The 118,680-nt window shown below is 43.2% G+C and overlaps 6 protein-coding genes across 7 annotated transcripts; 3 read left to right on the top strand and 3 right to left on the bottom strand.

Moving 5' to 3' along the window:
• The first annotated feature begins 10,816 nt into the window (after window positions 1-10,816).
• Window positions 10,817-17,382, top strand: LOC139378955 (allograft inflammatory factor 1-like). The gene is made up of 6 exons (XM_071121597.1): window positions 10,817-10,944; window positions 11,186-11,247; window positions 16,105-16,171; window positions 16,280-16,321; window positions 16,848-17,013; window positions 17,188-17,382. Exons 1-6 carry the CDS (start codon window positions 10,926-10,928, stop codon window positions 17,273-17,275), a joined length of 444 nt encoding a protein of 147 aa, XP_070977698.1. The 5' UTR covers window positions 10,817-10,925; the 3' UTR covers window positions 17,276-17,382.
• Window positions 17,383-29,829: 12,447 nt separating this feature from the next.
• On the top strand, window positions 29,830-34,715 carry LOC139419966 (casein kinase II subunit beta-like). The gene is made up of 7 exons (XM_071169821.1): window positions 29,830-29,947; window positions 30,476-30,550; window positions 31,031-31,133; window positions 31,460-31,575; window positions 32,180-32,255; window positions 32,530-32,719; window positions 32,958-34,715. Exons 2-7 carry the CDS (start codon window positions 30,479-30,481, stop codon window positions 33,046-33,048), a joined length of 648 nt encoding a protein of 215 aa, XP_071025922.1. The 5' UTR covers window positions 29,830-29,947; window positions 30,476-30,478; the 3' UTR covers window positions 33,049-34,715.
• A 75-nt stretch (window positions 34,716-34,790) lies between these two features.
• On the bottom strand, window positions 34,791-81,555 carry LOC139419950 (uncharacterized). The gene is made up of 33 exons (XM_071169820.1): window positions 81,538-81,555; window positions 69,338-70,206; window positions 68,492-68,875; window positions 66,247-66,528; window positions 65,843-65,947; window positions 65,497-65,539; window positions 65,333-65,408; window positions 63,947-64,165; window positions 60,243-60,330; window positions 59,626-59,876; window positions 57,678-57,853; window positions 57,443-57,556; window positions 55,363-55,626; window positions 54,870-55,007; window positions 53,329-54,672; window positions 52,857-53,099; window positions 52,474-52,701; window positions 52,038-52,259; window positions 51,553-51,822; window positions 51,045-51,248; window positions 50,627-50,839; window positions 50,308-50,520; window positions 49,919-50,113; window positions 49,484-49,651; window positions 47,037-47,239; window positions 46,621-46,662; window positions 45,889-45,951; window positions 41,828-42,010; window positions 37,740-37,862; window positions 37,425-37,553; window positions 37,279-37,353; window positions 37,066-37,141; window positions 34,791-36,957 (listed from the first exon to the last, which is right to left on the bottom strand). Coding segments are annotated over exons 1-32 (7,158 nt in total). The 5' UTR covers window positions 81,539-81,555; the 3' UTR covers window positions 34,791-36,957; window positions 37,066-37,111.
• A 14,671-nt stretch (window positions 81,556-96,226) lies between these two features.
• On the top strand, window positions 96,227-101,927 carry LOC139419982 (potassium channel subfamily K member 5-like). The gene is made up of 5 exons (XM_071169822.1): window positions 96,227-96,829; window positions 99,074-99,185; window positions 99,336-99,502; window positions 99,964-100,132; window positions 100,342-101,927. Exons 1-5 carry the CDS (start codon window positions 96,644-96,646, stop codon window positions 101,061-101,063), a joined length of 1,356 nt encoding a protein of 451 aa, XP_071025923.1. The 5' UTR covers window positions 96,227-96,643; the 3' UTR covers window positions 101,064-101,927.
• A 358-nt stretch (window positions 101,928-102,285) lies between these two features.
• On the bottom strand, window positions 102,286-107,552 carry LOC139419998 (serum paraoxonase/arylesterase 2-like). 2 transcript variants are annotated; one of them, XM_071169824.1, is made up of 9 exons: window positions 107,456-107,552; window positions 107,082-107,152; window positions 106,612-106,667; window positions 106,119-106,284; window positions 104,898-105,027; window positions 104,558-104,758; window positions 104,210-104,279; window positions 103,928-104,056; window positions 102,286-102,835 (listed from the first exon to the last, which is right to left on the bottom strand). In XM_071169824.1, exons 1-9 carry the CDS (start codon window positions 107,527-107,529, stop codon window positions 102,674-102,676), a joined length of 1,059 nt encoding a protein of 352 aa, XP_071025925.1. In that variant the 5' UTR covers window positions 107,530-107,552; the 3' UTR covers window positions 102,286-102,673. The 2 variants fall into 2 exon arrangements, with proteins under 2 accessions (XP_071025925.1, XP_071025924.1); XM_071169823.1 differs by having other exon boundaries at window positions 104,198-104,279.
• Window positions 107,553-108,722: 1,170 nt separating this feature from the next.
• Window positions 108,723-113,655, bottom strand: LOC139419031 (serum paraoxonase/arylesterase 2-like). Its single transcript, XM_071168881.1, has 6 exons — window positions 113,535-113,655; window positions 113,186-113,312; window positions 112,689-112,889; window positions 112,195-112,276; window positions 111,565-111,693; window positions 108,723-110,946 (listed from the first exon to the last, which is right to left on the bottom strand). The coding sequence occupies exons 1-6, from the start codon at window positions 113,653-113,655 to the stop codon at window positions 110,773-110,775; spliced, it is 834 nt and encodes a 277-aa protein (XP_071024982.1). The 3' UTR covers window positions 108,723-110,772.
• Between the last annotated feature and the right edge of the window lie 5,025 nt (window positions 113,656-118,680).

Raw genomic sequence — 118,680 nt, forward strand, 5'->3', positions numbered from 1 at the left:
TGAAATGAAAGAGAACAGATTCAGCACACAGGGTTCTTTCGGACGGAAAATTGGTCAAAGGACTTTTACTTTTGCAGCAGTTTTCACTGTTGATGTAGGTCTACTGTAACTGCAAAAACGAGAAGGCCAACAACATTGGCTTTGGTTTGACAAAATAATTTCAAATATTGACAGGGGTGTAAAGTACTTAAGTAAAAATACTAGAAAGTACTTCTTACGTCGTTTTTTGGGGTATCTGCACTTTGTTACTATTTATATTTTTGAAAACTTGTACTTTTACTTCCCTACATTACTCAAGAAAATAATGTACTTTTAACACCATACATTTCCCCTGACACCCAAAAGTACTCGTTACATTTTGAATGATTAGTAGCACAGAAAATGCTCCAATTCAAGCACTTATCAAGAGAACATCCCTGGTCATCCCTACTGCCTCTGATCTGATGGACTCACTAAACAGAGAACATCCCTGGTCATCCCTACTGCCTCTGATCTGATGGACTCACTAAACAGAGAACATCCCTGGTCATCCCTACTGCCTCTGATCTGATGGACTCACTAAACAGAGAACATCCCTGGTCATCCCTACTGCCTCTGATCTGATGGACTCACTAGAATAGACCATCCCTGGTCATCCCTACTGCCTCTGATCTGGAGGACTCACTAAACAGAGAACATCCCTGGTCATCCTACTGCATCTGATCTGATGGACTCACTAAACAGAGACCATCCCTGGTCATCCCTACTGCCTCTGATCTGGAGGACTCACTGAAACAGAGAACATCCCTGGTCATCCCTACTGCCTCTGATCTGATGGACTCACTAAAAGATAGACCATCCCTGGTCATCCCTACTGCCTCTGATCTGGGAGACTCACTAAACAGAGAACATCACTGGTCATCCTACTGCCTCTGATCTGGAGGACTCACTAAACAGAGAACATCCCTGGTCATCCTACTGCATCTGATCTGGAGGACTCACTAAACACACATGCTTTGTTTGTAAATTATGTCTGAGTGTTGGAGTGTGCCCCTGGCTATCCTTAAATTGAAAAAAACAAGAAAATTATGCCATCTGGTTCGCTTAATACAAGGAATTTTAAATGGTTTATACTTTTACTTTTGATACTTAGGTATATGTTAGCAATTATATTTACTTTTGATACTTAAGTCAATTTAAATAGTAATTTCCTGGGTGGCTTTCACTTTTGATATATTATGGTATTTTACTCAAGTATGACAGTTGGGTAGTCTTTCTCCAACACTGAATATTGATGAGTGACTGCCTATACTGAAATTGTTGAGATGGTTAGAATAACTCACCCTTCTCTTGCTCCTTTACTGGTTCCTTTCATTTTCATGACCTTGCGCCGAAGAAACGGAGCGTTTGACTCTACATGGGTGGCGCACGGGTTTATGTTCAAGGCCCAGTTTAGCTTTGTTCAATCCGAACATCTGGACGTCTTTTCCGCGTTGATAAACGGTGACGTCATATAGGTACAACCGTAGCCAACAGCGCGACCCTGTCATTATGACATACATTTTGGAATGTTGCTGTATGATCGCTAGGAGAACAGTTGAACTCTTGGCCCCATTCAAAACATGTAGCCTCTTCCTGCTATGCTGATTTAATTCAATAAATCAATCAATGAGCAGGCTGAATTTTTTTAATAAATCTAATAAATGTAATATGGGAGAATAGTAGAATATTCTTTACAGTCATGGAATTTATATAACATCCGTTTGGTGGGAAATGCCATAATTTTCTGCATGGTTTATCTCAATTCGTTAATTTTTTTACCTCATACAGTCTTGTGTTTGTAGGCTAGGTTATAAAACATAAGATTTCAAATAGAACTGAATGGAAAGGGGAAGAGCAAAAAAATCAGGCCTACTTGGTTAAAAAATACCAGGGCATGATGGCTGGTATTTCTAGAAGTTGGTGAAAAAAGAGAAGATGAGTGAGAACTTGTCATTTCCTGAATGACAACACAAACTGTCAAAAGAAAATCACAAGACGGAGAGATGTGTCTGTACTTAAAACTGTGTCTCTGCATGCTTTTACAGACTAGACTTGGACTCCTCAGTCATCTGGTAAGTAAGATTCCTTTAACATTATATTTTTTTAACATATTTTAAATAAAATATTTATTGATTCCCTATTAATTTTGTTATGAGAAATGTTGTAACACTTGTTTTTACACTATTCAAAAGACCGTAGGCCCACAAGAATCTTTGCTTCAATTGGAGACAGTGTGAGTTTACCATGTGGTACATCCTACATCAATTCCTGCTCCTCTGTTACCTGGAGTATAGTGAAAGATGGGTTTCATAACCAATTAGAACTATCAGGCAAGGTGAAAACGGATGGTCCAAACTCAGGAAGAGCCAGTCGACTGAAAGTGGGACATGACTGCTCTCTACATATTCAACCTCTTGAAATAGATGATGGAAGAGTTTACACCTGTGAAGATGGGGATACCAGTTCAAGTGTTTCTCTTCAGCTTCTCAACAGTATGTTACCATTTATGATCAACCTACATTGTCCGTCTTTATACACACTATTTCTGAGTGAGTGTTGTCACCATTATTTATATTTTTTTTACCAGTTACTCTGGCAACAGACACCAATACAGCACCAGAGATGGATATCAGTCTCAATGTTACCTGAATATATTCTCAGGCCTTGTCCCACAATGCAACCAAAGTGAAATAAAGCTGAATTGGCTGAATGAGGCCAATACAGTGCTACAGGGAGAGAGATTTCAAACCGAGCGTTCATCTGCTTGCCTCTCTACGCTGACCATCCGAGGTGTCAGGAAGACAGACCATCACAGGAAGTGGCGGTGTCAACTGATTGAAGGAGAGGTTGTGAAGACATCCCCTCAGCTATACCACAGAAATTACAGGTACGTTTGGAACTATGTATTATTGCATCATATTTGCATTAACACAGTAGTATATTGCAACCAAATTCCCCTCCCTCCTCTCTCTCTTTCTCTCTCTCTCTCTCTCTCTCTCTCTCTCTCTTTCAGGAGGTATAGAGGAAGTGTTTGTCGCAGTGGGTGAGTCAGTATCACTTCCCTGTGCCACCCACTCCTCTCTCGAGGTGGGCAGCAGATTCCAGTGGACTCTGGGTCAAAGGTCACTGTCCAGTCTGTCTCGGTCAGGCGATGTCTCAGCTGGAACTCAGGGTCACCTTCCTGCATCTCACATCAGCCAAGACGGGTCTTTGGTCATCAGCAATGTGAAAACACTGCATTCTGGGCTCTACAACTGCTCGCAACAGAACAGAATCTTACTACACACTCTGGATGGTGAGTGTCAATGGGTTGTACCATTGAGACATAAATAAGTGCCTTACACTATGTATAAACTTAGTAAATTAGGGTAACGGCACAAAGTACATCACTGCTTTGTCCTGATATCAAGTAGATCTTCTTGTTGTTCTACTCAGTATCTGCAGAGCATGCTACCACAGACGGAAACAATCTCACCCTGACCTGCTCACTCACCTGTGTGGAAGATTGTGGAGACTTCAATTTATCCTGGATTCACAGTGGCCAGGATGGGTTGCAGAGTGGCCCTATAGGACATAACAACACCCTCATCTCCAAACTCTTCCTCCCTCTACCGCCAGGGCACAGACAAGATAGCCTGCGCCGTGCTCAGAGAGGGGGTTGAAATGGCTGTAAAGGAGTGGACCATCCAGAGAGGTAAGACTTTTGAAAGTAGTTTGGAACAATGCATAGCCATGATCTGTGTTGAGGCTGTATTCTTTCATTACTGTGATGTTGTGATAAGATATTGAGTTGTAATACAGTATCTGTGACTTTATACGTCTTTGCAAATAGGTCGTGTTCTGCCTGCAGTGGGATGGTCAGTCCTTCTGCTACTGCTGCTCTGTGCTGTTGGAGGGGGCGTGTATTGGAAGAGGCAGGGCAAGGGAAGTGCTGCTCGTACGTATTTGTTCACTGGTTAGATTGTGTGTGTTTTACAAAACTGCCATTTGGATGTTGCATCCTTGATTGAACCTACAGTAATGAACAGCAGTTTAAAGGAAAGCCATATCATCGGAATTAAATTCATGTGAAATAAAGCTGACATTTGTCCCTCTTTGCCTATAGAAGGAGAATAAAATACACCTGTTGGAATGGTAAGGATTCAATAAAACACAACTATGTAATTCACTAACAAGTGAAGCCCAATTGAGTATGCCTACAACGTGACATCAAATTTGACTAAATGTCTTCTAACCCTTTCACCATGTTGGTGAACTAAATTCAACTGGTTTTACACATTCCTTCTTTTCTTCGCAGACTCATCTCTATGAGGAGATTCAAGGTCGACCAATTCAACCTTCCTGAGTAACCAACAACAGTTTCTATGATCTTCTGCAGGCTGGGAACTGAGTGTAATGTCATGTCCTCTATCTTTAGGCTATTAGTTGAGTTTTAAATCTAATTTGACTACTTTGTACTTTGCATTGTTTTGTGGTTTGGATTTCCCTTGATATTTTGGAACATTATAAGTGTCACCATGACATCAAGTCTATGCAGGTTGTTTTTTATGGTGGAAATAAATTCATAAAAAGAAAATAACCTCTATAGAATATCACCAGTTAGTTACCACAGTTAATCTTCAACATGAGTTGGTTACAGGAACACATTCAGTATGACTCCTCTTAGTGTGGGGGGTTGATGGCTAAGTCATCCCACCTCCTGTCTTGAACATCACTCTGCTGACTTTCACATCCCACATGAAACCTGGTAGCTTCTCTTCAGCAGTGTAAAACTCTGTAGATGTATGGGACTGAGACAAGACACATAACACATGAGAGTGAACAGATAAGTGTGTTTATTTAATACAGGATGGCAGTGTGTGAGCATTAGCAATACAAGTAAAAACCCCAGAACAGCATGTCTCTCTGTCTGGAACAGCTCCCAACTACACATCATTTGGTGTAGAAAAGCGTCAGCAAAAGTTGTTCCACCATGGGGTCACAAATAAAGGAATATGTCCAATCAAATCAAGCTAAATACAATTGGTCACCTCATCCATTTGATGATTTCACAACTAAGATTGTTATTGTGTAATACTATGTAGGCTATACCAGGGGTTGAAAGATAAGAGTGTTATTGTGTAATACTATGTAGGCTATACCAGGGGTTGAAAGATAAGATTGTTATTGTGTAATACTATGTAGGCTATACCAGGGGTTGAAGTATAAGATTGTTATTGTGTAATACTATGTAGGCTATACCAGGGGTTGAAAGATAAGTGGGTGAATATCATAAAAAAGCATTTACAGATGTTTTGTGAATGGTTCGGTAAGACATGGTGTGTTGATTGAAAGATGATTATTCTTTTCACTGGCATTGAACTGAAATAAATAAAAATAAATACAATGTAATGAGATGTTAATTGTTTACAGAACTGAAGGTGTTAGAAACATTGTAACCTGGACTCAGACAGTGACCAGAACCTAGATTCAATCCAGATCGCAAAAGATCCGCATTTTAGCATGCTTGATGTTTAAAGGTTAATTCCAATTGAGCCAACATATGCATTTTACCGTGAGTGCTATCTCCGCGTACCAGGAAGCATTGCCTTTAAAATGCCAATTGTGCTATAACGCGGATCTACTGTGGTCCGGATTGAATCGAGGCCCAGGTTAAAAAAAAATGTACAAAAATATTGTGGAAAAAACTCACAAGTGTGTAGGTTGTCCTTCTGGTCCAAATCTGCAAGTGAATACAGACAATTGGGTCCCGTTGCTGTGAAAAAAATAGATGAAGACGTTATTTAGGTGGACCAGGAGCCCTATGAGCACATTCAGGATGAGACATAATCAACAGGCTTACCTGGGTCTTGTACATCTTCATAAGCATTCCAGTCAGACTCATCTCCATCTGAGAAAGAGAGAGAGGGCAGATTCACAATACAATAATACTGTGTGTTTCAAAACATTTAGCCTGACTTTACCAGGTCAATATAAACCAGAGTAGTGTCCGTACATACCTGAGTGTCTGCGGCGCCTGAGGCAAATGATCAATCCCAGCGTAAGAGCCATTATGACAATCACACACATGGATGAAGCCACTATAGTAGCCGTTCCAACTGTAGCCGTCGCAACTCTTTCTGGACTCCCCCTGGCAGTAACTGCTGAGTAGAGCATCAATATAATATGATGACAGTCATTCATGGTCTCATTTGATTGAACTGATGTGTAAAGCCTGTCGTGTGTCTCTTGTCCTCTAAACCCAGTGGTGATAAATATGTCCACAAATATATTCAGTAGATTTGTTATTTTAAATAAATAAAAGACACAAATAAGAGAAAAACATTGTACACCTACCAGGGTCTGTTAGCTCAGTTGTGGTGAAAGTCCGAACAACCAGGTTCTCCTCCTGTTCTGATTCAATGGTAGAAAATGATCATTATAGAACATCAAATTGCCAATGCAATGGTTGACAAATATAGATACAGTGCATTCGGAGATTATTCAGACCCCTTGTCGTTTTCCACATTTTGTTACGTTACAGCCTTATTCTAAAATGTATCAAATTGTTTTTTCCCCCTCATCAATCTACACACAAGTTGTCCCATTAGGACAAAGCAAAAAACATTTTTTAGAAATGTTTGCAAATTCATTAAAAAAAAAAAAAACTGAAACATCACATTTACATCAGTATTCAGACGCTTTACTCAGTACTTTGTGGAAGCACCTTTGGCAGCAACTACAGCCTTGAGTCTTTGGTATGGCGCAACAAGCTTGGCACATCTGTATTTGGGGAGTTTCTACTTCTTGCAAATCCTCTCAAGCTGTCAGGTTGGATGGGGAGCGTAGCTGCACAGCTATTTTCAGGTCTCTCCAGAGATGTTCGATCGGGTTCAAGTCCGGGCTCTGGCTGTGCCACTCAAGGACATTCTGAGACTTGTCCCAAAGCCACTCCTGTGTTCTATTGGCTGTGTGCTTAGGGTCGTTGTCCTGTTGGAAGGTGAATCTTCACCCCAGTCGGAGGTCCTGAGCGCTCTGGAGCAGGCTTTCAACAAGGATCTCCCTGTACTTTGCTCTGTTCATCTTTCCCTCGACCCTGACTAGTCTCCCTAGTCCCTGCCGCTGAAAAATATCCCCACAGAATGATGCTGCCATCCCCACAGAGGAACTCTGGAGATCTTTCAAAGTGACCATAGGGTTCTTGGTCACCTGAAGAGGAAGGTGGCCCAGCGGTCCTTCGTGGACATACAGTCATAGCTTGTTTTCCCAAGAGTCTTCAACAGATTTTGCAGTTCCGACTTAACAGTTGTTTTGAACTCACTAAAGTCAGATTTTGCAGTTCCGACTTAACAGTTGTTTTGAACTCACTAAAGTCAGATTTTTCAGTTCCGACTTAACAGTTGTTTTGAACTCACTAAAGTCAGATTTTTCAGTTCCGACTTAGCAGTTGTTTTGAACTCACTAAAGTCAGATTTTGCAGTTCCGAGTTAACAGTTGTTTTGAGCACGGCACAAATCATGCTTCATTGACAGCATGGCCAATGTTGAACGTTTATAATTTTAAACTAGGCAAAGAGACCATTAATATTAGACTTGGCACCCCACAGCCACTCCACTGAATAGCAGGCTAATGATTGTTTTCCAATGCTTGCAGTTAACCACTGATTCTTTCCAAACCACTCATTGTTGAATTTGCGATTTCCAACTTGTTGTGTAATGTTTATTTCCAATGGCCGATGAGTACTGATATGTTTTATCTATAATTTCCCTTCATTATTTTTCTTCATATGACAAGGATTAAAATGAATGACTGGTAGCCACTGCGGACTTTATATAGACAGGTGTGTGCTTTCCAAATCATGTCCAATCAATTTAATTTACCACTGGGGACTTTATATAGACAGGTGTGTGCTTTCCACATCATGTCCAATCAATTTAATTTACCACTGGGGACTTTATATAGACAGGTGTGTGCTTTCCAAATCATGTCCAATCAATTTAATTTACCACTGGGACTTCTATATAGACAGGTGTGTGCTTTCCACATCATGTCCAATCAATTTAATTTACCACTGGGGACTTATATAGACAGGTGTGTGCTTTCCAAATCATGTACAATCAATTTAATTTACCACAGGTGGACTGCAATCAAGTTGTAGAAACATTCAAGGATGATCAATGGAAACAGGATACACCTGAGCTCAATTTTGGGTCTCATAGCAAAGGGTCTGAATACTTATGTAAATAATGTATTTATGTTTATGTTTTTTATTATACATTTGCAAAAAATTCTAAAAACCTGTTTTCGCTTTGTCATTATGGAGAATTGTGTGTAGATTGATGAGGAAACAAAACAATTTGATCAATTTTAGAATAAGGCTGTAATGTAACAAAATGTGGGAAAAGTCAAGGGGTCTGAATACTTTCCGAATGCACTGTATATTCCGAATAAGAATGTACTAGCACATACTCACCTTTAACCTGCAGCTTGACCTCAAAGCAGCGTTCATTTTGTCCCATCTGCAACCTACATCTGTACCATTTGCTGTGACTGTACTCCACCATGGAGAGAGCCAAAGATGCATCTCCTGAACTGAGATTCCCTCCAAAGCTCACCCTTTTTCCTAGGAATGTTTGGTTGGAGATATCTGTAGGGTATTGAAGTATTGGATCTCACTGTCTCCCTTGATCTCTGCCCAGGCCACTGATGATATTTGAGTATTTCCTGTTGTCATGTTCAACAGGCAAGGCAGGGTAGCTATCCCGTTGGGTGCTGCCATAACTGAATGTAGAATTTTGCATTCTTTGGAGGAGAGGAGAGGCTTAGTCAAACAAGGTTTACTCTATTTTATTTGACACTTACATAGAAAGAAATGGAATATATAATTTTACCTTTCACTTTTAGAGTGATGTTTTTCACATGAACACAACTCCATCCCAACCAGACATTGCAACTATAAAGCCCTCGTCAGATTTCCTTACATCTCTTAGAGACAGGGACAGGTTTCCAGCCACCACAACATCCGCTCCCGACTCGAAGGCCACACGTTCTGATTTATGGGCCACAGATGGATTATCAGGCCACACCAAGATGTCCTCAGGTTTAGGTGAAAGTTTTGTCCATTTCACTCTGGTTGCTTTGTGGATTGATGTGAAACAGGGGAGGACAGCTACCTCTTCCTGAGTAGCTGTGATGATAATTGTTGGCGCATCTACATGAGAACAAGACTCAGCACCTGGGAAATTATGGGAAAAAAATAGATCAAATTAGCATATTAACTTTTTAAATATGCATACTGCTCTAAAAATTACTTTCAGACAATTAAATCAAGTGCAATTTAATAAAAAATGACTACTCACCAGCAAACTGTGTTCTGATGATCAACAGAAGTATTGATAACCCGTGTGACTGAAACAGTGCCATTATCCATGTGAGTGTGTGAAGTTCCTTATCAAGTTAGTCTCTCATCTCAGAGTCCAATCTCAGTTCTCCAAGGCCTAGTTTCTATATGGGTCATGAATACACATTTGCGGGGAAACATTTATTGACTTCTCACATAAAAAGAATGTTGTTTTGAAGATTATATGCTTAACAGTGCCATCTAGTGTCAAGGACTGAGAACAAGTTATTTGCTTAAAATAATATACATATATTTAAACAGACAAGCCAGTTAAGAACAAATTCTTATTTACAATGACGGACTCCCAATCACTGCCAGATGTGATACAACCTGGATTCGAACCAGGGACTGTAGTGACGCCTCATTCACTGAGATGCAATGCCTTAGACCCTGCGCCACTCAGGAGCCCTGTAATTTTCACATTTATCCAATTAGTTCTACAATACTTAGCCTAACCGTACTGTTACATGTTACATCCCGAGTGGCGCAGTGGTCTAAGACAGTGCAAGAGGCATCACTGCAGTATCTGGCTCAAATCCAGGCTGCATCACATCCGGCTGCACACAATTGGCCGAGGTAGGCCGTCATTGTAAATAAGAATTTGTTCTTAACTGACTTGCCTAGTTAAGTAAAAATAATTATATGCATTCCTTTCTTGTACCTAAATCTATATGGGGTAGCCTAGTGGTTGGACTAGTAACTGAAAGGTTGCAAGTTCAAATCCCCGAGCTGACAAGGTACAAATCTATCGTTCTGCCCCTGAACAGGCAGTTAACCCACTGTTCCTAGGCCGTCATTGAAAATAAGAATTTGTTCTGGCCAGCCCTAATAACCTGGTTTCTTCCTAGGTTTTGGCCTTTCTAGGGAGTTTTTCCTAGCCACCGTGCTTCTACACCTGCATTGCTTGCTGTTTGGGGTTTTAGGCTGGGTTTCTGTACAGCACTTTGAGATACATTGCCTTGCGAAAGTATTCGGCCTCCTTGAACTTTGCGACCTTTTGCCACATTTCAGGCTTCAAACATAAAGATATAAACCTGTATTTTTTTGTGAAGAATCAACAACAAGGGGGCCGAATACTTTCGCAAGGCACTGTATCAGCTGATGTAAGAAGGGCCATATAAATACATTGGATTTGATGACTTGCCTAGTTAAATAAATAAAAAAAGACATGAAAAGTGATTGCATGTTTTGCTGAAAGAACTTGAATAGTTAAAAAAACATATGTAGACAATAATGTAGTGTGCAGTGTTTGTGGTAGCCTAGTCTAGCATATGTCAAATGCAAACCCCTTAGTTCATTGTCCCCTCCATAGACTCTCTTTGTTCTCTGTCTGTTCCGTCGGCTGTGAGTGGATGTGAGAGGGGAACTTAGCAAATGACCACACTCTAACTTTAACTCCCCACACTTCCTCTTCTGTCACAAAATACAGATACATACTTTACACTTTCAGTGTTCATGACACAACGCTCATCCACCCCTGGTCCCTTTTACTACTCTATGATCCACCAAATAACAGCAGATTGACATGGACAAACATTTGCAAGGTAAGTCTCTGTGTCATATGTCTCATCTCACGCTGTCAGTCCGTCTGTCTGTCGATATGCACTCCACAGATTTTATAAACAATTGATTAAAGAAATAAAGTGTTTTAGCTAAATCAATCAATGAAATCAAATCTGTTATCTTTAGTTAGATCCTGTGAATGTGTGAGGGTTGTGTGGATAGATCACCAATAAGGAAGTGAGTGGTAACACGATTTCTGAGTTGATCCTCATATCATTTCAGGAGGGAAAGCATTTGGATTCCTCAAGTCTCAGCAGGATGTGAAACTGAACTCCATCAATGAGGTCTGTTGTTCATCTGTCTATAAATGTTATTATGGTAGTATTATCTAGCTATAGTATTATTAGCATCTTATTATCTATGTACACTATCCAGTGGCGATTTTAGCATGTAAATCTTGGTAGAGGAAAATAAAATTGTGGGATGCATGCCAGCAAAGCCAATACACAACACTAAACAATACATTAATTGCACAATATCACAGCTACACCAGGCTATCAGCTGAGCCTTGTCTGGCAGCGAAACAGTACATTCAGCCTCATTTACTGTCTTTAAAAAAAGATCTATGTATGGCTGACTTGCTTTAACAAATGTGGTTTCTACTGTCAATTGAGATGTACAAACTATGGCATAAAGGGACGACAAGTTGATAAGAGGCAGTCCGTAATTTTGATTAAGACATTAATGAGTGAGCTAGGATGGATGTAGTCGATATAAATATTTGTTCAGCACTTTTTAATTGTACAGTGACAGAAATCAGAACATGGGCCGTTCTTACAGTGCTCTCCATGTACACCAAGTCAGAACCGTAGGATAAAAAGAGGCATAAATGTAATCGATGATAACATTTATCAAAAACAGGTTATAGGCTACATGTGCACCACCAAGTCAGAACAGTAGGCAAAATGTTTTAAATTATTAGGGTGAGGTACATGGGCTACTAAGATCTTACTACATAACATACACTTAGTATAACTTTCTTAGCTACAGTATACATATCTCCCTGGCACATAATCTTTTCAGCAGCATACAAGACATTTTTGGACTCACCTTGTTGTGCTGTGCTCACCTGAACAGGAATGTGGCCCAGCGGTCCTTTGTGGACATATTTTGTTATCAAACTTTGTCATCAAAGTCTGGCATTCTCTGAATTTATGGTTCTTTCAAGACAACTGGGAACTTGGGAAAATCATGATGACAACAGTGATCTTCAGGTCGTAGCTCTAGAAAGAGGGCTGAGTTCCCGATTTACAATTCTGAGTTGGATGAAAGTTCAAAACGTATTTTCCCAGTCGTAGCTTGTTTTTCCCAATTTCCCAGTTGTTTTGAACTCACCAAAGTCAGGTTTTGCAGTTCCAAGTTAACAGTTTTGAGCGCGGCACGATGATTTATTTGACAATGATTGGTTTGGAATGCTTGCAGTTAGCCACTGATTCCTTCCAAAACACTCATTGTTGAATTTGCGATCCCCAACTTGTTGTGTAATGTTTATGTCCAATGGCCGATGAGTACTGATACATTTTATCTATAATTTCTCTTCATTATTTCTCTTCACAAGACAAGGATTAAAAAGGATTTGCCAGTAGATTGCCGACTTGATTCATGACGATGACTGCTAGCTAAGATTTTGAAAGTACGATGTTGATATGATCAGTCCAATCAAAGCTACTGTAGATATAACGTGATTTGACGTCATGTTATCTGTGGCCAATGACCGTGAGCCTACTTGGATGGGCACTTCTAATGTAACTCTATGGCAGCACCCAAGGGGCTTGAATTTTCGAGCTTTACCCTTAGACTTGGCCGTGACGTAGTGTACCCATGAGTGACAGAACACTGAGCCAATCATGCTCTATATTTTATGCTGGCTGCCCCACCACCACAGAAATCACTGAAATAGGCTGAAACACCTGCATTTTGGAGCTGCCTTACTCAAGAAAACCAAAAGAAGACCATGTTTGTATGCGACTTTAAATTATATATATATTTTTTTACATTGTTTGCAAACTGATATGTGACACGTATTAATGCCAAAATAACATAACATGCGAAACAGGCAAGCCCCCCAATTTTTTTGGGTGCTAAAAATGTGGGTCTCAAAACAGGTGGGGCGCAGCTCCAAATCATGTCCAATCAATTTAATTTACCACAGACGGACTCCAATCAAGTTGTAGAAACATCTCAAGGATGATCAATGGAAACAGGACACACCTGAGCTCAATTTAGAGTCTCATAGCAAAGGTTCTGAATACTTAGGTAAATAATGTATTTCTGTTTTGGTTTTTTTGCAAACATTTCTAAAAACCTGTTTTCACTTTGTCATTATGGGGAACAAATTGATCAATTCTTGGATGGGTACATCTAATGTAACTCAATGGCAGCACCCAAGTGGCTTGAATTTACTAGCTCTACCTTTAGACTTAATGTAGTGTCCCCATGAGTAACAGAACACTGAACTAATCATGGTGCAACGCTTCATATTTTCTGCTGGCTTGTCCAACCACCACAGAAAGCACTGAGATAGGCTGAAACATCTACATTTTGGAGCTGTCTTTCTCAAGAAAACAAAAAAGAGACCATGTTTATTAACTCCATGATATATCTTATATATCTATACACTTCTGCGAGTAGGCCTTTCTAATCGACCTGGCCCGGGTATCCTGGAAGGACATTGACCTCATCCCATCCGTCGAGGATGCCTGGTCGTTCTTTAAAAGTAATTTCCTCACCATCTTAAATAAGCATGCACCTTTCAAAAAATGTAGAACTAAGAACGGATATAGCCCCTGGTTCACTCCAGACCTGACTGTCCTTGACCAGCACAAAAACATCCTGTGGCGGACTGCACTAGCATCGAATAGTCCCCTTGATATGCAACTTTTCAGGAAAGGAAAGTCAGGAACCAATACACAAAGTCAGTCAGGAAAGCAAAGGCCAGCTTCTTCAGGCAGAAATTTGCATCCTGTAGCTCTAACTCCAAAAAGTTTTGGGACCCTGTAAAGTCCATGGAGAACAAGAGCACCTCCTCCCAGCTGCCCAATGCACTGAGGCTAGGTAGCAATGTCACCACCGATAAATCCATGATAATCGAAAATTTCAATAAGCATTTCTCTACGGCTGGCCATGCTTTCCTCCTGGCTACCCCAGCCCCGGCCAACAGCTCCGCCCACCCCCCGCAGTTACTTGCCTGAGCCTCCCCAGCTTCTCCTTCACCCAAATCCAGATCGCAGATGTTCTGAAAGAGCTGCAAAACATGGACCCGTACAAATCAGCTGGGCTAGACAATCTGGAACCTCTATTTCTAAAACTATCTGCCGCCACTGTTGCAAGCCCTATTACCAGTCTGTTCAACCTCTCTTTCGTATCGTCCGAGATCCCTAAAGATTGAAAAGCTGCTGCGGTCATCCCCCTCGTCAAAGGGGGTGACACTCTAGACCCAAACTGATATAGACCTATATCCATCCTGCCCTGCCTCTCTAAAGTCTTTGAAAGCCAAGTTAATAAACAGTCACTGACCATTTTGAATCCCACCTTCTCAGCTGTGCAATCCGGTTTCCGAGCTGGTCACTGGTGCACCTCAACCACGCTCAAGGTACTAAACGATATCATAACCGCCATCGATAAAAGACAACACTGTGCAGCCGTCTTCATCGACCTGGCCAAGGCTCGACTCTGTCAATCACCATATTCTTATTGGCACACTCAATAGCCTTGGTTTCTCAAATGACTGCCTCGCCTGGTTCAAATCGGAGGGCCTGTTGTCCGAACCTCTGGCAGTCTCTATGGGGGTACCACAGGGTTCAATTCTTTGGCCGACTCTTTTCTCTGTATATATCAATGATGTCGCTCTTGCTGCGAGTGATTCCCTGATCCACCTCTACGCAGACGACACCATTCTGTATACATCTGGCCCTTCTTTGGACACTATGTTAACAAACCTCCAAACAAGCTTCAATGCCATACAACACTCCTTCCGTGGCCTCCAACTGCTCTTAAACGCTAGTAAAAACCAAATGCATGCTTTTCAACCGTTCGCTGCCCACACCCGCCCGCCCGACTAGCATCACTACTCTGGACGGTTCTGACCTAGAATATGTGGACAACTACAAATACCTAGGTGTCTGGCTAGACTGTAATCTCTCCTTCCAGACTCATATTAAACATCTCCAATCCAAAATCAAATCTAGAATCGGCTTTCTATTTTGCAACAAAACCTCCTTCACACACGCTGCCAAACTTACCCTAGTAAAACTGACTATCCTACCGATCCTCGACTTCGACGATGTCATCTACAAAATAGCTTCCCATATACTACTCAGCAAACTGGATGCAGTCTATCACAGTGCCATCCGTTTTGTTACCAAAGCCCCTGCGACCTGTATGCTCTAGTCGGCTGGCCCTCGCTACATATTCGGCGCCAGACCCACTGGCTCCAGGTCATCTACAAGTCTCTGCTAGGTAAAGCTCTGCCTTCTCTCAGCTCACTGGTCACGATAACAACACCCACCCATAGCACACGCTCCAGCAGGTATATCTCACTGGTCATCCCCAAAGCCAACACCTCCTTTAGCCGCCTTTCCTTCTAGTTTTCTGCTGCCAGTAATTGGAACGAATTGCAAAAATCGCTGAAGTTGGAGACTTATATTTCCTTCACTAACTTTAAACATCAGCTATCTGAGCAGCTAACAGATCGCTGCAGCTGTACATAGTCTGTAAATAGCCCACCCAATCTACCTACAGTACCTCATCCCCATATTGTGTTTATTTACTTTTGTGCTCTTCTGCACACAAGTATCTCTACTTGCACATCATCATCATTCTTTTTTTTCTATTGTGTTGTTGACTGTACGCTTGTTTATTCCATGTGTAACTCTGTGTTGTTGTTTGTGTCGCACTGCTTTGCTTTTTCTTGGCCAGGTCGCAGTTGTAAATGAGAACTTGTTCTCAACTAGCTTACCTGGTTAAGTAAAGGTGAAATAAATCAAATTTCCATTGTTTGCAAACTGATATGTGACACATACTAATGCCAAAGTAACATGCAAAACATGTTTGTTTTTTTGCTAAAAATGTGTGGCTGAATGACAGGTCACCACTGACACGATCTAATCTCAATGTCTGCCTTGTGGTATTCTATTCTTAAGGTTTTTCTCACAGATCCTAAATATGCAGAGGAGGAGGACCTCAGCTCAAAACTGGAAATGTTTAAAAGTGAGATTTCAAGTCTTTTAATTGCACATTGATCAGACAGTTATGTTTCCTTATTGAATGAATCAACAATAACATAATCATTGTAATGTGTTCTATATTGTTTTACAGACAAATACATGGAATTTGATCTCAATGACCAAGGAGACATTGGTAAAATTGCCTTCTTTTTTTATGACAATCATGATGAATAACAAGATTAGGCTAATCATGAGGACAACATAGTTCACATGGATGGCTCAATCTTTGTCACAGCCTCTCTCTCTCTCTCTCTGTCATGCTCTGACCTTTAATATCTCTGTTTTCTTTATATTTTGGTTAGGTCAGGGTGGGTATGCTAGTTTTTGTATTGTCTAGGCTTTTTGTATGTCTAGGGGTTTTGTAGGTCTAGGTATTTATATGTCTATGGTGGCCTGGTATGGTTCCCAATCAGAGGCAGCTGTTTATCGTTGTCTCTGATTGGGGATCATATTTAGGTAGCCATTTCCCTTTTGTGTTTGTGGGTTCTTATTCTATGTTTAGTTGCCTGTCTGCATTATCCGTATTAGCTTCACGGTTTGTTCTTTGTTAGTTTGTTCAGTGTTCATTCTTATATTGTTAAAGAATGTATGCATACCACGCTGCGCCTTGGTCTCATTCATATGACGAACGTGACACTCTCTCTATCTCTGTGTCACAGACATGATGGGGCTGAAGCGCATGTTGGAGAAGCTGGGTGTGGCAAAGACTCACTTGGAGCTGAAAAAGATGATGTCAGATGTGGTTGGCGGTGCTGCACGAGACACGTTCTGTTACACAGACTTTCTCAATATGATGCTAGGGAAGAGGAATTCCATACTCCGACTGTAAGTTAGAAGGAAACTGACACTACATTAATGAAGGCATTACCTTCGACCTGAAATGAATTTTCTGAATACGATTCTGAACTTTTGTAATCCACTGTATTTCCTTTAAGGTTATATGTCTTTTTGCTACATGACTTGTGTAATAATTTGTTATTTTATTTTTCTCTGCTGAAGGATCTTGATGTTTGAGGAGAAAGGGAAAGACCAGGAGCCCAAAGAGAGTGGACCACCGCAACGCAAGACTTTTTCAGATCTGCCCTGAAGGCAATTACGTTATGGATCCAATCTGTTCATGTAAAAACTGAATGTCAAATGAACTGGGTTATACAGGTTTCATTGTAAGGAATAAAGAAAGGTTTGATTGATCCATAGGCTTGTCCATTTGTTGGTGAAAAACGTGTGTGCAGCTGCAGAACCTCATATCAAGCTCTTGATCGAATATACTTAAAGTATATCAATTGTCAGCATTTCTGATAAAATGATAGAATCCCATAACAGATTTGAGTGTTTGTGTAATGGTGAAAAACATCACTCAAAGTGAAAGGTAAAATTATATATTCCATTTCTTTCTATGTAAGTGTCAAATAAAAATAGAGTAAACCTTGTTTGACTAAGCCTCTCCTCTCCTCCAAAGAATGCAAAATTCTACATTCAGTTATGGCAGCACCCAACGGGATAGCTACCCTGCCTTGCCTGTTGAACATGACAACAGGAAATACTCAAATATCATCAGTGGCCTGGGCAGAGATCAAGGGAGACAGTGAGATCCAAATACTTCAATACCCTACAGATATCTCCAACCAAACATTCCTAGGAAAAAGGGTGAGCTTTGGAGGGAATCTCAGTTCAGGAGATGCATCTTTGGCTCTCTCCATGGTGGAGTACAGTCACAGCCAATGGTACAGATGTAGGTTGCAGATGGGACAAAATGAACGCTGCTTTGAGGTCAAGCTACAGGTTAAAGGTGAGTATTTGCTAGTACAGTTGTGGCCAAAAGTTTTGAGAACGACACATATTAATTTTCCCAAAGTCTGCTGCCTCAGTTTGTATGATGGCAATTTGCATATACTCCAGAATGTTATGAAGAGTGATCAGATGAATTGCAATTAATTGCAAAGTCCCTCTTTGCCATGCAAATGAACTGAATCCCCCCAAAAACATTTCCTCTGCATTTTAGCCCTGCTACAAAAGGACCAGCTGACATCATGTCAGTGATTCTCTCGTTAACACAGGTGTGAGTGTTGACGAGGACAAGGCTGGAGATCACTCTGTCATGCTAATTGAGTTCAAATAACAGACTGGAAGCTTCAAAAGGAGGGTGGTGCTTGGAATCATTGTTCTTCCTCTGTCAACCATGGTTACTTCCAAAGACGTGCCGTCATCATTGCTTTGCACAAAAAAGGGCTTCACAGGCAAGGATATTGCTGCCAGTAAGATTTCACTTAAATCAACCATTAATCGGATCATCATCAAGAACTTCAAGGTGAGCAGTTCAAGGAGAGCGGTTCAATTGTTGTGAAGAAGGCTTCAGGGCGCCCGAGAAAGTCCAGCAAGCGCCAGGACCGCCTCCTAAAGTTGATTCAGCTGCACGATCGGGGCACCACCAGCACAGAGCTTGCTCAGGAATGGCAGCAGGCAGGTGTGAGTGCATCTGCACGCACAGTGAGGCAAAGAATTTTGGAGGATAGCCTGGTGTCAAGAATGGCAGCAAAGAAGCCACTTCTCTCCAAGAAAAACATCAGGGACCAACTGATATAAGACTGGGGTAAAGTCATTTTCTCTGATGAATCCCCTTACCGATTGTTTGGGGCATCCAGAAAAAAGCTTGTCCGGAGAAGACAAGGTGAGCGCTTACCATCAGTCCTGTGTCATGCCAACAGTAAAGCATCCTGAGACCATTCATGTGTGGGGTTGCTTCTCAGCCAAGGGAGTGGACTCACTCACAATTTTGCCTAAGAACACAACCATGAATAAAGAATGGTACCAACACATCCTCCGAGAGCAACTTCTCCCAACCATCCAGGAACAGTTTGGTGATGAACAATGCTCTTTCCAGCATGATGGAGCACCTTGCCATAAGGCAAAAGTGATAACTAAGTGGCTCGGGGAACAAAACATTGATATTTTGGGTCCAAGGTCAGGAAACTCCCCAGACCTTAATCCCATTGAGAACTTGTGGTCAATCCTCAAGAGGCGGGTGGACAAACAAAAACCCACAAATTCTGACAAACTCCAAGCATTGATTATGCAAGAATAGGATGCCATTGACAGCATGCCAGGGTGGATTGCAGAGGTCTTGAAAGAGAATGGTCAATAGTACAAATATTGACTTTTTGCATCAACTTCATGTAATTCTCAAAAGCTTTTAACACTTATGAAATGCTTGTAATTATACTTCAGTATTCCATAGTAACATCTGAGAAAAATATCTAAAGACACTGAAGCAGCAAACTTTGTGGAAATTAATATTTGTGTCATTCTCAAAACTTTTGGCCACAACTGTACATTCTTATTCAGAAATGGAAGTGAATGAGGTCGAAGTATCAGAGGTGGTAGGTGTGGTGAAGTTCTCAAAGCCCGAGGCTGGCACTGAGGGTCAAGATAAAGATGAGTCTGTGACAGTAGCAGTGGCGTTTTGGAAAAAGTGGACCGGTGCCTTTGGCTGATCCATTAGTGGTTTCAGGATGGGTGAAAACAGAGTTGGGTACTGTGGAATCGATGACGGTAACCAGAAGTACAGTAGTCTTGTGATAATTATTTGTGTTTCTGCTGGTCAGAGGGAGAAGGCACTCTGCGTTAAACGAATGGGGGCAAGAAATGTGAATCGTTTCGCTCTCAAGAATAGGGCGCCATTGAAAGGAGTGATTACTGGGGTAGCAGTATTTTTAAAAGTTAACCAACTGAAAGTGAAGATTCCCGGTGTTTGTGATGCTCGTTGTTTGGTGCGATGCAGACAGCGTGACAAGAGTGGTGAAACAGAAGAATCATTGTCTGCTCTTTTGAGTTTTGATATTGAGTATTTGCCCGACAAAGTGATGTTAGGATGTATAAGTTATCCTGTACAAGCTTTTATACCAAATACATTGCGTCGTTACAGGTGTCAAGCTTATGGGCATGTGGCAGCAGTGTGTATGAGGGAGGTTCCTAGGTGTGAGAAGTGTGCAGAATGGCACGAGACAAAGGACTGTGTAGCATTGGTGAAAGTAGTGGTGTGTGTTAATTGTAGGGGTGCTCATGTGGCTGGGGATCAGAAATGTCCCGTGCGAGAGAGGCAGGTTGAGTTTTCCAGGGTTAGAATAGTGCAGAACTCTTCATATGCTGAGGCAGTGAAGAAAGTAGAGGAAGATGGGTCAAGGGGAGTACAGATGGAGGGATCCTGAGAGGAGTGGTGTGAGTTGTATATCTGTACCAGTACAGATGGAGGGATCCTGAGAGGAGTGGTGTGAGTAGTATATCTGTACCAGTACAGATGGAGGGATCCTGAGAGGAGTGGTGTGAGTAGTATATCTGTACCAGTACAGATGGAGGGATCCTGAGAGGAGTGGTGTGAGTAGTATATCTGTACCAGTACAGATGGAGGGATCCTGAGAGGAGTGGTGGGAGTAGTAGATATGTACCAGTACAGATGGAGGGATCCTGAGAGGAGTGGTGTGAGTAGTAGATCTGTACCAGAACAGATGGAGGGATCCTGAGAGGAGTGGTGTGAGTAGTATATCTGTACCAGTACAGATGGAGGGATCCTGAGAGGAGTGGTGTGAGTAGTATATCTGTACCAGTACAGATGGAGGGATCCTGAGAGGAGTGGTGTGAGTAGTATATCTGTACCAGTACAGATGGAGGGATCCTGAGAGGAGTGGAGTGAGTAGTATATCTGTACCAGTACAGATGGAGGGATCCTGAGAGGAGTGGTGTGAGTAGTATATCTGTACCAGTACAGATGGAGGGATCCTGAGAGGAGTGGTGTGAGTAGTATATCTGTACCAGTACAGATGGAGGGATCCTGAGAGGAGTGGTGTGAGTAGTAGATCTGTACCAGTACAGATGGAGGGATCCTGAGAGGAGTGGTGTGAGTAGTATATCTGTACCAGTACAGATGGAGGGATCCTGAGAGGAGTGGTGTGAGTAGTAGATCTGTACCAGTACAGAGGGAGGGCTCCTGAGAGGAGTGGTAGATGTGTACCAGTACAGAGGGAGGGCTCCTGAGAGGAGTGGTGTGAGTAGTATATCTGCACCAGTACAGATGGAGGGATCCTGAGAGGAGTGGTGTGAGTAGTAGATCTGTACTAGTACAGAGGGATGGATCCTGAGAGAAGTGGTGTGAGTAGTAGATCTGTACCAGTACAGATGGAGGGATCCTGAGAGGAGTGGTGTGAGTAGTAGATCTGTACCAGTACAGATGGAGGGATCCTGAGAGGAGTGGTGTGAGTAGTAGATCTGTACCAGTACAGATGGAGGGATCCTGAGAGGAGTGGTGGGAGTAGTAGATCTGTACCAGTACAGAGGGAGAGATCCTGAGAGGAGTGGTGTGAGTAGTAGATCTGTACCAGTACAGACGGAGGGATCCTGAGAGGAGTGGTGTGAGTAGTAGATATGTACCAGTACAGATGGAGGGATCCTGAGAGGAGTGGTGTGAGTAGTAGATCTGTACCAGAACAGAGGGAGAGATCCTGAGAGGAGTGGTGTGAGTAGTAGATCTGTACCAGTACAGAGGGAGAGATCCTGAGAGGAGTGGTGTGAGTTGTATATCTGTACCAGTACAGATGGAGGGATCCTGAGAGAAGTGGTGTGAGTAGTAGATCTGTACCAGTACAGATGGAGGGATCCTGAGAGGAGTGGTGTGAGTAGTAGATCTGTACCAGTACAGATGGAGGGATCCTGAGAGGAGTGGTGTGAGTAGTAGATCTGTACCAGTACAGATGGAGGGATCCTGAGAGGAGTGGTGTGAGTAGTAGATATGTACCAGTACAGATGGAGGGATCCTGAGAGGAGTGGTGTGAGTAGTATATCTGTACCAGTACAGATGGAGGGATCCTGAGAGGAGTGGTGTGAGTAGTAGATCTGTACCAGTACAGATGGAGGGATCCTGAGAGGAGTGGTGTGAGTAGTAGATCTGTACCAGTACAGATGGAGGGATCCTGAGAGGAGTGGTGTGAGTAGTAGATCTGTACCAGTACAGATGGAGGGATCCAGAGAGGAGTGGTGGGAGTAGTAGATATGTACCAGTACAGATGGAGGGATCCTGAGAGGAGTGGTGGGAGTAGTAGATATGTACCAGTACAGATGGAGGGATCCTGAGAGGAGTGGTGGGAGTAGTAGATATGTACCAGTACAGATGGAGGGATCCTGAGAGGAGTGGTGGGAGTAGTAGATATGTACCAGTACAGATGGAGGGATCCTGAGAGGAGTAGTGGGAGTAGTATCTATGTACCAGTACAGATGGAGGGATCCTGAGAGGAGTGGTGTGCGTCGTAGATCTGTACCAGTACAGATGGAGGGATCCTGTGAGGAGTGGTGGGAGTAGTAGATATGTACCAGTACAGATGGAGGGATCCTGAGAGGAGTGGTGTGAGTAGTAGATCTGTACCAGTACAGATGGAGGGATCCAGAGAGGAGTGGTGGGAGTAGTAGATATGTACCAGTACAGATGGAGGGATCCTGAGAGGAGTGGTGTGAGTAGTAGATCTGTACCAGTACAGATGGAGGGATCCAGAGAGGAGTGGTGGGAGTAGTAGATATGTACCAGTACAGAGGGATAGGCCAACAAGTGATATATGTTTCAGTAAGATTGAATTTTTAGCATTTATAGCAATGGTAACCAACTGTACTGCAGGGATGGAATGTAAGTCGCAGAAAATTGAGGTTGTGGTGGCAGCTGCAGAGAGGTATATGGGTGTGCGAGGCTTAACATCAGAAGAGTTACAGGGTGTGTTATGTGGTGATGTCCCATCCTTTCAGGTTGTTGGCATGAGGTAGGATTAAATAGATTTAAATAGTGGAGTAGGGTGGTGTTATTTAGATTGTAATTCTTTTTTTTGTCAGTAGTGTTTTATGGTAGGGTATTTTTTAATAATTGTTTTAAAGCAAAGTATAGGGAGTTCTATTCCAGTCTAGTAGGTGGCGGTAATGCAACATATTGGATGCCAACCACCGTTAAACTTCATTGAAGAAGAAGTCTCCACCCTAACAAGTCGAATCGTTGTCCCAATGGCTGAAGGTAGGCGACAAGTTTAGGTCCAAAATAAGCCTATAGAAACGCATTGGGCTAATTTACGACAGATTTTGGTGAGAAAGAAACCTCTCGCCTCTTCCACTGGCGTGGATTCCTCTCTAGCAGAAGACCTTTCAAAACAGGTGATGCAGAAGTCTTCATACCTTCCCAGCACATGGGCTTCCGGAGCCGACTGGAACTCATGTAGTGATGGGCATTCTCTTTTCAGTGAGCCTTGGGCTCTCAAACGGCTCTTTAAAAAAAATATGTTTTGTATTTTTTCAAGTCAAACAGTTTGCGATAGTTAAAACAATTCTAATTAAATTATTAAATTAAATCACACTCTACCCTAAACACAATGTATTTAAAAATGCATTGGTTTGTTGTGAAAAAGAATGCTATTAAACTTTTGCATTTAAAGTAGAACTTTTTAATGTATATAAGCAAAGTGCATATAAATCTAACAATTATCAACCACTATCACTAGCAGGCCTGTTAGTTTCTCAAAGCTCCGCTACAGCTAGCTTCACAGTTGGGTGCACAGTTCGCATATGCCGTGGTAGGTTGTGCGTAGAACCTGCTTTATATGAGATTTTTGGGGGCAAATTCTACACTGTGCTCTAACATTGTCAACATTATTAAAATGCATCCAACTGCTACTGTGCTTCTGACTCATTTTCCAGCTGTTGTTTTCACAGCTGTCCTTTGAGGCATCAAAGCCAAAGGAACTGAGTAACATTAAGAAATGCTATAGATAGAAGGAATGCAGTTTGAAAACCTACCAAAAAACAATGAGTCTACTACGCCTTCACTATGGTGAATCACTAAAAAAGAAGGAACAGCACGTCAGAAATCAGCTCAATGTAATTGAAGAATCCATAGACTCGAACCACTTCTGGGAAAATTGGAAAACACCAAACAAACAACAACACAAATAATTATCTATCCAAATGGAGATGTATGGGTAAACCACTTCTCCAATCTTTTTGGCTCTATAACAAAGAACAAACAGCAAAAACATATACATGATAAAATACAAATCTTAGAATCAACTATTAAAGACTACCAGAACCCACTGGATTCTCCAATTACCTTGAATGAGCTACAAGACAAAATAAAAACCTTCCAACCCAAAAAGCCATGTGGTGTTGATGGTATCCTGAATGAATTGATCAAATAATCACACAACAAATTCCAATTGGCTATACTAAAACTCTTTAACATCATCCTTAGCTCTGGCATCTTCCCCAATATTTGGAACCAAGGACTGATCACACCAATCCACAAAAGTGGAGACAAATTTGACCTCAATAGCTACCATGGGATGTGCGTCAACAGCAACCTTGGGAAAATCCTCTGCATTATCATTAACAGCAGACTCGTACATTTCCTCAATGTACTGAGCAAATGTCAAATTGGCTTTTTACCAAATTACCGTACAACAGACCATGTACTCACCCTGCACACCCTAATTGACTATCAAACAAACCAAAACAAAGGCAAAGTCTTCTCATGCTTTGTTGATTTCAAAAAAGCCTTCGACTCAATTTGGCATGAGGGTCTGCTATACAAATTGATGGAAAGTGGTGTTGGGGGTAAAACATACAACATTATAAAATCCATGTAGACAAACAACAAGTGTGCGGTTAAATTAGGCAAAAAACACACACATTTCTTGCCACAGGGCCGTGGGGTGAGACAGGGATGCAGTTTAAGCCCCACCCTCTTCAACATATATATCAACGAATTGGCGCGGGCACTAGAAAAGTCTGCAGCACCCGGTCTCACCCAACTAGAATCTGAAGTCAAATGTCTACTGTTTGCTGATGATCTGGTGCTTCTGTCACCAACCAAGGAGGGCCTACAGCAGCACCTACAGTGCCTTGCGAAAGTATTCGGCCCCCTTGAACTTTGCGACCTTTTGCCACATTTCAGGCTTCAAACATAAAGATATAAAACTGTATTTTTTTGTGAAGAATCAACAACAAGTGGGACACAGTCATGAAGTGGAACGACATTTATTGGATATTTCAAACTTTTTTAACAAATCAAAAACTGAAAAATTGGGCGTGCAAAATTATTCAGCCCCTTTACTTTCAGTGCAGCAAACTCTCTCCAGAAGTTCAGTGAGGATCTCTGAATGATCCAATGTTGACCTAAATGACTAATGATGATAAATACAATCCACCTGTGTGTAATCAAGTCTCCGTATAAATGCACCTGCACTGTGATAGTCTCAGAGGTCCGTTAAAAGCGCAGAGAGCATCATGAAGAACAAGGAACACACCAGGCAGGTCCGAGATACTGTTGTGAAGAAGTTTAAAGCCGGATTTGGATACAAAAAGATTTCCCAAGCTTTAAACATTCCAAGGAGCACTGTGCAAGCGATAATATTGAAATGGAAGGAGTATCAGACCACTGCAAATCTACCAAGACCTGGCCGTCCCTCTAAACTTTCAGCTCATACAAGGAGAAGACTGCTCAGAGATGCAGCCAAGAGGCCCATGATCACTCTGGATGAACTGCAGAGATCTACAGCTGAGGTGGGAGACTCTGTCCATAGGACAACAATCAGTCGTATATTGCACAAATCTGGCCTTTATGGAAGAGTGACAAGAAGAAAGCCATTTCTTAAAGATATCCATAAAAAGTGTAGTTTAAAGTTTGCCACAAGCCACCTGGGAGACACACCAAACATGTGGAAGAAGGTGCTCTGGTCAGATGAAACCAAAATTGAACTTTTTGGCAACAATGCAAAACGTTATGTTTAGCGTAAAAGCAACACAGCTCATCACCCTGAACACACCATCCCCACTGTCAAACATGGTGGTGGCAGCATCATGGTTTGGGCCTGCTTTTCTTCAGCAGGGACAGGGAAGATGGTTAAAATTGATGGGAAGATGGATGGAGCCAAATACAGGACCATTCTGGAAGAAAACCTGATGGAGTCTGCAAAAGACCTGAGACTGGGACGGAGATTTGTCTTCCAACAAGACAATGATCCAAAACATAAAGCAAAATCTACAATGGAATGGTTCAAAAATAAACATATCCAGGTGTTAGAATGGCCAAGTCAAAGTCCAGACCTGAATCCAATCGAGAATCTGTGGAAAGAACTGAAAACTGCTGTTCACAAATGCTCTCCATCCAACCTCACTGAGCTCGAGCTGTTTTGCAAGGAGGAATGGGAAAAAATTTCAGTCTCTCGATGTGCAAAACTGATAGAGACATACCCCAAGCGACTTACAGCTGTAATCGCAGCAAAAGGTGGCGCTACAAAGTATTAACTTAAGGGGGCTGAATAATTTTGCACGCCCAATTTTTCAGTTTTTGATTTGTTAAAAAAGTTTGAAATATCCAATAAATGTCGTTCCACTTCATGATTGTGTCCCACTTGTTGTTGATTCTTCACAAAAAAATACAGTTTTATATCTTTATGTTTGAAGCCTGAAATGTGGCAAAAGGTCGCAAAGTTCAAGGGGGCCGAATACTTTCGCAAGGCACTGTAGATATTCTGCACAGATACTGCCAGCCCTGACAGTAAATCTCAGTAAGACCAAAATAATGGTGTTCCAAAAATGGTCCAGTCACCAGGACCACAAATAAAAATTCCATCTAGACACCGTTGCCCTAGAGCACACAAAAAAACTATACATACCTTGGCCTAAACATCAGCGCCACAGGTAACTTCCACAAAGCTGTGAACGATCTGAGAGACAAGGCAAGAAGGGCATTCTATGCCATCAAAAGGAACATAAAATTCAACATACCAATTATGAACTGGCTAAAAATACTTGAATCAGTCATAGAACCCTTTGCCCAAGATTTCAATAAATGGGACAAACACCAAATTGAGACTCTGCATGCAGATTCTGCAAAAATATCCTCTGTGTACAATGTAGAACACCAAATATTCTGCTCTGCATGCATTTAGGCCGATACCCACTTATTATCAAAATCCAGAAATCCAGCCATCACCTACAGAGAGATGAACCTGGAGAAGAGTCCCCTAAGCAAGCTGGTCCTGGTGCTCTGTTCACAAACAGACCCCACAGAGCCCCAGGACAGCAACACAATTAGACCCAACATAATCACGAGAAAACAAAAAGATAACTACTTGACACATTGGAAAGAATTAACAAAAAAACAGAGCAAACTAGAATGCTATTTGGCCCTAAACAGAGTACCCAGTGGCAGAATACCTGACCACCGTGACTGACACAAACTTAAGGAAAGCTTTGACTATGTACAGACTCAGTGAGCATAGCCTTGCTATTGAGAAAGGCCGCCGTAGGCAGACATGGCTCTCAAGAGAAGACAGGCTATGTGCACACTGCCCACAAAATGAGGTGGAATCTGAGCTGCACTTCCTAACCTTCTGCCCAATGTATGACCATATTAGAGACACATATTTCCCTCAGATTACACAGATCCACAAAGAATTCGAAACCAAACCCAATTTTGATAAACTCCCATATACATAATATGACATTTGTAATGTCTTCATTCTTTTGAAACTTCTGTATGTTTAATGTTTACTGTTGATTTTTATTGTTTATTTCACTTTTGTTTATTATCTACCTCACTTGCTTTGGCAATGTTAAGACATGTTTCCCATGCCAATAAAGCCCCTTGAATTGAATTGAATTGAGTTGGCTCGGCCCTCCCTCACGCATCTTTGGTTCATTGGTTGACACTACGTGTCTGATTGACAGGAACAACAGGTGAGGCTGTTAGTCTTAGCACAGTCAGAACGAAAGTATGCGCTTGAGCATTTAGGCCTATATAATAAAAATAAAAATAAATGGTTATTTGAATTAGTTAATTCTATTAATTTAAATCTTTGGATTATTAATATCTTATTTTTAAAATATTTTTATAAATAGATTGGGCTCTTCTGATATGCTCTTAGAGCCGACTCGTTCGCGAACGACCCATCACTAATACTCCGCGGTTTGACTGGAACAACAAACTGTTCATCAACACAGGTAACTGAGCTAAACGACTACCGCCCCGTAGCACTCACTTCCGTCATCATGAAGTGCTTTGAGAGACTAGTCAAGGACCATATCACCTCCACCCTACCTGACACCCTAGTCCCACTCCAATTTGCTTACCACCCAAATAGGTCCACAGACGATGCAATCTCAATCACACTGCACACTGCCCTAACCCATCTGGACAAGAGGAATACCTATGCGAGAATGCTGTTCATCGACTACAGCTCGGCATTTAACACCATAGTGCCCTCCAAGCTCGTCATCAAGCTCGAGACCCAGAGGGTAGGCAACAACATCTCCACCCCGCTGATCCTCAACACTGGGGCCCCACAAGGGTGCGTTCTGAGCCCTCTCCTGTACTCCCTGTTCACCCACGACTGTGTGGCCACACACGCCTCCAACTCAATCATCAAGTTTGCGGACGACACAACAGTGGTAGGCTTGATTACCAACAACGACGAGACGGCCTACAGGGAGGAGGTGAGGGCCCTCGGAGTGTGGTGTCAGGAAAATAACCTCACACTCAACGTCAACAAAACTAAGGAGATTATTGTGGACTTCAGGAAACAGCAGAGGGAACACCCCCCCTATCCACATCGATGGGACAGTAGTGGAGAGGGTAGTAAGTTTTAAGTTCCTCGGCGTACACATCACAGACAAACTGAATTGGTCCACCCACACAGACAGCATCGTGAAGAAGGCGCAGCAGCGCCTCTTCAACCTCAGGAGGCTGAAGAAATTCGGCTTGTCACCAAAAGCACTCACAAACTTCTGCAGATGCACAATCGAGAGCATCCTGTCGGGCTGTATCACCGCCTGGTACGGCAACTGCTCCGCCCACAACCGTAAGGCTCTCCAGAGGGTAGTGAAGTCTGCACAACGCATCACCGGGGGCAAACTACCTGCCCTCCAGGACACCTACACCATCCGATGTCACAGGAAGGCCATAAAGATCATCAAGGACAACAACCACCCGAGCCACTGCCTGTTCACCCCGCTATCATCCAGAAGGCGAGGTCAGTACAGGTGCATCAAAGCTGGGACCGAGAGACTGAAAAACAGCTTCTATCTCAAGGCTATCAGACTGTTAAACAGCCACCACTAACATTGAGTTGCCAACACACTGACTCAACTCCAGCCACTTTAATAATGGGAATTGATGGGAAATTATGTAAAATATATCACTAGCCACTTTAAACAATGCTACCTAATATAATGTTTACATACCCTACATTATTAATCTCATATGTATACGTATATACTGTACTCTATATCATCTACTGCATCTTTATGTAATACATGTATCACTAGCCACTTTAGCTATGCCACTTTGTTTGCATACTCATCTCATATGTATATACTGTACTCAATACCATCTACTGTATCTTGCCTATGCCGCTCTGTACCATCACTCATTCATATATCTTTATGTACATATTCTTTATCCCCTTACACTACTAAGGTAGTAGTTTTGGAATTGTTAGCTAGATTACTTGTTGGTTATTACTGCATTGTCGGAACTAGAAGCACAAGCATTTCGCTACACTCGCATTAACATCTGCTAACCATGTGTATGTGACAAATACAATTTGATTTGATTTGATTTGAGGTCCGAGAAGCCGAAGATTCCACCGGAAGTAGTATTCTTGTTTACAGCAGTTAGCTAAAGTGTTAGCTAGTTAGCAAAGTAGCTACCGGTAGATATATCTAGCTAACATAAAAGAGGGTGAGTAAACGTGTGCTGACACAACACATTTGGTTTTACACAGTACTAAATTCATTGTTTACTTTCAAATCACTATGTTTTTCATGCGTGTGGAAAATGTCCGTTACCTAGCTAACGTTATTAAACCAATGTAACTAGCGAGTAAACACGGGGTTAGCTAGTGTTATCTATGTAGCTAACGTTAGCTAGCTAGAGTTCTTTATGCAGAATTTGACTAATAACAATAGGTTTTTGTTCTAGCCCAGTACTAACACATCTGGGCTTGATGATTTGATGAATTAGCTAGCTAACATCTGGGGCAGAAATAAAGCCTGCTGTGTACACATACTTCAGGTCCCTGGATCAGAATGGAATACACCACTAGCTAATATCACATTTTATTGGTCACATACACATGGTTAGCAGATGTTATTGCGAGTGTAGCGAAATGCTTAGCCCAGCTAGCTTTATATTCTAGTGCTACAATGGAAATTCTGAAATACATGTAATTTTTGCATGCCGTTGCACCATCACCCCCCACTTGTTCAGAAGATGAGCAGCTCGGAGGAGGTGTCATGGATCTCCTGGTTCTGTGGCCTGAGGGGGAATGAGTTTTTCTGTGAGGTGAGTAGATAGCTAGTTATGTCAGAACATCAAAGAATGAGAAGGACAGACAGGGGAAATACTATTGCTCTGACTTAGCCAACTGTTTGTGAAGCTAGTTGATCCTTTGAAATACAGAATGAACTGTTACAACTACCAGCCAAATATACCCAAAACACAGATGGAGAATTCCATGTGAAAGAGGACCAAAATACAGTGTTTAAAGTCGTGGGGTGGTTTTGTATTGGTGCCATAGTGTGTAACCGTGACATAAGCTTGTTATGGCGTGGTGGTAGATTCAGATATTCCAACACAGTGCACCGTGTAGGCTACGTTGCTTAATTCTACCTTTAACTCTTCTGCTTGTCTTAATTGCCAATACTGAAGTAATCCCTTTAACCTGTTATGCAATTGACCAACCGTGGCCAATTCATAAAAAGTGGTAGACATTGTTTGGCAGCTGAAAGCTACTAACCATGTTGATCCATTCCACTTTATCAGGTTGATGAGGACTACATTCAGGACAAGTTTAACCTGACAGGGCTCAATGAGCAGGTGCCTCACTACCGCCAGGCCCTTGACATGATCCTGGACCTGGAGCCAGGTGAGCTCATCACTACACCGTCTGGCATGACTTCACACTGACACTTCCTATAGGCTAATTTATCAGTTCTGTTTGTATTTACAAGTGCCTTTCAAAAGACACAAGGACACAGTACTGTGACTACATACTTTGATTCAGTGCATCTATAGGTTGAAGTCTACCTTGTGTTGATCTGAAAGCCTCACATATGTGTGTATAAAGACAGGAAAGACATGCAGACGCTATAATGCTGCCTCCCAGTGCTTTATTCATGCACCATGTCACTATAGGCTTCTGTGTACCTTGTGTGTTGATCTGAAAGCCTCACGGTCATGTCTGTCTGTCAGATGAGGAGTTGGAAGACAACCCCAACCAGAGTGACCTGATAGAGCAGGCAGCAGAGATGCTGTACGGGCTGATCCACGCACGCTACATCCTCACCAACAGAGGCATCGCTCAGATGGTAATAAACCCTAGATCTGTATATATTGTTCTGGAGTCTGGATAATCTCTATATCAGTGGTCTCCAACAGGTAGACTGTGAACTACCAGTAGCTCGCAGCCCACCTAGGAGAAGCTCGCCAATCAATTCTGAAAGTACATTACACTCAAATTAAAATGTGTTCGTTTTTTTCTTAGACCTCAAAAATGGTCTTCTCATGTGATTTAAAGCTTTGACATGGACTCAGAACATCCATTTTCAGTCTTTCTCTATGAAGAATTGTAATATTGAACAAATGTTAAATTAAAATAAAAAAAATCCCAAACCAGGAGAAATAAAACAGTGAAAAGAGAATTCAGGAAAATGTGAAATATAATTTTATGGGGCCCACTTAGTTGTCTATTAACTTATTTTACCAGGTATATTGACAAAACAACTATTTGAAAGCTATAAAATAAAAATGTAGTTCGTGACATGCTTCATTTTTTTTGTTTTAAGTAGCTCGTGCTAGAAAAGGTTGGAGACCCCTGTTCTAAATTCTACCTGTCCGTTTATGTAGTTAGTTTGGCCTTCTTGGACTAGCTGTGTGACCATGTTACACACTGAAATAGTTTTTGGTTTGCAGCTGGATAAGTACCAACAAGGGGACTTTGGCTATTGCCCAAGAGTGTACTGTGAGAATCAACCCATGCTTCCTATTGGTGAGTTTGACTTCAATGTATTCATACTCCTGTTCACTTACAGAACATACCTCTTCTCTTTTCATGGAATTGAACCATTTCTCTCCAGTCACATTTTGAACTATATCACAGATTGTCAGCAGTATTTCACACAGGTCTGAGGGAATCGTCAAAAAGATTACTCTTGCTTGTACAGTAAATATATTTGATCAATATTTAATTGCCAGCTGACACCAGAATAGACGTCTGTGCCCTCAGCGGTGTTACATAGATGTTGATCTCTCCTCTCCCATAGGTCTGTCAGACATCCCAGGTGAGGCGATGGTGAAGCTGTATTGTCCAAAGTGCATGGATGTGTACACCCCCAAGTCCTCCCGGCACCACCACACGGACGGGGCCTACTTCGGGACAGGCTTCCCCCACATGCTATTTATGGTGCACCCAGAGTACCGGCCAAAACGACCTGCCAACCAGTTTGTGCCAAGGTTTATTTCTATAATTATCTTTGCAAATTCATCAAGATGATCTGTTTGCCCCATTTGATTTGTTTGTGTTATTACATAATTCATGTTCAGCTGGGAACTGTAACAAAAACCATTTGCTTGATTTGAAGATAACATTTTTTTCCCTCGGTAAGGAGATTGAGACATGTTAGCATAATGGCAGCCTTCTACAATCCACACTGTTATTGTGTTGTAATATTTAGTTTTTGTTTTTTCTCAGGCTATATGGCTTCAAGATCCACCCCATGGCTTATCAACTCCAACTCCAGGCTGCCTCCAGCTTCAAGAGTCCTGTGAAGGCTATTCGCTAGAACTTACACACCCGGCTGGGAAAGAGACATTTTGACTTGGTTGGATTGAAAGCAGTGGATTATGTAGCTCAATAAAGGCTTGTTAAAAACACATTATGACAGATACAATACATACATGTAGATCAGGGATGGGAAACTCCAGTCATCGTAGGTCGCAGTATTACCCCATTCATAGCAAACACAGCTGACACATTGTATTCTAAACTGAGGATCATGATTAGTTAATTATTGGAGTCAGGTGTGTTAGCTGCAGCAATAATATGACACCAATCAGGCCCCAGAAGGACAGGAGTTGACCATCCCTGATGTAGTTAGATGTCGACGTCCGGACCAGGCCATCATCTGTTACACAGGATGCTCTTTGGTGATTGGCTCCCTCTGTGCTTTAGCCTATCATAACCCTACTGACTACAATCGTGCAACTCTTCCCCTCTCCTTGACAGGACCCAATCTTTCAAACCTTTTTTCAGTTTGGCTCGCTAAGGCAGGGTTTTCCAAACTCAGTCCTGAGGCCCCCCCCAGGTGCACCTTTTGTTTTTTGCCCAATTCTGATATTTTGCCCACGTATTGTCAAAAGAGCTGATGTGATTGGTCAGAGTTGGGCAGCCTGTGTGAGCACATCCTAATACCTGTTGTCACACTATCATGCTGACCTGCAAAGTATTGGGCTGGCTCAGATACATTCTCTACATGGTTTCCTTTCCCGCATGGCTCCATTACCGAGGGTGGACACGTAACTTAGCAGTGTGAAAAGGCTGAAATAAAACGATCTTCAATGATTGTTCATATCCAGATGATTGGCTGAGAATCCAATTAACAACCAGTTTGATATGTATGATAGATTCCCTAGAGAATGGATGCTGCACAAATTTAATTTAAGACAGAGTTTATTAGATGTATAAGATGTGTTCTCAGGGTGAAGGGCAACATGGGTTTGCTTTGTGCTGACATAAAACACCAGTGCTGGAACACTCACTGTCCCAAAGTGAAAATGTTCGGGCCACTTAAGCCATCATTAGTTGTGAACATGTCCATGACAGAGCAGAGTTGTCTCTTGACTGGACACTGAGACGCATGGTTTCTCTTGACTGGACACTGAGACGCATGGTTTCTCTTGACTGGACACTGAGACGCATGGTTTCTCTTGACTGGACACTGAGACGCATGGTTTCTCTTGACTGGACACTGAGACGCATGGTTTCTCTTGACTGGACACTGAGACACATGGTTTCTCTTGACTGGACACTGAGACACATGGTTTCTCTTGACTGGACACTGAGACGCATGGTTTCTCTTGACTGGACACTGAGACACATGGTTTCTCTTGACTGGACACTGAGACACATGGTTTCTCTTGACTGGACACTGAGACACATGGTTTCTCTTGACTGGACACTGAGACACATGGTTTCTCTTGACTGGACACTGAGACACATGGTTTCTCTTGCATTGGTCTGTTACAATATGAAGTGGTATTGAACACACAGGTCATGTTTCATGTTGATAACCTACAGCTACAACCAGTTTACATTATGGTACTACATTTTACATTAAAGATGTTTTTCTTTCAGTCTACAATTCCAGTGGTAATGCTATTATTGATTTTCTGAAGTCTGTATGCAAGCATCTGGAATTAAGAATTTTTAATAAAATTGTATTTCTTACAATTCTATTGGTCACCTTTTATTAAAAAATGTTCTTATTGTGACTGAAATCCTGCTCAGACAGACACTACACACCACTTGATAATTCATCCTGATTTTATTTAATTTTAAAGACAGGGATATGTCACAAAAGCAATATGTTTACATATCTAAAAACGAAGGGTTCCGCTGAGATTCTAGTTTATGCCCTCAAGATCCTTCTAGCTAATAGTTTGTGCCACCTTCACAAACTTCTTCAGAGGGGAAGAAAGGTCTGCTACCAATTGTCATTCTCTAAAGGGGTTCTCATACAAGTATCTTTATCTGATCTACAAAAGGACAGGGTACACCAACTGGTAGAGGAATCTACTCTAAAACAGGTGGTAAGAAAGATTTACAAACTAGATGATTATGAATGTGACTTTGTGTCTAAAAGCCTGCGAACAGGCTCATGTTTTAAAAAACATCCCAGTACAAAGAATCACATGAAACAGTCTCTACTTTACAAAGAAATGATGGTAGAACATGTACAAAAGGACTAAATATGTTCCCCTGTATGAAAGAAAAGCCACATACACTGGGACAGCTGCCTTTTGATAGTGATAAATACACCTTGCACAGGTACTACTGTGTTTAAGAGCTGAGAATCATTTGGACCCATCTGCAGGGCTAGAATGTACATTAAGACTGAACATTCGTCATACAATCATATACAGAGAGGTTTTGTCCTGCAGTATTGATAAAGACATAAAACCTGAGAAACAGACTAAAGCATTGTTTCATCAAATCAACCACATTTCTATCTAAAATCATTTTAAGGGACAAAACACAGCGGGCCTGTCCATTGCTCTCACATCAGACTGCATGGGGCAGTCCTAGGGGGCAGTCCTAGGGGGCAGTCCTAGGGGGCAGTCCTAGAGGTCAATGGTGTGTTAAAAGAGGAAGAAAAACAATGGTGAATATGTACTGGGAAACATGGGGGCACTCCCAAATTCAAGCTGTAAAAAAAACAAAAGACAATATTGATATGAGAAGCTACCATTGAGTAGGATATGAACTTCAATAACTTAAACACCTCATTTTGTACAAATACTATAAAAGCAGTAATGCTATAAAATAGAGTAAACATTTCAAAACAGATAGTTGTCATCACGTCAAAGTTTATACCGAGGGTCATCGTGGCCTGACCTAGTAGTATTACACATGTTAACTTGGCTGGTTAAGAAAGAGAGAGTTTACCTGAGCAGAGAACAAATCCAAAACAGGCATGGTTGTTGGAGTATGCAATATCTTTGTTCAATACTTTTAAGTGAGGTATGTCATTTCAATTTGAATATTCAATCAAAAAAAAGAATATTCCTCAATTATAAACATAAACAAACTCAAAGAGTTATCCCTTTCCAAAAATATGTCTAGTTTCTGTCCGGCATCTTAATCTGATTGAAAAAGTCTGATAATGTTATTACTTAAAGCCCAGTTGAAAACAGTGCATTTCTGTCAAAATGAGCATGTTAAAGGGAGACTCAGTAAAATGCCGTTGCCTCGACCAGCACCGCAGATACTGAGATGAGCCAGATGTAAGACTTTGCTCTCACACAGTATCTGCGCATGTGCACGGGTTCACTTCACTCTGTTCACAGCGTTGGAACCATGGCACCAAAACAGCGGAGAAGTCGAGCCTCTCGCTTCAACGTTCTTAGTTGTTTGGCTGAAATTGACCCACTACACTGTTTACTTTCTGCATCTCCGTCATATCGCTGAGTCCACACTTAAACTCAATGACACAGTAGTGGCAATACAAACGACAGAAAAATATGTTGTAAATAAACATTTAAACGCAAATGACCTAAATGCTCTTAGAACTGAAAAGGTTCATCTTTCCTACTATCATAATACAAAAAAAAGAGTAATTTGGCGAAATATGAGGTTTGAGTGGAATAGACCAAAATGAAGCCAACATACAGTCAGAACAGCAGTATGGAAAGAGAGGACACAATAGGCTTTCTCCCTGGCCTGCTCATATCCCACTGGGCAGGGAGACACCAGGATGCATCCCAAATGGCACCGTATTCCCTTTATAATGCACTACTTTTAACCAGGGCTCTGGTCAAGAGATGTAACCACAGTGGTTCTGGAGGGGACCAGTCAGGACACAATGTCCGTATGGGTTGAGGAGGTGGGGGTGGCTCTGGGACAGGGAGGTTAGTCTGTACTACAAAGCTCTGGTGTCTTGAGCATCAGATCCATAGGGCTCCCTGACTGTGTGTTGAGCATCAGATCCATAGGGCTCCCTGACTGTGTGTTGAGCATCAGATCCATAGGGCTCCCTGACTGTGTCTTGAGCATCAGATCCATAGGGCTCCCTGACTGTGTCTTGAGCATCAGATCCATAGGGCTCCCTGACTGTGTGTTGAGCTGAATCACATTGCTGTTGCTCCGCTGTCGCTTCCCTGCAGGAGACAAAGCTTCAGTTAACCTCTACCTAGCTGGCTGTACACCTTATGACAAAAATGTGTCACAGAGAAGCATTGTGTTTGACCAGGCCTTGGTGTGTGTAGAAGGAGCCGTCATAGACACCGTACTGTACCTGGTCATCCTCTGAGTCGGCAGTGATGACGATCCTCTTCTCCACTCTGGTCTCTGACGCTCCTCCTTTCACCACCTGGGTCAAGAGAAATAGTCAGAGGCCATGACACAGCTGAGGTGTGTGTGCGGTCTATGGTGTGCCCTTACCTTGGAGATGTGAGTGGTGGTGGTAGTAATGGAGGTGCCACTGGTTTCCCTGCTGCTCTCTGAGGTAATGGACTGAATGCTGCTCAGTGCTGTGGCCTCTTTCCCCCCGTCTGTCCCACCAACTGACACCTGAGAGGAAACAAACAGAAATAATGGCTCCATGGTAACACTTCAGTCATCGGTGCACTGTACTGAACGTTTCAGAAAGAAATGCCATGTATAGATCCCTGAACACGGCCCTGATTGTACCCTGTGGAGGTGGAACCACAGAGTTCCCCAGCTGTAGCATCATCTATATGATCATGGGGTGGCTACCTCTGCAGACTCGTAGCTGATAGTCTGGGTCTGAACGATAGGGACATCCTTAGTGGAGACGTCAGTAGGGAGGGAGTTGGACACGTCTGTGATGGTGACTGTCTGGGTCTGCACCAGAGGGGGCTGGGGTGGGAGGAGAACACACTCCAGTCAGTTTGACTGAACGTTGCACATCGACATGAGAAGAGCCGACATGGTTCCTTTCTTCTATACATGTCAAACAGAGATATAGGCTCTATATCACATCATTATATCTGAACCTTACATGATGTTGTGTCCAGTGTTTATATACATTATTGGTTGTGCCCATTTGAACATTGCACAGCTGTAACTTTCCAATGTTTCATCAACCACACCCCTCAAACCACACCTCTCTTTTCATTCACAACTGATTGGGTCCCTCGTTCCCACTCCCCTAGTTTTACCAAGATGTCCTTCCCACCACCACGAGGTCAGAGAGAGAAAGACGATTCATCTAGTGTGTGTCAGAGAGAGAAAGACAATACATCTAGTGTGTGTCAGAGAGAGAAAGACAATTCATCTAGTGTGTGTCAGAGAGAGAAAGACAATTCATCTAGTGTGTGTCAGAGAGAGAAAGACAATTCATCTAGTGTGTGTCAGAGAGAGAAAGACAATACATCTAGTGTGTGTCAGAGAGAGAAAGACAATTCATCTAGTGTGTGTCAGAGAGAGAAAGACAATACATCTAGTGTGTCAGAGAGAGAAAGACAATACATCTAGTGTGTCAGAGAGAGAAAGACAATACATCTAGTGTGTCAGAGAGAGAAAGACAATACATCTAGTGTGTCAGAGAGAGAAAGACAATACATCTAGTGTGTCAGAGAGAGAAAGACAATTCATCTAGTGTGTGTCAGAGAGAGAAAGACAATACATCTAGTGTGTCAGAGAGAGAAAGACAATTCATCTAGTGTGTGTCAGAGAGAGAAAGACAATTCATCTTGTGTCAGAGAGAGAAAGACAATTCATCTTGTGTCAGAGAGAGAAAGACAATTCATCTAGTGTGTGTCAGAGAGAGAAAGACAATTCATCTAGTGTGTCAGAGAGAGAAAGACAATTCATCTAGTGTGTGTCAGAGAGAGAAAGACAATTCATCTAGTGTGTGTCAGAGAGAGAAAGACAATACATCTAGTGTGTCAGAGAGAGAAAGACAATTCATCTAGTGTGTGTCAGAGAGAGAAAGACAATTCATCTAGTGTGTGTCAGAGAGAGAAAGACAATACATCTAGTGTGTCAGAGAGAGAAAGACAATTCATCTAGTGTGTGTCAGAGAGAGAAAGACAATTCATCTTGTGTCAGAGAGAGAAAGACAATTAATCTTGTGTCAGAGAGAGCGCTTGAAAGAGAAGAATAGCGACACGGTCCTTCCCATCGCCCCCAACACCAGAGAAAACACCAGAGAAAACACCATCACTGTGCACCACCTCTGCAGCCAGCTCTAGCAGAACTCAACCATCCATCCAGTATGACTACAGTACAGATTCAGTGTTTACAGTTTGGATTCCTTGTAGCCATGCTGCAGAAGGGTGAGTGTACACTGTCCCCCATGGAATCACCCAGACAGAGCAGAGGACAGGCAGAGTACAGGTAGAGGACAGGCAGAGGAGTCAATCAACAGGAGCTGGTCAGGGCAGAGGGAGGGCTACCTGGAAACAGCGTATGACATGGGGAACACCGCTCACGAAATAGGAGGTGTGGGAGGCTCCAGTTATCCTCCCAGACTGCTCCCCCCTTGACCCTGGGTCTGCCGGCTCCTCCTCCTCCAGCACTGTACCCTGGAGCTGATAGGAGTGGGGCAGCTGTGCCCTCTCCACCTCAACGACAGGTACGTGGCTAGTGGTGGTCCCAGAGCTAACATGCTCATCATCCTGAACATATGGCCCTGCCACCCCAGGTGCATCATGGGATTTGGAGTCAACCCTATCAGGCCCAGTTTCTGTGCTAGCAGGGCTGGGGCTGGGCCCCCCCGATGGTCTTACAGTGCTGCTGGACTCGTCCTGTTGTAGCGCTGCCTTAGTGTCCAGCTCTTCCCTTATAGGAGTAATACACACACGCTAGAGGAAAGACACAGCACACATATATCCACTGTGTGAACAACAGCAGGGAATGAAACAATGTTTTCCACCATCAAACATGTTCAGCAAGAATTTATTGCATTTTGATTGTCAAAGGGGCATGCAGCAGGACAAAATATATTGCAGTTGACAAGTGTTTTACCAAATACCAGTGAACGAAACGTAGGTCATGTATACTATAACATTTGATCAAGCTGCCCCAAAGTTACCTCGTCAGTGTTAGATAAAATAACAGTGAATTGTGATGAGGTATACACTGTATACTCAAAAATACACTGTAGCTGTCCACTAGTGCTGGGTTAATGTGCTTCTATAGAAGACTTCATACATGAAATACCACAACACGCCACTAACTAATCCTACGATGACATATGACAACATTGATGTCTGTCTGGATGTGTACAAAAACACCTTCCATTAGTGGAACCTGCACATATCAAAAGTGTTCCTACTGTAAAAAGCCACCTGTCAACTGTCATTGTCAGGCGCACCTCGTCTAGTCCAGATAATCAGATGTACAAAAACAGAAGAGGGGGCATCGTCAAGTCTTTAAACTGTTTAGGAAGGAGCAACAGTCTGTAGGAACAGTCAGGAAGAGTTGGGGAGGGGGGGACTGAGCAAGATACACAGGAAGTAAGAGTCACATGACAGGAAGCAGCTTCTGAAGTAGAAGAAGATGATGATGAAGAGCTGTGATGAAGAAGAGAAGAAGAAGGAGCTAGAGGTTGATGGCCTGCCTACACACATCCCTCTCTCTGGTCCTCTCCCTCTGGGCTGGCTCGAGGGGCCCCTAGGATGCCACCTCAGCTGCGTTTAGAGTAGAAGTCTTGCAGGGGGCCACGCGGAAGGCGGATGGCGAACTGAGGGGAGAAGGGTGAGGGTGGAGAGGGGGAGAGAGATGAGAGAGGTAGGGGATGTTGAAATGTCTGATGTAGGGTAATGGATAGGAAGGCTATGCAAAGCTGTGTCATGGTCTAAGAGAGGAAGAATGGAGAACGCATGTCTGAGTTGGACTAGGTGGTTATGGGTAACCTGTGGGCCTTCAGACTTCAGTTGTGGGCTTGGGGACAGGAGTATCAGTACACGGAATAACAGAGCAAAGTGAGAAAAAGGGAGTGTGGGAAAGCAGAGTTAGGGAAAGAGGGGCAGTATTTGGGAGAAGGAGGCAGGATGGAGGACATGAAGCAGAAAACAAGCACATCACTGAGGGAAAGAGGAGACAGGAGGACGAGCACACAGGTCAACTCTTCTACTCCAAGGTCATGTCACAGGGTCATGCAGTTTCTCTGTCCAATCAGGTCTGGTTGTCATGCACTGAGGGGAGGGTCAGACTAAGGGACAGCCAATGAATGAGGAGGTAAAGACAGAGCTGGGCTTAGAAACCTGACCAATAGGCTCAGACACCACATGCCCAAACCATAAGTCCCTTCCCCACAACAAACAGCTGAACATTCAGACAGACTGGGCCACAAGGTGAACAGACTGATCTGTTCCAATCAGTCTGGACAAGGTGTTCTTCAGTTGGCCCATGCAAACAGAAATCGTTCCATTTTAGTAGGTTAGTAATGACAGAAAGCCTTTCATAGACTAGATGGGTCCGGTTGAAGACAAAAGGCCTTGTTCAAAGACATGCAATAAGTGTTTGCATCGCATCAACACAAACCAAGAGGAACAAAAAGTAGAACCACAGGATGGTGTTGTGGTTCTCCACCCCAACACATCAACTCAGAGAACACAACAGACAGCCATACAGAGGGAAACGTGTGGTGGGCTACTTCCATTCAGTCAATTCAGGAATATATTCACACATTTCAATTTCTCCTCATCTCCCAAATTGACTTGCATTGAAATGGAACTGACCCCGACAGTGTGTGCTAACATCCATTCCTTCTCTGTGGAATGGGAGAGCTGGGAAGCTGGCGTGAACTACAGAGAACTGAGGGGAGGGGTGTGTGGTGGGGTACGGCACAGTGTCTGGTCTGAGATGGTACTCACCCCGTCGGCATCAGGTAAAGGCTGTCCGTTGATGCCCAGGCTGCGGAAGGGGGAGTGAGTGGACAGGCGCTTGTCCCATTCGCTGGGCCCCCGGGACTCTGGGACAGATGCCATGAAGTTCCTCTTCAGCTCACTGATACTAGTATGATGCCTGATGAGATCCTCCTGGGGCTTCTCAAAGTCCTGGAGGGAGGGAGAAGTGGAGAGGGAGGGAGGAAGGAGAGGGGGAGTGGGAGAGAGGTAGGGAGAGAGGAGAGGGAGGGAGGAAAAGGGAGGGGGGAGAGAGAGGGAGGGAGAAGGGGGGAGAGAGAGAAGAGAGGGGGAGGGAGGGAGGTAGGGAGGAAAAGGGAGGGGGAAGAGAGAGGGAGGGAGAGAGAAGTGGAGAGGGAGGGAGGAAGGAAGGAGAGGGGGAGTGGGAGAGAGGTAGGGAGAGAGGAGAGAGAGGGAGGGAGGAAGGAAGGAGAGGGGGAGTGGGAGAGAGGTAGGGAGAGAGGAGAGGGAGGAAAAGGGAGGGGGAAGAGAGGGAGGGAGAAGAGGGGAGAGAGAGAAGAGAGAGGGAGAGAGAAGAGGGGAGATAGGGAGGAAGGAAGGAGAGGGGGAGTGGGAGAGAAGTAGGGAGAGAGGAGAGAGAGGGAGGAAAAGGGAGGGGGAAGAGAGAAGAGAGAGGGAGGGAGAAGAGAGAGAAGAGAGAGGGAGAGAGAGAGAAAAAGAGAGAGAGGTAGAGTGAGAGAGAGAGGTAGAGTGAGAGGTAGAGTGAGAGGTAGAGAGAGAGAGAAGTAGAGAGAGAGAGAAGTAGAGAGAGAGAGAAGTAGAGAGAGAGAGAGAGAGAGAGAGAGAGAAGTAGAGAGAGAGAGAAGTAGAGAGAGAGAGAGAGAGAGAGAGAGAGGTAGAGTGAGAGGTAGAGTGAGAGGTAGAGTGAGAGAGAGAGAGAGAGAGAGAGAGAGAGAGAGAGAGAGAGAGAGAGAGAGAGAGGTGGAGTGAGAGGTAGAGTGAGAGGTAGAGAGAGAGAGAGAGGTAGAGTGAGAGGTAGAGAGAGAGAGAGAGAGGTGGAGTGAGAGGTAGAGAGAGAGAGAGAGAGAGAGGTAGAGTGAGAGGTAGAGAGAGAGAGAGAGGTGGAGAGAGAGGTAAAGTGGAAAATGACAAACATTTGGTTTGGAAAATAGGTGTGGAGAAGAGGAGTGACAGAGTAGATGTGTAGAAGGTGGAGAGAGAAAGCAGGTGTGTCAGAAACAATGTCACTCATATGAACATGTTTAGATAATAAACTATGTCAACCAAGCAGCAGGTGACTTTTGCTGTTCTATTTAACCTAAAGCTTCAGCGTTAAAGCAGGCAGGAACTCAGTTCATCAGATCCATTCAAAATAAAATGGATTCTCTGAGCTCTCATTGATAAATCAACCCGTTCAATTAGTGAGCAGCACTACATAGAATCTGATCAGGTTACAAATCACAGCGGATGAGAGCGAGGTGATGTTAGCACACATTACTTTAGGTCACAGACGCAGGTGGTCACTATGCAGCGATAGCAGCATCCTGTTTCCGTGGCTGGATGAATCTTATGGTGATGAGAGCAGTGGAACTCTTAGACGTCATTTATTCACAATGACATGAATATATGACTGGGAAGACATCATAAACTAGTGGACGAGCTGGTGAGTGGAAAGATATGTGATGGCAGAGTGGTGGAGAGGGAAGGCTGGTGGTGGCCTGCCCTATATGGAGTATGGAGATGGCAGAGTGGTGGCCTGCCCTATATGGAGTATGGAGATGGCAGAGTGGTGGCCTGCCCTATATGGAGTATGGAGATGGCAGAGTGGTGGCCTGCCCTATATGGAGTATGGAGATGGCAGAGTGGTGGCCTGCCCTATATGGAGTATGGAGATGGCAGAGTGGTGGCCTGCCCTATATGGGGTATGGAGATGGTAGAGAGGGAAGGTTGGTGGTGGCCTGCCCTATATGGAGTATGGAGATGGCAGAGTGGTGGCCTGCCCTATATGGAGTATAGAGATGGCAGAGTGGTGGCCTGCCCTATATGGAGTATAGAGATGGCAGAGTGGTGGCCTGCCCTATATGGAGTATAGAGATGGCAGAGTGGTGGCCTGCCCTATATGGAGTATGGAGATGGCAGAGTGGTGGCCTGCCCTATATGGAGTATGGAGATGGCAGAGTGGTGGCCTGCCCTATATGGAGTATGGAGATGGCAGAGTGGTGGCCTGCCCTATATGGAGTATGGAGATGGCAGAGTGGTGGCCTGCCCTATATGGAGTATAGAGATGGCAGAGTGGTGGCCTGCCCTATATGGAGTATAGAGATGGCAGAGTGGTGGCCTGCCCTATATGGAGTATAGAGATGGCAGAGTGGTGGCCTGCCCTATATGGAGTATGGAGATGGCAGAGTGGTGGCCTGCCCTATATGGAGTATGGAGATGGCAGAGTGGTGGCCTGCCCTATATGGAGTATGGAGATGGCAGAGTGGTGGCCTGCCCTATATGGAGTATGGAGATGGTAGAGAGGGAAGGTTGGTGGTGGCCTGCCCTATATGGAGTATGGAGATGGCAGAGTGGTGGCCTGCCCTATATGGAGTATGGAGATGGCAGAGTGGTGGTCTGCCCTATATGGAGTTTGGAGATGGTAGAGAGGGAAGGTTGGTGGTGGCCTGCCCTATATGGAGTATGGAGATGGCAGAGTGGTGGAGAGGGAAGGCTGGTGGTGGCCTGCCCTATATGGAGTATGGAGATGGCAGAGTGGTGGCCTGCCCTATATGGAGTATGGAGATGGCAGAGTGGTGGCCTGCCCTATATGGAGTATGGATATGGCAGAGTGGTGGAGAGGGAAGGCTGGTGGTGGCCTGCCCTATATGGAGTATGGAGATGGCAGAGAGGGAAGGTTGGTGGTGGCCTTCCCTATATGGAGTATGGAGATGGTAGAGTGGTGGAGAGGGAAGGTTGGTGGTGGCCTGCCCTATATGAAGTATGGAGATGGCAGAGTGGTGGAGAGGGAAGGTTGGTGGTGGCCTGCCCTATATGGAGTATGGAGATGGCAGAGTGGTGGCCTGCCCTATATGGAGTATGGAGATGGCAGAGTGGTGGCCTTCCCTATATGGAGTATGGAGATGGCAGAGTGGTGGCCTGCCCTATATGGAGTATGGAGATGGCAGAGTGGTGGCCTGCCCTATATGGAGTATGGAGATGGCAGAGTGGTGGCCTGCCCTATATGGAGTATGGAGATGGCAGAGTGGTGGCCTGCCCTATATGGAGTATGGAGATGGCAGAGTGGTGGCCTGCCCTATATGGAGTATGGAGATGGCAGAGTGGTGGCCTGCCCTATATGGAGTATGGAGATGGCAGAGTGGTGGCCTGCCCTATATGGAGTATGGAGATGGCAGAGTGGTGGAGAGGGAAGGTTGGTGGTGGCCTGCCCTATATGGAGTATGGAGATGGCAGAGTGGTGGCCTGCCCTTTATGGAGTATGGAGATGGAGATGGCAGAGTGGTGGAGAGGGAAGGTTGGTGGTGGCCTGCCCTATATGGAGTATGGAGATGAAGCACTTTTCTACTGTATACCGAGGAGAGACAAAGCTGAAACAAGATGTCAGGAATGTAATGGTAATGCTTCTACTAACACTCAAATGGCCGAGCTTGGAGACGGAACAACATCTCAGCTGCATAACGTGGCCGATCAGTAACGGTATCTACAAACACCACAAATGAAACACTCCTGGCTCCCTTTCATGGAACGTGTATGGTGTGATGTCTGGGGAGAAGAGACCACAATCCCAATCATATACTTTGCGAGAAGCAATCAGGAGATATCAAGTACTCAACAACATTCCCCTGAAACAAGTAGCTAGCTGTGTTGAGTTAATATCGCCACACACAAAGCAAATTAGAGGTTACACAGTCAAAATCATCTACTAGCAAAAGCTAAGACGCCTATGTAATACACAAGATGTGAATCAGTAATGTCACATGCAAAGCAGCCTGTTGTATTATAGCAGCCAGTAGCCAAAGAGCAAGAAAGCAGTGTACAGAGACAGATCTCCAGAAGACAGGGAAACAAACCTCCAACATTAAAAGACTATGTCTGATATAAATTGAGTCACCCTCAGTTCTCTTAGCTCTTTTCTGTGAAGGAACAAAAAAGGAGAAAGGTGTGGGTTACACAGGTTCCACGTGACATCATAGCAGACGTCACAACGTGGACATGCATTGTTGCATGGGGAGGGGGGTGGTGAGGGGTCTGCATGCAGAGTGGCCTGGAGCCTCTGGGGGCCACAAGGGCCCTGGAATCCCAGATGTGCAAAGCAGGGGACCTAAGACAGGGCTATTAGAGTGGGTGTCTTGAAGGGGTGGGGGGGTAAAGGTGAAGGGTCAGGCAGGGATACAGTACTCAATAGAAACACTAGTCATCATGAAAACCTAGTCCTGTGTCATGCATGTAGATGCAGCAGCCAATGAGGAATCTTCTTTCAACATTCATTCTTCAAAGGCCCTAACTTTTCTTCCTGTCTGGACTGATGTACAAACCAAAAGCATATGTAATGTATCTCATATACGTCATCTCAGTCTGTGCACATGACCAATACAATGTCTGACTTGAACATGAGGTCAACTCAAAGACCTTGTAGTTTGTGAGCAGTATTCAAATGAAACCTGGAGAATAAAACGAGGAGAGGGTGAAGTTAGTCTTATGGATGGGAGACTTGGCAGTGGTGTATGTTAGAATGGGAGTGGAGTGACTACAATACTAATATAATGCACAAGCAGGAGTCGGGACAAGGTCAAAGGTCTGACCTTCCTCATTTGAACCGGCTCCTCAGTGTCCGTCTGCTCAGACTGGAGTTACCCCAGGCATGGAGGAGGAGAGAAGGCATAATGACGTTAGAATCCTCCACTAGGAGCCTCGTCCCCGTCCATAGCAGAGCCATCTGAGGAACTTGTGATCTGAGGTGTGTCTTTGTTACACTATCATTACTGTGACCAATGGAGGGCAGAAATGATGATGCACAGCTATTCTATTTATAACTATAGAAAAATCAGCATTTTATACTTCTCTTATAAATAATACTATGTGATGAATATAGCAATATCGCTGCTGAGACCAGTCTATCTGTAACTTCTATGACCAGTATATCTGTGTGTGAGGGGTGAATGATGATGATCCCTGTACGGCCGGGGATTGTGGGAGTTGTAGTTCCTAGATGCAGTACCTTGACCTCGGCTGAGCCCTCGTCCACTGCCTCCACGGTGACCTGCAGCTTCCTGTCGTCCTGGCGGGCTGGCAGCCTGATGGGGGTGGAGGTCTGGGGCTGCTGGAGGTCCAGGGGGGCCATGGGGATCCCTGCCTCCATCAGGGCTGCCTGGGAGAAGACTGGGGCGCTGACCGGACGGGCGGCCTTGTGGGTGGCCACCACTGGCAGGAGAGAGACAGGACAGAGGGAGTGTTAGTATTTAGATAGATGGTTTTGTATATAGGGCAGGAGAGAGACGGTCTGCGTGCTTTGAGACCATCAAACCCGGTGTAGTGAGAGGTAAACACACTGACAGAGCGTAGAAGAACATCTTGAACATCCACATCTTGAACTCCACACACACACACACACACACACACACACTGAGGCCAGGGCATACACAGACTTCAGGTACACACTGTACCTTCATGGGCCAGCTCAGTCTAGTCTAGAATGAGACTAGCAAGGGGAAAAGCTTGGATGAGTTGTAGGAAGCAACTGTTCACAATATAGAACAGGCAGCAAAGCATGGCCATTACATCTCAACCGTAGCCAACGATGCAAATAGCAGAAGTTGTCCTGACTCATGGGGTTAATAACCAACGATGCAAATAGCAGAAGTTGTCCTGACTCATGGGGTTAATAACCAACGATGCAAATAGCAGAAGTTGTCCTCACTCATTGAGTTAATAACCAACGATGCAAATAGCAGAAGTTGTCCTGACTCATGGGGTTAATAACCAACGATACAAATAGCAGAAGTTGTCCTGACTCATTGAGTTAATAACCAACGATGCAAATAGCAGAAGTTGTCCTGACTCATTGAGTTAATAACCAACGATGCAAATAGCAGAAGTTGTCCTGACTCATTGAGTTAATAACCAACGATGCAAATAGCAGAAGTTGTCCTGACTCATTGAGTTAATAACCAACGATGCAAATAGCAGAAGTTGTCCTGACTCATTGAGTTAATAACCAACGATGCAAATAGCAGAAGTTGTCCTGACTCATGGGGTTAATAACCAACGATGCAATAGCAGAAGTTGTCCTGACTCATGGGGTTAATAACCAACGATGCAAATAGCAGAAGTTGTCCTGACTCATGGGGTTAATAACCAACGATGCAAATAGCCTCACTGTGGTATAGTATTCCTAAAGCCGTTAGAAGTTGTCCTGACTCATGGGGTTACTGAGCTCACGCCTCACTGTGGTATAGTATTCCTAAAGCCGTTAGAAGTTGTCCTGACTCATGGGGTTAATGAGCTCACACCTCACTGTGGTATAGTATTCCTAAAGCCGTTAGAAGTTGTCCTGACTCATGGGGTTACTGAGCTCACGCCTCACTGTGGTATAGTATTCCTAAAGCCGTTAGAAGTTGTCCTGACTCATGGGGTTAATGAGCTCACGCCTCACTGTGGTATAGTATTCCTAAAGCCGTTAGAAGTTGTCCTGACTCATGGGGTTAATGAGCTCACGCCTCACTGTGGTATAGTATTCCTAAAGCCGTTAGAAGTTGTCCTGACTCATGGGGTTAATGAGCTCACGCCTCACTGTGGTATAGTATTCCTAAAGCCGTTAGAAGTTGTCCTGACTCATGGGGTTAATGAGCTCACGCCTCACTGTGGTATAGTATTCCTAAAGCCGTTAGAAGTTGTCCTGACTCATGGGGTTAATGAGCTCACGCCTCACTGTGGTATAGTATTCCTAAAGCCGTTAGAAGTTGTCCTGACTCATGGGGTTAATGAGCTCACGCCTCACTGTGGTATAGTATTCCTAAAGCCGTTAGAAGTTGTCCTGACTCATGGGGTTAATGAGCTCACGCCTCACTGTGGTATAGTATTCCTAAAGCCGTTAGAAGTTGTCCTGACTCATGGGGTTAATGAGCTCACGCCTCACTGTGGTATAGTATTCCTAAAGCCGTTAGAAGTTGTCCTGACTCATGGGGTTACTGAGCTCACGCCTCACTGTGGTATAGTATTCCTAAAGCCGTTAGAAGTTGTCCTGACTCATGGGGTTACTGAGCTCACGCCTCACTGTGGTATAGTATTCCTAAAGCCGTTAGAAGTTGTCCTGACTCATGGGGTTAATGAGCTCACGCCTCACTGTGGTATAGTATTCCTAAAGCCGTTAGAAGTTGTCCTGACTCATGGGGTTACTGAGCTCACACCTCACTGTGGTATAGTATTCCTAAAGCCGTTAGAAGGAAAACTAAATATGTATTTCTTCTATAAAGCAAAGCATAACCAACCATTGGTTCGTCAAACAACGTATTTTTTCAGGGGAAAATCCCATGACAAAGCACAACCACGTTGTAAAAGTGTTGGACGAATGTTAGTCAGCTTTTCTGGTAAGTTGAGGTTGGAGAGCGGGTGTGAGATCAACATATTGTTTTAGGGCAGCACGCAAAAACTCAAGACGCAAAGTACCTGCAACCGATTTTTTATCCCGCAACACAAACCAATGGTCATCCACATCTCTCTGGGGTTGTACTGGTCTCTTCTCCTCCTCAACCACCACTCTGGGTTTGGGCTGAGCGGCTGGACCTTTGACCACAGTTATGTCAGTATAGACCTGGAGACGCTCACGGAGAGCAACTGATACAAACACACAAACAGAGCTCTTATCTAAGACACAGCTTACATGCATCGTAAAAGTATCAGTAGAAGACCATTTTGCAATTCTCAAAAAAATCTAAACAAGCAATAGTGATCTCAATCTGCGATTGAATTGAATTCCAAATAGATGTGCCGGACAAAATGAACTGATGTTTTCGGTAGTTTCAGTCTTTTGGTAGTCTCAGTCTGCAGCTAAAATGAGCAGGAAAAGCAGGGGGATAGGGAAATGAAGAGATGGGGGGGTACCTAATTCTTTAGGGGCAGCATCCAGCAGGACAAACCAGTCATCGTCCACCTCTCTCTGTCTCTGAGGCAGTCTCTGCTGCAGGGTCCTCTCCTCTCTCCACCTCTCCTCCACTATCGTCACCCTTTTCTGGGTTCTCTGCTCTGTGCTCGTCACCATCACGTCAACCACAGGGGCAGGTCTAGTTACCACAGCAACTGATACAGACAGACACAGAGTACCCAGGAGACTCGACTATGATACTCTTACCATTCACAAATTATAACACAGAATCTGATTGTGGCCAAAGCTGCACATATCTGCTTAGAGACCCTATACGACACATCATTATAAAAAATATATAGGGTAATGTGAAGCACAACCGAGCTCAGGATGATGCGGTAGTGGGTACCTGTTGGCATTTTCACAGGCTCTTGGCGAGAGGCTTCAAAGAGCGTGAACCAATCATCACCCTCCCCTCTCTCTTGGGGAGGCAGTGTTTTCACCAGTTCAACCTCCGGTTGACGTCTGTCCTCCACCACTCTATGTGGTTTCCTAGTTTCCTCCACCACAATCACTGTTCTCCGGGGTACCAGCTCTATAACCTCTCTGTCTACATGGAACGCTGAAATAAAACAAGGATAACAGGCTTATCAATGCCAAGTAATACACAATCTGGGTTCAGCGTTTTACCAAACAAAAAGGGGCAGACGGTGGTCAAGCAGCAATACCCTTGGGTGTGGTCAGTATCTTGGCGGGAGCGCGGTCCCAGAGCACAAACCAATCATCATCCACTTCTTTAGGTGTTACCACAGGCCCCTCCTCCATCTTAACAGTCTCTTCCATGATCCTCACGGTCTTTGGTGGTTTCTGTTCCACTGTCTCCTTCACCACCGTAACAGCTGTGGTGCTCACACCAGAGTAAATCACCACCACTGGTGCAGCTGATAGAGACAGAAACACAGCCCAACAGTCCACAAGGGATCAAGTCTTTTACTAGAACATGTAAATATAATAGTGTAATCCTTGCCAAAAGCTTTTGTGGATAGTCAATAGGCTCACACAACAATTGAGAGCTTTTGGATGCAAGAGAAGGGTTGGTATTTGTATTTTGAGTGGCCAACAGCAAGCTTAGAATGGTCAAAGTACCTGCTACTTTAGGGGCAACATCCAGCTGCAAAAACCAATCATCATCCTGCTCTCTCTGCGGTTGTGTTGCCTTACCCTCCAGGGCAACGTCTTCAGGAAGTAATCGGACTGCTTCCACCACAAACACTCTTGGCTCAGGCTCAATGGTCAGATGTTTGGCGGGCACAACCTCTGGGTATACCCTATCGCTAACAGCCAGGGAAACTGGAGCAAAAAGACACACAGAGAGCTTGATATACCACAACTACTATTTGAGGGTCCTGTTGATGATTGACCAGTCATAACCCAAGAGATATCATGTTCCTAATTCACACAAGAAAAACGCGTAGATTTGGTTAGTTAGCTTGTTGGCAGTACTGTATGTCTGAGGTACCTGGTGGTTAGTTAGCTTGTTGGCAGTACTGTATGTCTGAGGTACCTGGTGGTTAGTTAGCTTGTTGGCAGTACTGTATGTCTGAGGTACCTGGTGGTTAGTTAGCTTGTTGGCAGTACTGTATGTCTGAGGTACCTGGTGGAACCCCAGCACGTTCTTCACGGACTGCATCCAACAGAACAAACCCCACTGGTGGTACAATGATCGGCTCCTCACGGACATCAGCAAGCAGTGTAAACCAATCATCATCTCTCTCTGGTTGTCGCTGCCACTCCTCTACTTCCCGTTCCTGTTGTGGCCTCGTCTCCTCCACCAGAACCACCACTGGCTTCTGCTGTTCAGCCTTTACCTCAACCACAGGGCTGATCACATCTGGATAAACCGGTGTTGGCTCTGCTGGAGCGACTGATACAAACACACATAGTACATACCCTTCAGATTCAGCTAGATGTGTGGGCTCACAAAAAGCCATGTCATCAAAGATCATATTCCCAGATAAACATTCCAAAGTTCATATGGCAAAAGCACTGCGGTTAGTCTGCGAGTTTGGCGAGGTGGGTTGGGTATATTTTTGATGGAATCAGGGGCTGAGGCGCAAAGCCTTGAATTGTATGGGGTACCTGGTGGTATATAGGATGTTTCTCTGGGCACGACATCCAGTTGCACAAACCAGTCATCGTCCATCTCTCTTGATGGCTGTGGTGGAAGTATAACTTCTTCTTGACGTCGTTCCTCTTGAATTACAGTCACCCTTCTCTCCTCTCTCTGCTCTACTGTCGTCAACTCAACCACAGAGGAGACGCTTTCCTCAGGGTATACCGGAATACGCTCTTCCACAGAAGCTGATACAAACACACATTCCTCAGATACTGGAAGATAATTGAAATTACTACACAAAGCAATGTATCTGAAGCCCTTCTCTTGGTGGATAGTCAAATGTCTTGTTAGTTATTCTTATTTGAAAGTTTTCTGCAGCATATGAAGCACAGGCTCAGGGGAGATGTTGTTAATATTGTGGTGGGACTGGGAAGCAGTGCATGAAAATCATGGAAGTACCTGACGGAATCACAGATGGTTCTCTGGGAACAATGTCCAGCAGAACAAACCAGTCATCTTCCATCTCTCTCTGTGACAGTTTCTGTTCCAGACGGCTCTGGTCTTTCTGTAACTCCATCTCCTCCACTACAGTCACCCTGGTCTCCTCCCTCTGCACCACTGTCATCACTTTAACCATGGAAGAGATGGTTTCATCTACGTACACCTGAACTTGCTCTTGCAAAGAAGCTGATAGATAAAGACACCATGAACCGTGAGAGACATGAAGTTCAAAGCCTAGTTCGATGATTAATCAGTCATTGTAGGCCAGTTGTTTCAATCCATAAAATACCAATAATTGAGGCATAGCACAAGCAGCAGGGCTTGATGAAAGTTCTTCATACCTGAAACTGGTGTGGTTGGTACACCTGAAGGAACACGATCAACCAGGTCCAAGAGCACAAACCAATCATCTTCCTGCATTTGCCACAATCTCCGTCCTTCCACCAATCCCCTTTCAGGCTGTTGCTGTGTGGCCTCCACTTCAATGCATTCCCTCTCTGGTGCTCTCTGCTCGACCGTGTCTACTAACACCACAGAGAATCTTGTGGAGACCACAGGCACCAGAGCGGAGTCGGCTGGCATGACTGACAAAGTAGAGACAGCAGTTCTCTCAGCCACACAAATCCATACTGCACCAAAGGTTTATCTTTCAATTGAAATGGCAATTGTTGTAAAACACACAAGAGCTGGTTAGCTTTGCGGAGGGAATGTTCGAGATGGAATTGTCGGTAATTGTGTGGGTGGTGGTAAAGCAAGCGTTTCCATAACGGTTTCAAAGGGGAGAAGCAAAGCTGATTGGTTGATGGGACGTACCTGGAGGCTTATAAAGAGTCTTGTGTGGGAGGCTGTCCAGCAGCACAACCCAATCGTCCTTGTCTTCTGGCTGGGATGGCTGCATATTCACTTCCACTACCTCTTCTTCTTCTTCTTCTTCTTGGGGCTTCTCCATTTGTCTGACTCTATGTGGAACCCTCTCCACATCCTTTCTGAATTTCACCAAAACTTCCCCCTCTGTATAAAAACCATCTCCCAGCCTTTCCTCTGATAAAATGTCCTCTGATGACTTTTCCTCGAGTGTCTTCTGTGTTCTCCTCATTTCTTCCACTATTCTCACTGTTTTCTTGGTTTTCACCACAGTCTGCTCTCCCTCTCGCAACCTTTCCTCCGACATCTGCCGCATCCTATCCTCTAGACCTCCTTTCACCTCTATCAATCCCTCGCCTGAAATCTTCACCTGTTCCACTCTCTCCTCCTGTTTCTCCTCCCTGACCTTTTCCTGTTCTTGGAGCCACTCCTGCTGAATTGTAACTATCGGTAACCCTAACTTCTCTGCCGCAAATAGTTCATTGAATTTCACCATAAGTTGTCCCTCTTTATAAAAATGGCCTCCTATCTGGTCCTCTGACAACTTCTCAGATGCTTTCTTCTCTAGTTCATCTGGAAGACTCTCATCCTGTGTCACTATAGTCACCTTCTTCCTCCTCCTTTCCACTCTTATCTCTCCTCTCCTTTCCTCAAGCCCCTCTGGCAACCCTTCCACCAAAGCCTGATGCTTCCTCTCCTCTAACCATCCTTCATCCTCTTTCAATCCCTCGTCTGAAACCGCCACCTGTTCCAGCGTCTCCTCCTCCATCCCTCCTTCTTGTTGCCTCATCTCTTTCACTATAGTCACACTATTCTGGGTCCTCAAATCTACTCTCCGTACCACAGAGGAGGTGCTCGCCACATTTGACCACCCTTTTTCAGATTCCTCTGCCTCTTCCATACTCTCCTCTTTTAGTCCCTCATCTTCCCCTGACTCATCTGGCAGCAATCCTTTGAGAAACACCTCCTTTATCTGCTCCTCCAACTCATCTACTTCCTCCACATTCTCTTCCGCTGCCTCTACCACCTCCTCCTCTACCTCCCCCTCCTCTTGTTCTACCCCTCCCTCCTCCTCCTCCTCCTGCCTGGCTTCCACCTCCTCCTGTATCCTCTCCTCCAGCTCATCCACCTCCTGCAGCCGTTCTTCCAAAACCTTCACCTCCCTCAGTCTCTCATCCAGCACCTCTACCTCCCTCAGCTTCTCCACCAGGAACACCCCTTCCTGGAGCCTCTTGATCACCTCCCTCCTCTCCTGCCTAGTCTCCTCCTTCTCCAGGGAGACTGGGGGAGAGACTGAGGAGGGGCAGATTGGGGTTATCAGTAGAGGAAGAACAGGAGTGTAGCCTAATCAGTGTGGTGAAACGTTCAGAACGTTAGACAGAAATTGTGATTCCCTGTTCTACCAGACAGACAATCATGTCTGTTCTGCAAAACTCTATTTCTGTGCTAATGAACAACCGCTAGTGAATGTATGTAGTGTGAAGACTCACATGGAGGTGTGTCTGCAAACTCAAAGCTGCGGTCCAACTGCATGACCCAGTCATCACTTTGTTCCTGCCTTGGCTGTAGCAGCCTCTCCAGAATTTTGGCCGTGGCCACCTTTGCCACCTGGGCAGAGCGGTATTTGACTGAGGACGTCACAGAAACATTTAGAACAGATCGGATCCCTTACATATGGAAAAATAACGTAGCACGTGAGCACATTGCAAACAGAGGATCATCAGCAAAGCATACTTACCACAGTATCACAGCTCTACATCAATGAGGGCCAAGCACCATTGATAAGATAGCAACATTAAATAAGCCAGTACATGACAGAGCAACATCTTTAAAGATGTCATCACGGTCGGTGGCGAGCTTAGCAGGTTCACCTTCCATCACTGTCAACTTCTAAAGCACACCGCAACGGAGGATTCATTGTCAAAGTGAGGATGCACACGGTGACAGCTACACCAGGTACAGAATGAGGTTAACAACAGATACCTGGCGGTTTCATCATGGAGTAGGGGACATAGGGAAGGGAGGGTCGTCTGCCCAGCAGGACAGACCAATCCTCCTCTTTCTCCTCCTCCAGTCTCCCCTGCTGCTGTTCATCAGACACTCGTCCCTGCCATGTCTGACTGACAGTCTGACTGACCGTCTGGCCTGTCTCAGTCTCCTGCCATGCCTGTCTGACTGTCTGGACAGACTTGCCATCATCCCAGCTCTGAGTAGAAGTCTCCACAGAGAAAGTCTCCCTCCCTCTGGCTGTTGATAGAACATGAGGTAATGGTGTTACTGCAGTAGTTAATGGTGAAGTTAGATGGAGGAGAGAGTAAGGCAAAGCTCCCTTCCACAGCTCTGCATTTTAGGGGCTTTCAGAGCAAAGCTCCCCTCCACGGCTCTGCATTTCAGGGGCTTTCAGAGCAAAGCTCCCCTCCACGGCTCTGCATTTCAGGGGCTTTCAGAGCAAAGATCACTGATTTAGTAAGCAAATGGAATTCAATGTATCTGGCAGGCAGATAGCAAATTAAGTTAGTACGAGACTACCACACAATTCTCAGATCTGCAGAGCTAGACGTTTAGTTTCAAGCACAGGAACGGCAGTCTCCTGGACACAATGATGTCCATCATCAAGCACGGACCAAAGAACTGAAGACTCTCTTTAACAAGCAACACAACACAGACCAAAGCACTGAAGGCTCTCTTTAACAAGCAACACAACACAGACCAAAGAACTGAAGGCTCTCTTTAACAAGCAACACAACACAGACCAAAGCACTGAAGGCTCTCTTTAACAAGCAACACAACACAGACCAAAGAACTGAAGGCTCTCTTTAACAAGCAACACAACACAGACCAAAGAACTGAAGGCTCTCTTTAACAAGCAAAACAACACAGACCAAAGAACTGAAGGCTCTCTTTAACAAGCAACACAACACAGACCAAAGAACTGAAGGCTCTCTTTAACAAGCAACACAACACAGACCAAAGAACTGAAGACTCTCTTTAACAAGCAACACAACACAGACCAAAGAACTGAAGGCTCTCTTTAACAAGCAACACAACACAGACCAAAGAACTGAAGGCTCTCTTTAACAAGCAACACAGACCAAAGAACTGAAGGCTCTCTTTAACAAGCAACACAACACAGACCAAAGAACTGAAGGCTCTCTTTAACAAGCAACACAACACAGACCAAAGAAATGAAGGCTCTCTTTAACAAGCAACACAACACAGACCAAAGAACTGAAGGCTCTCTTTAACAAGCAACACAACACAGACCAAAGAACTGAAGGCTCTCTTTAACAAGCAAAACAACACAGACCAAAGAACTGAAGGCTCTCTTTAACAAGCAACACAACACAGACCAAAGAACTGAAGACTCTCTTTAACAAGCAACACAACACAGACCAAAGAACTGAAGGCTCTCTTTAACAAGCAACACAACACAGACCAAAGAACTGAAGGCTCTCTTTAACAAGCAACACAGACCAAAGAACTGAAGGCTCTCTTTAACAAGCAACACAACACAGACCAAAGAACTGAAGGCTCTCTTTAACAAGCAACACAACACAGACCAAAGAAATGAAGGCTCTCTTTAACAAGCAACACAACACAGACCAAAGAACTGAAGGCTCTCTTTAACAAGCAACACAACACAGACCAAAGAACTGAAGGCTCTCTTTAACAAGCAACACAACACAGACCAAAGAAATGAAGGCTCTCTTTAACAAGCAACACAACACAGACCAAAGACTCAAGAGCTCTGAAGCTGCTGTTAGTCAGTCATAAGCTGTTAGAAGTGAATGGACCATCAATGTAACTGTAGCTGTGATTGATTGGCAGGTCATTCTGAGCTGCCCTTGGTGAGTCACCAGCGTTGACCCAAGCTGGCCTGAGATTAGGCCTCAGCATAAGGGTTGGAGCTAATGAGATGATGAGAGGACTGACAGAGCGCAGGGTTAGATCAAGCTGACTCAAAGCTACAGTACGTAGTTCTCTAGCAAGGCTGAACTGAGGTTGCTCTTTGTAAGCTGAGTCAAAACTTCAATGATGGTCCACATGGTTCCTGATTGGCTACCTGGTGAAAAGAAAGTCTGGGGTTGGTCAGATCCCAGCATGAAGAACCAATCGTCATCCTCGGTCTTGTTTGGACTAGCAGAGAGCTGCGAGGCTTGGAGATCATCATCTCCAGCTACAAGAGTGGGACAAGTTGGTGAGAGACTGATCCTGAAGTCGTGCACGCTGGCACGAACACACACATTCCCACACACAAAAAAGCACATACTGTAATACACGCATACACACACCCACACCTTCGTCGATGGTGCGGGACAGCCTCTTGCTGGCGGACCGTGTGAAGCGAGGGGCGGGCCGGGCGATCATGGAACTGGCCTGGCGGGTCTGGGCCTGGGTACGGCCACTGTACCTGAACTTTGACCCCAGCGCCAGGAACCGGGAGCGGGACGACGGGGGCTCCACGGACGACACCCTGGGGGAGGAGAATCACACAGTCACTCACAGTTTATAGACATGCTTATTATAATGATTTAGTTTCATAGTTCATAATAGCTTGCCCAGTGATGTGATGAATCAATAAATCACATCACTGGGCCAGCCGAACTCCAGCTTTAGTAAAAGCTTATTCATGTTCCTCCAATGGCATACGGCCAGGTGATTTAGACCAACCTCATGTTACCTGAACCATCTTAATCCAGAGCTCCTCCTGTATGACGGACTTGTCACGTACAGTCCTGTGAAAAGGTTTTGCCCCCTTCCTAATTCTCTACTTTGTATATTTTTGATACTGAATGTTATCATATCTTCAAACAAAACATAATATTAGATAAAGGTAATCTGAGTGAACAAATAACACAACAATTACATACTTATTTCATGAACAAAGTTATGCAACACCCAATGTCTGTGTGTAAAAGTCATTGCCCCCTTACACTCAATAACTGGTTCTTCCACCTTTAGCTGCAATGACTCCAACCAGATGCTTCCTATAGTTGTTGATCAGTCTCACGTCTCTGTGCAGGAATCCCCACCCCCCCAGATGTGGTTGAAGATCTGATAACATTCAGTATCAAAAATATGCACAAATAGAGAAAATCCGTAAGGGGGCAAATATTTTTCACAGCACTGTAGCAGAGTTAAACTACCACCGGTGCTAATAGAGTTACTCTCAGAAAGGTTATGCTGCAGGGGCCAATTAGAATGCACAAGGGATTGGTAACCTGAGAATAGCCCCCTGTTGTCGGGCAGTAATGGGGTGCAGATGACAGAATTAAATAGAACACTTTTATTGTATCTCTATGGAGCAGATGATCCAGGAAGTGGAGTAGGTAGAAGTTGATATGGGATCAGATATTGTTTTAACGTCCTAATGGTTAAGGTCAGGATTGGGGAGTAGGATAATCTGATCCTAGATCTATGGTTAAGGGTAACTTGTTAGTTGGAAGCAGGGTGAGCAGTGGTGTAGCGGAGGTTAAATGCACGTTGGCTCGACTGAACATTTTAGAAGAAGAGAAACGTTTGCATCTATAAGCCAATTTCCTGAAATTATACAAATTTCTCCATGGAGCTAAGAGACATTTTTGCAATTGTAAGGCTAACTTCCTGCAATCCTATGCATTTTGCCCTGGCTAATGCTGTGTTCTTTCGCTCAAACATAACAAAATCTCTACTGTTAAATGAATTGTTTAGGGATTTTTCAATTCTCCCTGACTGTCTAGTTTTGTTTTGCTGATTGTTAGTTCTCAAAGATAATATTATTAGACCATTACAGTCGAAGCCCTGTCTAACCCGGGGGAGGGGGTCTACTAAGCTATATGGAATTGTTTTAAGAAGATCATACCTAGGATCATTTAGCTATTTGATTTTTAATTTTAAGACCCTTGAAGTATACATCTTTTTATTATTATGAATGAATGATTTGGTGAAAATGTGTACTTGGCCTTACTGCTATTAGCACATACAACACATAGAATAACAGATACATGGAGCAACAGATAGTCCCCCACAGAACATCTAAAGGAAGGTTGTTCTGAAGTGTCTGTCCTATATCTGAGAGATAGAAGATAGATCAGGAAACTTTATTTTACATGTATTTAACCCCTAAACAGTCTCAATATAGAGTTCCATTCATTTCTTCAACTTAAAGTATAGGGAAATGATTTGACTCACCGTGAACGGCGATCACAGTTTACCCACCAGCTATTTATTCACCACTGTATCACTGAGGGATAGTGAGTTTCTCACCTGAAGAAGGTATGGTGTTCCACTGAGGCCTTCCACAGCTTCTTGGAGGCCTTGTAGTTGGGCAGCTTGAAGCCGATTGTGCTCTCATACTGTTCTTGTTCAGAGGGACGGATCTTGATGAAGAAGCTGCTTCGCTTGTAGGAGATCTTGAGGACTTTGGGCCAGGGGAAACGATTGATCCTCAGCTTGTCCTTATATACCATGAGACCACCAGAACACACCCCTAGAGTGATGTCCACACCCTCAAGATCCTGTGAGCATGTAGGAAAAGTACATTTGGTAAAGATGATCAATATGTTCTATATACCCTCATCATATACACTATAGGCATCTTTCTGTCACGGTTATTCCTGCATTTACCTCAACATGCCACTAGGAGGCAGCCTCTGCTACACTTTCAGCAGCACAGATTCATCTCTTGCTTGATGATGACAGCGATTTTGTAATTAAAAATCTGTGGCTGCTAGAGTTGCCTAACCTTGTTATTCCCAAATCATGCACTTCGATTTGATAGTTTTCTACTTTTTCTGACCGCTCTTAAAAATATATATAAAAAAATGTTCCTTCTGTAGATAGAAGTGTTCCAGTCCTAGATTCCAGAACATTCTAAAGTGTACCTTGGCTTGGTGCAGATCCACTCCATACATAGACAGCTTCTTGGCATTCTCCAGAAACAACATGTCTGCCTGGGCTGGACTCATGGATCTGGAGACAAACACAGAGATGGGTACAGCAGTTAGCCTAGTGGTCAGAGCGTTGGGCCAGGAACTGAAAGGTTGCTGGATTGAATCCCCGAGCTGACAAGGTTGTCTGTTGTTCTGCCCCTGAACAAGGCAGTTAACCCACTGTTCCCCAGTAGGCCGTCATTGTAAATAAGAATTTGTTCTTAACTGACTTGCCTAGTTAAATAAAGGTTACAGAGAAGAAGAGGTAATGTAAACAGGTCCGGTGTAGAGCATGGCGCTTGCAACGCCAGGGTTGTGGGTTCGATTCCCACAGGGGACAATTACAATAATGTTTGCACTCACAACTACTGTAAGTCTCTCTGGATAAGAGCGTCTCCTAAATGACTCAAAAGTAAACATGTAAGGATGCAAGTTAGCAACTACATAAGTGCAAGTTATCACCTATATAAGAACACGTTTATGGTGTGTGTCATCTGTGCATACAGTGCTCGTGTACAGCAAGGCTTGCCATGTGTAAAACTAGCATATATGCAAGGCTTGCCATGTGTAAAGCTAGCATATATGCAAAGTCTGCTGCTCTTTCCTCCTAAAACCACACATCTGACCTGTATGTGACATTCTGCCGCTCCATTCTTTATCATAGCTCAAGTATTTAGTCTGGTCTTTTCTACATTACTCCAGTATATAGTCTGGTCCTCCCTGGTCTTTTCTACATTACTCCAGTATATAGTCTGGTATTTTCTACATTACTCCAGTATATAGTCTGGTCCTCCCTGGTCTTTCCTACATTACTCCAGTATATAGTCTGGTATTTTCTACATTACTCCAGTATATAGTCTGGTATTTTCTACATTACTCCAGTATATAGTCTGGTCTTTCCTACATTACTCCAGTATATAGTCTGGTATTTTCTACATTACTTTAGTATATAGTCTGGTCCTCCCTGGTCTTTCCTACATTACTCCAGTATATAGTCTGGTATTTTCTACATTACTCCAGTATATAGTCTGGTCTTTTCTACATTACTCCAGTATATAGTCTGGTCCTCCCTGGTCTTTCCTACATTACTCCAGTATATAGTCTGGTCTTTCCTACATTACTCCAGTATATAGTCTGGTATTTTCTACATTACTTTAGTATATAGTCTGGTCCTCCCTGGTCTTTCCTACATTACTCCAGTATATAGTCTGGTATTTTCTACATTACTCCAGTATATAGTCTGGTCTTTTCTACATTACTCCAGTATATAGTCTGGTCCTCCCTGGTCTTTCCTACATTACTCCAGTATATAGTCTGGTCTTTTCTACATTACTCCAGTATATAGTCTGGTCTTTTCTACATTACTCCAGTATATAGTCTGGTCCTCCCTGGTCTTTCCTACATTACTCCAGTATATAGTCTGGTATTTTCTACATTACTCCAGTATATAGTCTGGTCTTTTCTACATTACTCCACTATATAGTCTGGTCTTGCTACATTACTCAACTATATAGTCTGGTCCTCCCTGGTCTTTTCTACATTACTCCAGTATATAGTCTGGTCTTTTCTACATTACTCCACTATATAGTCTGGTCTTGCTACATTACTCAACTATATAGTCTGGTCCTCCCTGGTCTTTTCTACATTACTCCAGTATATAGTCTGGTCTTTTCTACATTACTCCAGTATATAGTCTGGTCCTCCCTGGTCTTTTCTACATTACTCCAGTATATAGTCTGGTCCTCCCTGGTCTTTCCTACATTACTCCAGTATATAGTCTGGTATTTTCTACATTACTCCAGTATATAGTCTGGTCTTTTCTACACTACTCCACTATATAGTCTGGTCTTGCTACATTACTCAACTATATAGTCTGGTCCTCCCTGGTCTTTCCTACGTTACTCCAGTATATAGTCTGGTCTTTTCTACATTACTCCAGTATATAGTCTGGTCCTCCCTGGTCTTTCCTACATTACTCCAGTATATAGTCTGGTCTTTTCTACATTACTCCACTATATAGTCTGGTCTTGCTACATTACTCAACTATATAGTCTGGTCCTCCCTGGTCTTTTCTACATTACTCCAGTATATAGTCTGGTCTTTTCTACATTACTCCAGTATATAGTCTGGTCCTCCCTGGTCTTTTCTACATTACTCCAGTATTTAGTCTGGTCTTTTCTACATTACTCCAGTATATAGTCTGGTCTTTTCTACATGACTCCAGTATATAGTCTGGTCTTTTCTACATTACTCCAGTATATAGTCTGGTCCTCCCTGGTCTTTTCTACATGACTCCAGTATATAGTCTGGTCTTTTCTACATTACTCCAGTATATAGTCTGGTCTTTTCTACATTACTCCAGTATATAGTCTGGTCCTCCCTGGTCTTTTCTACATTACTCCAGTATATAGTCTGGTCTTTTCTACATTACTCCAGTATATAGTCTGGTCCTCCCTGGTCTTTTCTACATTACTCCAGTATATAGTCTGGTCCTCCCTGGTATTTCTACATTACTCCAGTATAGAGTCTGGTCCTCCCTGGTATTTCTACATTACTCCAGTATATAGTCTGGTCCTCCCTGGTATTTCTACATTACTCCAGTATATAGTCTGGTCCTCCCTGGTCTTTTGTACATCATAGTTCCAGTATATAGTCTGGTCCTCCCTGGTCTTTTGTACATGATAGTTCCAGTATAGAGTCTGGTCCTCCCTGGTATTTCTACATTACTCCAGTATAGAGTCTGGTCCTCCCTGGTCTTTTCTACATGATAGTTCCAGTATAGAGTCTGGTCCTCCCTGGTATTTCTACATTACTCCAGTATATAGTCTGGTCCTCCCTGGTATTTCTACATGATAGTTCCAGTATATAGTCTGGTCCTCCCTGGTCTTTTGTACATGATAGTTCCAGTATAGAGTCTGGTCCTCCCTGGTCTTTTCTACATTACTCCAGTATAGAGTCTGGTCCTCCCTGGTATTTCTACATTACTCCAGTATAGAGTCTGGTCCTCCCTGGTCTTTTCTACATGATAGTTCCAGTAGAGTCTGGTCCTCCCTGGTATTTCTACATTACTCCAGTATAGAGTCTGGTCCTCCCTGGTATTTCTACATTACTCCAGTATAGAGTCTGGTCCTCCCTGGTCTTTTCTACATGATAGTTCCAGTAGAGTCTGGTCCTCCCTGGTATTTCTACATTACTCCAGTATAGAGTCTGGTCCTCCCTGGTCTTTTCTACATGATAGTTCCAGTATAGAGTCTGGTCCTCCCTGGTATTTCTACATTACTCCAGTATAGAGTCTGGTCCTCCCTGGTCTTTTCTACATGATAGTTCCAGTATATAGTCTGGTCCTCCCTGGTATTTCTACATTACTCCAGTATAGAGTCTGGTCCTCCCTGGTATTTCTACATTACTCCAGTATAGAGTCTGGTCCTCCCTGGTCTTTTCTACATGATAGTTCCAGTAGAGTCTGGTCCTCCCTGGTATTTCTACATTACTCCAGTATAGAGTCTGGTCCTCCCTGGTCTTTTCTACATGATAGTTCCAGTATAGAGTCTGGTCCTCCCTGGTATTTCTACATTACTCCAGTATAGAGTCTGGTCCTCCCTGGTCTTTTCTACATGATAGTTCCAGTATATAGTCAGTCCTCCCTTGGTTCTTACCTGTATGTGCGGTGCAACTCCATGACCTTGTCCTCCAGCTCTTTGCCCTGTCCCGGGGCCAGCCTCAGCTCCTTGGTGTAGTGAGAGCCGTGGACCTCTGGATCATACTCCCCCAGCTCAGACTGGGCCGTGTAGGAGCCTAGCATGGCCAGAGTTACAAAGGAGCATGGCAGCAGGCCACTCAGTATGTCTTTACGCAGCTGTAGACACAGGTAGTACCTGCGAGAGGGAGAGAGAGAGAGCGAGGGGTTGGAGGAGGGAGGGAGAGAGCGAGCGAGGGGTTGGAGGAGGGAGGGAGAGAGCGAGCGAGGGGTTGGAGGAGGGAGGGAGAGAGCGAGCGAGGGGTTGGAGGAGGGAGGGAGAGAGAGAGAGCGAGGGGGTGGAGGAGGGAGGGAGAGAGAGAGAGCGAGGGGGTGGAGGAGGGAGGGAGAGAGAGAGAGCGAGGGGGTGGAGGAGGGAGGGAGAGAGAGAGCGAGGGGGTGGAGGAGGGAGGGAGAGAGAGAGAGAGCGAGGGGGTGGAGGAGGGAGGGAGAGAGAGAGAGCGAGGGGGTGGAGGAGGGAGGAAGAGAGAGAGAGAGCGGGGTGGAGGAGGGAGGGAGAGAGAGAGAGCGAGGGGGTGGAGGAGGGAGGGAGAGAGAGAGAGCGGGGGGGTGGAGGAGGGAGGGAGAGAGAGAGAGCGGGGGGGTGGAGGAGGGAAGGAGAGAGTGCGAGGGGTAGAGGAGGGAGGGAGAGAGAGCGAGGGGGTGGAGGAGGGAGAGAGAGGGGGTGGAGGAGGGAGAGAGAGAGAGCGAGGGGGTGGAGGAGAGAGAGAGAGCGAGGGGGTGGAGGAGGGAGGGAGAGAGAGCGAGGAGGGAGGGAGAGAGAGAGCGAGGGGGTGGAGGAGGGAGGGAGGGAGAGCGAGGGGGTGGAGGAGGGAGGGAGGGAGAGCGAGGGGGTGGAGGAGGGAGGGAGGGAGAGCGAGGGGGTGGAGGAGGGAGGGAGGGAGGGAGAGCGAGGGGGTGGGGGAGGGAGGGAGAGCGAGGGGGTGGAGGAGGGAGGGAGGGAGAGCGAGGGGGTGGAGGAGGGAGGGAGAGCGAGGGGGTGGAGGAGGGAGGGAGGGAGAGCGAGGGGGTGGAGGAGGGAGGGAGGGAGGGAGAGCGAGGGGGTGGAGGAGGGAGGGAGGGAGGGAGAGCGAGGGGGTGGGGGAGGGAGGGAGAGCGAGGGGGTGGAGGAGTGAGGGAGAGAGAAAGAGGAAGGGGGGGTTAAGGGAAAAAGAGAGAGAGAGGGGGGCGAGGGTGGAGAGAGAGAGAGAGAGAGTGAAGAGAGAGAGGGAGGGGAATGAGAGTTAACCACTGACACCCTGAAATTGAGTTACCGGCAGATATTTAGATGTGTGTGTAGATTAACCTGGTGAGGTCTTCTGTGAGCTGAGCTGGATCAGGAGGGTAGAACTTTACGTTGAAAGTGAACTCGTATGTATAATCTGGAGATGAAAATACAGTGTGAGAACTGTTGGTCATTTGAGTTAGAAACATGTATTTACTGTAGGTCATCGTATTGACATCACCCACCTGCCACCTGTTTCCGGATCTCTTTGGAGGCGTCCAGCCATGTCTGTAAATGACAGCGGGAGAACAGACTCAATGAACGCCATCGTACTGTAAGAAAGTCATTTTGCCCTATGTGGTGAAACTGCACCTTCCATCCTATAGGTACTATTTCTCTAATGGGCAAGAACATGCAGTCAAACTACACTCAAAACAACCCACTCACTGAACATATATCTTTCTCTCCCAAAGGAAATCTCAACAGATGAGATGCAATCTACCCTCCTTTCACTTGGAAGGTTAAGATTACTGTTCCCCACTTCACCCTAGATAAGCAGCCCATTCTTAAAGCAGGCAAAGTGTACTCTACCCTGGAGGTGGGGGTATCCCAGACGGCCAGGCCACAGTAGTCTCTCTCCAGCAGGTTGAGGTGGTCACACACCTTCACAAACAGATCTGAGCCCGTCGCATGTTTCTACACAGGGAGGAGACCAATCACACAAACATTCAGTAAGAAAGAAATACTACTGGTGGTACTCACAAACGATCACAAATAAGCATTCAGTAAGGAAGAAATATTACTGGTTGTACTCACAAACGATCACAAATAAGCATTCAGTAAGGAAGAAATATTACTGGTTGTACTCACAAACGATCACAGCTATGCATTCAAAAAGATTAAGTCAGAAACAGCGTTGATGGGCAATTATTTGAAGTGTAGAAAAGACTAGAACAAGGCTGAAAAGACAACGGTGTATTTGAGAAGTGTCTTACACCGAGCTCACACTCAAACAGAGTGTCGTCCAGGAGGGTGACTTTACACTGCATGATCCGCAGACGCTTGGAGGGTTTGGCCTCCTCTGCTAAAGCCATCTTGTCTTCTCCATTAGTGTTCTCCCCTTCCCCTCCGTTCGCCTCTCCCTCCTCCATCTGCTCGGCTGGCTCTTCCTCTGTTTCTTCTTTCTTCTCTTTCTCCTCTACTCCCGCCTCCTTCTCTTCCCCCTCTACCACCTCCTTCTCTACCTCGGCGTTCACCTTCTGCTCCGCCTGTGCTGGCTTGGGGGTCACAGAAAGGTAATTTGACAGACATGTTGTCAGGATGTTTCATTTCTAATTAACGACAGTTACATTTATGTAATAGACAGAGTGACTCAAAATATAATGCAGTCATTATCCTCAGGAAATAAGGACAAGTGACTTTCAGTGTAGCTGTTAGAGAGAAGAGCATGGCACGCACTGCAGTCCTTCTTCTGTGTTATAACAAACAACTTTCATACCGCCATGCTCTTCTCTCTTCCAACTACACTTCAACTCTTGTCCTTGATTATAGTGCTGAGAATTGTTTTGTTTTTTAAGTCGGTCCGGTTTTGGTTCGATTATTAAAAAATAATCTCAGTTTTTGATTTCGGTTTCTATAAAACATTTTTTTACAATAAATGCAGCATGCATTATGTGGGTTAAAGGTTGTAACAACACAGAATCAAACCATTAATAAAAAGTCCCATGATGGTAATGACTGACCTTTGCTTATCACTTATTAACCATTTCTTCACAGTAATTTACTTTAATAAAATATTTGTTTTATTTGATGACTTTATTATTTCATTCCAAGTCATCATCTCATCTGTACAGAGCTGCTGCCTATGCTGTCTGACAAAATCACTATTTTAGTATTTCTTCAAAGTAAATAAGGCATACTTTTATGCTTAATACCAACTATCAATCACTTGATGATGTATTTTCAGGTAGAGATACCTCGCGAAGCAACTGCTCTCTATCCCTCTCTCTTGTTCTCTCCTCTCTGCTCCACACAGACCGAGACCGGACAAGCAATGGATTACGTTCATTGTAGTTAATTACCACATTTCTGCTGTAAACTATGTTGAATTTTGGTCTGTTGGAAACTTCAACTCCCTACTACATCGTCACACAAACTGAGCATCAAGTTTTTTTTCCTCGCTCAGCACCTCTAGATTAGTAGTACTAGATTACTATGTAACAGCAATGTTACTTCAGTTATTAAATAATAACTTGAAGCGGTACTTTTCCTAACACAGACTAGATCTAGGCGGCTCTAGACCTGCACAGACCAGCCTGGTCATTTCTACTGAGTCAGCAGCCCACCCCAGTCAAGCACCAAACTAGTTGATGTTCTGTCCTGTACCTCTCTCTCCTTCTACGCTGAGTGTCTTCAGTGTAGCTATTCTCTGAATGCTATGTTGTTGATCAGACTCTGGGTAACATGTTCCTTCAGTTTCTGTGCTTGATGTTCACTTCACTTATTTTTACTCCAGTCTCTCACTTGAGACTCATTGGCCTACATCTTCAGTCTGCTGCAATGCAGCCCCTCAATGTGCAAAATAATAACAACATTGTAAAGAAATATATTAAAAAATGGGAAGGCAACTCATTGACACGTTTAATAATATACTGATCAAAAATATAAACGCAGCAATTTCAGTTACAGTTCATATAAGTAAAAAAGTCAATTAAAATAAAGTCAATTCAGCATGGCAACAGCACACTCCCTCAACACGTGAGACATCTGTGGCTTTGTGTTGTGTGACAAAACTGTACATTTTAGAGTGGCCTTTTATTGTCCCTAGCACAAGGTGCACCTGTGTAATGATCATGCTCTTTAATCAACTTCTTGATTATACCACACCTGTCAGGTGGATGAATTATCTTGACAAAGGAGAAATGCTCACTATCAGGGATGTAAAACCAATTTGTGCATACCATTTGAGAGAAAATAAGCATTTTGTGCATATGGAACATTTCTGGGAGCTTTTATTTCAGCTCATGAAACATGGGACCAACACTTCACATGTTGCGTTTATATTTTTGTTCAGTGTAGGTATGATAATTCTGCATTTTTGTTTTTTGCGCACTGCAAAAGCTGTCTCCCACAATCTAAATCAGAACAAAAAAAACCCAGCAGGATAGCATTCCCCAAGGAACAGAGTTGTGCACCCATGCCCTAGGTGAGAAGTTCACTGTGTCCGTCTCCCTCACTCACCTGTGTCTCTGCACTGCTGATGGAGTGATGGTCCTGGGCCTCTACCGGCTCCTCCTGCCTCTCCTGTTCAGCCTCCCCCTCCGCCTCTGCTCTGAGCTCTGGCTCCGGGGCCGCGATGGGGGCTTTCACCTGCACCTCTGTTGTGGACTGCTCCCCTGCTTTGTGCTCCTCCCCTGCTTTCTTTTTGCCCTTCCGTTTCTTCTTTATCTCTTTATTCTCCTCGTTCTTCTTTACCTCTTTATTCGCCTCGTTCTTCTTCCCCTTCTCCTCCTCTTTATTTTCTTTCTCTTTCTTCTTCCCCTTTTGCGTTTTTTTTGTTGTCTTTTCCTCCCCTTTCTTCTTCTCCTCTTTCTTTGCTGACTCCTCTTCGTCTTTCTTCTTCTTCTCCTCTTTCTTCGCTTCCTCCTCTTTCTTCTTCTTCTCTGCTTTCTTTGCTGCCTCTTCCTCCTCTTTCGTTGCTTCCTCTTCCTCTTCTTTCTTCTCCTCTGCTTTCTTTGCTTCCTCTCCCTCCTCTTTCTTCTTCTCCTCTTTCTTTGCTGCCTCTCCCTCCTCCTCTGCTTTTTTTGCTGCCTCTCCCTCTTTCTTCTTCTTCTCCTCCTCCTTTTTCTTTGCTGCCTCTTCCTCTTGATTCTGCTGCTCTGCCTCTTTCTTCGTTACCCCTTCCTCTTCTTTTTTCTTCTTCTCTGCTTTCTTTGCTGCCTCTTCCTCCTCTTTCTTCTTCGCTTTCCTTGCTGCTTCTTCCTCCTCTTTCTTCTTCTTCCCTGCTTTCTTTGCTGCCTCTTCTTCCTCTTTCTTCTTCTTCTCTGCTTTCTTTGCTGCCTCTTTCTCTTCTTTCTTCTTCTTCACTGCCTCTTTCTTTGCTGCTTCTTCCTCTTCTTTCTTCTTCTTCTTCTCTGCTTTCTTTGCTGCTTCTTCCTCCTCTTTCTTCTTCTCTGCTTTCTTTGCTGCTTCTTCCTCTTTCTTCTTTGCTTTCTTTGCTGCTTCTTCCTCCTCTTTCTTCTTCTCTGCTTTCTTTGCTGCTTCTTCTTCCTCCTCTTTCTTCTTCTCTGCTTTCTTTGCTGCTTCTTCCTCTTTCTTCTCTGCTTTCTTTGCTGCTTCTTCCTCCTCTTTCTTCTTCTCTGCTTTCTTTGCTGCTTCTTCCTCCTCTTTCTTCTCCCCCCTTTCCTCTGCCTCTTTCTTCTCCTCCCCCTTGGCCTGCTCTAACTTTTCCTCCTTTGTTCCAGCCTCTGCCTTCTCTTTCCTGTCCTTCTCCGCCTTCTCGACCTCAGCCCACTCTACGTCTGAGCACTGCGAGCGCCGCTTGAGGAAGGAGGAGAAGAGGCGTGAGAGGCCGCGGCTGGCTGAGGTGCGCTGGCGGGGCTTCACTAGCTGCTCCTCCTCAGTGGTGGTGGTGAAGATGGGGCTCTCTGTGGAGCCAGGCTCTGAGTCCTGCTCCTGGGTCTTCTGGCTGGGCTTCTCCCTCTCTGGCTCCGGTGCTGCTGCCTCTGGGCTCGGCTTGTTCTCCGGTTCTCTCTCTGTTTCTGGCTCTGGGCTCGGCTTGTTCTCCGGTTCTCTCTCTGTTTCTGGCTCTGGGCTCTGCTTGTTCTCCAGTTGTATCTCTGCCTCCGAGCTCTGCTTGTTCTCCGGTCTTCTCTCTGCCTCTGCTACACTGGGCTTCGGCTTGCCCTCTGTGTCCGCCTCGCCCACCGCGCTAGCCTCTGTTGTCATGGTACACACTGCAGAACATGACATGGAGTAGTTAGCGATAGGAAAGAGAAAGCTTTGTGTGTTGTCATGTTGGATGATGCACAGCAACATACACACAAGAAAGACATGATTATGGACAGTCAACAGTGATGCACTGGTGCCATTCTATAGCATGAGCTACTACTACGTTTTCTCAGACTGGAGTACTCGATCAAATATGCCACAAACCCTTTTTCATATGGAGTTATGAGTGTATCCCACTCCACAATGGCACCTCTTGTTGAATGAGTGTGTGTGTGTGTGTGTGTCTGGGAGGACCTCTTGGGAGACAGGCAGCTCACGACAGTGTGTGTCTATCAGAGGCTCATTAGAAACACACACAATGTAGTCTTTCTGCTCCGTAGCAGCCTGGAAGTCTATTAGTACAGCTCCAGTCAGTATCACCCTCAGCACTAACCCAACACGGCTCTTTCATCCGTCCGCTGTGGCCCCGCCGGCTTCATACGGTGGGCCAAGATGTCCCAATGTAACATTGCATGACAATGCATCACTAAATTGGGCTTCTGAGAAGTAAATGGCCAGTTACTGTGTTCACTTCACTGTGTGAACTTGTCTTGCAGTTGTGAGGCTGTCATTGAAAGAGTTGCAGCAGCATCAACGTACTTGTGTTAGATCATAGCAGTTCATCATCATATGTCTAGTAGCCCTCCATGCAGTGTTAACAGAGATTGCATCTACTTAGCCCACTGTTAGCATCTAGGCTAGTCTGATGCTGCTAGTTGTTGTCATTGCTCAACATCTAGGCTAGTAGTTCATTAAATGTCTAGGTCTGCCATACAGTGGGGGGCAGGGAGACACTTCGCTAGACAGGATGGCAGATCTTCCAGCTGCACACACACGGCTGTCCTTACCCCAGAGGGTGCCTGACACACACACAGTGCTCCATCGCTATAGGGACAGCAGGGGTATGGTGAGGAGAGGAGGGGAGGGGGGACCACAGAGACCAAATCCTCTTTAGTCCTCCCATTGTTTGTGTCTGGTGACCAATAACTGTGGTGCACTCTAACTAATCCAGCCCTTCCCTTCCCCCACCGCAACAACCCCCCTTAGGCCTGTTCCCTAGGTCAACCCAAACACACACACACACACACTCACACACCGAGCAGCGTGGTGTACGCCTCAGTGCTCAGGATCTCCTCTGGGTCTTTTAATGTAGCGTAATCTCAATGGTAATAGTCAGGAAACAGACATGATGTTAATGGACCAGATGAGACGTCTTGTGTCTGCTGCTGCCTCCTGCATGACTGCCTCCTCCATTGTCTTCACTAGGTAACATCTAGATTCTCTGCTAAAGGCCAGGTGAGCAGCTCTGATCCGGCTTCTAACCTGGGGAAGTAACAGGGACTCTCACAACCACACTGTGTCCCAAATTGTACCCTATCCACTATGTAGTGCACTACTTTTGACCAGGGCCCAACTACTTTTGACCCGGGCCCAACTACTTTTGACCAGTCAAAAATAGAGCAATATACAGGAAATAACGGTAGTTCTGCCAATCTTGATCAAACTGGTGCCCTTTTGAAAACACTTTTCCATAGTGCATAGAGGCCCTATAATTTCTCACGTCTATAATGTTCTACCTCCAGTAGGCCAGCTGACATCCCGATCATCATTACTACTGTATACATCAACCATCATTACTACTGTATAAATCAACCATCATTACTCCTGTATACATCAACCATCATTAGACTAACTAGCTGCCAGAGATAAAGATTGCCCTGCAGAAATGGGTGAACAGCATGTTCAGCTGTTGGGTCAGGTGCACGTCAGATGCTCCGACCATCTGTGTGTCTCCCAAATGGCACCCTATTCCCTTCATAGTCCACTATGGCCCTGGTCAAAAGTAGCGCACCATGTAGGGAATAGGGTGCCATTTGGGGTGCACGTATGACTAAAGAAAGGGAAGGGGGGTTTGAATAAGATGCTATAGGAAAGGAGTTAAGATGACGTCGGAGAAGAAGGCTGACATTTTACGTGTTTCTATCCAATTGTGTTTTTGTTTGTAACTTATTTTTTTTACTTATTTTGTATATACTGTTGCTACTACCGTCTCTTATGACCGAAAATAACTTCTGGACATCAGAACTGCGATTACTCACCACGAACCGGCAGACAGATTTTTTTATTTAACGAGTCCGACGAGCCCGACGTGAATGCCATACTGCTTTCCCGGGAACAGGCCCAGATCCCTGTCCTTTGCGTGAAGAGAAGGCTGAGAAAAAGGGGCCGGAAGGGTGGGCTGCCTCCTGAGAATTAGTAGGCGATCGAATAAACCCCCACTGCCTTCCATTCTGCTAGCAAACGTGCAATCTTTGGAAAATAAAATAGATGACCTACGCGGAAGATTAAACTACCAACGGGACATTCAGAACTGTAATATCTTTGCTTCATGGAGTCGTGGCTGAGCGACCACATTATCAACATACAGCAGGCTGGATATACGCTGTATCGGCAGGATAGAACAGCCGCGTCTGGTAAGACAAGGGGCGGCGGACTATGTATTTTTGTAAATAACAGCTGGTTCACGATATCTAAGGACGTCTCAAGGTTTTGCTCGCCTGAGGTAAAGTATCTCATGATAAGCTGTAGACCACACTATCTACCTAGAGAGTTTTCATCTGTATTTTTCGTAGCTGTCTACATAACACCACAGACTGATGCTGGCACTAAGACCGCAATAAATTAGCTGTATTTGCCATAAGCAAACAAGAAAACGCTCACCCAGAGGCGTCGCTCCTATTGGCCGGGGACTTTAATGCGGGGAATCTTAAATCTGTCTTTTTTTATCAGCATGTTTCTATCAGCATGTTAAATGTGCAACCAGAGGGGAAAAAACTCTGGACCACCTTTACTCCACACACAGAGATGCATACAAAGCCCTCCCTCCATTTGGCAAATCTGACCATAATTCTATCCTCCTGATTCCTGCTTACAAGCAGATGCTAAGCTACATGAGCGTTCTGCTAGCACAGACTGGAATATGTTCCAGGATTCCTCCGATGGCATTGAGGTGTACACCACATCAGTCATTGATTTCATCAATAAGTGCAACGATGATGTCGCCCCCACAGTGACCGTACATACATACCCCAACCAGAAGCCATGGATTACAGGTAACATTCGCACTGAGCTAAAGGCTAGAGGAACGGGACTGTATAACCCGGAAGCTTATAAGAAATCCCGCTATGCCCGCCGACGAACCATCAAACAGGCAAAGCGTCAATACAGGACTAAGATCGGATCGTACTACACCGGCTCTGACGCTGGTCGGATGTCGCAGGGCTTGCAAACCATTACAGACTACAAAGGGAAGCACAGCTGGGGGCTACCCAGTGACACGAGCCTACCAGATGAGCTAATCTACTTCTATGCTCGCTTCGAGGCAAATAACCCTCAAACATGCATGAGAGCACCAGCTGTTCCGGAAGACTGTGTGATCACGCTCATGATGTGAGAAAAGCCATTTAAAACAGGTCAACATACACAAGGGCGCAGGGCCAGATGGATTACCAGGACATGTACTGCGAGCATGCGCTGACCAACTAGCAAATGTCTTCACTGACATTTTCAACCTCTCCCTGTCCGAGTCTGTAATACCAACATGTTTTAAGCAGAAATCCATAGTGCCTGTGCCCAAGAACACTAAGGTAACCTGCCTAAATGACTACCGATAAGATGCTATAGAACAGGAAAGGGAAGGGGGGTTGGATAAGATGCTATAGGAAAGGGAAGGGGGGTTGGATAAGATGCTATAGGACAGGAAAGGGAAGGGGGGTTGGATAAAATGCTGTAGGACAGGAAAGGGGATGGATAAGATACTGTAGGACAGGAAAGGGAAGGGGGGTTGGATAATATACTGTAGGACAGGGAAGGGGGATGGATAAGATGCTGTAGGACAGGAAAGGGAAGAGGGGTTGGATAAGATACTGTAGGACAGGAAAGGGAAGGGGGGTTGGATAAGATACTGTAGGACAGGAAAGGGAAGGGGGGTTGGATTAGATACTGTAGGACAGGAAAGGGAAGGGGGGGTTGGATAAGATACTGTAGGACAGGGAATTGAAGAGGGGTTGGATAAGATACTGTAGGACAGGAAAGGGAAGGGGGGTTTGATAAGATGCTATAGGACAGGAAAGGGGGGTTGGATAAGATGCTATAGGACAGGAAAGGGGGGTTGGATAAGATGCTGTAGGACAGGAAAGGGGATGGATAAGATACTGTAGGACAGGAAAGGGAAGGGGGGTTGGATAAGATGCTGTAGGACAGGAAAGTGAAGGGGGGTTTGATAAGATGCTATAGGACAGGAAAGGGGGGTTTGATAAGATGCTATAGAACAGGAAAGGGAAGGGGGGTTGGATAAGATGCTATAGGACAGGAAAGGGAAGGGGGGTTGGATAAGATGCTATAGGACAGGAATGGGAAGGGGGGTTGGATAAGATGCTTTAGGACAAGAAAAGGAAGGGGGGTTGGATAAGATGCTATAGGACAGGAAAGGGAAGAGGGGTTGGATAAGATACTGTAGGACAGGAAAGGGAAGGGGGGTTGGATAAGATACTGTAGGACAGGAAAGGGAAGGGGGGTTGGATAAGATACTGTAGGACAGGGAATTGAAGAGGGGTTGGATAAGATACTGTAGGACAGGAAAGGGGTGTTGGATAAGATACTGTAGGACAGGAAAGGGAAGGGGGGTTTGATAAGATACTGTAGGACAGGAAAGGGAAGGGGGGTTGGATAAGATACTGTAGGACAGGGAAGTTATGATCCCTTATTGATGTCACTTGTTAAATCCACTTCAAAATCAGTGAGACTTGTGTATGTGTGCTATGCAGGGGATGAAATGGCAAGACAAAAAATGTACAGTGCCTTGCGAAAGTATTCGCCCCCCTTGAACTTTGCGACCTTTTGCCACATTTCAGGCTTCAAACATAAAGATATAAAACTGTATTTTTTTGTGAAGAATCAACAACAAGTGGGACACAATCATGAAGTGGAACGACATTTATTGGATATTTCAAACTTTTTTAACAAATCAAAAACTGAAAAATTGGGCGTGCAAAATTATTCAGCCCCTTTACTTTCAGTGCAGCAAACTCTCTCCAGGATCCTATGTTGACCTAAATGACTAATGATGATAAATACAATCCACCTGTGTGTAATCAAGTCTCCGTATAAATGCACCTGCACTGTGATAGTCTCAGAGGTCAGTTAAAAGCGCAGAGAGCATCATGAAGAACAATGAACACACCAGGCAGGTCCGAGATACTGTTGTGAAGAAGTTTAAAGCCGGATTTGGATACAAAAATATTTCCCAAGCGTTAAACATCCCAAGGAGCACTGTGCAAGCGATAATATTGAAATGGAAGGAGTATCAGACCACTGCAAATCTACCAAGACCTGGCCGTCCCTCTAAACTTTCAGCTCATACAAGGAGAAAACTGATCAGAGATGCAGCCAAGAGGCCCATGATCACTCTGGATGAACTGCAGAGATCTACAGCTGAGGTGGGAGACTCTGTCCATAGGACAACAATCAGTCGTATATTGCACAAATCTGGCCTTTATGGAAGAGTGGCAAGAAGAAAGCCATTTCTTAAAGATATCCATAAAAAGTGTTGTTTAAAGTTTGCCACAAGCCACCTGGGAGACACATCAAACATGTGGAAGAAGGTGCTCTGGTCAGATGAAACCAAAATTGAACTTTTTGGCAACAATGCAAAACGTTATGTTTGGCGTAAAAGCAACACAGCTCATCACCCTGAACACACCATCCCCACTGTCAAACATGGTGGTGGCAGAATCATGGTTTGGGCCTGCTTTTCTTCAGCAGGGACAGGGAAGATGGTTAAAATTTATGGGAAGATGGATGGAGCCAAATACATGACCATTCTGGGAGAAAACCTGATGGAGTCTGCAAAAGACCTGAGACTGGGACGGAGATTTGTCTTCCAACAAGACAATGATCCAAAACATAAAGCAAAATCTACAATGGAATGGTTCAAAAATAAACATATCCAGGTGTTAGAATGGCCAAGTCAAAGTCCAGACCTGAATCCAATCGAGAATCTGTGGAAAGAACTGAAAACTGCTGTTCACAAATGCTCTCCATCCAACCTCACTGAGCTCGAGCTGTTTTGCAAGGAGGAATGGGAAAAAATGTCAGTCTCTCGATGTGCAAAACTGATAGAGACATACCCCAAGCGACTTACAGCTGTAATCGCAGCAAAAGGTGGCGCTACAAAGTATTAACTTAAGGGGGCTGAATAATTTTGCACGCCCAATTTTTCAGTTTTTGATTTGTTAAAAAAGTTTGAAATATTCAGTAAATGTCGTTCCACTTCATGATTATGTCCCACTTGTTGTTGATTCTTCACAAAAAAATACAGTTTTATATCTTTATGTTTGAAGCCTGAAATGTGGCAAAAGGTCGCAAAGTTCAAGGGGGCCGAATACTTTCGCAAGGCACTGTAAGTGCCTTTGAACGGGGTATGGCAGTAGGTGCCAGGCACTCCGGTTTGAGTCAAGAACTGCAACGCTGCTGTTTTTATTTTATTTTACACTCAACAGTTTCCCCTGTGTATCAAGAATAGTCCACCATCCAAAGGACATCCAGCCAACTGGACAACTATGGGAAGCATTGGAGTCAACATGGGTGTGTGCAACTGTGTGTTGAGCAAAGCTTGTGGAGAACGGGTATAAGAGCTGCAGGTTCTCAGGATGTTGTCGACTCATTAGGATATCTCATGTCACTGACTGCAGTGCACACACACGCATTCCCTCACAATTTCGCTCTCACTCAGACGTAGACACACACAACACTAAGCAGTGTAATCTAAATTGGTGGTATCAGGCCGAGGACATTTCTTCATTCATTCATTCATAGTTGGTGTGAATCTGAGTAGCAGCCATCCCCATCTCAACCACATCCCCAGCACCAACACTAATACCGCCGGCCCTTAAGCACGTTGGATCATATTTGCCCTACAGGGGAACTGAGAAACAGAAACATGCGTGGTAGGTGCTGAGAGTGAATTTAGTGAGTGGGATTTAGCCTGGAGTTTAGTGTTAATCAGGCTCCAAGTGAGATTATCTCTCTTCCTACCCTCCCTCCCTCCCTCTCCTCTTTCTATTCTCTCTCCCCCATCTCCTCTTCCCCCCCCCTCTTCGCTCTCTCCCTTCTCTCCTTCTGTTCTCGCTTTCTCTCTTTATCTCGCTCCCCTCTCTCTCTCAGAGAAAATCTGGCAGGTTGCGATCAGCTGTGCTGATTCATGGCTTATGCTAAGTCCCGCCCACCTATTAGCCCCTCCCACCTGGCCGAAAGTCCAAATTAAAGGAAATAAATGCCAAAGATATCTGTAAACACATGCGCTTGCACAGCGGTATACAGGCAGGCTCTCACATGCCCACGCACAAACACATTTACAAACAAACATGCATCCTATCACATGCCCACACAGATACTCACCGATTCACGGCTGCAGTCATTCACATAGACACACACAAAAATGGAATATGCTAATTGTTTCAAAAGAACATTCACAATGCTCTCAGCAACGTTGATATAGAAACCTCTAACACTAACCCATTGATTTAAAACAAAAAAGCAGTGCAAAGGGCTTTACACTGGTTAGTTCTTAAACTCTCAGCTATAATGGGTACTGTGCCATGTAGGTCTGTTGGTCTTCTAGTGTGTAACTTTATCTCCAGCTCTCTGTTTCAACCTAATCAATACCCCCACAGATGGTTCTGATGTTGTAACGTGAACCGCTTGGGGACCAGGCTGAATGGAGTTATCCCATTGATCGACTGTGGTTGGGCTGAAGGAGCAGACCAAGCCTACACTTAAATTCAATCCAGTTTAAACCAGACTTCAGCCAAAGCCAATTGATTGAAGGTGAAATCTGTATATTAGTGGAACATTATTTCAGAAGTGTTCATGTCTGTGTGTCTTACGGTACCAGAGAGAATTCATATTTGTAAATGAACAGTTTCCATGACGTGTCTGTCAATAGGGCGACAGGTAGCAGGCGGTTAAAGTGTTGGGTAGTAAGCAAAAGGTTGCCGGTTTGAATACCCGAGCTTTCAAGGTGAAAAATCTGTCGATGTGCCCTTGAGCAAGGCACCCTAATTAGCTCCAGGGGTTAGACCCTGTAAAACAACACATTTCACTGCACCTTTCCAGATTTATGTGACAATACATTTTATTTTTTATATGCTGTAATTGTCAATGGATAATATCGATGTGTTTGTCAATAATACATCATTGTAAATGTAAAGTATCGATGACATGTCTGTCAATGATGGTGCCTATAACAGTATCTAGACATGCTGTGGATATACAACAAGTTCACAGTCCACTCCAGTCACATTTGGAATAAAGACATAATGGCAAGAAAAAGTATGTGAACCTTTTGGAAATACCTGGATCTCTGCATAAATTGGTTATAAAATGTGATCTGATCATCTACGTCACAACAAACACAGTCTGCTTAAACTAATAAAACACAACGAATTACACGTTGTCATGTCTTTATTGAACACACATTCACAGTGCAGGGTGGGAAAAGTATGTGAACCCTCAACCAAACCTTTTCTGTAGTTGCGGATCAGAACTGCACAACGTTGAGGAGGACTTTTGGACCATTCGTCTTTATAAAACGGTTTCAGTTCAGCAATATTCTTGGGATGTCTGGTGTGAACTGCTCCCAAAGTCATGCCACAGCATCTCAAAATCATGTTGAGGTCAGGACTCTGACTGGGCCACTCCAAAAGGCGTATTTTCTTTTGCTGAAGCCATTCTGTTGTTGATTTACTTCTGTGTTTTGGGTCACTGTCCTGTTGCATCAGCCAACTTCTGATTCAATTGGCCGACAGATAGTGTCTTGATAAACTTGGGAATTCATTTTTCTGTCGGTGGTAGCAAGCTGTCCAGGCCCTGAGGCAGCAAAGCAGCCTCAGGAAAGCAGCCACAAACCTGTTTTTTTGGACAGCAGTGGCTTCTTCCGTGGTATCCTCCCATGAACACCATTCTTGTTCAGTGTTCTACATATCGTAGACTCGTCAACAGAGTTTAGCTGACACTAGGATTCTTCTTAACATCATTGATCAATCTGCGTTGTGCTCTTGCAGTCACCTTTGCAGGACGGCCACTCCTAGGGAGTAGCAACAGTGCTGAACTTTCTCCATTTATATAGACATTTTTTCTTACCGTGGACTCATGAACAGCAAGGCTTTTAGAGATATTTTTGTAACCCTTTCCAGCTTTATGCAAGTCAACAATTCTTCATCTTAGGTCTTCTGAGATCTCTTTTGTTCGAGGCTTGGTTCACATCATGCAATGCTTCTTGTGAATAGCAAACTCACATTTTGTGAGTGTTTTTATAGAAGGCAGCTCTATCCAACATCTCCAATCTTGTCTCATTGATCAGACTCCAGGTTAACGGACTCCTGACTTCAAATATCTTTTGGAGAAGTCATTAGCCCTGGGGTTCACATACTTTTCCCAACCTACACTGTGAATGTTTAAATTATATATTCAATATAGACAAGAAAAATACAATAATTTGTGTGTTATTAATTTAAGCACACTATGTTTGTCTATTGTTGTGACTTAGATGAAGATCAGATCAAATGTAATGACCAATTTACGCAGAAATCCAGGTAATTCCAAAGGGTTCACATACTTTTTTATTGCCACTGTACAATTGGAAACTCTAGATCTTATCAGAGAAAAAAACATCACTCTTAAAAAACAGAGCGTATCTTGTTCTGTGTGCAGAGTGTTGGCCCTTGGCACTAGGCTTGGGCGTTAGACTGTATACACCGTATACCAGGGTATTTGGAAATAGCCATGGGATGGTTTTTCAATACCTCTTTGAAGTTTTAATATTGGTTGCTACTTTAAGTAGATACCTGCAGTCAACTTGTGCGATGTGTTAGGAGATCAAGCAGCTCGCTTTCTTCATTTCACCTGTCACATTATGAAGCTCACTGTAGTTCCCCAGAACAGTTGAGACAGTCACATTATGAAGCTCACTGTAGTTCCCCAGAACAGTTGAGCCTGTCACATTATGAAGCTCACCGTAGTTCCCCAGAACAGTTGAGCCTGTCACATTATAAAGCTCACCGTAGTTCCCCAGAACAGTTGAGCCTGTCACATTATGAAGCTCACCGTAGTTCCCCAGAACAGTTGAGCCAGTCACCTGTTTGTTCGTAAAACAACAGGAGAAAACGGGAGCAGGTGAGTCCAGCTGTGTGTTGACAGGAGTTGTGTTTTATATTGAAAGTCAAGTCTTTTTTTGCTTCAATAGAGTGATCAGGGACATTTAACTCTAATTTTCTTTCACAGAAAATACATTGGTGCAACACATTCAGCAGAAAATAGCTTCATTTTCCTCAGATGACAACAGAAGTGCAACGCTATCTGGCTGGCAGCCACACAAGTAAATGAGCTTAGAATGAAAAAGTCAAATCCCTTTGAATGAGTTATTTACTTGCGTTTTTTCCTCCTCTCTGTTCTCAGCCCGTCTCCTCCTGCCCCCTATTCTCTGAGCAGGCATGCCATTGCCCTAGCGACTCCAGACTCCACACAAACACAGCATGTAGCCTACACATGCTGCTCCAGAGCCTGTACTGTTCTTCCTTCAGACAAGCATGTATCAAAACTTTGTTCATTTGCACAATGTCTCTCGTTCACAATCACTTGGAAATGTCAAAAAACCTTTGCTAGTTCCTACCTATATATGTGTAACTTTATGAGCTGGATTGCCTGTCTTTGCAATTTGTTTATTTTCATTTCTGCATTTTAGCATATTTAGCTAGCAGCCTCCATAGAAATGAGCTTTTACTAGTGCTAATTTTGTTAGCATTCTGGTAATAGACGCCCAATAGGTTTGTTTTGGCGTCCCCTTGTGTACTAAACCAGTAATACCATAAATCCCAGGACGACAGAAGGTAGGTATGACGACATGAAAATCTAGATAGTGCCCAACCCTACTTGGCACAAACAAACCACACAGTAGTAATTTACTAAACTAATGCAACGTCACTCTTTCTCCTTCCTAACTCTTCTTCACCAGTCCACTCTCACTAATACACTAAAACTTTCTCTCTCTCACTAATACACTAAAACGTTTTCTCTCTCACACACACACACTTGCTCTCTCTCAGATCTCCCTCTCGTTCAGGTGTCTCTCTCAGTGTTCTCTTGCCCCTCCCACATCATGTTTTCATCCCTTCATAACAGATTATCTTGCTATATATATATATATATATCCCAGCAGTATCAATGGAGGATGGGCTTACTGGATGAGTTCCCCTTCAGTGTGTTACAGGCAGCAGCAGCAGATACACATTACTGTACTCAGGCTAGCCTCCTGGCTACTGCAGAGATGGATTTATACTTAACACGCTGAAGAATGAATCATGTCAATCACATTTAAACCAAAAGCTCAAATAACTGACAGCATGAACGATACCAGAGCAGAGGTCTTCTCAGACATAGTTGTGTTCTGAAAGACGATTGCAGGCAGAGCACACAGAGAACAACATGGTGAATGGTGGTGTATTGGCTACGGTGTTAAAACAAAAGACACTAAGGTTGTGGGACACTTTCCTAGACACAGAATAAACCAATTAGTCTGTTCTTGTCATTTTAGCAACAAGGCCAGGCTCAATATTTTACAAACACAGGGAAAATGGAGTAATGTTTAAAAGTCTTTAGTCTGATTTTTCCCCCCACAAAGTTATGTCAAGTGCAATGGTAAGGTGTGATGATTGTTGGCATGGCCCGGACTGCTTCTGAGCTCTACATAGAACCTTTTCCTGCCCATGTTTTTGTGTTGAAAATCTGCACACACAAAAGCCATTTAACTTCTCATCAAGATATTGATAGTAGGCTAGTGATGGCCAATGGGATGAATGACTATTGAGCACAGTTAACATACAGTAGTAGATCACTCCATCTTGCTAAAGAAAAGTCAAAAGAAGAAAAGGAACCAGAAGTGTTTGAAACATTGTAATATTTGAATAAATGCATGTCCTCATTGTCCTGATTTTAATCCAAAAACACTGCACTACAAATAGCCGTCTAAAAATGTTAGGAAATTGTATTCAATTATTGTAAGAAAAATGTTGAATTAGGTCGAGTTATTTATTTCACATTCATTGGGCCACAAACAAATGCCACACGATATGGATAAAAGACCCTGGAGCAGTGAGCGGCCAGGCAAATGAAATACCCTGGCGTGCCCATTCTAATCATCATGACCATTCATTCACTTGTTTTTAACTGAAGATATTGGAATTTGGAGGTAGTCCAAACGCAGATTTCTTTCAACTTTTACAAAACATTGATTTATTTAAGGTGTGATTTTTTTTAACACTATCTCCCGTGTGCGCGTCAGCTACACTGTGATGCCTATAGCGCAGGCATTTAAATCATCTTAGTATGAAAATGGCGCCGAATGTAGAAAACAAATAAACACCAACTCTAAATCCCATCAGCCGCCAGAAATACATTCAAAAGTGCGCTTACCTAAAATAGAAATACCATCAATGAAGAACTATAATTAGTTAAATCCAACGCAACCGAATATTCCGTACATCCAGTGAAGTTACAATAATGAAGTTACAACGTTGCAGAAACCGGACACATGCTTTGTTGTGCTGAAGATGCTTATCCGCGCTAGTAAAGGGGAGGAGTCACCATACTGAAGTATCGAACTTTGTTAACCGTATGCACCAATTGAACACTGCTAAATTCTAGATTAACCTATGGGAAGTGGGGGAGATGTTGAATCATATGGTCCATTTCGATAACGATGTTTGAATTGAGTGCTTCATAATTAATCACCAAATTCTCAGAAATTATCCTGAGAGTTTGGTCCAACACCTATGACAGGATGAAGCGCCGAAACAATAACCTATTCTATTTCTCGGGTTTTTCTTATCTATATTATTTTATTACTGCATTGTTGGGAAAGAACTCGTAAATAAGCGTTTACTGTTTTACACCTGCTGTATCCTGTGCACGTGACAAATAAACTTTGAAACGTGAAACTACAGACGATTGAAAAAGACTTAGAGCCTAAGCATAAAGAAATGATTTATCATGGTCCTACAAAAAATATGAATGCAAAGTTATGCTAATTCGAGAGCTAGTCTCCATCACTCACTCAATTATTTCCCATTGATGAACAACAATTCATTATAACACCATATAATGAATAGCCAGCCTATAGTGCTCCAGAGTGGCGCAGCGGTCTGAGGCGTCACTACAGACCCTGGTTCTTTCCCAGGCTGAATCACAACCGGCCGTAATCGGGAGTCCCATAGGGCGGTGCACAATTGGCCCAACGTCGTCCGGGTTAAGGGAGGGTTTGACCGGGGAGGTAGGCCTTCATTGTAAATAAGAATTTGTTCTTAACTGACTTGCCTAGTTAAATAAATAAAAGGCCTATAGCGATAATTCATCAGCATTATCCTCCCAGCCTCTCACTTCTCAATTAATCACAATTTTAATATGCAGTAAATCAATTACACTATCAAATGAATCCACAGCAGCACATGTATCCACCATCCTCCCACTAGGCAGGGCTGGCCAATGAATGAGCCGGCCTAGGTTAGTGCTGTGTAATTAGGCACAGCACGCAGCCCAAGAACAGGAGGGAGGCAGATAGAGAAGCATAGGGAGAACTGGTCTACACTACACAACCCTCCATCCAAGTCCTTTTCAGGCAGAGCCCCAGCACTTTTCTTTCTGCTGTAGGCTTCCATGCTGTGTGAGAGTCACCACCTAGAACTCCCTCTGCTATTGGCTACCATGCTGAGTGAGGGAGTCGCCCCCTAGAACTCCCTCTGCTATTGGCTACCATGCTGTGTGAGGGAGTCGCCCCCTAGAACTCCCTCTGCTGTAGGCAACCATGCTGTGTGACGGAGTCGCCCCCTAGAACTCCCACTGCTATTGGCTACCATGCTGTGTGAGGGAGTCGCCCCCTAGAACTCCCTCTGCTATTGGCTACCATGCTGTGTGAGGGAGTCGCCCCCTAGAACTCCCTCTGCTATTGGCTACCATGCTGTGTGAGGGAGTCACCCCCTAGAACTCCCTCTGCTATTGGCTACCATGCTGTGTGAGACAGAGACACATAGGATCTGCCTCCAACCAATCCTCAGAAGTGTCTCCCCATTTTCAAGTGTAATGGGCCAGCACGGCTCATTTTATGTAGTGCCCCCCTGCTACACACACACACACACAGACTCTCTTTATTGGGGATGACATGGTCCCCACCCATCTGTCTGACCCCATTAGTGCCATACGGCTCATGGAGAGGCTGGGGTTGGGGAGGCAGGGGGAGTGGGAGGGGGTAGTCATATTCTCTAAACAACCCATAGAGGGAAAGAGTACAAGGTACAGGTTTTGTTTTTTATATATATATATTATTTAACCTTTATTTAACTAGGCAAGTCAGTTAAGAACAAATTATTATTTACAATGACGGCCTACCCCGACCAAACCCGGACGACGCTGTGCGCCGCCCTATGGGACTCCCAATCACGGCCGGATGTGATGCAGCCTGGATTCGAGTTAGGGTACAGGATACAGGGTTAGGGTACATGGTTATGGTACATGGTCAGGGTACAGGACAACAATATTCAGTTTCTGTATCTATCATTATAACGTTGTTACTGACCTCAAGTGCAGAGCTGGAAACAAGGGGGAATGTTGAAATGGCATTAACAAGCCTCTGGTGTATATACGGATACAGTATACAAGAATATTGTTCTTTTTTACTCTGATGTCGTACTGTAACATAATCCAAAAGAATTACTGGACATGGTCACAACATGACAAGGGCAGAAGGAATGTAGACAGACAGATAGGTGTGTTTTACTACACACACCCCTCCCTCCACCCCCCAGTTGCCTAGAAACCCCTCCCTTCCCCTCTCCCTAATGCAGGGAGCAGGTGCTGGGCTGGACCCCAGAGAGATGAGGAGAGGGGAGGGCACTACTCACAGATGCACCCTCCCCAGAGACTCTGACAGACACAGACAACCAAGACACAAATCCACTCACTCTAAGAAAGTCATCACACACACACACACACACCTTTAGTTGGGCACATGGAGTGTGTTTATATCTCTCGTCTTCATCCCTCTCTTTGGCTCCATCACGGATTACATAACGGCCCCTATACCCCTCCCCCCCCCTCCCGTTGCCTTCCTTCCTCTGTTCTGTTGCCTACTGCATCATGGTTAGAGACATCTAACACCTTGTTTTGCATCACACAATATATCTATAATACGTAAAACAATATTTGCGGCTGTGAACATCTGGTATTAATAAAACAATGCCAGTCGGCACATATAGTACTGTCTGTAGCATGCTTTAGGAGACTTAGTTTGTGGTTGGAGATCTAAGCTCTAGAAAGCACTAAGGGCATGGATGGATGGTAGGCTAACCGCACATTAATATTCATAGTGCACCATTATGGTATCAAGTATTTATGAAGCAGGAATGTTCCATGTTTCTGCAGTATTCTCCCAGTAGATAGCATACTATAGGAGCAGTAGCTGTGTTGCCCCTCCCCGCTCATGCCCAGTTTGGATGCTTCAGGGAGACGTGCTAGTCTAGTTGCACAACATTAAGGTCATCATGTTCAGTAGGAACCAATGAGAGAAAAACATTTGAAAGGGGGAAAAATAAAATAAATTGTTATTGAACAAGCTCAGGTAGTATCTGCTCTGTTTCAGTAAGTTTTCTCCCGGTTCACACCCACTGAACGCACCCGAGGTTTTCTTACAGAGCTAAACATTTAATACAGACAAGTGAGATGACTGAAAATAGCCACGCCAATGAGAACGTCTGCCCTGTCTGCATCACTGAGATCAGAGGGTTTCTAAAACCTTGGTGATGATGCACACTCTCAGATTCAACAACAGTCAAAGACACGGGCCTGTGTCAAGGCATTGCTCCATCTATTATGAAACAGCTTGATCCACTTTATAGGCATTATGAAGCTATGTGCACCACAGCCTTTGTGTTTATATCTCTTCATGTTCTTGCTGTATTCAGTGTTCATCCTCCTGTATCTGTGCCAGTAGAATCATCCCTGAGTTTGTGCTTCCACCTGGTGGCTAAAGAGACAACGACAGTTCTTGGCTCAACCACATACAGAAAGCTTCCCCCAAGAGTATTCCTGACAGGGTTGTCTTTGAAAGTGGTGTTGGCCTTCTCCAGCAAAAATGCTCCATTGCAGGTTATGTTCTGGTCAGTTATATGTGATAGTTATTACTACTCTAGAACACAGTTATTTAGATGAAATCCACATTAGATAAAGACCAAAATTCTGGCACGTTGTGTGCTAACAGCACCAGTTGAGAGTCATAGGGGAAACCCATAGAAGGGAACACTTTTTCCATTACGCCACGATGCCGCAATGCATGTTGGGACGGCAAGTGTTTGGGAGAGATAAAGACGCCAGAAGGTCTCAGCCAGATGTGATGCCACCACTCCCTAATTCAGCCTGGGTGAGCAGCACCAAAGCACAGGCATGCCAGAAGACATACTCACACATCAGATCAGTTGTAGCAAACTGGCTCAAATTAAGATCCTACATATGTAGCTCAAGTAAAACCTTTAGCACATGATGTTAAATAAACACATGAAACAGCCTACTCCAATGATTCTAAAGAGCAGCTTTTAGCAGCACTGAAAATAGAATTGGATACTCACCAAACATCAGCATGGAAACACGGGAGACATCCCAGACAGGACGAGGTACAGGGATCCAGTCCAGACAAGTGAGAGAAAGGAATAGCATCAGTAAAATAAATCAGGAAGGGTTGAAATATATATTATAGGTCCCTATTCCCTGTGCACTACCAGAGCTATGGGCCCTGGTCAAAAGTAGGAACTATTTAGGGAATAAGGTGCAATTTGGGACATATTCGGCATTTCTTTCCCGATGAATTCTATTTCACAAATGTTCACAATTTTATGTATGAAATACATTTAATATTACATAACTGGCCATCTTGCATTGCATAGTTGTATTGGTCAGCTTTTCTCTGTGAAACGTCAGTGCCTTCAGAAAGTATTCACACCCCTGTACTTTTCACATTTTGTTGTGTTACAAAGTGGGATTCTTCTTTTTAACCTCTATTTAACTAGGCAAGTCAGTTAAGAACAAAATCTTATTTTGCAATGACGACCTTAAAATGTATTTAATTGTCATTTTTTTTGTCGACGATCTAAACAAAATACTCTGTCATGTCAAAGTGGAAGACAAATTCTGACATTTGTAACAAATTAATGAAAAATAAAACACTAATATATCTTGATTTGATAAGTATTCGCCCCCTGAGTCAATACATGTTCGAATCACCTTTGGTAATGATTACAACAATCATTACAACAAACGATTACAGTCTTTCTGGATAAGTCTCTAAGAGCTTTCCACACCTGGATTGTGCAACATTTGCCCATTATTCTTTTCAAAATTCTTCAAGCTCTGTCAAATTGGTTGTTGATCATTGCTAGACAACCATTTCCAGGTCTTGCCATAGGTTTTCAAGCAGATTTAAGTCAATACTGTAACTCAGCCACTCAGGAACATTCACTGTCTTCTTAAGCCACTTCAGTGTAAATTTGGCCTTGTGTTTTAGGTTATTGTCCTGCTGAAAGGTGTATTAATCTCTCCTCTAGGAATTTCCATTTAGTTCATTCTTTTATCCTGAAAAACTACACAGTCTTTAACGATTACAAGCATACCCATAACATGATGAAGCCACCACTATGCTTGAAAATATGGAGTGACACTCAGTTATGTGTTGTATTGGATTTGCCCCAAACATAACACTTTGTATTCAGGAGAGAAAAGTGAATTGCTTTGCCACATTTCTTTGCAGTACTACTTTAGTGCCTTGTTGCAAACGGGATGCATGTTTTGGAATATTCTTATTCTGTACATGCTTCTTTCTTTACACTCTGTCAATTAGGTTAGAACGGTGGAGTAACTACAATGTTGTAGATCCATCCTCAGTTTCCTCCTATCATAGCCATTAAACTGTTTTAACGTCACCATTGGCCTCACGGTGAAATCCCTGAGCAGTTTCCTTCCTCTCTGGCAACTGAGTTAGGAAGGACGCCTGTATCTTTGTAGTGACTCTGTGTTTTGATACAACATCCAAAGTGAAATTAATAAATTGACCATGTTCAAACAGACATTCATGTCAGTTTTATTTTTTACCCATCCACCAATAGGTGCCCTTCTTTGCAAAGCATTGGAAAACCTCCCGGGTCTTTGTGGTTGAATTTGTGTTTGAAATTCACTGCTCGACTGAGGGACCTTACAGATAATTGTATGCGTGGGGTACAGAGATGAGTCATTCGAAATCATGTTAAACACTATTAGTGTAAGCTAAAATCCACGCTAAGCTAATTTTTACTCCTGAACGCATTTCGGCTTACCATAACAAAGGGGTTGAATAGTTATTGACTTAAGACATTTCAGCTTTAAATGTTTAATTAAATTGTAAAACTGTCAAGAAATAAAGTCTATGGCTCCTCTGCTCGGTGGGTACTGGACTCTGGGTAGGGTAAAAAAAATACACACACACCAAAGAGGCCTATATTATATATATTTTTAAAAATCAAATAGCCTAATACAAATCAGCAAAATATTAAATAACAATAATAACAGGTATTATTGTATTAAACGGAGGTATTCCAGATATAAGCAAGTGGACTGTCTTGACAAGGCCAAGCGCAAAGGCTTTCTGTGGTAGGCTCAGAAACACCTGTTCAACATCAATGTAGAAATAGGCTAGTAAAGCAAAATTCGGATCTCAAAGGGAGGCAAGTCTGATAAATGTAATAGTTATTATTGAAATAACACAACGTCTAGGGCTAAATTTGGATCAATTGCAACGCTGTTTGTGAAGAAAAGCGAAATATTTTGACTAAACGGCTGAGTAGTCAGACACCATCCCAATTGTAGTCCACCAATGACACGTTTGGACACCGATAATTACACCAATTGTTAACATTCTTGTTGTCTCTGTACGGGTCTATGGGCCAGATATCAAACAAGATCAGTCCAAACAATGAATAAAAATCCCAGAACAGCAGTCCACCATTCTTTGGATGGGAATAGCATTCGATCATTTATACGTTTAATGTCCATATATTTTTCATTTCCTTACTTACATTTAGAAAATAAACTGCAATATCCCTCTGGTGTTTGACATAGTCTCACCCCCCCATTCCCACAAACACGGCGCAATTTGAACTTCAAGCGAACTGAATTGACGGCTGCGCAAAAAAAATAAACCGATTTTTGCCTTCCATATTAGATTATATTAGACTTTCGATGTTTCCCTAACATGGCACTCTCGTTTTTATTTACCTGAGAGGTGAGACGTTTCTTCCTGTTTTCTTCCTGGTATTATTCCGCCATCATAATTCAAGTGTTTCCCGACGACTTCAGAAGTTACAGCATATTGATCCGAGTATTCCAGTGACGCGTCTTGCAATGACGAAGCACGTCTCTGCTGGTCGCAGGCAGCTGAGGGTGGGTGGGGATACCCCTGTGGACTAGGTCAGGTGCTCACTCCAATAGAAACCAAACCTTGAGCGATACTAGATGATATGCGCTCTACTTGCGGGGTAAATAAAATAGATGGTAACCTAATGTTGCTGGATGGGAGCATTGGAGCAGGTAGCTTTTCTTGTCAATGCTGGGATACTATTTACCTGACCACCGTGCCATCAGGTTTATGCAGTGGAGTGCGTAACAGGTTTTGAATGTGTGGTCAAAGAACCCTTTGTTCAACTGGGCCTTGTGCCAGCGTGATTTCTCTCTCTCTCTGTTGTGGGATCTTCAGTTTTAATCCCGCTGTGTATACGGGGTATAACACACTTGCACGAATCTACATGTCAAGGAGACAATACTTTTTGACTTCAAACTATCCTGGATTCCGCTACCCTCGTATATTTTAATAACCTTCGTAATAAGGCTAGTGTATTCATCTAAAATAAAATTTTACACTTTTTTCATTCACAATTAATATGATGAAAAATGTATGACAGTCAGATGCACTCCTCCTCAAAGATGTATGCATTTGAAAGCCCTCAAAGAGGTATGCATTTGAAAGCCCTGTCTCTGGGTAAAGCAGTGAGCACTAAGCACAGTTCAAGCAGCTTTAGGGACATTTCATTTAAACAGCTGTGCTGTCTGAGCATCTGTCCCAATATTACTACTAAGTCCCAGTGGCCATTCCTGGCACATTCTCTTGGTACAAAAATAACACAATGACATAACCTATCTGCCTGGCTCAGCACCATAGTATATGGTATTTAATCTGACCTGAGTGACCACATTAATGCTCTCTTTTCCCCACCTGACCACAGAAATGCTCTCTTTTCCCCACCTGACCACATTAATGCTCTCTTTTCCCCACCTGACCACATTAATGCTCTATTTTACCCACCTGACCACAGAAATGCTCTATTTTCCCCACCTGACCACATTAATGCTCTATTTTCCCCACCTGACCACATTAATGCTCTCTTTTCCCCACCTGACCACATTAATGCTCTCTTTTCTCTACCTGACCATATTAATGCTCTCTTTTCCCTACCTGACCACAGAAATGCTCTCTTTTCCCCACCTGACCACAGAAAGGCTCTCTTTTCCCCACCTGACCACATTAATGCTCTATTTTCCCCACCTGACCACATTAATGCTCTCTTTTCCCCACCTGACCATATTAATGCTCTCTTTTCCCCACCTGACCACATGAATGCTCTCCTTTTCCCACCTGACCACAGAAAGGCTCTCTTTTCCCCACCTGACCACATTAATGCTCTCTTTTCCCCACCTGACCAGATTAATGCTCTCTTTTCCCCACCTGACCACATGAATGCTCTCTTTTCCCCACCTGACCACAGAAAGGCTCTCTTTTCCCCACCTGACCACATGAATGCTCTCTTTTCCCCACCTGACCACATGAATGCTCTATTTTCCCCACCTGACCACATTAATGCTCTCTTTTCCCCACCTGACCACATGAATGCTCTATTTTCCCCACCTGACCACATTAAGGCTCTCTTTTCCCCACCTGACCACATTAATGCTCTATTTTCCCCACCTGACCACATTAATGCTCTCTTTTCCCCACCTGACCACAGAAATGCTCTCTTTTCCCCACCTGACCACATGAATGCTCTCTTTTCCCCACCTGACCACATTAATGCTCTCTTTTCCCCACCTGACCACATTAATGCTCTCTTTTCCCCACCTGACCATATTAATGCTCTCTTTTCCCCACCTGACCACATGAATGCTCTCTTTTCCCCACCTGACCACAGAAAGGCTCTCTTTTCCCCACCTGACCACATGAATGCTCTATTTTCCCCACCTGACCACATGAATGCTCTCTTTTCCCCACCTGACCACATGAATGCTCTCTTTTCCCCACCTGACCACAGACATGCTCTCTTTTCCCCACCTGACCATATTAATGCTCTCTTTTCCCCACCTGACCACATTAATGCTCTCTTTTCCCCACCTGACCATATTAATGCTCTCTTTTCCCCACCTGACCACATTAATGCTCTCTTTTCCCCACCTGACCACATTAATGCTCTCTTTTCCCTACCTGACCACATTAATGCTCTCTTTTCCCCACCTGACCATATTAATGCTCTCTTTTCCCCACCTGACCACATTAATGCTCTCTTTTCCCCACCTGACCATATTAATGCTCTCTTTTCCCCACCTGACCACATTAATGCTCTCTTTTCCCCACATGACCATATTAATGCTCTCTTTTCCCTACCTGACCACATTAATGCTCTCTTTTCCACACCTGACCATATGAATGCTCTCTTTTCCCCACCTGACCATATTAATGCTCTCTTTTCCCCACCTGACCACATTAATGCTCTCTTTTCCCCACCTGACCATATTAATGCTCTCTTTTCCCCACCTGACCACATTAATGCTCTCTTTTCCCCACATGACCATATTAATGCTCTCTTTTCCCCACCTGACCATATTAATGCTCTCTTTTCCCCACCTGACCACATTAATGCTCTCTTTTCCCCACATGACCATATTAATGCTCTCTTTTCCCCACCTGACCATATTAATGCTCTCTTTTCCCCACCTGACCACATGAATGCTCTCTTTTCCCCACCTGACCATATTAATGCTCTATTTTCCCTACCTGACCACATTAATGCTCTCTTTTCCCCACCTGACCATATTAATGCTCTCTTTTCCCCCCACCTGACCACATGAATGCTCTCTTTTCCCCACCTGACCATATTAATGCTCTCTTTTCCCCACCTGACCATATTAATGCTCTATTTTCCCCACCTGGCCATATTAATGCTCTCTTTTCCCTACCTGACCACATTAATGCTCTCTTTTCCACACCTGACCATATGAATGCTCTATTTTCCCCACCTGGCCATAATAATGCATTATTTCCCCCTCATCTGCTTTTGTCCTAAACCTTCTTGTTTTCTCTATGAATTATCTGAGTAAGATTAAGGCCTCATTCTTATTTTCCACAACTCTTTGAGAATGCTATCGTTTAGAAATATACTACTAGTAATATGCATAAATATATATGCGCATATATTATCAACTGTTGATAACTGTTATAGTTTCATAAAATAAGATATACATTTTCTAATATGAGTTTTCAGAGGTTTCCGGTATAGGCTACATTATTTTTTTTTTTGACTAACAGGAAAGATGTCATACAGTGAGTGACCTTTTCAAAAGCCCTCATTAGAGAAGATACACCTCTCTCACTTGTTTTTCAGTACAGTGAGAAAATGTGTGTGTGTCATGACGGTTGCTCTTATCTCTGTGTGTGTGATTGTGTGTGTGTGTGAGCTCCAAAAGGGCTGGTCAGTTTAGAAGCTAATCTACCCAACACAAGGGCGATTCTCCCCTGCTCAACACGATAATGGTGAATGGGGCGGTCCCTCCCATTGACTCCAGAGTGAGTAATATTGTAATGTTGAGAATGTTGAGCCCCACAGTGGAGGTGTCATAATACCCACAAAAACCTAGCGGTCAAACAGGGAAAGGGGGATACCTAGTCAGTTGTTCAACTGAATGCATTCAACTGAAAAGTGTCTTCTGCATTTAACCCAACCCCTCTGAATCAGAGAGGTGCGGGGGGCTGCCATAATCGACATCCACGTTTCGGGTGCCCAGGAAATGGTTCCAATAATTTTTCAACCATTCATTTTTACTATAGGGGATTTTAGAAACACTAAAAATAAGGCCTGTGTTACGTGTAGGCTTTTAAACATCTTATTTAACCGTTATTTAACTAGGCAAGTCAGGCTTACCCTGGCGTGATGTTTTGATAACCATGTAAATCTTTTTCAGACAAGGTCACTTTTATCAATATATTCGGCTTTATTTACACTCAGATTCCAAAGTGCTAATTAGCATAAAATTAGTCATCATGCAAGACTACAAATCCCTGCAAGCTCCTGCACATCATCCAACTGTAGCTGACATCTTTGCTAACAGGTATTGTGTCAATTTCAAACTTGCAAAAGACAGTTCACAGAGTTGTCAATTTAAAGAGATTTAGCCAATTTATGAATTACTACATTTAGCTAACATTAGATAGTTAATCCAGAGATTTTTTTTTGAACCTTTGCCTCGATTCGGCATGCTCGTCCAGATCATCATGGGATTTGGAGTTCTTTATGATAGCCACATTAGCAGCTAATTAACATTTCTTTTTTTTTTTTTGGGGGGGGGGGGGGGGGGGCATAAATACAGGCAAATATATTGATAAAAGTAACTCTTTGTCATAGAGATATTTACACTGTTATCAAAACATCACACCAGGGTAAGCCTACACAAAACACATGCCTTATTTGAAGTGTTTCTAAAATCCCTTATGGGGAAAATGACTGGTAGAAAAACAATTGGAACCATTTCCCTGTTTGTTATGGGTATTATGACTCATACTGTGGTACTCTATAGAGAGCAATAGTACATGGTGTCTTTTTGTAGGCACTAACTCCACAATGTCTCGTTGGCCCAAACCTATGTGGAAATTCATGTTTGGGGGGGTTGGATAAACGCCGAAAATAATGTCTGTGGTAAACACAAGTTTAGGAGATCTTATACTTTTTGTTCTATGAGATAATCTCAGCTAACATCATCTTTTGTGAATTTTGAAGCATTTATGTAATCAAAACAAGCACATAAAGGCTTCATAATTCATAGTCATGTTAACTGACTGATATCTCATAAAACAAAATGTATAAGATCTTCTGAGTCTGTGTTAGCCTCAAACCTTATTTTTGGCGTTTTTCCCAAAACCCCATTCTTTCCCGATTCCTTTCCCTTCATAGCTGAACGAACCAGAGGTAACTAATTTCTGTTTTTTGGGACTACAAGCTGGCCAACTCTATTAGTGCTTCTATTGTGCACTTGTGTGTAGGCAATGCCTGCAAGTAAATGTGTGTGTGTATCTGTATTTTATGAAAGGCAATAATGTAGGCTATTATGTTATTATAGCCCACATATAATGTTATTATATGTCAATAATGTAGCCTACATATAGGTTAATAACATTATACATGCCCAGTATGCAAAATGACGCTGTAAATACGTATTTTCCTGACGTTGAAGTTAAGTTCATTTTAGGTTCTAAATGAAAGCTCAAAATACATATTTTCCGGATGTTGAAATCAGGTCCATTTTCAGTTCTGAATGAAAGGTGAAAAGACATCATTGACCAAATTTAAACTGTACATACATTCTCAATGAAGTAAACGTAATATCACAATAATACATTTGAAATCCATTTAATATAGGAAAGAGGAGCCAAGCGAAGATTGCAACATAGAATATATATTATTGCTCCCATCTGTAAACATGCACTTATGTTAGCTTTCCAAACTGGCAGCAATGATGTTCAAAGTAGTCCAACCCACAGAATAAACCATCAGACCACATCAACTACAATAACATTCTCAGTAATATTCTCAGTCATATTTTTTGTCTTGCTATGACTGTGATATGTTATTTATATACCGTAGTTGAATGCACTGACTGTATGTCGCTCTGAATAAGAGCATCTGCTGAATGACCAAAATGGAAATGTAAAAAACAAATACTTGCAAACTGGAGATTATACTAATGAGCTTCGGCCCCCAAACAAGTACAAATGTGGTTGCTCCGGGCCGGACCAAATTTGAACGAATCATAGACGTCTAGGCTATGCTTCACAAATTTGTACAGCACAGTACGGCACAGTTCAGTACAGTAGAGCACAGGATAATACAGTACAGTACAGTAGAGTTTGATTCAGTAGAGTACAGTAATTTAATTAGTAGAGTACATTAGAGTAAAGTAGGATACAATTCAGTACATTATAATGTACTGAACTATACTGTATTGTACTGTACTCTACTTTTTTTATGTAATGTACAGTCGGTTACTGTATAGTTCTCTACTGTACTGTGCTGTCCAAACAAAACATAGACATCTGTGTTGGGGGCAAATGGACCAGACCAAATCTGAACCAATTATACCCTTACAAAAAAGAGTTCAGTTTTGAAACAGCCGTAAAAGTGCAGTAACTGCAGTCAACTGTGGTATTTTGGACGCAGTAATTGCAGAATAACCAGTGTACTGACGTTGAACTGCAAATACACTGCAAAATTACTGCAGTAAAAAAACGGTGTTATTTTGGACGCGGTATTTGCAGCATACACCAGTTATACTGCAATCTTTTTTCGTAAAGGTAGACGTCTATGTGGCTGTTTTCCATAAACACATCCCCAGCCACAGACTTTCAATCAGTCAAAACTCAATAAAGATATTTAATTTGAGACCTTTAACCCACACAGCATTACATCTGAGATCAGCATACAGTGAACAGTGCCACTGGTCGCGTTTCTTATTGATTTTGCTTTAATTATGAAGCTTGAGAAGTACATAATCTGCTGTTATATCGCACTGCAATGATGTGCAATGATGTCCGAGGGGGAAAAAACAGTGTTCGCTGTTTGAAGCAGCTAGGCTAACGTGGCAGTTTCACAGCTACGGATTCCAGCTTTAAACCCATATAGCTAGGTTGTGGAAATCAGAAAGGCACATAACGTTTTTCTGTCTCTTTGAAAATGATATTATAGGCTAAACAATGGCGCACACCTGAAACGATGTCTTGTATGTGGACTGGGTTGAATTTGTCCTCCTCCGTTGTATTATCACAATCCCAGTCTCCCACGTTTGTAATTACCCAGCACAGGAACCAGGAAGAGAAGTTTGAATGCAACACGCGTCCTATTTTTTGTTTTGGGCAACAATTCTGATGCGAGTTTTATAATGAGGATTATTTTTAAGTGATCGGCAATGTCTGATAAGGGTCCTGTATTAACGTCAGGTATCATTTTTTACCTATCGATCGGGGCAGCAATATTTCAAATACTTGAAGAACCCAATTGGAAACTGGCCAAATCCGAATATTCCCGTCAAAAGGAAAACATTCTTAAAACATATCCGTGCTTGACTAAAGAAGATCTGAACTATATTTTGGGGGTATGTAGGGATTCAATTTAGAATACATGTATTATGTTCCCAATCGGTGTTTTAATGATTATCATTAATGTGTTGTCAGCTTGGTCAGCATTGGAACTTTATTATGTCTCTAAAACTGTATTTTACACTATGGGCGATTCCAAGGTGTAACAGCTATTGCTGAAAGTCGGATTTTTCACTTCCAAATGTATGTCAAACAAAAAACAATAATTGCAAAGTTAAACAAACCGTACAACTCTATGCACCTTTGTTCTTCAAGCAAATGTATTTTAAACATTTCAGTGGAAGTTGTTAAAAGTAGTCCTTGTGCATGGAGTTGTGTGGTTTGTTTAACTTTTTTGCAATCGTTGTTTTTTGTTTATTTTAAAGTGAAAAAATCCGAGTCTCAGAATCCCTCTGTTACCGTAGAATTGCCACTATGTTTTAGGCCTACTGTTCGACAACTATTTAGTCCCATGGACGTTGTCCCTGGATAATAAACCTACCCAGGGCATTTCAGGTGCTGAATGAAAGCTTAGACCTCTGGGACCTCGAAAATAAGTGTTATATGGATGTCAAAAATGCTTATTTTCTGGACGTTGAAATCAGGTCCATTTTAGAGGCTGAATGAATGGAAAAAAATCTGTATTTTCCAGACGTTGAACATGTGTATTTTTCAGACATTGATTCTATAGCAAAAAATTAAATGCTATACATGTTCTATTAAGTAAGAAACCAAATATGTATTATTGCTCCCATCTATCACATGCAGTAATGTTAGCTTTTTCAAATCCTTTAAAACTGGCAGCAACGATGATCAAAGTAGGCCAGCATACAGAATGAACCAACAGACCACTTTAACTACAATAACATTCCGAGTAACGTTTACAGAATATTTTTTTCTTGCTATGACTGTGATATGTTGTTGTTTATCTACCTTAGTTGAATACACTGACTGTAAGTCACTCTGGATAAGAGCATCTGCTGAATGTCCAAAATATACATGGAAAAACAAACACTGGCTGGGTATTGTTCTAATGATAAAATACACATCTGGTCTGTGTGGACCAGATCCATGTCTGTGTTTGGGCCAAATATAGGCCGGTCTGGACAACTATGATTGGTTCAGATTTGATCCGGACTGGACCAAAAATCCACGTTCGTGGACATTGAAATCGGGGCTCCAAAAAAATACCCCAAAAATATGGAGGATCAGAAAAAGACGTCCAAAAGGCATCGCCTGATGTCAAATGCTTTGTGGGTAATTTTACATGAAAAAATAACATTGTAGATCATCTGAAATGATTTAATCTAAACAAAGCTTGTCAAGTTAGGACATTTCAGTCCTTGGCAGTACTGATATGGCTGTGTTGTTGATAATATTTAAGCATATTTGTATTTTTATATGGTATTATGAATATATTATTTTCACTGTTGCAGTAAAAGCTTGGAGTACTTCTACGCTTATAAATCAAGTTTCAATTATAGAACACATTATAGAACAGAACACATCACTGATGAGCCTACATGCGTTTTCATCATCTCTGTGCTCTTTAACGAAGGAGCCAAGTCAGCATGTTGGGACAGTTCAGAAGAACTGGTTTGCCATTTTCTTTGCTCCGATAACAGTGCAGATGCAACGTTGGTAACAGAATGACGTCAGAAGATTGCACAGTCATTATGTTGCCAAACTTTGCGTCTGCACTGTTCTTCAAGCCAATATGTTTTCAGTGGAAATTGTTAAAAGTAGTCCTTGTGCAGAGTTGTATGTTTTGTTTAACTTTGCAATCATTGGTTTTCATTTGACATACATTTTATAGTGTCAAATCAGAGTCTCAGTGCCACTCTGCTACCGTGGAATAGCCAAGGGGCAGCATATTTTCAGAGGGCGTTGTCTCTCTAGATATCCGGGTTGCCTCCAATGTTTCAATGCCACTGCTGTCTAGGGTCGTGTTTACGAGACTACAGAGGGCGTTGTCAGTCCCTTCATTACGGTTGTGTCCTTCTATTTGAAGGTTCTGGAAATATATAACAGGGGTCTATTGTTTGTGTGTAATGACTAAAATATATTTTTCAAACAAATCAAAGTGGGAACATATTATATTTTTATTTGCTCAATCTCAGTGGATTTAGATTCCCAAAGTAACTCTGTGTTTACCTAGAGTGTGAAGACTCCTGAAATGAATCCCAATGAAACCCGTTAACGTTTAAGATAACCCCAATCAGCTCTGTTTGTACAGTGTGATAACCCACTCTGTTCCCTAGGTGGTGTCAGACGCTGCTGGACAAGGTGTGACCATCACTGGAGAGAATACCTACAACAACTGGGACTGGACCAATTCAGTTGTCTTTGCTGCCACTATTGTCACTACCATAGGTGGGCAATATCTTGAATACAACACTGGAAACATTGAAACATGTTTATCTCTCTCCGATAACAGCTGCTAACTCAGTTACCCAATGTCTAACCGTAGCAGAAATGAAGCTGCCACCCCCGTCTGAAAGCCTATACGTTTGTGATTTGCAGGTTATGGTAATGTTGCCCCAAAGACGGCTGGCGGCCGTATATTCTGCATCCTGTATGGCCTGTGTGGGATCCCTCTCTGCCTCACCTGGATTAGTGAGCTGGGCTCGTTCTTCGGAGACAGAGCCAAGCGCCTGGGACAGGTCCTGGTACTCAAAGGCCTTAGTGTGGTAAGACTCACTGGGAGTCTCCAGCACGTCTAATGTACTGATATGGATTTCTATCAACGACTTTTGGGGAGGTGCAATACATGACTTAAGCATTTATTAACAGCGGATTAGCCAATGGTCAGCCACGTTTAGCCACTGTAGCTGCGTACTAATGACTGAATCCCGTATGGTCCAACTAATGGAAAAGTGTTAGCCTACAAGACATGTTAGCCTTGTCACCAGATCTGGTGGAACACTCAAAAATGACAATTGACATGGTCAAATCAAAGGGATTGGTCTAACATTGTCACTTGTGTCACATGCCGTTGCTTGTTCTTCTCACTGTGCTTTAGCTGCTGCTTTGGTTGCTCTCTGGGGTCTAGGCCGGCTCACTGTAAAGCCCTTTTTACATCAGCAGTTGTCACAAAGTTCTTTAAATACATTTGAATGATTGATTGATTCTCCCCGTGTGCCGTCTGCAGAAAAAGGTCCAGTTGATCTGCACGGCCATCTTCCTCCTGTGGGGTCTGCTGGTACACCTGGTGATCCCCCCGTTTGTGTTCATGTCCCTGGAGGGATGGTCGTACCTGGAGGGCTTCTACTTCTCCTTCATCACCCTCACCACTGTCGGCTTCGGGGACTACGTCGCAGGTAGTTACATAGGCTTTTCATGAAGTAGATGGCATTCCTCAAAAAATATTAGTTTATATTTAAGAGATCATTATATCACCTAATTCACATTAGAGGATCATAAAGTTATTTGGAGTTGGATTCATTGCCTGGTGCAATCCTGCTTTGTCCAAGCTGAAGAAAGGGTGACATATACTTAATTAAACTATGTTGTCTTTTTGACTCCACAGGTATCAATCCAAACATAGACTACCCAAGGCTGTACCGGGTGTTTGCAGAGGTGTGGATATACATGGGTCTGGCCTGGCTGTCTCTTTTCTTCAGCTGGAACGTCCACATGGTGGTGTCGGCTCACAAGGTCCTGAAGAAGAGAAGGCAGAGACACAGGATGGACCACCTGGACCATCGATGGCAGCTCGAGAAGGACGACATCCACAGCCCTCGCCGCCTCCCCACCGCCGTCGACATCTTCAACTTCCTGTCTGAGAAGCATGAGGACTACAGCACCGCCATCAGGCAGATTGGCGCTGCCGCGAAGCCGAAGCCGAAGATGGAATTCAAGGAGTTGAGTCGTTCAAAGAGCTGTAGTGACATCCTGGGGACGAATATCCAAACCCTGGAGCATTCCCCACGCCGCCTGAGGCGCCACCTCAGCATCAGTCACAATATGTTACTAAGCAGCTTTGGGATGGGAGAGGAGGGGCAGAGGCTTATCGAGGATGACCCTGTCTTTATGAAAGACCCTGTGTTTGAGGAGAACTGTCTGGATAGGGACACTAGAGCGAAGGCTGTTTATGTGTCCAACTCAAAAGAGAACCTAAACCCCGCCGATCTAGGTCCTAACATCAACAAAGAGGAGAATGTTCAGAATCAAGATGGTGGAGAGAATAGGTTTACTGTATCAAAGGTAGTGGAGGGGGATTCGGGAGAGGAGAATGATGAGAAAGGCTGAAGCCTTGGATCCATCCTCTTCATGGAGAACTGAATGATGTAATCAAAAGGGGACTATCGCTCTCTCCTAGAAGTTTGGTTGGTGCATAAAACTTGTGAATTCAGATAAATAAAAGGTATGATGGGTCTGTGATGGGTCCGCGGATCATCACAACTTTTTATTTATTGTACCCATCACACCTTTTTATTTATCACCCCATCACACCTTTTTATTTATCACCCATTCACACCTTTTAATATCACCCCATCACACCTTTTAATATCACCCCATCACACCTTTTTATTTATCACCCCATCACACCTTTTAATTTATCACCCCATCACACCTTTTAATTTATCACCCCCATCACACCTTTTAATTTATCACCCCCATCACACCTTTTAATTTATCACCCCATCACACCTTTTTATTTATCACCCCATCACACCTTTTAATTTATCACCCCATCACACCTTTTTATTTATCACCCCATCACACCTTTTTATTTATCACCCCATCACACCTTTTAATATCACCCCATCACACCTAATATCACCCCATCACACCTTTTTATTTATCACCCCATCACACCTTTTAATTTATCACCCCATCACACCTTTTAATTTATATCACACCTTTTAATTTATCACCCCCATCACACCTTTTCATTTATCATCCCATCACACCTTTTTATCCATCTGAACTGAATGATGTAGAAGCATCATAAGAAGGTCCTGGGACAACCAGAGACTATGGCAGAGTTAGGATTGGTCACATTCCCCTGTGGTGAGGAGTGGAAACAAACGGTTTTCCTTAACATCGTGATCAGTGAAATGTATGACCCAAGATTATCAAGACCTAAGATCATGAACACAGTCTGGACAACTTCCTGTCTTCTCTGTTATCTTTATCTTGATGTTAAACACACATTTTGGTCTGTGGGAAAAGTAAAAGAAGGAAAATATAGCAAACAATGGACTCCTTAGAGTTGCCAGTGTGATTTACCTGACTCTAAAATGAGAAACTGAAAGCAATGTAGTTTGTCTATTGTTACAAACTGCCTTCAGAAATAAAGTTTACATGAGTTTCTATGCAATTTCCATGTTTTTTATATGAGTAGATGTAGTGGTAGTGGACTTGAAAAAGGAGATATAAGATATAGAATCATTTTGTATTTTTTGCTTTGTCATTACCCCCCCCCCCCCGAAAAACATTCCCCCAAAGATCGATGATCAACAATATGTCAAAGTAAAATAATGAAATATAACTGTTTAATCATTACAAATAGTCCACCATTTTCGACAGTGTGCAGGTCTCTCATCTTTTCCAGTATTCTTATTTTGACTCCTACTCACCTGGAACAGACACTATTGAGTACTAAGGAACTGAAAAGAGCGCAGACGGCCTCTTATCATTTAACATAATTACACATGCCATGCATCACAGCAATTGCAGTGTTATATTGTGGCAACCATGTGGAATATTTATACTTTTCAATCATATTACACCAGACAAGATGTACTATACAGAAACAGCACAGACTTTGAGAACAATACAGTTTGAGTGTCATTACTGCATCTATATATACACACACAGACTTTGGAAATCAGATGTCTGGAAGGAATCATTGGCTACTTCAGATCACAGACCAGGGCTTTGTGGTAGACTGTTCCTATGAGAAGCTTTCCTTCATAGGGAGCTGCTACAGAGGATCCTATGAGCACACTGCCATCATCAGCATAGACCTGGGTCACCACTGGCTTCTCATAGTGGATGTCCTGAATCCTAATGACCTATAAAACAAATTATGATAAAGAAAAGCAATTAAAGCTTTTGGTACATGGGGCTGTGTCCCAAATGGCAGCCTATTCCCTATACAGTACACTACACTACTTTTGGCCAAGGCCCGTAGGGAGTATACTCTATAGGGCAGGTATTCCCAAACTGGTGATGTGATATAGCGAAGCACCTGAGTGAGTTGGGTGTGAAATTACGCTGATACTTTCCCGAAACGGATGACACAAACAACTGGATTGGTTATCCCTTACATGCCCTGCCTCCAGTCCACTTACATGCCCTGCCTCCAGTCCACTTACATGCCCTGCCTCCAGTCCACTTACATGCCCTGCCTCCAGTCCACTTACTGATATCTGAACAAGAGAGACTCATTTCACAGCGGTTCTGTGAAAATTGAATTTAATCAGAAGCCACTGCCAGATTTCTGGATAGGGCTGCGCTCAGAATATCCTGCCTTGGCAAATCATGCTGTTAAAACACTGATGCCCTTTGCAACCACATACCTGAGAGTGGATTCTCGGCCCTCTCTAGCATGAAAACTAAATAAAGACACAGACTGTTTGTGGAAAATGATTTAAGACTGAGACTCTCTCCAATACAACCCAACATTGCAGAGTTAAGTGCATCCTTTCAAGCACACCTTTCTCATTAACCTGTGCTGAGTTATGCACAATTTTCAATTAACAAATAAGGTTTAATATCTAAGATGGTTAAATAAAAAGCAAAATTATTGACTATTATTATATTATTATTTGTGCCCTGGTCCTATAAGAGCTCTTTGTCACGTCCCATGAGCCGTGTTGTGACAACAACTCACACTCATTCTTATGTTTAATAAATGTATCGTATAGTGTGTGGGTGGCAGGCTTACAATGGTGGCAAAAAAACAACATTTGAGAGTGTGCTGACCCTCGTGCTAGAGGGGGGGGTACGCAGCTGGAGGTTGAATGTTTGAAGGGGTATGGGACTATAAAAAGTGTGGGAACTACTGCTATAGGGAATAGGGTGCCATTTGGAACTGAGATCAGAGTGAATTTATTCCTATAATATAATAGAACTAGAGAGGACATGGTAAATGACGTACTAACCTCAGATCCAGGTAGATCCTCAGGGTCATATACTGCTACCTTTGCTCCATTAGGGTGACAACCCAGCCATAGGTCACCTGTTACATGGTCCACCTCGATGTTGTCACAGAGAGACCCAACGGCTACAGACTGGTTGGAGACAGACATCATTAGGAATGTGATGGCTGATTGTATTACAGCGGTTGGACCATCTCTAGAAACAATACTAAATATAATATTATGCCCGTAAAGAAGTTTGCGTTCATATTTGATGTAGTGAAAAAGTTTTACCTTGACATGTACCAAGTCTTTGTTTTTCTTTATCTCAAAAACAGCAATCTCATGGTCCAAAATAGCAGACACGTATAGATACCTGTGGGGGGAAGAAATAGCAGACACGTATAGATACCTGTGGGGGGAAGAAATAGCAGACACGTATAGATACCTGTGGGGGGAAGAAATAGCAGACACGTATAGATACCTGTGGGGGGAAGAAATAGCAGACACGTATAGATACCTGTGGGGGGAAGAACACATTTATTGTTTTACTGCATAACACACTTCCAAAGAGCACAGCCGATTTGTACATTTTAAACTGTTGGATTCTCAATTGTGTAGACTTTACTACAATTGTGGAAACAAAGAAGGCACCTTTTGTCGGGTGACATGTTGATGCCGTTAGCAGATAGGAAGCCATCGCCCACTGCCTTCACTCCTCCAGGGCTGTAGTAAACCACGTCAGCCCAGGGTAGACCCAGGAACACAGCCAGCATGTGCAGCACTGCACTGGGATAGGAGTGATCGTTGGTGGCATAGAAGCTCTCCACTCCCACAGCCACAATGTCATTCACACTGAGAGAGTAAAGGGCAAAAACATACAGAGTTAGCCAAGCAGAAACACACCACTGTGGAACTCTCACTGGTCATACTGTACAGTACATAGCCAATGTGGTTCATCCACATCATGTAAATGTAAACATCTCACACCTACCTATGAAGGAGATCATGCTTTATAGTTTTCAGGTGCACAATGGTGTTGTCCTCCTCGACAAATAGAAAGATCTCTACCTGGCTCGTGTAATGTTGAGGGTGATTGACAACAAACAGATAGATGGTTTTATCTGGAAGGAGATGGGAGTTCAGCAGTGAGAAATATCGTCTCTACTGTCTCCTCTGGTGTCTAAGGCTCTCTATTGATTGACAGGGAAGACACACACACACACACACACACACACACACACACACACACACACACACACACACACACACACACACACTAGTGTTCATAATTCCATAGGCAATGGTCTGAAGAGTGTTCCAATTTGGGATAATCTGGTCTGGAATGGAGGAATTTCCTGCAATTTCTGACTTGAGTAACTAGAATAATTGCTGACACATGTTTTATACTGTACTGTTTTACTGTGTACTGTTTTACTGTATACTGTATTGTTTTACTGTATACTGTATTGTTGTACTGTATACTGTATTGTTTTACTGTATACTGTATTGCTTTACTGTATACTGTATTGTTGTACTGTATACTGTATTGTTGTACTGTATACTGTATTGTTTTACTGTATACTGTATTGTTTTACTGTATACTGTATTGTTTTACTGTATACTGCACTGTTTTGCTATACAGTACCAGTCAAATATTTGGACACACCTACTCATTCAAGGGTTTTTCTTTATGCCAAAGTGTGCAAAGTGTGTCATCAAGGCAAAGGGTGGCTAATTTGAAGAATCTAAAATATATTTAGATATTTTTAACACTTTTTTGGTTACCTCATGATTCCATATGTTTTATTTCATAGTTGTGATGTCTTCGCTATTACTCTACAATGTAGAAAATAGTTTTTAAAAAACAGAAAAACCCTTGAATGAGCAGGTGTGTCCAAACTTTTGACTGGTACTGTATATTGTACTTATATTTTATTAATAAAATATATTAGAAACATATCTTGTGTAATTTCCATTTTTGTATGTTGTTGAATCAAACAGCTGGCCATTACGGTCTAGCCGGTCTTGATGAGGGAAAGTGTCTGGCAGAGAGATTCACAGTCAAAGTGTGTCTCTATATACGCTGTGGATTTTATTGTTTGGGTGGGTGATTACACAAAGCTCACTGGTCCACTTTGTGAAGTTACCACATGTCCGATGTTTTTGAAACAAACTCATTTCATATGTGAGAGCTAAATCTCCCATACTTTACCTGTCTCGTCAATGTAGACACTGATTCCATGGGGGTTGAAGGAGTTCCGGTCCAGGTCTCCTTTGATTGTCAGCTCCACAGGGATCAGTCTGGGGTCCAACAGGTCCAGGGTATAGATCTTCCCTGGGTCATCAGAGAAGGAGGGCATTCCAGGATATTTCAAGCCCTGGGTGGGGGTATTGATTTGACATGAGTGACAGGGTCCTCAAAAGTCCTAAATGTCACCCTATTCCCTATATAGTGCACTACTTTTGACTAAATTAGTGCACTATGTAGGGAATAGGGTACCGTTTGGGATACAATAGGTTGTATGTATTGTATTATTAAAAACAGCTGTTTTATTCTGTAAAAATAGTTATTTTATCATCAGTGTGAGGGAGGTATGTTCAACAGGCAATATTATGAATTGAGGACAATATTTTAATTATTCAGTGTGCCTTACCAGAATATGCTTGTCATGAAGGATCGCATCATGACAATGGATTGTACTTACGGTGCTTATGATGGCCAGTCCATCTCGAAGTATGGTGAAGTCCTCTGCTCCATATTCTGTACATATAGGATTGTCCACAAACCATTAGCAATAGCCTATATCAATGTATTATTTTTATCCCATAGGCCAAAGGCCTTCATTAAACATAACATCATCATCATGACACCAAACAAAGCATGCTGGGACACGTTGATACTTGGACTATTAGTCTAATGGACTTCAGCCCTGACACTTGCCCAACTAGCGGTTATACAGCCTGATCTCATCACACATACTGAGAAGACTCATTATTTTGAGCCTACTGGAATAACTGGAACAGGCTCAAAGTAGAACAGGCTATTTCAACATTACATTGGTATCTATCTCACACCGATGTGAAACATAGAAGAACTATACTATATGTATTAATTAAAGCATGAACTGTTATAATGTCAATATGATTACAATTTAATGGACTGGTTCAGACATACCTATATTCTTTAATAGGTGACAGTTGGGGAGGCGTTTTACAGGCACTTCTCTGTTGGCAAGGGCTATTTCACTGCAAATAGAACCCGGTTAATATTACTTTGGTGTGAAAGCAAGAGCAACACAGATCATTCTAATTTCAGCTTTTGACACTCTCACACCACTGCTCAATTCACCTAAAGTAGTTCACTTCAATTTTGCTAAAAGCCTATTTTTCAAATATCACTTTTAATGTCTGAGGCCTCTGTTGACAATGCCAATCAGGTCAATATTGTAAACTCTGATCAGGAAAATGTAGCATGATTCCGAAGAAGACATTCCAAAGAAGATACACATGCCCTATAATGTTAAAATGTTCAGCAACCATGCAGCCTACCTCAATTTAAGAAGTCTTTGCCCCAAAAGAGCTGCCAATGCAGCAATGCAGATGGTAACAAGCACCCACTTCATGGCAGACAAACTCTTTCCCTTGGTCAAAGGTTATGAAATCCGTGTGCAAAAGGTGGGTGTGTTGTGTACAGGCAGAGTGTAATTGCACAGTTGAACCATGGGGCGCGCTGTAGTTTAGCAATTCCTAGAGGGAGGTCAAATCTGCAGTCCTAAAACTGTGATCCCCGGGTTCATGATGATGATATTGTCCACATCACTTGTTTGCTGCTTTTCAGACAAATGAGTTGACAACTAAACAACAGTTGAGACTTGCACGCCAAATTAGCGGCCCGCATTTAATGTAAAGAAGTTAACACACTTGTGAAGAATACAATACTCAGTTACTTCACAACTGAATCTAGTTCACTTTACAAAGAGGGTAGAAAACATATCAAATACTGGTTTTCCATGTCAAATCAGTGAGATGTACCTGTAATTGAACTTTAACCTCTACGCAGGGGTGTAAAGTACTTAAGTAAACATACTTTAAAGTACTACTTAAGTCAATTTTTGGGGTATCTGTACTTTACTATTGATATATATTTTTTAAACTTTTAACACTACATTCCTAAAGAAAGAATGTACTTTTTACTCCATTGAGTTTACCTAACACCCAAAAGTTACATTTTGAAAGCTTAGCAGGACAGGAAAATGACCAATTCACACACTTATCAAGACAACACATGGTCATCCCTTCTGCCTCTGATTTGACGGACTCACTAAACACAAATGCATCTTTCGTAAATTATACCTGAGTGTTGGAGTGTGCCCCTGGCTATCCATACATTTTAAAAACAAGAAAATGGGGCCGTCTGCTTTGCTTAAAATAAGGAATTTGAAATGATTTACACTTCTACTTTTTCTTTTGATACTTAACTATATTTTTTTGCAATTACATTTACTTTGGATACTTAAGTATATTTATAACCAAATACTTTTATACTTTTACTCAAGTAGTATTTTACTGGGAGACTTTTCCTTTTACTTGAGTAACTTTCTATTAAGGTATCTATACTTTTACTCAAGTATGACAATTGGGTACTTTTTCCACCACTGCCTCTATGGGATCGGTCCCCCCACGGGACAGTTGAAATAAAGAGCGCTAATGTGATTAGCATGACGCTGTAAGTGTTGGTCAATCTCTTCAACAGATGATCAGGTCTATATAATTATCAAACATACATTAGTAATGGAAAGGAAACACAGACTCTTAGTTTAAGTATTAAAATACTCATTTTAGTAATACAATTGTAGGCAGAAGTTGGTACAGAGTACAGTATAACAGTATATGATAGTTCTCCCCAAGTTCTGCAAAATGTGTAAGACATCCTGCAACTCATATAGCCTCTCCCAGTCCTCCTTGCATGAGTTTCCATGGCAACAACATTTTAATAAAGCTAACCTCCCTCTGACAGCAGTAACCATCTTATCAGCAATTAAAAGCCCAGAAGTGGGTTTGACCGAAACTTGACCTGTCATCACAAGTATGGGGTCATAACAAGGTGAACGAGTGTAAGCATCTTCTGATAGGTGGCTGGTTTTATCAGGTCTGTGACAGCCTTGTGTTCTCAGAAAACCAGATAATCACGGTGGGATCCAGACAGGAGGAGTCTGAATGTAGACGCCTTCTGATAGTGTCTGAAGGTCACATCACTCAGATTTCAACACACACACAGAGGTCTCGTGAAGAGGAGACCTTACAGTTTATCATAACATAATTTATTAACCCTTTAAAAGGTATAAGGCCTTGGTTTAACCCTCTTCATTAGTAACAAGAACATTTCCCAGGACATGTCTTATATGGGCAAAAAGCTTAAATGTGTGTTAATCTAACTGCACTGTCCAATTTACAGTAGCCATTACAGTGAAAAAATACCATGCTATTGTTTGAGGAGAGTGCACAACAACAAAAACATTTTTATCACAGCAACTGGTTTGATATATTCACCTCTGAAGGTAAATAACATACTTACATTCAGAATCTTGCTCTGATTTGTCATCCAGAGATAAAATGTAGCTTAGTTTTGTTTGATAAAATCCATTTTTATATTAAAAAAACATCACATCTAGATGTGTGAAGGTTGGTGTATTTTCTGTAGGGAAGCTAATTATCCATAATTTATGACATTCCTAGAAGTGTGTAAACTTACATTTTTTATTACCATATCATTTTTGTATGTTCTCTATAGTTATGTACTTGTGTTAATTGACCAATTCGGCACATTTGGGCAGACTTGAAACAACATTTTGAACAGTAATGCAACGGTTCATTGGATCAGTCTAAAACTTTGTACATACACTGCTGCCATCTAGTGAAATTGCACCTAGACTCTTAAGTGAGATATTGGCCTTTCTATTGCATTTCAAAGATGGGGGGAAAAAATTAAAATAAATGTTTTTTTCCCCCTTTGTATTATCTTTTACCAGATCTAATGTGTTATATTCTCCTACATCAATTTCACATTTCCACACACTTCAAAGTGTTTCCTTTCAAATGGTATCAATAATATGCATATCCTTGCTTCAGGTCCTGAGCTACAGGCAGTTATATTTGGGTATGTCATTTTAGGCCCAAAAAAATAACAGTCAGATTATTCTTATCAAGTCATTTCTCCTGTCATTTATCAACTTTTATACAACATTACTATGTATTGTATTGTTACAGGTCTTGTTCAGTGCACCAGCGTTATCTTTGACATATCATTTTGTCAACTTTATTGCAAATTTAACTTCCTGTGATTAGACAGAGCATGCAATGAATTAACTTTAAAATATATTTTTTTACTTATCAACTTGAACCCCACAGGCCACGGCAGAATTCAGTACGGCACAACATTGAGGAATTTTCAGCTAGATATACAGCCTCTTAAAGAAGAAGTTACAGGTCTGTGAGAGCCAGAAATCTTGCTTGTTTGTAGGTGACCAAATACTTATTTTCCACCATAATTTGCAAATAAATTCATTAAAAATCCTACAATGTGATTTTCTCATTTTGTCTGTCATAGTTGAAGTGTACCTATGGTGAAAATTACAGGCCTCTCTCATCTTTTTAAGTGGGAGAACTTGCACAATTGGTGGCTGACAAAATATTTTTTTGCCCCACTGTATATTATGTAGAACAGACATCTCTCCCTGTCATATAGAGTAAGGAATCTTGTTAACTCTATTCATTGCATTTCCATCTGCAACATTCAGTATGTTGCACACTTGCACTCTTCTGACCACAACCCACGTCGGAAGCCTGTTTTCTACATAAAGCATTGGCTACTGGTCTACCTTGGCTAGATCACAGACCAAGGCTTTCTGGTAGATTGTTCCAATGAGAAGCTTTCCTCCGTAGGGAGCTGCTACAGAGGATCCTATGAGCACACTGCCATCATCAGCATAGACCTGGGTCACCACTGGCTTCTCAGAGTGGATGTCTTTAATCTGAATCACCTGTGAAAACAATATCATGAAATGTAGATGTATACCAGACAGTGAGCATTACAGAGAAAGACACCCACCCCAGGTCCAGTCCAAGTCCACTTTAAGTCCACTCAATGTCCACTCCAAGTACACTTTAAGTCCACTCCAAGTCCACTCAATGTCCACTCCAAGTCCACTCCAAGTCCACTCTAAATCCACTCTGAGCACACTCCAAGTCCACTCCAAGTCCAGTCCATGTCCACCCCAAATCCACCCCAAGTCCACTCTAAGTCCACTCTAAGTCCACTAAGACCACTCTAAGTCCACTCTAAGTGCACTCTAAGACCACTCTAAGTCCACTCTAAGTCCACTCTAAGTGCACTCTAAGTGCACTCTAAGTCCACTCTAAGACCACTTTAAGTCCAGTTCATATCCACTCTAAGTCCACTCTAAGTCCATTGCGCTTGTGTGTTTCCTCTCGTACAGTAGTTGGAATGTACTGTAGTCCAGCAGCTTTTACAATAGCATAGTAGAGGCGTGAACATGTGAAAACAATATTGGTGTATAGTACAGAGATACACTGCTGGTATATGATCCAGAAAGCAGTTCACTCAGGAAGTTTCAATAGCACACGGCAGGTGTACGAACCTCAGATCCAGGAAGATCCTCAGGATCATTTCGAAATAGTTTCCAGCCATTAGGGTGACAACCTATCCACAAGTCGCCAGTCTCAGGGTCAACATAAATGTTGTCAACAAGAGAGCCCACTTCCACGACCTGGTGACAAAGAATAATATCACGTATGCTATAAAAATAAAGAGAGTCACACACTCTATATATATAAACTCCCAGTAATTTATTGGGTAAAACACCTAACGTTTTCGGCATCACTGTGCCTTCTTCAGGGCGCCTGAGAGCAGAGGGTGCCTTCTTCAGGGTGCTTTCTTCAGGACACATTGAATGCCAAAACATTGTTTTTTTTACCCAATAAATTACTGGGACTTTATATATATTCGGTGTGCGACTCTCTATATTTTTAGACATAGTTTATTTGCCGTTAGTCAGCACCTCTACACTAAATCATTTTCTTTGGGTGTGCGCCAGCTCATGCTTTTTAAAATAATAATCTCATGAAATTAGTTTTAAAGAGCCTATTCTGGATTCAGATACACAAGCAATGGGAGAGAATAAACACATCAGATTTAGGCTTTCAACAGAGCAGCATGTTTCAATAGTCCATTTGACTATTTACCAGGTGTAAAACAAATCTGCCATTACCTTTACTGGGGCCAAACCATTGCTTTCCAGTCGCTCCAAAACATGTATGTTGTGGTCAAATAAGTCAGCCACATATATGTGCCTACATGAAAACATAAATAGTTATATGTTACATAACATCACATCAACAGACCTTATCATGTCAACATGTGATATCCACTCTATAATCAAACACGTAACAGGTTTGACTGCCCATATGGACAGGATTATTGAACTGTGTGTACACAGGACAGTACTCAAAGCACTTTGAAATTCTTTGTGTAATGTCATAATTTTTTTTATTGTAATTTTATCAGACATCCTTATACAGAGCGACTTACAGTAGTGAGTGCATACATTTGAGTACTTTATTCTTTTAAAAACATGTCATACTGGTTACCAATGGGAATCAAACCCACAACCCTGGCGCCATGCTCTACCAACTGAGCTACACGGGACTGAATACTTGAATAGAGCTATAGAAGTTGAATACATTATTTATCTAATTATTGTACCTTTTGTCAGGTGAGATGTTGATGCCATTGGCCATGTAGAATCCCTCAGCCACTACTTTGACCTCTTCAGGGCTGTAATACACAACGTTAGACCAGGGCTGAGCCAGAAGTACCTCCAGAGTATTCAGAGTGCCTCCACTGAAATAGTGATCGTTGGTGGCATAGAAGCTCTCCACTCCCACAGCCACAATGTCATTCACACTAAGAGAAAACCACAGATCAACTTAAATCACTATTTACTCTAAATGGCATATTAAAGAACTGTTAGATGCATAACATGACAAAACAAAAATGATCATTAGTTTGTGCTCAGTTCAAATATCCCTAATTTCTCCAAACTCTCAGTCTTAGCCAAGTTTAAGAGGATAGGCTACATTTCCATATTGTTACCATGTAATTTACACTTTTAGCCCTGCTGTAATATGAAACTCTACTGACAATCTAGGTAACAAACCAAATTGGTTTGAAGCAATGACATGACTTTAGCTCTTGCATACCTGTGAAGGAATTCATGCTTTATGGTTTTCACATAGACAAGGGAGTGGTCCTCCTCAACAAACAGAAAGATCTCCACTTGTGTTTTCTTTTGAGGGTGATTGACCACAAACAGGTATACTGAGTTATCTGGAAAGTGGAGAAAAGATTCAGCTCAATCAATTGATCCGTCTTGTGTTTTTGACAGTTATCTTTTCACACAAGAGAAGATTGGGAAGAGCAGCAGATGCATTTCAAAACCTGTTTGTGTCCCAAAATGGCACCCTATTCCCCATATAGTGCACTACTTTTGACCAGAGCCCTATAGGGAATAGTGTGCCATTTGTGACACAGATTATGGGTTTTATTTACCCGTCTCATCTGTGTATACACTGATTCCATGTGGATTGAAGGAGTCCAGGTCAAAGCCTCTCCCCATGCGGAGCTCCACTGGTTTCATCCTAGAATCTTCACTCATATCAAGGATGTACATCTTTCCAGGGTCATCTGAATAGGACGGCAATACAGGATCCTTCAAGCCATAGTAATTCCAATAATATTAAGATTAATATTTGGATATGTTGATAGCCTAATACATTTATTTACGACTACATTTTTTATGTTGCGTGTTTCATATAGGGCCAAGTCAATGTTGTAACTCACAGTGCTAATAATAGCAAGTCCATTGGGAAGTATTGTGAGGTCCTCTGATCCGTACTCTGTCAGAAATCAAATCACATGTGTTTAGATACGGCTTTACAGGCAAATAGCGTTGTACAGTTACTTCATATAATACCATTGAACATGTGGCACAGAGCTTATGGAAAGGCATGCCTTTTATATCCATGCCAGCACTGTTAAAGTTCCCAATGTCCTGTACATTCATGTGTACTGTACGTACCAAGGCTTTTGATTGGATGGCAGTTTGGGAGGTGGGTTTGGACAAGCTTTCTGGAAGCAAGAGTCCTTTTCCTGCAACATGTAAAATAAGGTTCAAATTTACATCCCTTCAAATGGTTCAAACTCCAGAATAACACTGCAGTTTTAACACTGTAGTTATGACTTAGGGCATTTTTATGTGTCTATGTACAAACAATCATTAAATATAGCCTAGTCAGCTATCACATTTAGTATAGCCTCAGACTACTGTAACTTGAGCATTGAGATCAGATTTGCTTGGCGCACAGCATTGCTGTTTGTCAACAACATGTAGTGACCCTCAATCTCTCAATTTATAAGTTCAGAAAAGTGAAAATAACCCAAACCATTATTACTCAGTAATAAAGCACTGGCTAATAAAGGGAAGTTAAATAGAAAAACCGGCTTATATCGCTTGCTGTCAACAAAACACATTTTTGAGGTTGCTAGCAAAAACACTAAATTGGCTAGCTAGCTACTATAACAGCTAGCATGCAATTTTATTACAGCTAAAAAAAAGCTACAACTACATAAACACAGCCTACCTTAAATTAATAATTCTCTCTCCAAGAAATGCTGACAAAGCAGCAACAAAAAGTGATATGGCAACCAGCTTCCCCATTTTGAATAATTAGATAGTAGTAAATTGAGCAACTTTCGAGATAACTTCACATGTTCTGTTGAAGACCTGCCAGTCTCCGCCCCGCCCGGAGGCGACCCCTGTCTCCCGCAGACACTCACTGAGAGGCAACAATGCAACTGTAGTTGATGTCAAATGTTGCCACTGAATGTGTGCGATGTGCAGTCCAATGTTGTGTATAAACTCCGGATGCCTAACAGGGAGCGCTTTATTGAAGCCATCTTGGTATTCCTTCTCCGTTGTACTTATTTTATTTTGGTAGCTATAGAAATGCATGTATTAATGTCTACATTCGTTTGTGACATTTTTATTCTATTCCAGACACCTTCATACATACTTTTAAATAATATTATGTGTGCTAAACATACAAATACAAAATGAAAAATATATTAAAACCTTTCCATAGTTGTTTTTAAAGTACCGTTACTGTCCACACAAGAAAAAAAATACATAAATACATGCAATTTTTTCCTTGAAACATTGAATTGAAATACTGTAGAATTCCATTAATTCCTATGGAGGACTGCTCCCACTGGGGAGTGCTAATGTGGTGGCTTCAAAGCCTCTCAATGGCCAATAGGAGAGGGTCAGCAATCCAGGGCTTAGATACATAATTAGTGCATACACTGATGTCAGTGATATAGTAGGACGTCATTGCAAATAAGAATTTGTTCTTAACTGCCTAGTTAAATAAAGGTTAAATAAAATAGAAAACATTTGTTGTTTAGACTCCATTACATAATACGTTAGGCTGGGCTAGTTGAAATAAATTAATCTGTCTGTGTTGCTTGTACACCAATCTAACCGTGCATATATTTCCCAGGGTTTCTACACCATCAATGTCTGTACATTTCACAGAAAGAACAGAAAACATACAATGATAAAGGACTATTCATACCTGCCTGTTTAAAATTGTTTATTTATGAAGTCGATTTTTTTTTGCAAGTGATAAGACTCCTCCCAAAATAAAAACAAAAAGTTACAAAATTGCCTATGTATTGAAAATCATGTGTAAGAGACCGCATTAAAAAACAAACAAATATGTATACAGAAGTAAAAGTAACACCAAATTGGCAAACTATTGACCCTGTGATAGTCAGCATTTGGTGCACGCAACCTAACAGTTACTGTAGAGTATCTACAGATGTCCAATCCAAGTACGACAGCTTCTAACAACTTCCAAACACCGGTAACTCCTGCACTTAACAGTAGTGTATGAGCAACTATCCAGCACTGCCAAGTGGGGGCTACATCAGAGAATCCTGTCTCGTTTTGTGAAGTTGTCTACAGGTTCAGTGTTTTGCAACAGCAGGAATCCCCAAACAAACTGTTTCAAGCTAGACTGTATATTTGGGACATACAAAATAAATGTTATTATCCATTCTCTTCTTCTTCTTCATCATGTCTACATTGTATTAGAATTCCTAGACCAAATCATCCAGACAGGTGTGACAAATAAAACATGATGTCAAGTCCAGATCTCAAAATATAACTGAACAGGGAAAAGCAATTTCAACATCTTTTCTCTGTCATTCTTCTCAACGTAATAAAAAGGAAACCCACTGACCAGGCCAACACATAGTAGAGAGTGGGGTGGGCTGAACCGACCCACGGGCCAGGCCAACACATAGTAGAGAGTGGGGTGGGCTGAACCGACCCACGGGCCAGGCCAACACATAGTAGAGAGTGGGGTGGGCTCTAACCGACCCACGGGCCCACACAAACATAGGTGAGGAGGTCCCATGAGGAGGTGGTGGTTTCAGGGCTGTGCTCCGGTGGCTGATGGGAGGTGGAGGTTTCAGGGCTGTCCCCGGCAGCCGCTGGGAGGAGGTGGTGGAGGTTTCAGGGCTGTGCCCCGGCAGCCGCTGGGAGGAGGGGGTGGAGGTTTCAGGGCTGTGCCCGGCAGGCGCTGGGAGGAGGTGGTGGAGGTTTCAGGGCTGTGCCCCGGCCGCTGGGAGGAGGGGGTGGAGGTTTCAGGGCTGTGCCCCGGCAGCCACTGGGAGGAGGTGGTGGAGGTTTCAGGGCTGTGCCCCGGCAGCCGCTGGGAGGAGGGGGTGGAGGTTTCAGGGCTGTGCCCCGGCAGCCGCTGGGAGGAGGGGGTGGAGGTTTCAGGGCTGTGCCCCGGCCGCTGGGACTTGTGGGGCCAGAGTGTTGGGGGCAGAAATGACAGGTGATCCAGCGTTGTTAGCCAGTGCCTTTGTGGAGGTGATACCTAGAAGAGATAGTGGACACATTCTCACCAATGACTTCTACTGTCAGTACACTTATTGACAGGAAGTGAAAGAAGAGAGCAGGGTGATCTATGGTCAGGAGTAGGGCTGTGGCGGTCACGAAATCAGCCGGTGATTGTCAAGCAAATAACTGTTGGTCTCACGGTAATTGACCGTTAATTAACAAACACATTTAGCATCTCCTGGCTTCCACACACAGCCTTCAGGCCACTGATGCAGATGTTAGGGCCATTTACATTGTAAAAAGTCTAATAAATACAGCCTACATCATCACAATAAATCCATGATTTATTTTAGACAGGTCTAAAGCCAGGTAGGCTGGCTGGCATGAAAATGTTGTAAATAAATGTTGTAAATATAAACTATGTGCTTAATATTAGGAAAGTTGAGAAATAAAGTAGGTCTAGCCTATAGAAAGCTGACGAGATCCTCCTCTATTTAGTAGAGGCCATCACTCTGTGTTCTCGCACAATTGCATAGCCTACAGAAATGTTGCGCACCATGAGCTCCCATGAAATTTTAAATTAGATTTTCGATTACATTTGCATTGATGTCAGAGTGATTAGAGGGACAATAGAGTGCGGAGTACCAGGCAGTTAGCAAGTTTGGTAGGCTACTAATGACCAGCAGCAGCATTAGAGCTTGGAGAAGTCTAATTACTGTGACTAAACGGTCATGTGGAATTTGACTGCCGGTAATATGATCACTGCAACAGCCCTAGTCAGGAGTACTCACCATAGATCACAAATAAAACACTGGTGTTGGGAAACCATTCAAACAATATACAAAGTGTAATGATAACAGCACATCTTCCCAGGGAGTGGCACCCTATACCCTAAATAGTGCACTACTTTTGATAGGGCCCAATAGCACCCTATACCCTAAATAGTGCACTACTTTTGACCAAAGCCCAAAGACCAAAATGCAGTGTTGGATGACTTACCTGCCATCATACTGGAAGAGCTGACTGGAGTGGAGCTGGTAACTATTCCTCCAGGAGTGCTGCCCCTTCCCTGATCTTTAACAACGGAGTCTGGCATCAGAGAGAGCGAGAGAGACAATCAGATATCTTCTAAATCAACACTCATTAACCCAATCCACCGACAGCTATGATACCAACACTCATTAACACAATCCACCGACAGCTATGATACCAACACTCATTAACACAATCCACCGACAGCTATGATACCAATAGCATTAACACAATCCACCGACAGCTATGATACCAACACTCACTAACCCAATCCACCGACAGCTATGATAGCATTAACACAATCCACCGACAGCTATGATACCAATACTCATTAACCCAATCCACTGACAGCTATGATACCAACAACTAACCCAATCCACCAACAGCTATGATACCACAATCCACCGACACACAATCATGATACCAACAACTAACCCAATCCACCGACAGCTATGATACCAATACTCATTAGCCCAATCCACCGACAGCTATGATACCAATACTCATTAACCCAATCCACCGACAGCTATGATACCAATACTCATTAACACAATCCACCGACAGCTATGATACCAACACAATCCACCGACAGCTATGATACCAACACTCACTAACCCAATCCACCGACAGCTATGATAGATTAACACAATCCACCGACAGCTATGATACCAACACTCACTAACCCAATCCACCGACAGCTATGATACCAACACTCACTAACACAATCCACCGACAGCTATGATAGCAACACAA

Source organism: Oncorhynchus clarkii, chromosome 2 (assembly GCF_045791955.1).
Source record: "Oncorhynchus clarkii lewisi isolate Uvic-CL-2024 chromosome 2, UVic_Ocla_1.0, whole genome shotgun sequence".
Taxonomy (NCBI): domain Eukaryota; kingdom Metazoa; phylum Chordata; class Actinopteri; order Salmoniformes; family Salmonidae; genus Oncorhynchus; species Oncorhynchus clarkii.

Excerpts from the sequence above, each read along its gene's own strand:
- LOC139419982 (XM_071169822.1), top strand. The coding sequence starts at position 96,644 with ATGTCTGATAAGGGTCCTGTATTAACGTCAGGTATCATTTTTTACCTA. Across the intron at positions 96,830-99,073 it reads ATCTGAACTATATTTTGGGG|GTGGTGTCAGACGCTGCTGG; the intron begins GTATGTAGGGAT and ends TCTGTTCCCTAG. Across the intron at positions 100,133-100,341 it reads CTTCGGGGACTACGTCGCAG|GTATCAATCCAAACATAGAC; the intron begins GTAGTTACATAG and ends TTGACTCCACAG.
- LOC139419950 (XM_071169820.1), bottom strand. Across the intron at positions 65,409-65,496 it reads GATCCGGAAACAGGTGGCAG|ATTATACATACGAGTTCACT; the intron begins GTGGGTGATGTC and ends TTTCATCTCCAG. Across the intron at positions 64,166-65,332 it reads CTCACAGAAGACCTCACCAG|GTACTACCTGTGTCTACAGC; the intron begins GTTAATCTACAC and ends TCCCTCTCGCAG.
- LOC139419998 (XM_071169823.1), bottom strand. The coding sequence starts at position 107,529 with ATGAAGTGGGTGCTTGTTACCATCTGCATTGCTGCATTGGCAGCTCTT. Across the intron at positions 107,153-107,455 it reads CAAAGACTTCTTAAATTGAG|TGAAATAGCCCTTGCCAACA; the intron begins GTAGGCTGCATG and ends TTCTATTTGCAG. Across the intron at positions 104,057-104,197 it reads AAGACTTGGTACATGTCAAG|TCTGTAGCCGTTGGGTCTCT; the intron begins GTAAAACTTTTT and ends GTCTCCAACCAG.
- LOC139378955 (XM_071121597.1), top strand. Across the intron at positions 16,322-16,847 it reads CAATGACCAAGGAGACATTG|ACATGATGGGGCTGAAGCGC; the intron begins GTAAAATTGCCT and ends TCTGTGTCACAG. Across the intron at positions 17,014-17,187 it reads AGGAATTCCATACTCCGACT|GATCTTGATGTTTGAGGAGA; the intron begins GTAAGTTAGAAG and ends TCTCTGCTGAAG.
- LOC139419031 (XM_071168881.1), bottom strand. The coding sequence starts at position 113,655 with ATGTACATCCTTGATATGAGTGAAGATTCTAGGATGAAACCAGTGGAG. Across the intron at positions 111,694-112,194 it reads ATGGTTTGGCCCCAGTAAAG|GTCGTGGAAGTGGGCTCTCT; the intron begins GTAATGGCAGAT and ends CTTTGTCACCAG. Across the intron at positions 110,947-111,564 it reads AGGATCTTCCTGGATCTGAG|GTGATTCAGATTAAAGACAT; the intron begins GTTCGTACACCT and ends TTGTTTTCACAG.
- LOC139419966 (XM_071169821.1), top strand. The coding sequence starts at position 30,479 with ATGAGCAGCTCGGAGGAGGTGTCATGGATCTCCTGGTTCTGTGGCCTG. Across the intron at positions 31,576-32,179 it reads ACAGAGGCATCGCTCAGATG|CTGGATAAGTACCAACAAGG; the intron begins GTAATAAACCCT and ends TTTGGTTTGCAG. Across the intron at positions 32,256-32,529 it reads TCAACCCATGCTTCCTATTG|GTCTGTCAGACATCCCAGGT; the intron begins GTGAGTTTGACT and ends CCTCTCCCATAG.